We start from the raw sequence: 144,179 nt of genomic DNA, 5'->3' as shown, positions 1-144,179 counted from the left end.
GTCCACCTCTCTGTAGTTAGGAAGAATTACAAGTGGTAAATCTCCCTCCTGTGTTACAATGCTAGATAGATAAGACTGACAGATAAAAGGGAGCAGGGCATAACAAAGGGAAAACATAAATTATAGCACGTGGAATGGAAATCATGAATGAACTAGCTGTACCAATCAGTAAGAAATAAGCATCCAGTACAAGGAAGGGTCAAAGGTCAGCACGAGGCAGATTGTGCTTCTTTGAGACAGCTGTGGGAGGTAAAGCTACATCCGAATGTTCTGTGATTTGTCCTTTTTCCCACCTCCTCCCTGCTTCCAGCCTCTGTCCACCATGCAGGACGGTACCATTGTAGCTGAGGAAGAGAAGGTCAGCTGGTGTGATGGCACTCTCTCGTAACTCTTGACAACAACTGCAGCAAATAGAGAAGAAAGAGCAAAATAAGTTTTAGTGTTTTTAAGTTTGCTTGTAAAGCAAAAAGTACCCACTGTTGTGAAAAGCTGGAGACAGAGAAGATAGCCTTTTTTTAGACCAACCCTAGTGTTGGAAATGACCCTTACTTTTGAATTACAGACACAACCTGTATGAATAAAACGTCATAATGCAGATCTGACAATATCGCATAATTCATTTGTGAATTTCTCCATTCATGCAAGCAGCTTTCTACTGGCAGGCAAATGAGAATGAACGATCACAGGTGGTTCAAAAGGACCGCTGGCTTTCCCAAAGGGCTTTTACAGCCTGAAAACAGTGTTGTATGGCACTGCTTGGCAGCATCAGACGGCACCCATGTATCATAACAATACAGCGCTGGCACACTTAGGACATACTGACACAGCAGTATAGCTGGGCTGGCAAGGTGGCAATCATACCCACACACTGGTAGGCCTGGCAGAAACATGAGCTGGAAGAGCTGTCGACCGGAGCCCTGGGCATGGCTGTTGGCATTTATAGTGCTGGTGTAATGACTGCGTGATTGATTGGAACCACAATGGGGTCTCATGTACTCAGAGCAGTATACAGCGTGCACCAGGCGGCTGGCACTCCTGGATTAGAGCCCCCCTGGGTTCCCACCCAGATTAAAGGGTTACATTAAACAGCATGAATAAAAGATTGAAATTATTCTCTTTGGAGGGTACCCGCAGGAGAAAGGGTTGGAGTGTGTTTACATTTGTGCCTGCTGGGAAGGAAGCCTTGGATGAAGCTTCTACCGTTTCCTATTTCCTCTCAAAAACACACACACACACACACACACACACACACACACACACACACACACACGCACACACACACACACACACACGCACACAAACCTACATGCAGCAAATGTCTCTATCTGTTGCTTTACACATCCAAGGGCAAGCAAAATTTAAATATGTAATTACCAGCTACAAATTGTACAAATGGGACAACCGGAACATGATTATGGCAATGTTAAAGGTTACCTCAGTCATTTGGATAATTACATTTAACATGCTCGGGGCCAGGCTCTCCTTGAAGAGGAGAGGGCGTTGTGGGGGGGCAGTAGTGCCACCTGAACTGCTTGAGAGGAAGCGTCCAGAAACTTAATGTTATCATGCTTTAATTAGGACATTTGCGCCTGTGGTCAAGATAATTTTGCTCAAACCTTACGAAGAAAGATGCCTGCGGGCGCTTTTATGATTTTAATCTTTCTAATTGGCCACATAGTTCATGAGCTAATGTAATGAAGAAGGATGGGGCGCCTTAATCAACTACAGGAATTGTGGGTAAACCAGCGGGCAGCTTGGGTGCCTGGCACTGTCGACTCCCGCCCCTTGCTGCATTATTTCATCGTGAACTCATTGGTCACTTAAGCAAATGAACAGGCCGCTCACATGTCGTCATGGTGATATTTCACACGTTTTTTATCAGCATTATAAATATTACAGCCGTTTCCTCCACTCTTCCTTGCAGTGCTTTGCTAATTATTTATTTATAAACATTACAGCTTGAACCGTGTTTTACAGTAACTTTTACCAGCGGTTCATTCCCAGTCTTGCCAAGACTGATGTGAAGCAGCCACTGCAGGATGTAAAAAATAAACAAGCTCAATTTACCACTAAGGGGAATCAGGAAATAAAATCAGGATTCAGTGCCTTTCCGATTGGGATTTATTTAGCTATTTCTATTGATTAGTAATTCATCATTCCATCCCGGGCAATAGGCTTTAACACATGCGGAAGAAGAGTCTTAGGCCTCAGATGAGGCCTCGCACATAATCAATGCCTGATAATACAGCAGCAGCCCTAACTATTGACGAGCAGAGCAAGGCTCCCCTCTGTTTCCCTATTCATTCACAGAGGGGTCAATTAAAAAGCTGTCTCGTTGGTTGCTATCCAGTTGGTTGAAACGGGCTTGAGTCCCTTGGGAGACAGAGGTGAAAGGCTGACAGACCTTGGGATTGAGGGCCTAAAGGCGCAGCAGTACACAGTTGGTCTTTCTAAACAAGGAGGGATAAGATGTAGAAAAGATTTACTTATCAACTCGCTCATCAGCCAACAGCTGCAGAATCACAGGTGCAGCTTGGTATGGGATGGGCTTACGGCAAAATCGCAAAATCAACAACAGCTTAAGGCAAGGTTACAGTCTCCTGCTCGGATTCATTCTCACAATTCAGGCTGCATACGATTTGAGTGTGTGTTTGTGTGTGTGTGTGTGTGTGGGGGGGTGACCCTAGTTAAACTGCAGCATGCTTAGTGGCTTGTGGTTAGAAAAAGTTTTCCATTATTTTGCCCTAGGTGCATCTTTCATCATAAGCATTCCAGACATTTCTCTGTCTCACCTGTGAAAAACAATTGGAACGTGAACTGGAAATATATCAACACACATCATCAACACCCTCTGTATCTCCTTCCCACACACACACACACACACACACACACACACACACACACACACACACACTACTTAATCATTGTCGACCACCTCTCACGTCTTTACCTCCACTGACCCAGCCCTGCAGGTATCCTCTTTCTGCACCAGGCCACCCTCGACCCCTCACTGCTGTCAGCTGATGTCTAAATGGAATGTTATCTAATCTAATTAAAAGGTGCCATCATTTGCATCAATTGTGTGTTTCCAGTGATTTAGTATGTATTAAATTAGATTCATTGAATGAAACTCATCCTTCTGATGCGATGCATATAATTGACTCAATGATTTACACCAGCCTGAGCTGTGATGTCATCTGACATGTGGCGCTCTAATTAACTCTCTGCGATAAGAAGCACAAAGTGCAGATGGAACGGCCACGATCAATCTCCCTCTGTGGGCAGAAGTGTAAATGTTTAGATGTACAGCTGTGTTACTTCCCATATTAACACACATCCATTAGACAGAGCCAGTGTCTATCAAGACTAACTCTGACCTGCTGGGCCTTTATCAGTGGGAGACTCTGCACCTGGACAACTGGATGTTTGTGCGTGTGGATCAATGCACAAATATAAATGTGTGTGTTTGCACGAGCATGCGTCTCTGTGTGTGTTTGTGTGTATTATTTCAAGTGTGTGTATACAAGTGCGACCGCTGAGCATGAGTTTCTGTGTTTTTATGTCACAGGTCAGATTGGGAGAGACTGGGAGGTTGATGGGATCATGACATAACTACCACAACATTCCCCCTCCTCCAGCACACACACACACACACACACACACACACACACACACACACACGCACGCACACATACACACACACACGCTCCTGTAAGGAATGCAATTTTTCAGCACACGTCTGACTTCCCTGTTTGAATTAGAGGTGCAAACATCAGCCTGCTTTGATAAATGGTGTTTATCCAGGGCCAGAGGATCAAGGGAACTGTTACATAGTGTAAATTGATGAAGAAACAACGAGAGCAAGAACCAAAGCGAGTGGAAAAAAACCATGAAGTCAACACTATAGTCGTTGTGTGTGTGTGTGTGTGTGTAGGTGGTGTACGTGAAGCAGAAATCCAGGGACATCTAGATTTTACGTTGGGTTGAAAAAAAGAGCAAAGCAGGGGGGGGGGCATGAAGAATGTCTGGAGGCCGCTCTTATCTCTCTGAATGAAAGGAATGCACGCAACCGAACAGAGCAGCCAAATGAGATGTGCAGTGAAGGAGAAGCAAGAACAAATCAATGGGCACTTTAACACCCGGCTTCCAGGGGATATAGGGATATCTTCAGGGTAGGACAAGTGTGTGTGTGTTCATGTGGTTCTTCTGTGGTTCTTTGTCTACGTATGCATGGGGGGGTGGCATCCAAAGAATTGTCCTATGTACTTTTAGCTCCAGGGGACTGGGGTGGGAACAGTCTCCTCCCGCGCACAATCTCAATCAACATCCCCCTACCTCCGTACACACCTGCACCCCAGCAGGCCCACGAAGCCAACTGTCTGGAACCTCTTTCAGTGGGGTGAAAAGACGGTTTGGATGTGCTCTGTGGTGGGGGGGCATTTAATGACAGAGTAGCAGGGTGTCTCTAAGCCGCCCGTGGGTGTACCTGAAAGGGCACCGACCCCCCTAAATGAGACTTTAACTGTGGTGGCTCTGTCATCAGCTTTCGTGCGGTGCACTGAGGGGGTGGGGAGAATTAGTGTGTGTTGGTTTGTGTGGCACAATTGTTACACCATTCAAAATTCTGTTGGTTTAAGTCCGTCTTATTATTCTGCATGAGGTCAAACATTTGGAAATTCGACGTGACGCTCTGAACTCCTCTTTTGCAGTCGTCAAAATAGAATATAAGAGAGAATATGTGAGTTCTGCCTCTCTCAATCTATTCAAGTGATGACCTTTAAACATAGAGAATGTGTCTTTCATTTATACAAAAGAGATGACTGGGCATTTACAATCAGAGCAACACATTGATATGTTTTACCTGTCAAAAAGTTGGATAGTTATATCTTGGGGGATTAGTTGTTTTGTTCGACTACTAATTAAAACTACCAGGAACTTTAAGACCCAGGAATGTGCCTGCAGACCCTTGCTTGCTTCTGTTTGCACCACAGTTTAAAGACCTGGATTAGGCTAATCAGCCTGTTGATGTGTGAACAATCGGGACCGAAAACAAGCTGTTCGACTCCAGCTCACCAGGTGGCGGTAATACAGAAGACTGTGCAGCAGCGATGACGCTGTATAAAGCGAGCAACACTACATGACAACAGAAAACATAGAGGAGTTGTGTTACTGCGGATTGAAAAAGAATATTAGCCAAAATGCTAGATATAAAGTAAGGAAACAGACTTTACAAGCTATTGCACAGATTGATTGGCTGAAATAAACACTATCACTCAACCAATCAGGCATCTTCAGCACCGAATACCCCGTCCCAAAGGTTCCTGTGCATTTGTGAAGTACTGATCCCCGAGCAGGGACTTTTTGGGGGTAAAAGGATTTGCCCCAGAATTGAATTTAGACCCTGGTCCCTGCAGACACCTTATATCTCAGTTACGCTCACTGATTTAATCATTGATTAGATAGGGAATTGTACTGACCAATTCATATTTCCTGTCACACAGTGCCAAAGTATAGGAAGACAAAATATTGAGTTGACAATCTTCGGGGTTAAATGCTGTATGTGAAACTCACCATTTGCTGTGGCCTTTAGGTGGAAATGGTGTGGCAACCACAACTTAAGTCAGATGCAAGACAGGGAAATTACACAGTTTTACAAACATTACGTATTCAATACCTAACAATACGTATTATATGCAGTTTAAAACAAGAGATAATCTGAGTGTCACCTGCACCCTCCTGTTTTCCTCCACTTGTTATATGCTCAGTTCTTTTTGTGTAGCTGCAGTGTGTGCTCTGCTAAAACAGCCCAGTTTTACCTTGTTGCTTTGGCCTCTCAAGCTGAGATAAAAATAAAAGCACCATTTAAAAACTATTCTATCCTGCAAAATTATGGTTCATTGCAGCAGCAGCCGTAGATTGTTTTAATGTCATGAATGAGGTTACTCAGCTACAAAACACACACCATTTTTCCTGCTGCTGGCTTAAAACTGGCTAATTCATTGCGGTTTATGGTTCATTAATCTGATTTTATTTTCCTTGTGTGGGAGAGATGATAATTAATAGATGCATTTATGACTACACTCATAGAAGGTGGAAGGACGGTTTTATGATATTTCTCTGTATGTGCTCACCCTTGTGCTGCTGTGGAAGCTTTTCCATTATGTGAAGGCATTCAGTTCAGACTTGTGCCGTAAATAAACAGGTAACAAGGAGATAAAAGTTACAGCTTCATTGCTGTTAACAGAGTTTCACCATTTGGAAGTAGGCCACTGTAAAACATCTGATAGATTCATAACTGTGACTGTTCTGTATTCATACATTTCATCAGCCAGTAGTATTATGTACATAGTATTATAGTATGGGTGGACGTCTTCTAACCAGAAGGTTGACGAACCCCAAAATTTCCCCTTTGCATAGAGAAAGTGCTGCACATAGATGCACTGTATGAATGCGTGAAGTGAAAGCGCTTTGGGTGGTCATCAAGACTAGAAAGGTTTATATAAATACAGACTACCATTAAACATTTACCATTAGTTTTCAATTTCAGTGCGTTTTTTGCCATATTCCATTTTCTGCGTTTTCCCTACTGAAGATCACTAATGTTTTGCAGTGTCGGCTTTCATAGATTTGTTTTGTTTAACAACAGATTAACAGAACGAGGAAGAATTACACATGAACATGCAACAGACTAATGTGGAAGAAAACAGTTGATAAATATGAAAAGGGTCACTTTCCTGCCTGTTCTTTGTTTCTCTTTCCCCTGTGTCATTCTCTCTCTCTCTCTCTCTCTCTCTCTCTCTCTCTCTCTCTCTCTCTCTCTCTCTCTCTCTCTCTCACACACACACACCCTGGGTGACCCGAACATTTTGTTTTCATCCATTAGTAATTACAATCTGTTTCCTGAGTGTGTATCCAGAGGCTTGCTGAAAAAAAGACTTTGGAGGAAATGATAATAAATAATAATCAGACTGAACCAATTAAGACTGATTACCCTCTGCGTGATGTTGGGTGCTACACACTGCTCGGCACACACACACACACACAGACATGCTGCGTGTACAGGTCTGTGCCGATACGTGAATGTTTATGTACAGCCCCGCTTGCTGCTGGGTTTCTTCCTAAATAAATTCCATGCTCTACTTCGTAATATTGCAGTAATTGGGAATCCCCAAACATTCGACTCCTCACAGGGGCTCAGTCTAATTTCAAGAGACCGGGCCTGTGCCTCTCAGGAAGGCTCTAAGCCTCTATAAGCTTCAGTCTTAGCAGAGGACAAAAGCTATGTGGCTTGGGGCGGATTAGTAATATTGGTGGAGAGGGTCGACATCCTAAAAACGTGATTAAGTGTTTGGTAAGTGACTGAGGAGGACTCACGGGACTTATAGTAACGCACTGAAGACGCCAGGTCCTTTCTGATGTTAAATAAGGCTGGGAGAGGGAGCTCAGTGGGGGGAGCTGGGTGACAGTAGGGGAGGAAGACGCAGAAGACGTCAATAAGGAACGTTTGGCTTCTGACGAGGAAGATGCTGCCTCCTTTGTTCCTCTGATGTCCTGAGGGTGGACCATAAGGAGCTGGGATCGCACACACACGCCACACACACTTTCTCTGGTGTGTGAAATGAATACTTTACATTATTGATCAGAAAAGGGAATGTTCTCTCTGACCAAAGCAACCCTTCATGTTGGCCTAATGCATTTACACAGACTCTTCATAATGGGTTATGAAAAAAATAATGCCTCAACATATTACTCTGACATGGAAAACGTGTTTTCTTTATGCATAAAGACATACGCAACCGACACACTCTGCCTTTATATATATATATATATATATATATATCACATTGTACACATTTTGCCAACAACATAAAAGATTCATAGGTTACTGCTAGCACCTCTCTGTCCCTCTCTCTGTCAGTGGGTTTTAAATGGCGTGTAATTGTCATCTGTCAGTTGCCTGTGGGCCCGTCCCCAACGGCTGGTTAGTGACTGACACCCACTGCCACTGCTCTAAGAAGTGCCATATGGCTACAGTTAACACTAACATATAGGACTGTAACGCAGCCTCATGGGAGGAGAGTGACAGGGCCTGTGGATACAGTGTGACGTGTGTGAAAGTGAGCGAAGACACACAGTAACAGACTGTCTCTTAGTGACGTCACTGTCTGCTTTACATGATTCAGGAAGTCCCTCTCAACCCTTCGGAAATAAGAAAGAAGGAACAACTGTTGTTTTTACAATCTGGGTTAGTGGAGTGTGGTTGGTTGTAATAATGCTCTGATAATCCAGGTGTAATTCATGTGTTATTGATGAAGAAATAATCAATTGTGTGATAGTTAAAAAAAAAGCGGAAATATTTTCTGGTATCAGTAAATAAAATAAAACTACACCAAGGATCTCTAACTCCAACACGTGGTTTGTATCTAAGAGAGCACTAAAAACATGCCAGAGTGAAAAACTCCAACATTAAAGGGAATGCAACATGTGCAAAAACACAAACAAACAGGGAAAACACGTGCAAAAAAATGTCTTCACCAGAAGTGCATCAGGTTCAGGATGAATGAAGAGCTTGAGATAATGCACCTGTCCATCAGACTGTGTGGACACAACCAAACCCTTCACTGAGCAAGAAAGTGTCCATTTACATCTGCAACACATCATCAGACTATCCAAATACTGTCTGTTTGATACACCTGTTCTCTAATAGGTGATATAATACGAATATGAATTCAAGCAAAATATATAACAAACTGCTTCTGTTTATTTTATTATCTATGTATATATGAACTGTGGTGATACACAGAATCTGTACATATACCAACCTCTGAATGCACAGAGGGGGTACTGCTGATATAATGAACAATAAATGTATTATGTAGTTTTGTAGCTTTTGACAAATTGTAGCAACAACTCTTATATTCATTCTGAGACGTTAAGTTTAAAAATGATATAATGATATATCACAAACCATGGACAATAGAGTGGTAAATTACAAAAGTGATTGCTGAGAAAAGATTGGTCTCCCCAGGAGGATGGGGGAAATTGACCAGTTGCTCATTTACCTTCAATCCATCACACATTTTAAACCTGATGCTGCCGACAGTAAAACACAGATTCTTTACGTGATGAGGGGGATTTTCATACAGACGTCATATTTGTCAGACATGTAAGCTCTGAGCCATAAGTATTGTTCTGCAGGCTTCTATTACTCTTTCAACATTAAAACAAGCCCCTCGTGTCGGCCATTCCCCTCTCTACATTTTACAAGTGCTACTTCTGCCTCCACTGATCATGAACTGGAAGTGTGTATGTATGTGTGAGAGTGCTCTGGCCTGAGTCATTTACCATTGGCTTAGTGTGATAAATATGACCTGTCTCTGCTACTCTGGGTTATGTGCCATTGAGGGATGGCGGCTGTGTTTTGTTACTGAGGAATGAGGCTGGAGAACAGGCTTAGTAAATGACTTTAACCCTGGGAGAGAGTTGGGTTATTATTAAAAGCGGCGCAACACCGATGCACTGCTGTCAGAGCTCAACCTGAAACACAGACATGACAAGGACATGAGATGTTGCGCTACGGTTTTGACCTTGTGTCATTTCATTGGGACTGTGTGGTTGGCTGGTTTTCTTATTTTTTGTACCTTTAAGATTTATGTACCGTACATGTCCGTGAGTTTCAGGTCCACAACTGTGAGTGGAAGAAAACATGCTGACATACACACACACTTGGATACTTTCTCAGTGGCTGTTCTTCATTTTTAGTTCCTGGGTTCAATTTCACTCCTATCCTTGGCTCACAATCCTTTACAAATTGCTTTCATGTCATATCAGAATTATATCTATCGGCCATAGAGTAAACCCTGTAGAAATTGGTTCCTTGCTGAAATAGTCCTACTCCATCCCATCATGCACGTGGTTCATTTTGGAATGGCCGAAAAGGTTTAGAAAAAGCTGGTAACTTTGGTCTGTGTTTTTGTTGGATCATTTCAACATGAGAGTGCAAAGTGCATGCAATACCAGTAAAGTGAATACATATAAAATAGTATTGTAAATATTGATACATGTTGATATTGCACATTGGAAAACTCCCAAAATTGTGTCCATGCCAAATGTTATTGCCTATATTTTATTTTTGTGAGCAATGTTAGCAAGTTAGCATTTTAATAAGCACCAGTGTCGGTGACTACAGCCTCCCAGTCATGGTGTGGTTGTAGACAAATTTTCTTATTTCTGTCATTTCATTGTTAAACAAATCATTAATATTCTGGAGCACCATCCTTTTTGCGTGTGTAACCCACCTGTCTTCATTTCACACAAACCTCCATCATCGCAGCTGTCTTCCTTTTCCTCATGTCCCCGTCTCTCCGTCCCCCTTTCAAATCAGCGTGTCAGTCCATCACTTTCTAAATAGGCCACGGCAGTGCGGCATTGTTGTTGATTTCATACATGTCATACGACACAATTACATTAATGGCTCCGTGAATGGATTTCACAGAAAGCCAGTGGGATTTGTTTGGGAGGCAGTTTAGAGACACAAAGAGGCTGTCATCTCTGTTGCATCAGCTCCGAGACTCTTATTAGCAGACAAGAGATTTGACAGTCCTGTTGCAAATGAAGAGATGATTTCTTTAATAGACACAAGAGAGACTTGTTGAAGATTAGTTCATTTTCTTTCTTTCTTTATTTCCTTTATTCATTCGTTCTTCCTTTCTTCAGCTCGAAAAATATAAAAATAAAAAATAAAACACAGATTGGTGTTTTCTAATATAAGATGAAGGACATACATAACCTCTCTAGCAAACAAGGGCCTTATTTTCCTGAGGGGCTGTATGTGGGAACGCAAATGTCTGGGTCGGTTGCTCCACACATTTTCTAAAACTTTTCCTGTCAGACCCCCCCCCCCCCCCCCCGGTAAAGTGTCTGAGTGGTCCCATGTGAAAATACAGCAGGAAAATGTCCGTCCAATTTACAGCGGGCGAGAGAGATTCAAAACTGAAGAAAAAACCCCAAGAGAATAAAAATATCTCAGGATGGGAAAAGAGGAGCCATACACGAAGAAGACGCAGATGAAGATGTCAACTTGGAAAGACAACAAGATTCGAGAGGTTTTGACAACAAGGACAGATGCTGGTGTTGATGTGCTGTAAACAAAAGCATTGATTTCCACAGCAGAATCTATACGTCATGTCCTGCCTCCTGCACGCTCTACCCAGACACCAGTCCTCACCTCAATGTTCCAGATATTATCCTGTATTTGTAAACGCGTCTGACACGAACAATCACTTGCTGAGTTCTTCAAACTCTGAAAAATGCCCAGACAGAGATTTTCCAGAATTCGGACCGCTGGTTTGGAGTTTGCCAGACAGATTGTAGGAGCTGACAATTTTTCACTCTGAAAGGTAGATGACATTAAATATGACGTTGCATCAAAAGAAATGATTTCCCAAAAGTAAAAGTACCTCAAATTTGTACTTAAGTACCATTCAGTTATTGCACTGTTGTTACATAGAGCTAAATTGTGGTATTGGAAACAGAGTTTGTATCATGTAAAAATGATGTCCTGCTGTGATTGTTTTTACATAAACATAAAACTCTTTAAATGTCACATACATGCACTGTTAAGTCAGTGAGGAAAGTTTTCTCACACAGGAGGCTTAGAGGGAGCAGTGGCCCTAAACCAAGTCAAACAAATGTGCAGCAACAAACTATTAAATCACATCTGCCAAAATCATTACGATTAATGAATGTGAATATCACAGACATCGTGAGTGTCAGTGAACATAAAGCCTGACTTGTTTCCTTAAAAATGACTTCAACATTTACAGTATCACTGAGAGGCTCCTAACACTCGCAGCACTTGGATCAGGTTTACATGCACTCACATCATGTCCTGGTGTCACGATGGATGAACTACAAGCTGAGTTGTGTCAGAGATTAGTTTCATTTTCTCCTCTCTCTCCGCCTGGAGGCATCACCAAGGCTCAGTCTGCTCACCACTGCGTTTGTAATCAACCTTCCACTAAACATGCACAGTCAACAGAAGTGATTGCTTTACATTTACACAACATGTTATCAGAGTCAGAGCAGCACTGGGTTCATGCAGCTAAAACCGGAGGCAAAGGCTCATTGTGCTGCCGCCTGGCCAGCAGCCACCGCAGCAGCAGCCTGCAGGTCAGGATGTTGCAATAGGGGGAGTCGGGAGTGGTCCACCATGCCAACCAAAACTGAGTCACAGTGCTGCGGGGGAGTTTCACAGTGGACTGTTAGTTTTTGTTGGATATTGTTGCTGACGCCAGTGCAGAGGAACTTCTGGTGTGAGCGACGGAGCAGGACTTGAAACTACACATTTTCAAAGATAAAGAAACAACCTCGGCCAACAGGAAGAGGGCAGCTGACTTATGTAGCCTAAAGCTATCACTCATTCATTCACTATTTCCTTAATGATAAGCACTCAACAAAGTTATGAATCATTATACTTCTGTGTCACCCCTGGTGTAACATTGAAAAGAGAGGGTGTGAGAGCCACATCTGAGCTGCAACATATACAATAGAAAACATGCTTTCTGATATTTGTTGTTTATTAGTGACAGACCTAGAGCGTGTAGTGTTTATTTTCATTTTCAGAGAATCAGAGTAGGTACTGCAGGCAGTGGAACTTCTCTCTCAGTGCTCAAGTGGCCGCTGAAGTGGTTATTTCATAATCAACCTCTGGAGACATCCACATAATTAACTACAAAATGTTCCTTTCATGGCTCTAAGCCTGACGCTTTATATGAAACTTCTTTTCCTTATTCATTCTCTGTCTTCTTTTTCGGTCTGCACAGCAAAGTCAAATCTGTACTGTCATTGATATACATAAAATGCCAGCTCAAACACTGAATCATAACATCTCTGCCACTTCCTAAAATAGCACTACATCACAAAGTAAGGCTGTATAAAACGTATAAAAGGACAGTATTTTGGAGAGAGTGTGTTAAAGGAATATTTTCGCTTTCTTTAAAATAGCGAGACCTGACAATTTTGGACATTTCCATCGGTTTCTCAGGAAATTATCTTGATGTGGAAAAACAAGACATATTAATGGTGTTGAGCTCTATGAGTGCGGTGCAGACTACCAGACTATTTCCTTTTTCCTTTTCTGTGATGTGAGCTAGACAGACGCGGAGAATTGTTTGGCCGAGGCGGAGGTATGTGCTCTACTGAGTGCCATCCTCTTCATAATTGCTTTCAAAAGAAGTCGTGAGGAAAAAGAAACATCACTCTGACGAACGCACTCAAGAATGACCATCAGACCAGAAAAACATTGCATTGAACTGTGGAAGATAAAGACAATATAGATACATGGGTGGGGAAGATGATAGATTAAATCTGCTTTCAGTCTGAGTATACTGTATCCTCGATGGAAGAAATGTCTGGTATACAGAGGGATAAAGTGTGTGTGTGTGTGTGTGTGTGTGTGTGTGTGTGTGTGTGTGTGTGTGTTCACGCGCTGTGCTCTACTGGCCAAAGGTGGCTTTAAATTGAATGCTTGCCTCTTTGGTGACCCCACTCCCATCTGTCATGGTAGGTAAAGAGCCCTCTGACACCCGCTGACACTCCACCAGGACCCTGATCGCCCCAGTGTGCCAAGTTAGTGGGCTTCTGTGGATAGGGAGATCAAGGACACACACACACACGCACACACACACGCACACACACACACACACACACACACACACACACACACACACACACACACACACACACACACACACACACACACATGAAGATATCAACAAACACACTTCCTCCACATTGTGGGGTCAGTGTGGGGTGTTAGGTGCCTGACAGTTTGTTGTCACATTCATGACAACAGCGATGGGGTCTTCCACCACCTGGCTTAGATCAGCACCCTATGCCAGATGTATCTTCTCTGCAACACACACACTGCAGGTCTGACGCGTCCAAAGAGAGAGTATGCTACAGAGTGAGGGGTGGCAGTAGAGAGTTTGAGTACGGTGGCCAGAGAGTGATCTGAGGCGTGACAGGCATGATTGAATAAGTGAAGCATCTGTTCTCCTCTCCGGCCTCCTACAATAACAAAGCCTGATTTGAAAATCTGCTGCCTAAGGCCCTGGTTCATGCCTCATGTGTGGCTCAACATGCTGCAGCCATACACTGTGTTCATGTTTCCAATGCTTGGCTGAACTGTTCAACACGTCAGTGATAAATGTAGGAAACTGGACTTTCTACATGGCCCTTTAGGAGGGAAAATCCAAATCACAGCTTCTCTCTCGGTTTATTTATGTAAAACACTCAACAGCCACATGTCAGAGTAGAAAAAAATGCAAAACCCCCAAAAAAGCCAAGGGTCCATCTAGTGGATGTTCTGGAGCTTTCAGTCATCTCACATGATCTTCACCAGCAACTAGAGTTTGCTCTGCTGTCATTAAGATATACATTTTTCCTATGCTTATTTTTTATGTAGTGCACAAAGAACTCCTGAACAGCATCTAAATTAACCTTGAGGTGAGGTTGCTTTGTAAACTGCAATCACCCTCACCCTTGGAAATGGTGACACTGTTGCTTTCTCTTCAGATTAAATGAATGCAATGTGTTAACTGCTACATTGTATTGGAGCTGATGGGTGTAGATGCACTTCAGACTAGCTGTTGTATAAGAAATTCTCATCTCTAAGCTTCATGTTATTCATTTTTCTCTTATTCCTTCTCTTAGGCGATAAATGGTCTTTTCATCTGACACAGTATTCTTTACAGTCACTGCGTGTCCAAGGACAAGACAACTACTCAAAGAGTTGACAAAGCATGACCCAGTGTTAGATAATGTGTGACCCAACTAAAGCCGTGTTAAAACTTTTAACGATCACCCATTTACACACACATTCATACAGTGCATTTATGTGCAGCAGTTTGGGGTTCAGGACACTTCGGCCTGCAGAATGGTCAAAGCGCCGACCTTCTGGTTAGAGGACGACCGCTCTAACCCCTGAGCCACAGCCACCCACCCCCACCCCCCAAAAATATGGAAATGCTTCACAAATTTGCGTGTGTGTGTATTTGCTGTCTTTCATTGTGCCTGCATATGTGTATTGACACCTGAGTGTGATAACCATCTTCAAATAATGGTCTCTCAGCGGACAAACACATGAATCAACAGCAAGACAACAGGAAGTGCCGTGGTGGTGAGAGGAAAAACAACAAATTCAGCAAACTGTGGGGTCATATTTTTACTGGAGCGCTAATGTAGATTTTAAAAGTCCAGCACTTAGGCGGCTTTACTTCCCTGATATGCCTCTGCTCATTCCAAAGTAAAGACAAATGGCAGTGATGTCATGCTGCTTAACATTTTCATAATGGAAACAGAAACACAAACGAACAATACCTCATGTGTAACAGCCACTTGGCCTCACATGATTTGAGATAAAAACTGAATTCATACTTAATTCTCCACAGAGAAGATAGTGTAATCTCGTGTATTTCCTTTGAAAATTAATGAGCTATATATTATGCTTTCAAAGCAACTTTTCCAACACTTAAGATGAGATGAAACTTTAATGATCCCTCTGGGTAAACCGGCTCCATGCAGCAACAGAGAGAGGGTTATATTGTCGAACCAGAGGAGAACAAACACATGCTTCTATTGTTCATACACACTTTTGTCATGTGTAACACTCATTTAGTGAGATTCTAAACCGAGTACATATTGTGTTCTTACAGAAGTGCTGACTCTCTCTTTTGGTGCATCTTTTTGTGAGAGGATGGTACCAGACATAGCATCAACTCAGGCTCCATCCATACCTCCTTTTCCATTTTCAAAAACAACATTTTCAAACTAAAACGATCTCTGTCCACAGGAGCGCTTTGGCTCTGAATCAGTTTTAAACAAGGCAATTGTCACAGATTGTTGAAAAAAAGTTTGTCCCCTATGCATGTAAGAAACGCTTGTAATTGATTGTCCATGTTGCATTCTACACTGGTAGCCGAGGCTACTACCGTTTTTTTTTTTTCCCCGGAAGAAGGTCATGTGACCTAAACGACCCATCAGCAAGCGCTTCTGAGTCTCTACGTTGTTTCCAAACATCTGCATTTCTGCTCGTCTAGACTGAAACGCAGCCTTATAGTTTTCAAACTAAAACAGGGGCAGTAGAGTTTCCAAACTTCTGTGTTATAGCTGCTCTTACACCCCCGTAGTGGTGTGGACAGCAGGCGTAGCCGTAGCAGAGTTGATGCATTGTAAAAAAACAAAAACAAATAAGAAGTGTCATTTTGTGGATGTAGCACCTGAAACAGTCACACATCAACTGGGTAGTAGGTGAACAAAACACCCCCCACCTCTGCTCCCACACCAGCTCCAATTCTCCGCTCATTATCAAGTCGTTGGTGCTCACCGATCCTCAGGAGCTTCTGTTTGAACCCACCCCCACCTCCAGCCACCCTCCAATACACACTCTGACAGCAACTGTCCGTCTGACCCAGGATCAGCTCAGCTTTACTTTTACTTCTGTTTGTCTGTTTTAGTTTTTGAAAGGTTGATCTTAAGCACATTTTAATTTGACCACCCATTAGAAGACTAGAGGAGACTGATTAATAGCACAGGCTTAAACACCAGGGTGCGTCACTCCATGCTATTTTCTGCTCTTTCATTCAAATCCAATACTTTCATTGTCTGCAGTCTTTTGTCATGCGCATGCAACTTATAAAGGCTATTTGAAACCCAATTATCCATAAACACATCAAAGAAACGTGCGTTCTTCTGGAACAATCCCTCTGAGGAAATCAGGTTCCTCTTATCCCCTACCCTGATTACAGAAACAAAATTTCTCATTTACATGATATTTAAGAAATCAGCTTAGTGGAGAGGCCGACTGTAGATTGGTTACTTAAGGGCCTGTAAACACAGTCAATGGCAATGTTAACAGACTGATATTTTAGTTTACCATGGGCACCATCTGAGTTAAGCGTGCATGCTAATATGCAGCAGGAATAACAAAGGGAAATGTGAACATTTCATAACAATCTACCCAATTGTTATCCTACAAATGTCAACCTGATGCTGGCACTAGAGAAAAGATCAGAATTGTCACTTCGATACCATACCTGCATACAACCTGAAGCTGCTTTCAGACATTCACTGAACTCAAGATAATCTCCTGAAATTATCTTGAAGGGCTGTGAGTGAGATTGAAAATTCTCCAGAGTTTCTCCTGCCATCCCTCTGGTAAAACCTCTGGTAAATGTCTGAGTGAGCTCAAGTGACAATACAGCAGGACTATGTACGGAGAATTCACCGCGAGCAAGTGGGCGCATTGAATTTCTTTCGTTCTATTTCTAACATCCGACAGACGCGTATCTCTGGATGGGAGAAGAGGAGCTATACACTTAGAAGACACAGACGAGGATGTCAACATTGAAAGAAAACAAGATTTAAGAGCTTTTGGTGATACAGGTCCCCTCTGTCTTGGGTGTAAACAAAAACATCCTGCCTCCTGTATGCTGAATGGAGAAAGTCCTTACCCCATTGTGCGGACCTTCTCTGGAGTTCATATCTGAAAATGGCTTAAGTCATGTGCCAGTTCTCCTGGTGTGGTGATCAACCACATTCCCAAACATGAACCCATGCTAGTCATATGGCTAAAAAGTAAAAATGAATGAAGATTAAACTGACAAACTGACGTAATAATCAGGGGTTCAACATAGAGCTGCTCTCAGGTCAGTTTAATAGAGTGATTTCACTCAACTGTGAAAAGTGCAGTTGTTTGGCTCATTAGAGCCCATGTGTAGCTCAGGATGACAATTGAGCAGATAACACTGCTTCTCTGGAGTGAGACGGTCTGTCAAAGAGAGTGAAAAGTAGCACGATGGACCAACAGGCTCGCTCTCGCCTACACACCACCACACAAACTTGCCGCACCGCCATCGTTATCAGCAAATGAAGAGGGGATGGGAACAGGAGACGAGGGTGACAAAGCACTGAGGTCTTGTTGACAGGTAGTTGTCCAGTGGTCCAGACTCTTTCCGACAGGCCTGCCAGAGAAATCATGTTGACGTGTCTTGTTCTTTGAAGAGACAGCTGGGTTCCCGTGTGGTGGTTGTCGGTGTAGGAAGTAAATGAACGTCTCTTACAATGCCGCTGTTGTGTTACAGGAAGCTCTTGACAAGCTCTTGATTTATCACATTGTTTCTTTCGGACTGATTCAGCAATACTGGGCCCTGAGACGGGGGAAATAACATGTCATGCAATTTCCTAATCGTCAAAAGTGGACAAAAGTGGGATGAATGTATAAGAAAACATAAACATATGGAGCTGAAACTCTGAAACTCTGATCTCTGATGCAAGCTCCAAACATCTGCTGTGAAACTTATGTTGTAATAATTCAAAACCAGTGAAGAGACTAATTTGATATTAGAATTAGCATATGTGCTAAAACCTCAGGTGCCTGTGTCTTAACATGCTTTTTAATTGGATCATTTCTTCAACAGGCTTGACACTTCAATGAAACATTGCTCCATCTTTTAGGTATTAATGCACCGCTGCACATAATCTCACATTATTATAAACGGACTGACTTCGCTCAGTCGCTATGTGTTTCTGCACAGAGCGACCTTGAGTGTACACTTGGTTGGTTTCTTCACCGGCGATGACGGTTAGAGGCGCTCTGTGGGTTGCAGCACTGAAACTCAATAGGGGCTCCATATTAGCGGGTACTGAGTGAAACAGTCAACAGCAGTGTTTCAGGGAAGCAGTGGAGCTTTAACACCTACTGTAACGCCCTGCCCTACTTCCTGCTCTGGATTACATCTAGGCTTACGGTATAATAGGACAGACACACACACAGACCTAAATGCTGAGACTTTTTCTTCGTGTCGGCCTCTTTCCCTGTGTTTTTCACCTTTCCCACCCACTCACATTCATACAGGGGTTATTCAAACATCAGCATTGCACCTACTCGTTCCCACATACGTGTGCACACACATGCAATGGCATCCAAAATATTTCCTAACCCACTTAATACGTACTTGTTATAATAATCTGTTTTTAAGTGTCATGTTAATGGACAAACAGCAAAACACCTCATCCATTAGTGATAGAGAATACACCTTTCAAAGCAGCTATGATAGGATTACACTCACTCACACACACACACGCACACACGTACCTTTTTGTAACATATTAGGGAACTGGTAATGGAAAGCCCCCTCCTGTGAGCGCTGGCCTCATTTCAGTAATTACTGCGTGGAAGGTGTAATGGAAGCCTCCCCCCCTTGAGCAGTACAAAATGACAAGCATTCACACACACACTCACACACACACACACACACACACTCACAGACCTATGGATACACTCAATACACCTGTCAATATAGTCCACATTCACATATAAGAACAATCTGCATTTTTCATTGTTTATCCTCAATGTTGATAAGTTTCTTTCTCATAGCCGCTCTTGTCTGCTTCAGATACACACATACAGTAAATACTCTGCTACCAATTAAACCACTTTACATTACAGGTCACATTCGGCCATTTACACACATTAATACAGTGATTCTATATATGGCACTTTGTTACTCATACATCCCATTCACATCCGCGACACTTGGACATGCAGAATGGAGGAGCAGGGGATTGAACGACGACCTTCCAATGAGTGTGCAACACGCGTTGACTCCTGAGCCATAGTCGTGCCTCCATGACTTCATAGGACATTACATTCACTTACATTACATTAATTTCCTGGAGACTTACCCTTGAACTAAACCAAACCTTACCCTAACCTTGAAATAAGATATTAATCTATGAATTAAGTAAGAATTTATGTTTAGGTGACTTGCTTTTTAATGTGACTGTGTAAACAGATTTAGTTGGAGCACACACACACACACACACACACACACACACACACACACACACACACACACACACACACACACACACACACACACACACCCACACACACACACCATCTGTCAAATGGCCAGTCCTATCTGTTATCAGCATGTCTTGGCCCGTCATACCTGCCTGTCGTCTGCAGCCTGTGTCCCAGAATACTGGCAGATAAGCCTGAGTTGTGTGTGTGTGTGTGTGTGTGTGTGTGTGTGTGTGTGTGCGTGTGTCAGGCATCAGGTTGTACTTTTTGGATCGCACACGCATCCCCTTTTAAGGGGGTTCCCACAATCGGCTGGGTTAATCTCAGCCCCTGATTTGGACAGCCGGCCACTCAGTAGAGCACTAGACAGTTTTTGAGAGGCTCTATGTCACGATCAGATGTTGCTGTAAACACTGTTACTCAGAGCTGGATGCAAACGTGACCACACACACACACACACACACACACACACACACACACACACACACACACACACACACACGTATTAATGTAAGAACAATGACACACTGTAGAAACAGTCGTAGCCATGAGATAAGACGCTCACCATCACATGACATCAATTCAGTGGAGAACTGAGCATGAAATAAGACCTGACAGTTCAAACAGCTACTTCTTACAGGGCAAGATGAAGACTCTGGAGTCAGTTTTAAACAAGCCGACAGTGTTTATTATCATGAGTCATACACATTACTGAGGTCAATGATATGTCCCTGACATTGTCCTTGGAACTGAAGGTGTTTTCCTGTGTCAGCATCTGAGGAACAGCTGAGATTCGGCAAATTACACACTAGTAAAGGATTTGTTTACATTCATTGAGTTGTTCTTTGATATTTGAACGTGTGATATTTGAGTGACTGTTGAAAAAGAGGAGTGCAGATGTGGAAAGTGAGATTTGAGATGTAAAGGGAGGATGTCTCCAAACATGAGGGATTTCTGCTTCTTTTTCTGCGTTCGTGTCTCACTGGATCTGTGAATACATTTACATTTCAGTTTTATCTCTCATGTTCATATCAGCCCACACTTAATCTTGCTCTTTCTTTGTAACTGTCGGCCCCATATCTCAAACTTCAATAACATTCGGAAAAAATGTGAAGATATTGACATCACTGAAAAACTGTGCTTGCCTCGAGTCTGAATGAGAAAGTTCCTGGCAGGGAAAGGGTCGTGAACATTATCTCGACCTTTCTAATCTCAAGTCTGAAATGTGAAAGGATCCAGGAATCACTGTAGGAATGTTTAGTGTCCCTGCTGCTGAACTAGTCCCTACTCTAGGCTGAGTGGGGGGCTTGGGAACTATTGGGTTGGAGTTTGAGATACTCAATGTTGCTGTTGCTGTCGGTGATAAGCCTTGTAGATGCTTCAACTTGCGTAAAACATTAATTTACTCAGTGAACGCCCTTATTTTCTTCCATTCATCAGACTTACTCAACAATAAAAAGTTGGAGTCACAAAAAACGCTTTCAGTTTCTAAATCCATCATTGGTCTAATTAGGGTAATTTTCTTCTTAGTTCACGAACTGGGACAATTTGGTCAAAGTATCCATCTGCCAGTGAGTGCGTGACATTATCTCCCAGTGTAGGGTAATGGTCAATAAACAACCACCATCTACCATCACATATTATGACTTGTTTGTTTGTTTTTTGTACTGATTCACCTGTATAATGTATATTGCTGACTGTAGAGTGGGGCGTCCACCATCCAGAAGATTCAATGCCAGTCTGCCCCATTTTGCTGGCTGCAGTGTCCTTGGCCAGATACTGAACCCCAAATTGTCCCTGATGTCTGTTCTGATAGTGTGATAGAGAAAGTGCTGCACACATGTGTTTACATGTGTATGAATGTGAATGTGTGACTGGCACAACTCTACTGTCAAGCACTTTGACTGTTAATAAAGACTAGAAAAGCTCTATACAAACACAGACCTTTTACCAGAAGGAAATAATTTCATTTTCAGTAGGTTTCATGTTATATCAATGGGTAAATATCAGATCTGTCCAAACCAAGCAAGGAATAATTGTGTGTCTATAGACAAGCTGTAATATGTACACGCGCACACACACACACACACACACACACACACACACACACACACACACACACACACACAGGAGGGGACTGAAGACACAGTGCTTGGAGGTGGGTGGCACTCCTCAGCGACTCAGTAATAAAAGTCGAGCGTGATTTGAAAAGGGCCTATTGTGGCTTCATTCTGTTTTTCCACGAGGGTAGCATTCCTTCCAAATTGGACAAAAGAATTTTAATGGGGCGGCTAATGGACTGTGATTAGATAGGAGGAGAGGGAGAGAAAGAGAGAGAGTGAGGAATAGGTAGGCCTTGTTGGGAGTGGGCAAGATGGGGGTCTAAGAGTTGCGTTGGGGGGGGGGGTAGTTTCATCCATGCAGAGAGAGGGGGCGATGGGCCAGGAGATTACTCCATTTACCTGCAACCTTTGAGGGGGAACTGGAGAGGAGGACAGGGGGGTTTATTGCGTAGGTCAGGTTGCAAAGGGGGACACAGGGGACTCCTCTCCAAAGGTATATCTGAACCTATGGTGGAGGGGTAGAGAGAAGCCCACCTGCTTTTAGCTGTAAGTGGATTCAGTGTGGTTGAAGTGGCCTAATGCAGGGCTTACTCACTGCAGGACTGTGCAGTGGGCTTTACTTTAAAAATAGGACTGGGCCAACATCCCCCCTTTTAGAATAGAGTGTAGATTTTGGAATGGTGCTATGTGATGTTACTGAAGTGTTGTGAAAATGTTGCTACTTCCATCTGTTATTGTGTTGGTATGTTATGTTGGACGCACACTGTATAGTACAGGCTTGTTCTTTATGTTGTGTAGAATTTGTAACATTTTTACAATAGTGTCAAATGTTGAATGAACTTTCAACTATTTGTGTCATGGACTACTCTATGACTTTAGACTTGATGAAATCAAAAGGTAGTTTTTGATGAAATCACTGCGCAGTTTGTCCGTACTTTGAAACGATTGTGCAAGAAACTAGGTCTATTCAGATGAAAGAACCACACAGACTTGGGGGATAAAGCCTCTTTTGTGAAGGAGGCACTGTTATTTTGTCTCTCAAATTTTACTACTTTATTCTCGCAGTTTACATTGACATTTACTAACACCTTAAATCTTGAAATTAATGTGAAACAATTTTCGGTTGAAAACTGAGAACATCAAATGTCAAGTCTATGTAGAACTAAAGGACACATTTAAAACCATTGCAAAAGCGTGTTCTGGTCCCTCAGTGATATCAGCAGTCAAATGATTTGTTAATGCAGTGCACAGTGACTGGTCACATGAGAAAGGTTGTGGGGTCAGGGCTGAGATATCTCTTTATCATCCACCCGTCTGAGCTGAGACAAACAGGAGCCGGTCAATGATTGGCCGACTACTGTTGACTTTTTATCCACTGAACAAAAGTGTGGAGGGTGCCGGAGATCAGATTACATTGTGCTCATGCTACTTCGTTATTGTGCATAAAGTGAGATGTAAATGTTGCCTTTAGAATTGATGAAATTTTGTTTGGTTGAAATACTACTATGGGATAATTTATAATTGTATTGTTTTACCACATCAGTATCGTTTAAAGTCAGAGTCAGAAATGCATTAAAAAAAATTACTTATTTTGTATAATTTTTTATGACAGTAGTAGTTGTTTTGAGTTTCTTTTTTTTATTTTATCCAAATTTATCCAAAGGAAAAATATACTGATATGATCATCTAGGTCCCGACAAGTGTTATCATGCTCTCACTGTAATTGTTTTTACACGCCGCATTAAGTTACTTGTGTACTTTTCTGCCTCAGGTTCAACCTCTCAGGCTCCATAGAGACACTGATTGGTGGAGGTTATATCAGGCTGCAGCCCTGAGAAGAAGACCTGCAAGAGGTGAAAACAACATTTGATGTATATCTATATTTTTCATTAGCATCTTGATGAAAAGCAGATCAGACAAAAATCTATATGATGTGACTCAGGCAATAATCGGTTCACGGATGAGCTAATGTATTACAGTTTTATTCACGTTACGCAACAAACAGCAATGAATAATCGTGATCCATTACGAGTGACTAATATAAACAGTGGAGGGGAAAAACAACCAGCTAGCAAACTGGTAAACAGTGTTTTTCCTGGAAGTTATAAGAGACGGTTAAAGCAGATAAGACGTAATTAAAATGCGACAAAAAAAATGAAGCGTCCCGTTACCTTGAATAAAGTTGTGGATTTCACTGGGTTCGAAGAGTCACAATCGATAATGTAAGCACACAAGTCAACCAAATATAAAACAGAGGTTTTGTTGCTTGAGAAATTTGAATGAAGAATTGTTACATAATATATCTTTAACAAACCTGATGTATTATTATTTCACAATGTGTTAGTGCAACAATAATGCCACACTTGAAATGCTTCTGTTTTTTGAATTACTTTTGCAATTACTTTTACTTTGGAAAGCCTTATAAGCCCTATAATATGATAGGACATGTAAAAAAAACACGTGTATAGTCTATTTGCAGTTTTTTTGTTATAGAAGCTCTTTGACTGGGATGAAACCAGCCCCCATACAGACTGTGTTCATACAGTATGATCATTTTACCTGATTGAAATGTTGTAAGTTTGTCAGTGTGTGGGTTGGAAACTTTTTCAAATAATGGAGATCATCTGGAAATAAAACCTCTATCTATAAACTTTCTCTTTAATTCTCAAAGCCAATCCTACCCGGTATAGTGAGAAGCACCTCTTCAGAACGAATTCTTTTCTTTCAATAACAAAAACCCATTTCTATTCCAAATGTGTGGATCTCTCCTCTATGATCTCCCTCATCACGTCTCGCCTGCCTCTCTGCCTCCCACTAGACTAAAATCTCCTCTGTATTCACACTGCACAAGCAAACACATACATACACACTCTACTCTTACCTTCATCCCTATGCAAATACACCACAGACACACGCTCTCAAACACACACGTACATACATACTGGCATTCTTTTCCAAATTGGATAGAGACACTGCTATGGGATATTTACATAAGTAATAACAGGCAGCTGCTCCGAGGCCCAGCAGCTCCTATCTCACAGCACAGGATGGGTAATTGCTATTTTGGCACTGAGGTGCTACCTGTGTGTGTGTGTGTGTTTGACTATGTGTACGTGCGCTAGGATGGAGCATCTGAACAAGAGTCAGACTAAGAGTGTTTATTTGCGATTGGTGTGTGCATGTGTGCAAGTGTACATGTTTGGATCCTGACAGAATAAATGTCTTCTTCCTCCTCTCCTCTCTTTATTTGCAGCACATGTCTCAGTGGCTGTTTGTGTTCGTTTGGGTCCAGTGGGAGACAGCCGGCTGCGTCTGTAGCCCACAGCTCCTCAGCTTGGTATTTGGTGCTGGGCTGGCGCTGTTTGTTATCAGCACATATTCTCCCACTGTTCAAGTGTGTGGTTGTGTGTTTTAGATAGTTGGTGTGAGTGGATATTGCCGCCTCCCAATCTGTGTGTGTGTGTGTGTGTGTGTGTGTGTGTGTGTGTGTGTGTGTGTGCATGTCTATCTGTAGTTATGAGAGCCAATTTTGGTTAAATCATTGTGAGGACATTTTGACTTTTTGAGGGCATCTTGGCACAAATTCAATGGGCTGTTTGAGGGTTTAGACCTGGTTTTAGGGTTAGGGTGAGAGTTAAGTTTAGGTTTGGGTTAGGGTTAGGCATTACGTTGTGATGGTTAAGGTTAGGGTAAGGGACTAAGGAGTGTATAATGCCAATGAGTGTCCTCACAACTCTAGAGAGAGAGAGAGTGTGTGTGTGTGTGTGTGTGTGTGTGTGTGTGTATGTGTGTGTGTGTGTGTGTGTGTGTGTGTGTGTGTGTGTGTGTGTGTGTTTGACTATGCTTATTTGAAGTAAATATGTGGGCAGCTGTCAGTTGCCTTGGACGATTCTCTGTGAATATGTTTATTTTAAATGACTTTGCATGTATTCCTGACCGCAGACTGTGTGTGTGATCTGCATGTTTATTCTTACCCAGCATCAGTGTGACCAATTGTATGAAGACAATGTGAGGTTAAGATTCGAGTCATGGGCTGGTGTGAAAACAAAAAGCCATGTTAATGCAGCTAATGAAAGTTCTCCAAGTGTATGGTAAGTCAAACTGTGTGTTGCGTGCATGCTTGTGTGTGCTTACGTGTCTGTAATCATCAGCTCGACATCTCGACAGCGCTCTCCTCCTCCGTGCAACTCAATAATCCTTGTTGCTGTCACTGTGAAGCAGCGGGACGCCATAGCAACCAGTCCACCTTTAGGTGATTACCATGCTCGGCCCAGCCTCACCCACCTCCTCAATTAACACCTGCGGTGCAAACACACCCGCCCTCAGGAGGAGAGGGGGTGAGAAGGAGAGGGAGAGAATCTGGTCTGAGCAAAATATTTCACCTCTGCATCTCTGTAAGATTAGGCCCCTGCATCGTGTGTGTTTATTGTGTCTGATTGTCAGACAGCAGCGGATGTGTTGCTTTCACTGGTGAGAAGAGAAAGTAAATGTGTTCAGTCAAACATACTTTGCAGCCTCTCTGAGTCTGAATCACTTTGGAGTAAACCACCAGAGAAAATTCAACTTGGCTAAGAGGTTGTATTATGCACTCACACTGTGTTTCAGCCGCTGTTGTTGCTACTTTCATCTGAATTACATGATGCATACAGAGCAAACAGTAAATACATTTTATTCACATGATGCTGAGGAGCTATAAAAAGCACCTTACAGTGAAAAGCAGCATATTTATGTGTTAATCATGAGCACAGAGGTAACTGTTAATCCATCGGATCCCAACACAGTCAGCAGGGTGTGAACTTCTCTTTCAAGTTCTCTTTTACTTCACACATCGTATTCACTTTCACCTGGAGACGTTGTTGGACGACCTGTTGCCTGTGCCAACTTGTTCATGGTTCATCTGGAGCATATGAGTCAAATCAAGTTCATACAGTATATATACAAAATGATTTATCCCCTTCCACAATTCCAGGGGTTTTAGACAAGCCAAGCAAGTTCTCAAATTACATCTAAGACTGTAGACAAGTATAGATTTCACCTTCTCGGTTAAAAAAAGATCCAGTTGTCTTGGGAGGAGAGATGCACCAGAATCTCTTGATAGGGATTCTAGCTCAGCTCAGGTTATTTACTGATACTGTTCACCCATCCCAAATCTACATCTGTATATTTACTGCTTGAAACTCTTTGGGATTCTTTTTGATTTAAGGTAAAAGACCAGCATTGCTTTGAAACAGATTGAGTGGTCAACCATGACTGACTCTGTCAGAGCACACTTGAAACCTGCCCACCTGAGTGCTGTTAAACCAGAAACACCACAGCTACACCCTATTTTTATACAGTTGATTGGCTACACTGCTATGCTGATAATGCTTGTAATGCTAACTAGCTGCTAGCCACCATGCAGGCCCACAGAGTGTGTGCTGCTCCCAGCGCTGCAAGATTGAGCGCAACCCAAAGTTTATGTCACACCCAGACTCAGACAGTGCCAGGAGCATCAACCTGAGGATTGGATAACATGGATCCATTTTACCCGTCTGCATCACAGGTAATGAGATTTTGTTTTTCATTGGCTCCTCTGTTCGCGGTGTAACATTATTTAGCTGCTTTTCTGGATCTGTGTTGAGGGGCCACTTTTGCCGGGCTTCACAACATCCATAGACTGTTTACATAACAGTAAGGTAACAAAGAGGGGGGAGGTGTAGACAATGAATCATTTCTTTGAAAGACTGTTGTTCTTGCGACAGTGACTGTGATATAACCTTTAACACACTTCATCCAATCAAAGCCCCTAAAGAATCAGCTAGCATCATGCACAGTTATGGCTCTGCTGAAATTTTATATATAAAATCATAACAAGACAAACGGAATGTTGTTTTCATATTTCTGAAAATAATTATCATTATCTGTTCCTGCCAGACTCCCTGTAAAGTGTCCAGAAACTGTCCAGGTGAACGGAGAAATAACAGCGAGCAAGTGGTCATGCTGATTATGTTTCTAAATCACAACGGACACAAAAGTGAAAAGAAACAAAAGATATTCCAACATCTCAAGGTGCAAATGAGACAACACGATTCGAGAGCTTTTGGATATGAGGGGCTATGCTGTAGTTGATGTGCTGTAAACAAGGGTTTCCTGCTGCGACCTTCATACATGAAAGGTAAACTTTGGAAAATGTCCACACCCAAGTTTTCAGACATTTTACAGAGATCATATCTGAAGCTAAAATTACATTTATTCTAACCATCCTCCCACCTGATCATCTCAGGTAGTGAATGGGCTCTCATCAACTTTCCATTCCTCAGGTGTCTACCATCTGTATTTATTTATAGTTTTCATCATTGGCATCACTCTATGTAATAAATATGCAGATTTATGAATTCTGTAAGTTTAAGACAGCACACTGTCGCCATTAAACATCTGTATGTCATTCCGTGTCCCTTGCTGTGACACTGGGTTCTTTTTGGCTGTAAAACTTGATTGTTTTAGGGTTGAAAACAGGAAGAGGAGGCTGCTCTTCCACTGCAAACACAGCTGAGGCTTTTCTGGCTAGCAACAATCCGTGACTGGAAGCCACTGGAAAATGTGGTGTTAGTTTAGCAAAACCACATTTCTAACACCAGTATGAACACTGGAGAGAAATAAAAGGCTGCTTACTGACCACAGTTTTATTTGTTTACTGAAATAATATTAAATTCTTCACACAGAACCTTTCATTTGCACCAGTTTGTCTGAGAGTAACAGCTGAAGGGCCAAATGCTAGTTGGTTGTTTATAAACTCCCACTGCCGTCTGTCCCTTCTCTTGGTTCTCACTCAATTAGGAGATGACATCAGTTGGGACACATTCTCCATCATCAAATCACAAGTTGGATGGTACAGCAGAGTGTCTGTGTGTCACTGTGATGCTTGTGTCAGCCCCTGAGTCCTAAACTACACAATTTTAACAATATCTCAGACAGAGTTCTGTACATGACCTTTATTCATGCAATTTGGCTGAAAGTTATGCTTGTTAAAGTACATAAACACATGTGTAAATAGATATGCATACTTTGGTGCATACATAGACATTCACACATGTGTATTCGTATATACATACAAGCTAACACCAGAGCTTACAGGGTGATGTTCCTCATTGAGACATACGTCCCCTCTATATCTCCCACATACACATGCACTTGTCTTTCTCTCAGAATGATAATTAGGAGGTGCTCCCGAACGCCTGACACGGCACCATAAATTAAGTTAGAGACACCTTAAATCATCTCCCCTGGAGTGCTTATTCCCTTCTGCGGTTGCCAAATGTCTTTTGTGTGTAATCTTTTACATAAAAATTCTAAAGCTGCCTAGATTTGGGCCTGATTTGTTGCTTGTGTTGATGCTTTAAGCGTTGAGTGACTGTGCCGCCACAGACATCTAAATGCATACACCGACAGCAGCTTAATTCTGGCAGCCAGATGAGAGTTTTCTGGATCGTTACCCGCCCCACCAACAACCAAAAATGATGCTTTTACAACAAAACAGTGGGATACATTTTCATGGGGTTACAAAGAGAAATATGGGAAGTTGATAAAACTTCCCATATTGCTGTCTTTACGCTTCATAAAATAAGACACGGCAACTTGTATATACAACTTAGTCACAGGGTAAGAAGATACGGTTTCTTAAAAAGTGCATTTCTGTTTCTTTCTATCAGACTGAGCAGAGAAAGGCCATGTGTGGCATTAGAGCGACTCTCTGTGTGAGCCAGGCCTCCTGCTGTTAGGTCTCAAACCAGTGGCATTTCCCAGAACAACAACTCAGGACTGGAAAAAGGAGGGCGGTAAACAACAGGGTAGACTCAACAAGACTCGCTTTGAATACCCTCAGGTAATTCAAAAATGGCACAAAGGGTCTCTAGTCGCTTGGTTGCTTTTCCACCACCACAGAGAAAGCTTGTGCCTGCTGGGCTCGACTGCTGGACCTGCCGTGATGCTTATCGACTGACGCGCTGCTGTCAGGGGGTAAAGAGCCGGGTGGCAGGGGCACGAATAGGTCAGATAACAGCCAGCGACATTGCGTGGGGCATGATGCTGCACGGTACACGGCTTGTTGTGAGCTGCAGAGAGTTTTTAAACACAGAACGTGAACATATTCTTTTATATTTAAATGGTGGGGATCCTTTAACATTTTTGTTGTATGTCACTGTGCCTGTCTTTATGTTCCTCTGCATCTGTAAATGGGAACATTTTTCGAGTGATTCTGTAACTGTCCAACAATAGCTTATCATCCATTACTAGGCACAGCAGGACTGTAAGCCCCATTGAATGCCACTTGAGCTGTTGTTGTCTTCTTACATAAAAAAAATACAAAAGATAAACAGTGTCTTTATCTGCTCTAAGATAAGCAACAAAAGTTAGCGTGAGTATTTCCTCTACACATTCGCCAAAGTGTTGTTGTGGGAACTGTCGGGTTCCTCTACAATTTTGTAAGGTCTCGACCTCACCATGTAAAGTACCTTGAGATAATGTATGTTGTGATTTGTCGCTATACAAATAAAATTGAATTGAATTGAATGTCATTAACGAATTATATATTACAGTATATATCTGTGTTCAGCATTGTAACATTCACAGTTTGCGTCAGAGTTTGGTTGAGCGTGTGTATTGGCCGAACCTCGCTGCCGCGGATTCATTGCTTGATAACTACTGCAAAGACTCTGGCTCCAACTACACAAGATGGCAGCGGTCATATCTGGGATATTTTAGCTTCCTTTCAGGATAGTTGGAGGAAGTGGAGCGACGTCGTCCATCTTGGTTTACAGTCTATGATTTGAAGTAGCGTTATATGGTTTGTTCTTGCTCTTTGATTTGGGGATGATTGCACTGAATCCAGCATCACCGACGTTAGATCATGTTACATCACAAAATAGTGTGAAGCATATTAGCCTCGGTATTTTAGCACCGTATCATGTATGTAGCCATGAAGTGAATATTGAAAACCCTTTTACAAGCTTTTTGTTTTAAAACAAATCAGATGGAAACATTAAAAAGTCACCTGGCGACAGTCTTCAACCACCTCAAGGAAGTTTAGCGTTAGTATTAACAGACGCTATAGGAAACTGCTGACAACATTTACCAATAATCAGCTTGACTTTGTTTCTGTATGAAATATCAAAACAGCATCAGTGGATTAAGAAGTCACAAACACATTGGATTGGAATTACTGCAAAAGAAAAACTGGAACATTCTTTTATTATCTCTTAAGGACAAACAGGAAACACAAGAAACAGGAAATGCCAGGAAATGTTTACTTTCAGTTGTCCTGATGTCTTAATCATGAATATTGAACAGGTTTGTACTATATCGCTCCAGATGACAGCCTCCGCAAAATGCCTCACATTTAAATGTAAATGTAAACAGAAAAGGAGAAGTAAGTGGTGGAGCAGTGGTTTGGAAGATAAACACAGACATAATACGAGTCAGACATGTCTCCTAAACATTTCCAAAGGCTGTCGTGAAGAGATAAAGAATAAACAGCGGAGGGGCATTATGAGTGTGGTAACTGTGAAATAGTTGAGAGAGAGAGAGAGAGAGAGAGAGAGCGAGAACACAAAAATAAATGCTGAAAATAGATATTCGGTATGTGTTGAAGAGGAGAGAGTAAAGGATGTGGAAAGACATACAATTACTAAACGAATGGAGACACTGCAGTCGTCCTGATGAGAGATTTACAAGTTTCAAATCATCAGAAACTCACGTGATCATATATGGACTTATATTGAGCTGTCAGATTTAATGGGAGATGTATGTGAGTGAAAATTGCTTCAGGAGATAAAGATGATAACTGTCAAACCTCTGCATGTTGGAATAACACAACACAATTGTGTTTATATCAGTGTGCATGTGTCTCTATGTGCTTGTGTCAGCAATATTTCCAGTCCAGTGGATTTGATCTCATCCCTGGCATTCTGGTTCAGAGCGACTCTCCTGCTGCTCTTTTGATCTCCTCTTCCCATTCTGCTCTACTCTCCCCTGACTCCCACTCGCTCCGACCTCCAGGGACGGTCTTCCTGACTGCGGCCCGGTGAACACTGCGTGAGGCTGGGGATCCGTGGGCGGTGGGCAGAGCTCATAGCCTGGAGGGTCACAGGCCAGCAGGAGGGAGTTTAGGGGCTTTAGTTGAAACAATGGTCCGAACTGTAGTCACGGAGGTGGGAGAAAAATACAATGTGAGTTGGGGGTTGGAGGTTTCTGCTTTGTTGACAATAAATGTGTGGTGCACTCCCTGAAGATATGTAAATGATTGAGCGAGGTTGCTGTGATGACTGGTAGCCCATAATTTGTCTTTTGAATTGACAACTTTTGTCTTGTGGGTCCTAACACAGGTGAGAAAACACAAGTCAAAACTCTCAGCCCTGATTGGGAACATACATTTACATTTGCAGATATCAGATTAAAAACATGATCTTAGCATGAAGTAATTCACAGTGTTATCTAATCAGATTACGGTAGCTTGATGTTTGAGTCAGCCAGAGCACTGATGCTGTTATGTATGCATGCTGTTGAGTTACTATAAAAAATGTATGCACATTACAAGCACAGTTGTTGCAAAGTAGTTGGATGTAAGCATTAGTGAAGTTGCATCTTTGTCAGGTCAAAAGTGTTTAAAAATGGACACCGCACTCATTTACAGAATATGTAAGTGTATAGCAGGTGTGGTTAACCTGCTTGGGGTTATTATAAATCATTATAAATCAAGTAAAATCACATTCTTTCTGAAATTGTGGATGTACAAAGACAAGAGTGCATCATATTTATTGAGTAACTTATGTTTCAAATAGGCTAAATCAAGTTAGGGGAAAACACTATAATGTTCATGATCGAACTCATGGCAAATATATATATTTTTTTTTAACTCCAAACATATACATCATATATTTCTGTAACATACGTCTAAATAATGTATAAAGTCACAAAATCTCAGTTTACAAGGATGTCACCTCCTCTTCTTGAGGCTGCACAATTTGCCGATGCTAATGTTTCTATTACACCACATGTGGTACAATGGGCCGCGATGCAAATACAGCTTCTTTGAATACTCTGACTTTGCATGTCAACATCCTCTGTGTACATATATGCATTAGAAAAACACAAATACCAGCACATTCTGACCACTCACATGAACATTAGCTATAATAACTAATGTATCATGATACTGTGCAGGAGGACTGGTCCTCTAGTGAGAGTATGACTGCTTATAAAGGTGGATGTGCTTATGAGACTGTCATGGAAAAAGCATTTCATTTTTCTTCTGCCCACTGCAGCCCAACATGACATGACATGATTCCTACTCCCTGCGTACACTGAAAGTTAAAAGACTCCTCCGGAGAAACATGAGGGGGAAAGTTTTATTTAATTATTATAGCGTTTTTTCCCTATCAACTTTTTCTTAAATGAGATGGAAAATAATTTGACAATAGTTTCAACTATGATTTCAAAGACTGACACCATGACTGATATTCAGTATTTAACAAAGCAGATCGTGGCCAAACACATATGTGAGCAAATCAGTTGACAACACAAGTTTGTGGTAATTAATTTGAGTGGGTTTGTGTGTGTGTGTGCGTGTCTGCTCAAGCAAAGGGTTTGGAGTCGGTGTGCATGATTGGCACACAATGCAGATGTGTGGGCAGCAGATGCCATCTGGAGAAAGCGGAGTGGGCTGGTGGAGGGAGGGAATGAGGGGGGGGCATCCCACCAACCCCCCGCACCCACCCAGAAAAACAAGGCTGCTGGTTTGACAGGAAAATAAAAGAAATGATGGGAGTGTAATCAATCAAAAACACTGTGACACAAATAAAGACGCTAGAAACACAACACGCCCACTCGCACTCCATCTTGACCACCATCACGCACGGCCCTGTCTTTGTTGGGCCCTGAATACTTTGCCACCATTGGTCGAAGACGATCAAAAGCGTCCCTCCAGGTCTCTCTCCGGCTTTTTAAGGTTGCCAGGCTTGTCGCCAGGGGAAAAGTGCCTTTCATCTGGGGATGTAGTTTTGGACAATCAATGTTTGGGGGTAAATTGGCCAATTTCATTGGAGCACCAGATGCTTTGTCTGCTTCATTACGCCAGTTGAGATGCTTTGCATCTTTAACCCCACAATGGCACAGTGTTGTGTCCCAGGACCCTCATAAACTCATAAACACACCTCTCCATCGCTTCCAAATCAGCCTCATTCATTGATTTCCTTCAGCAATCCAAGATCCTGACTCCACTGCTTCCCTCCTCAACCAGTTATACATAAACACACTGTACTCTCTCTTTCTTTGAGTGGCATCTGTGAGGGGAAAATAAAGCCACAATATGTGTGTTGAAGCATTTGAGACAAAGGCAGGTCTATTCACAGTGAGATCACCCCAATGAGAAAACTCTGAGATGTGTCCTTGTATGGGCAAAAATAAATATATTGTAGGCAAGTCTTGGAAGCCTGAGGTTCGTGTGACAGCTACAAAAAGGTATGGGAAAAAGCCAAAAGCTGATGCTAGAGGCAACAGACTATATTTCAACACAGAGGCACATGCATGCAGAGCATGTATGATGCTGTAATGACATGACAGAAAAATACATTCAGACACCAGAGTGAACTAGAGTGAACCAGAGTGAAGAAATTGAATGAAGTTGCTTTAGTTCAAAATGCTTGTAGCTTCATTTGAAGGTCGCATGGTTTCACATCATGATATCCAGACATGTCTATGATTTTTGTGATTTTTCGACCTTCAGGATGGATCAGAAGTCCCACAGCTGATAACGATGCAACGACTTTCCCAAGGACACTTCAGGGCCATGTATGTTTTCCCGTTGAATCACTGTCTGTAATCTGAAAAATTCAGCAAAGGCAGACACAATATTATGAAGGAGCTGTTTTATGGATGTGGAAACCTATCTGTAGTCAATGGCTGCAGTGTGTGGCGATGCAGAACACCCTAACCTGCCCACTCAGTGACAATCTCCTCTGCAGATCAGTCAAAGGGGGCTGCCGGCCACTGCGATGGGCACATCTCATGGGAGCTGTTGAAGACCTGTGTGGGAGGACATACAAAGAGTGAGAGCACCCTGTGGGCAAAACCCCAAACCTGGACACAGCTGGCCTTTCTCAAACATGAACAATGGGGCCTTTGTTTAAAAGAAAAGCCCAGAAGAACATCTATCCCTGTGCACCGCTCACCTCTGGAGCTCCAAAACACCACATCTGCTCTACACTGCACCTACACATGGGTGAGGGTGCAGATTTCACCATAAACACCTGTAAAGCCTTGATAACATTAGAATAATAGCGAGTGACTAGTCCAGCACAAGCTAAAAAAAACGATATTGTCAATTTCACAAAGTGCAATAGCTTGTAGTGTTATGCAGGTCATGCTCATGCTTGTTCCCTGATCCAATTTTGGAGGCAGAACAGGCGTCAATATATCCGCTAGGTGGCGACCTTAGTCTGATGCGGCTCACCTTGGACAGCGCTGCGCTCGACTGGAGCCAGACTTACATGCAGGATCAGCACAGTGTGACTGCTGAGGAGCGCAGAGGACGAGCACTGACGCACTGCATTTGATGCATATTAATATGTAGTTGAGGGGCAGGTTCTGTGTCTCATTTAAAGTTAGTAAGCAGGCGTTGTTTAGTGCGCTCTGGGCTATATGGAATAAAGGCGCACAGATACACACACACACACACTCATTGAGCTATACGTTGTCACTGTTGACTATAACACATGGCATTTTCACCCGCTGTTTATTATTAATATGTCAATCGGTGACTCAGGCCCAGAGTGAGTTTCTCCTTTGGACCTGCGAGCCAAAGAAGTGTCACTCCACACAAGCCCATCCTCGTCCTTTCTCTGGCTAGATGACCAAAGAGTGAGTTGTGCAGGATGGTGGCTGTGTGCGTGTGTGTGTGTGTGTGTGTGTGTGTGTGTGTGTGTGTGCGTGTGCGTGTGTGTGTGTGTGTGTGTGTGTGTGTGTGGGGGGGGGGTGTTAATGATAATTTGCCCCCATCCTCCCCCCCCCGTCCCCCCTCTGTCCACCGCGTTTCCTATATGGTTTGACGGGCTCCGCGTCAGAGCGCACAGACTCAAAAAGTAGACCCGCCTCCTGGCTGTGGTGCGCTCGGTGCGTCTCTCTCTCCCCTTGTCCGCTTCAAACCCATATTCCACAGGGAAAGAGAAAGAGAGAGAGAGGGAGTGAGAAGAGAGAGAGAGAGTAGGAGCTGGGAGAAGAGCAACGAAACAAAAAGAGGAGAGAAAAACGGAGCAGCGACACAAATGGCACTCATGGCAGGGATTTTGTTCACGGCCACCTTTCTTGTTTTTGGGATAACTACATTTGTTTCGCCGGCTCGGATATATCCCCCGAATGAAGGTAAGGACACGGGGAGAAAACAACAACTGCCGCGGACTTGTCTCTTTGCCCCGCGTGTGTGTGCGTCTTTGCGCCGCGGAGCCTCACTCACTCAGTGTCCTCTGTGGCTGCGCGGAGCCGCGATGGAAAACACCGGCGGTCCCCTTTTACGCAGCGTCTTCTCTGTCCTGTGAACGGCACTGGGACGAGAGGTGTCTCGGGCATGGATCGTGCCAGCTGCCCGAGAGGACAGGCTGGGAGCAGGGATATACTTGTAGCCCCGATCTCTGTTAGGAGAGAAGGTCAAGCCGATGTGTGTCCGGAGAGAAGTGGCATCAACATACACAGACCTATAGAAGAGATAGGAATCATTCTCAGTTTTACAACAGTGATCGCTGCTGTTGTCACGTCGAGTTTAGATGGGAAATTATTTTGGGGATTAAAGGAAAATCAATTCTGAAAGTTCAATTGTGCCACATGACGCACTAGATACAATCCATAATAAAGCATATAATGTTTTTTGTTAAATGATCTTCGGTTGTGCATAGAGTTTATTAAAAAACATGTTTAAATTGAACATGCTGTGTCCTCAAAACAAGACGCTCAGAAGCTCTCAGGACTCGATCGTCCTGCCCGCGGTCCCGGAGCTCAGTTTTAAAATGTTAGACCCAATACACAACACATAGACCTTTATTTTACATTCATTTATTTTTACCGCAAATATTTAAAAAAATTAAACATTTGATTTTATTATAAACACTGGTCTGACGCACGAAGTATCCTCTGCGCTTCTGTGCCTGTCCTGTTCGGCAAAGCTGTTGAACACAACAGCTTCACACTCTGACTGTTATTTCAATATGAAGCAAGGGTTTGACATTAAAAATGGATCAGTCTATTGTATACAGGATAATTACACCAAGGGGGAATTATTGATTATGCTGAAGTGTCCAGTAACCGAACACAATTCAAAACAACCCTAAAAATAAATATAGATATTCTCAATCCATGTCTCTATATGATTGAATTATTGCATTGCAATTTTCATTTTTTATTTTGTTGTGTATAGGTAGATTGTCCGTCTGTGTCAGGAGCAATTTAAATGGGGCTTGTTCAAGTTTACGCACACGGCTCCTCTATCTGACTCCGATCACATCAGACAGGCTTAAAGCTGCCTCTGAGCGAACTGAAAAATCATTATTTTACACACACTTGGGAAATGCATTTGTCATTTGTAGAACAAATCTTTTTCTCAACGAAAATCAATCGAAGCAACACATGTAAAGCCCAGCAGAGGATTACTGTACACACAACGTAACATTTACAAGTGAGTCATTTGTAAGAAACACTGTGCTACAGTTTTATATTCTGTCTCTGTTCTGACATTCATCATATTTTTACACCTGATGAATCATTTTAACAATTATATATATATATATATATATTTATCAACACATTTTCCTTCCTCAGCCTGTGAGACCATAGTGGATTATAAATGTTGTGTGGAGGGACTGAGACTGCATCATGCTCACCTCTCCCATTCTTGTTTTCCAGTCACGTTATTGGACTCCAGATCTGTACAGGGGGAGCTGGGATGGGTCGCCAACCCGACAGAAGGAGGGGTGAGTAGGCTACTGCAAAGAAGTGTCCCCTTGTTAGGAACGCATGAACCCCTATTGAGCAAAAATGGAGAGATAATATGCTTTATTGGCAGGAGCTCTTGAGTGGACCACCAGTTAGATTCACAAACTCCTTTGATAAGACGTTTGTCCCGGGAAGGCCTTTACGGGAATATCTCTGTCCATGATTTATTGTGCAGCTGTCTGCACTGTAGGGATATTAGACTCAGGGTGAGGTCCAGGCAAAATTTCCAGTATCATACACTGAAGTATGGATAAATCAGACTTTGCTGTTTTGTTGTAGACCTCCTGGATCACTCCAGGGCCCCATGGGGTCCCCGGAATTCACTTTGAGAGCCACGAGGTCTATAGGCACCCGTCTCTCCCCCTTTTCTCCTCGATCCCCTCTCTCTAACCACTCTGTAATGGTCAGATGCTTGGGCCGATACTGCAGCGGGCGTCAGGTTTCCTGAATAGACGGTGGATTGAATCGGTCTTTGTGGAGAAACTTTATATCCCTTTCCACCATTGAGTCGTAGAGAGGGGGAGAGGAGGGGAGAGAGGAACTTGGCAGCTGACAGAGGGTCCTCTAGAATGGATGAATAAGGGGGAAAGTGTAGTGGGGTCCAGCTCTTGCCGCAGGACGACTGGGTCGGGCTATAAAGCAACGTGGAATCGGGTCGGCCCAATGTGTGATCTCTCAGTCTAATTGGGATATCCACAGTGTCTCTTAGTGGGGAAAGAATTGGGACTGCAGTTAGGCTGCAGTGAATCTGATGTGCCACTGACATTAGCTTGTTAGAGAGAGGTGAGGACCATGCAATACCTTTTACCAGGTCTAAATCTGAGGGTTTAAAAAGGGCCCAAAAGTTACCTAAGTTTATAAATGCCCATGGAATCAAGCTCAAACCTTTTCTGAAAATCACTACAAATTAGCAACAGTAATGTCAACTAATTAATATGAATCCTGGGGAACAGAATTTCAGCTCATGCACATGTTGCCGACTACACAAAGCTTTTCTTAATCAACTTGGCTGCTGCTGAGCTCAGGTCCTCCCTTGGCCATTTTATCACAAACAAGTGATTGACAGGGTCCCGGCTGCCCCCGTCAAGCCCACATTCACCCTCTCATTACGACCAATTGGCCTTATTCTTCCTCTTCCCTGCTATCAGGGGAAGGTGCAGCCTTATCTCAGCACTGCTTGATTTCCACAACAAAAGGGGGGCTCTAGGAGGAGAGCAGAGTGAGATGGAGCAGCGGGAATGATAGACATTTTCTCAAATCATACAGCTGCAGCTATGTTTAGCATTATCCCACCCTTCTCTGGGGAAATAAAGCTTTAAGCCAGATTGTTTACGATAAGGCCTCAAATCAAATCTGGCAGCATAACCTATATCTTCCACTGCCTCGTTATTATTATTTTTTTGTTCAGTGTCTAGATGGTTGAAGCTACGGCAGCCAAAGGCCTGTCTGCTCCGTTTACAGCCCAGCTCACTCAAAGACTCTATTTAAAACACACGGTGAAAAACTTGAGGGAACACAACGCTTTGAGCCTCTTAATACAGCTTCACAGTGCTCTGTCGAGAGGGGAACTTTATCACAAGTAAAACAAACATGGCTCTTGGCAAAAATAAGACAGGCCTCGTTGGATAACGTAATCCATGTGCCCCGCGTCAGCGTCTCCCTCTCGCTCCCTACAAGTTCTAATTCATAACAGCGGTGAACATTTGCGCTGTCTCCCAGCCCCCATCATGTATGCAGATGTAAAGCAGGCACATATTAGATCATTAGCATTGGTTCAGAGAGACCTTTACTTTTTACATTCACACAACCCCCTCTTTATATACTCCTGATACCCTGAGCCATCCAGGTCTGTGTGTGTGTGTGTGTGGGTATACAGGATTTTGTTTACTTAACTTTAGGCATTTCCTATGCATAGAACTAATTACAAATGTCCTTTCTCTCACTAAGGGAAAAAACATGAATATTAACATCTTTATGATTCTATTTCAGGGTTTAACAAGTCTATTAGGTGCCATTGATCAAGTATGCATTAAGTTTGGCCATCAATTTATCGCTCTGGCGAGAATATTGACTAATCTTTCCTGCAGGTTGTTTTGCACAGTATCTCTCATTCTTTGTATAGACTTGCTCTCAGTCATGTGTAATACTTACACAGTCCATTTTGATCAGGAGAGCCTTTAGTTCTGATATTCTTCTGATGTTCTTGTCCTTTAACAACAACATTCTTCCACAGTTTTGGTATTGTAATTTAAGTATGATTTAAGATGTTTACGTCCTTGTAACATTTTAATGTTCTGGCCTTTCCCCAGTGGGAGGAAGTGAGTATTATGGATGAGAAGAACATTCCCATTCGGACGTACCAGGTGTGTAACGTCATGGAGCCAAACCAGAACAACTGGCTCCGCACCGACTGGATCCCCCGTGGTGGTGCTCAACGAGTCTACATTGAGATCAAGTTCACCCTCCGAGACTGCAACAGCCTCCCGGGGGTCATGGGAACCTGCAAGGAAACCTTCAATCTTTACTACTATGAGTCCAACAATGACAAAGAGCGCTACATCCGTGAGAACCAGTTTGGAAAGATCGACACCATTGCAGCGGACGAGAGCTTCACTCAGGTGGACATTGGTGATCGCATCATGAAACTGAACACCGAGGTACGAGATGTTGGCGCCTTGACCCGCAAGGGCTTCTATTTGGCCTTCCAGGATGTTGGAGCGTGCATCGCTCTCGTGTCTGTCAGGGTCTTCTACAAGAAATGTCCTTTAGCAGTGCGCAACTTGGCCCAGTTTCCTGATACCATCACTGGAGCCGATACCTCCTCACTTGTGGAAGTTCGTGGCTCATGCGTGGATAATTCAGAGGAGAAGGAGGTCCCCAAGATGTACTGCGGGGCTGACGGAGAGTGGTTGGTCCCCATTGGGAATTGCCTGTGCAACCCTGGATATGAGGAGCGCAATGCAGAATGCCAAGGTAAGGAAATGACATTTGTCTTGATTTTTTGGGGCTGACTGGCTGTTTTGGCCCCCTTCGCTTTTTGTAGAACACTCTTTTTGACACCGCCTTTCTGTACTGTATCCTACCTCTTCTTCACTCCTACCCCTCCTCTTGCTCTATCTCCCTCTTAATGACTGTTTCCTTCTCTTTGTCCTCTCCACCCTCCCTCGACTCACCTACCTCTTGCGCTGTTGGATAATTTTCCTTTTCGCTCTCCCGTTTTCTACAGCCAGTGTCTGGTTGGATGATAGGAGCAATGATGATTGTAAATGGAGTAATTAGTGGGCCCACTGGGAGGTGTTGTGCAGTGGGGTGCATCCCAGGAGAATTGGTGACACCGGGAGGGGAGAGTCAAGCTCCAACTGGTTCACACTACTGCCTTGTCTTTCACCCCCACCTGCTCTTTCTCTTATTCCCAATGGAGCCTGAAACTGGGAAAATGAGATAGACAGCTATATAGGAGAGAAAGAGTTTATCATTCCAAGCAGGTATGACAAGAGTGAAAATACACAGCTGTGAGATGGAGTTGGAATGGTGTTATTTGGTAGGGGGGAATGGCCCTTCGTGGACGATTATTCTAGTCTCAGCTCGCTGTGATCCTATACAGGGCTGCTTGATGAGGTTTTAAGGTCAGTGAACAGTGCCTCCGACAGAGGCCTCAGTATGTTGGTGAGCTCAAATCATAGCCTTGAAATGTCTACAAAACCTGCCAATAGATCTTTCGAAACTTCTGCTTTTACAGGTTTCAAGCTCAGGCTGTTATTATCATTGGCACTTTGATAGACTCCGCTAATTTAACTGGGTGGCTTCATAGCTCATCGTATCAGTTTATGTTATGCAGCATTGTATTGTGGATAGCATCCAGTAGTCTCCAGCAGCTGTTTTGTGGATCACATGCAGCATTTTGCCAGGACACGGCGCAGTTGTCAGCTGGCCAGACGAGTGGATGCTAATTCTGCCACGATTGGTTTACAGCAACCTCCACCCGCCACCTTTACACCAGAAAAAAGCAGTGGGTCACAGCAGTGAGGGGTCAGAGGCTGGGCACGGGTGATTAACAGTGGGATGGACCACTACACTTCTCCTAATTTACAAGGGAGCCTTTATCTCGGAGGACTAATTGCATGACAAACAGGTCTGGTGATTTAAGGGCACTACTGGCTGCTTGGGGGTGGTGGGGGGGAAAGGGGTACAAGCAGTCACAGATGGGTTTGTGTGCATGTGTATTTGTTCCAAAAGAAAAAGAGTGTTATTTAAGCATTATAAATTCTTGTTGTCCATCTCCGCTGTCGCTTTGCTCAGATGGCTGCGACCGGGTTTCTGTCCTCGGGGGGCGGCTTCACAGAAGCAGAGTGAAATGAAGGGGTGATTGAAGGAGACCAGAAGGTAGTTAGTTACAGACTTTGGGTAAATCTCCCCAGGATTCTGTCATGCTGTTTACTATAATAACCTCTCATTTCAACCCTGATCTCATACTGTATATCACAACTTTAATTTGCCTGCCACATCGAAATAGACTCCTTATCTCTCCTTTAATTCCAGTGAAGATAAATAGCTGTTACCCTGCAAAGAAGGCAATAAAGGATTTGGAACCCTTGCTTTTATATGACTAATGCAGCCTCGTAGTGCCTGCCAGCCTCTGAGCTGGCAGAAATGCTTTTCAAGCCAATACATCCATTTAGTTCACATATCGCTGCATCTGCTTTGCTTTGTTTAACTTTGCAGTGCCAGTACATGCACTCCATTCACTTTGAGCTCCAATTACACTGTTTAAAAATGTTAAACATTTCGCTTTCAGTTGAACATAGGGTAACATGCACTGGATGTGATGCTGCATGGCAGCCCAATGCGTTTGTGTGGGTCAGCTCCAGTAACTCAAGGGTTCAAAGGTGGTGGCCACTGTCAGTCTACAAGTGCACTGATGAGCTGGTTAATATTCCTCAGTGAGACAGGCTCTATGGGAGCCGTGTTTCCATGTAGACCAACGGTTTAGATAGGATCCAGGTTTGAAGGGAGGGAGGGGGGTTTATGATTAATTAAAAAGTTTTAAGAAGTGTATTAGAGTATTTCATCCTATGCTCACTTTAGTGTTGTGTAAAACTATTGTTTATAAGGGTTTGAACATGAGCTCTGTTTTTTGTGTGTGTGTGTGTGTGTGTGTGTGTGTGTGTGTGTGTGTGTGAGTGTGTGTTCACATACTTGTGTGTCTGTTCTTGTCTTGTGTTCGTGTGGGGTTACAAGGGCACCTTGGCCCCTGTTTCCCAGCCTAGGATGAATGGGCTCTCCTCCATCATTGTTTGGGGCAGCAGCCGAGCCGACTGAGGCTGGTGATGTTTGGTGGGTTGGGGGTGGTGGTAAAAGGGGGGGCTGGTGGGGCACGTAGGAGTTGTATTCTCCACCCCTGGCAGAGGTCAGGGGTCACCCCCTTCTGCATCCATCTTACTGCTGTGTCTGACAGGGTCGTGGATCCAGGATTGATTAAGATGTCAGAGTTTTGACAGCTGTGGCTGGGCTGTGTGTGTGTGTGTGTGTGTGTGTGTGTGTGTGTGTGTGTGTGTGTGTGTGTGTGTGTGTGTGTGTGTGTGTGTGTGTGTGTTTGCGTGCTAGAGGTAGGCCAAGGGTGGTTAGGGTGTTCACTCTGGACCACGGCAAGAGGGGCAACCAGGGCACTTAGGGCCAAGGGGCCCCCTGATCTGAGGCAAGGGTACTATGTCTGTTTGCATTTGGGATCCCTTTCCCTGTTAACCACATCCCCCCACATGCGCAGTGGGGAAAGGGTGGGGGTCAGGGTGTCCCCTCGCTCCTCGTCTGGTGAGGGGGTTCCTTCTGTTGGAGGGGTGTTGATTAGATGGTGGAAGAGAGAGGTAACTAAGCATGCCATTATGAAAAAATGATGATGACAGTTTTTTTTTGCCAATGTGAGACTACATTTAGAAAGATGGTGTGCTCTGAAAGCAGTTTTACTATGTTGTTTGTTTTCAGGAAACTGCCTTTATTCCAGATTGCCGTCAACTAGAATGGGACGGCAATAGTAAAACTATACTGGCTTGTTTGGTACAGTGAAAACATGCAAATGAGGAGTCTGCGTAACAGCAGTGGGGTGTCTATTTAAAAAGGACGCTGAGTGTGCATGTTCTGTCCTCAAATCATTATTGTTTGATGAGACTGCAGAGTGGCAGTTATCTTAACCAATCTTAACACATAGTTGACGGTTTAGGACCACATTTTCTCACCTGACTCCTCTCTCTTTCTCTCCTTGTGGAGCTGGAAACTCTTATTGGTATGAGATTAAGAGGTTTTAGGGATGAAGTTTCTCTCCTGCGCTTTACCCATTGTGTTGGTGTGTGTGTGTGAGTGCGTGTATCTAGGTCTCCAATACTCTCTCTCTCTCTTGTGACAGTGTTAAATATGCACTCGGGAGCATCATTCTAAATTCACCAAGTAATTCTATTTAGCCCGTCGGTCCCCATTGGCTTTAAATACACAGACTCAGTCATTCTCTCCCCTCCTTGTTTACCTCCTCCTTCTCTTCTGCATACACACAAATCAACCATTTGTGTGTCTCTTCTTCTTGGTCGGCTCGGTAGCTTGTTGTTTTTTGTGTGTCCCCCTGTCTCTTCAAATTACCTGTTGCTCCCTATGAGCTTTCTTCTCTTGTCCTATGTCTCGTTTTCCTTTTTATCTTCCTCCCTTTTTGTCGCTGAGTTTCTGTTAACAATTTCCACCCCTTCACAGTCCCTCTCTTTTATCACTTCTCTTTTTCTCCCCCTCCTCGTCTCTGCTCCGGCCGATGAGGTGGTTAGTGTTTCTCAGCCTGTCTCTGGTGGCAGCGGCAGGAAGTGGGCTGAATAATGAGATTACCTTCACTGCTGTGAGGGATTCAGCTAGTCACCCGCTGCCGTTCACACAAACCCACATGCAGGCGCGTGTACACACACAGGAACATGCGCAAGTGTGTGAGTGTGCAAACAGATACAACTGCAGAGAAGGATGTCTTAAGTGAGAGGCACCAATACGTGCATTTGCACTCACCCATGTACAGCCATGCGAAACACACAAGTCCAAACACACACATGTAAGAAAGGACACGTTAAGTACACAGGCAAATAAATATGTACAGCAGATGCCCCCACACACAAGCTTCAGTATGTGTTAAGACACACACTCACACACTCCAAGCTGAGCAGAGCGCAGCAGAATAGAGGTGAATGTACTCATCACTCTCGCTGCCACCAGAGAGGCTCATTTTGTGCTCCTGAATAGAGACGAAGAATCTATTACCAACAGAGAGAAGGAAAGAACAACAGACACAGAGAGAAAGGACAAAATGTCTCATGAGCAATCCTCATTATACCCTCTCCTTCCTGCTGAAATATTTTCTTAAAGCATTGTTGTAATATTCTGTTCTTCTTTAGCTCCACAAATGATGAAAAAAAAAAGCCCTCTCAACACTTCCCATGACTGGACGGAGGCGGGAGGGTGCGTCGGGGGGCTTCTAGTGGTAATTCAGCCGGTCATTAGCGGAGGTGCTGAAATGCTTTTCCTGCTCGGGCTGTCGTCCTGCCGCAGTGTTTGTTCCCTTTTCATTTCTCGACACTCATCACCTCTGTGTCTGTGGTGCCCTATTTAGGGCAGGAAGCCACCGGTGATCGAGCTTGACCCGGGCGGATGGCCATAGTGCTCCCCCAGTGCCAGCTATACACCACACTGTGTACCGGTACGCTGCCACGAGCATCCATCTTTAAGTCATTTATTTCCTATTTGGGCTTTAAAGCTCGTTTTTTCCTATGAAAATCAAGTTCCTTTTTTTCACTGGAGCGACATGCTTTATGTTGCCTGGTTTCAAGAAACTGACACTGGTTTTCAAGACAGTGCCAGAAGCATGTCAAGCTACATTTGAAATGAGTAGAATCATTACGGCCTCAAATGCTTGGTGGAAAATACGCTCTCAGTGCTGGATATGAAACTGAATAGTATGTTGAGCTGCAAAGGTTTTAGAACTGGCTGACTAAAATGCTAGAAAATTCTGTGTAAATATTTTGGACTCTGTTCACATCATAGCATGGGGCTTCACCAACTCTGCTTAATCTTACTATTATATTATATATTATATATTTTTTAACAGTGAGGAGTTACATCATTTCACTAAGTTCATGTGGAGGTAAATAGCAACAGGTGTCATTTAAATGCCTGAAACTGGCTGATTTACATTGTGAATTACCTCAAACTGAACAGGCAGACACAAAGCTGGCTTGAGCTTTTCAAAATGAGAGTAAAAAAATCAAGCAGATTTTTTTAGTTTATCCACAATGGAAAACATGACAAAATACTCAAACTCAAAGATGCCAGTAGGCTGACTAAATTAGTTTGAGTTTGTTGTTGATGGACACTTTTCTATGCAATGCACAGCTGGAAAAATATGTTGAGAGTGACGAGACAGCTCCAGGAACATCTTGGAGAGAAAGAAGACAAATATTAGATCTGAAATTTTATGTTCCGTGTTTGCCAGTTGCAAACTGCTTATGAAAATGGGAACTGTCCTACAAAAACATCTAAAAAATGCCAACTTTTAATAAGCTAAAAGTTGAAATAGTCGTATTTCAATCCAATTCACAAAAGCTTGAGATGTAACTTTTCATTGGACAGCGATGGTGAACTATACGATGCAGATACGTTTATCAGTGTCTGCTAGAAGCAGTTTACATTAAGATGGATGTTCCTACAGAGCAGCGTAACATGGTTGTCAGCTGGAATTAGCAACAAGTTATCTTCTCTTCTCCTCTCCTCTCCTCTCCTCTCCTCTCCTCTCCTCTCCTCTCCTCTCCTCTCTTCCTCTCCTCTCTTCCTCTCCTCTCCTCTCCTCCTCTCCTCTCCTCTCCTCTCCTCTACTTCGTCTTTTTGAAAAGCATCCTCTCTTTGAAGCCCGTGATGGGAAGAGGGAGCGATTAAAGCAGTCAGCATGCAAATTAGCATGTCAAAAGGCCCTGAATCAATACCCCAGCTCTCTACCAACACAACCCTGCAGTCCTTTCACCCCCTCTTCCCTCTCCCTCTATCCGTCCCTGCCGTTCCCCCACTCCTCCGGCTGTTTCCCTTCTTCTCCCTCCATTTTCTCCTGCACACTTTCCCGCTTGCCCCTCTCCTTTGCTTTCACTGGCTTAAAATTTTTCTCTTCCTCTCAAAACCCCTGCTTTCTCCTTCAGCTGACAGACAGAGAGAAGAGACAGGATTTGTAAAGAGAGATGGACGGATGTATAGGCAGAGAAAGACGGATAGGGGGAGAGAAGTGGATAGCGATCAAGTGGGCATGGGTGGACTGTTTCAGAGAGAGAGAGAGAGAGAGAGAGAGAGAGAGAGAGAGAGAGAGAGAGCGAGAGAGGTTATGAAAGAGGACGAGGGCCTCTGCCACCTTCTTTGTGCTTTGAGTGAGGGAGAAGAGACCTCTCTCGCCAAGACGAGCGCAGGAGATGGAGATGAGGAGGAAGGGAGGGAAGAAGAGGGAGAGAAAAGCAGACAAAAAACATGGGGGGAAGTGAAGTGGAAAGAGATTTAGTTCCAGTCTGGCAACCGTGCTTTTTTCTACACTTCATCCATCGGTTCACCATTGCACGGAAATCCTTCTGATCTGGGGCAATGTGTTACTGATCGCGAGGAACGCACGCGCGTGTGTGTGGACAGTGTTTGCACGTCAGAACCACTATCTGTCCCATAGATCTGTCGCGGCAGGCATATCGCATGTTGTATCATAAACTTCTATTAATGTTCTAATCGCGTTGCGCGATCTGAGCCCGTAGACAAAGCATCCCAGCAACCCTGCAGATGGACGGCCAACTCTCCCTCACTATCTGACAATGGGAGGTTGATTGCAAACACCTTGGAAGAGCTTTATCACTCCCTCTCTGTTTCTCCTGTGCCCATTTCTATCCTAAGCTCCCTCCATCCTGCCGGGCTGATAGTAGGTGGTCCTTTCTTCTCTTTTGTCCTCATCTGTTTTCTCAGAGGGTGCAGCGTTCAGTGGCCAAATCATAGGCTGCTCCGTTGCAATCAGTTAGGGGTTATGACAAAAAGCCTTCGCAATAAAAGGCTGCTCTGTAATCTGATTGGCCCAGTGACTGGACGCAGTGTCCATTTTAATGAGCTGAGATCCCTATGTAATCACAGAGGTGGAGCAAATTTCACACACACTCCTGATGTAAACTGTATCGAAGAGGAATACATGGAGGTTATTACAAGGAAACATCAGTCGGTGCGAGTGGGAGGATTAATTTAGTGAGCCTGGGTTTCTAGAAGTAAAGTGCAGGTGAGTTTCCAAGGTTTTCCAACTCATCAGGATCATTTATGACCAGAAAAAATGAACAACTGCATCAGAATATAGCTGATGTGTTGGGAGTTGAAGGTTCAAGCCTGTGCACATCATTTCATAAGGAGAGAGGTACACTCTGACTTCCAACGTCCATTTAGGTAAAATCCATTTGATCACAGAGATATGTTATGTCTGCTGCTGACGGAAAAGCCGAACCTTCAGTTACTGAAATCAGGAAAAATATGCAGCAGATTAAAACTGGCTCACTTTTACTTTCTGGTTTAATTCTGGTTTAATTCTGCAAGTACAGCACAGTTTTAACTGCTGGGTAGTGTATTATTCAGACTTAACCACCATACCATAAACCAAAATTATATCTGTTTCTATTATATCCTCGTCACTGACCTCATTTGAAAAATAGTCTGTCACATAAACTCCTGTAAAACCCCCTCTCGTGATTCTCCCTGTATCCAAGCTTTTATGCTAAACTAAGCTAATTGCCTGATCGTTGCGGCTTTGTATTAAGCATACAGACATGAGATTGATACCGATCTTCTCAGCAAGAAAGCCCATACCCAGAATATAAAAATATCCTTTTTAAAGACAACTCTGAAATGAGTTTGTATATTGGGAAGCATGTGACACCTCTCGCTCCTATTCTTGGTTGCAGGACTTTGAGATCAGGTGGCTGATCTCTTGCTGTGACGACATGTGTATGTGCACAGATGAGCAAACTACACGTGTATCAAACACACGGTGGGGTTGCCTGCGAGGTGCAACCTCTCTGCAGGAGACCTGGAATGTAATTTGGGGATGTGGAGGTCTCGCGGCACCAGGGGAATCTGAAAGCTGCTGATCTCCAGCCAAAGGCAGAGGTGTGTCCATGCTAGGGCACGTCTTAGGGATTAGAAACCTTGATCCTTCCTGATCCGCAGTGAGCTGTCAAATACTGCTGGAAGAGGAGGAAGGGAAAAAAAACACAACGCGTTCCCTTGAAGGTTCACTGCACGGAGCAGAGGAATGTGAGGGGAAGAAGAAAGAGGAGGAGGAGGAGGAGAGAGAAAACAGACAAAGGAAGATAGGATAGAGATAAAAGAAGTGATTGAAATGAAATGGAGTCGTGGATGTGTGTGACAGAGGATGTGTGTGCGGAGTAAAGGAGAGAGAGAGAGAGAGATGAACTGACTCCTGTCTTGTATACCTGATAAACGGCAGGGGGTGTAAAAGGTGAATGGGGGGTTGTGGGCACAGACAGTGATCGCTCTTTGAACAAGCCTAGTGTGGCTGTGTCACGACCTCCGGCAGTTGCAGCGGATATAACTGTCAATATCTTTTTCATTGAGCAGGTTCACCTCATTTTGAACTGCTTCGTCACAACATATTCCTCTGTTGAAGAATCAGTCCCTTTGAAAAACTGCTGTTATCACATTGTGTAAAATAATCTCCATTTTAAACTGTAAGTAGATGTGATATAGATGTGTGTTTGGTGTGCAAAGATTTCTGGGAGCTCTGCAGAGCCGCTCAAGTCGCCGACAAAGCTGCCAAGTGGCGAAAGAAACCATAAAGATAAGGAGAGATAACAGAGGCGGCAGGGGGAGAGTGGTGTTTATAATCTGAGTGAAAGAGGATGGGGAGGCCAAAAAAAATAGAAAACATAAGTCTGGCTCTCTTCCAGCGGTGCCCACACACCGGCTCGCTGTGCAACTGAATCTCTTGTTCCGTTTGTTTGCCTCTTCCCATCATCACCGTGCCTGTGTGTCTGTCCTCACATCAAAGCTAAAGGCTACAACGTTACACATTAGCGGAGTAACCCAGTCTAAGCAGCAGCCATTAACCCCGGGGTCCTTTTACACCCTGAACCCTGCAGCAAAGTCTGTGGACACACGTAGGAGCTGCTAACTTTGGAACTCTCACACACACACACCATGCAAAGCCATACCATGCGAGAAGGAGCTGCCACAGTTTCAAAACGGTGGGGGTATCACTTCCACGGCAACAGTGACCTCTTTGCCGTTTTGAGAGAGGGACAGAGAAGGGGAAAGTGGTGTGGAGATAGTGAGGCCCGGGTGACACCAGCAGAGGTCAAAGGTTAAAGCAGTGACAGCCACAGTGGAGACCAGCCGACCGTCATTGGGTTGACATGAGCTGTTGAAGAGCTAGTGACCCAGGAAAGTTTTTATGTACCATGCCAGAGCGCACACACTCACACCGCACACAAACACACACCACAGACACACACACGCACACACAAATGCAGAGACACAATGCCATGCACGTTTTTTCTCAGGAGCACACACCGTCACGCAAACACACATGCACAATAGAAGGTGTTTTGAGGCCCCAGACAGGCTGTCGTCTGGGAGCTACGAGCAGATTACCTAAACAAACAACCTAAAAATACCTTCATTTTCAGCCGTAAGTCGGCGCCCTCCAGCCCCTCCTCATAACCCACCACACCGCTTCTGAGAAACGGACAGGGGCGATGTTAAATTCGCCCCTTAGACCACAGATGACGATAGGTAATTAAAGTTTTGTGTGTTTCTGCACACTTGAGCGTTGACAGATGAGTGTTCACACTGATTCAACACACCATGTGTATTTTAATCTGGTTCGTAGTAGAGCTACCTAGACTCACTCTTCAGACATGACATATTGGGTAATAGGGTGGCCACATTGATAGATGTTCATATTAAGATAGTGGTGTTGTTTTTCTTGTCAAACTTCCGAACTTCTGTTTTGTCATTTTGTTTATACGTATTTATCTGGATCCCAGGCTACATGAGATAATGTTCAGGTTTATTTTAACTTTAAGTTGTGTGTGAGGTGGTTCTGTGGTAATGAGGTCAGGCTCTAACCATTTTTCCATCACAACTGTAGATACCTGAGTTTAGAAAGCAGATCAGCAGTGATGGAAATATTAAAACTGATAATCAGCTCAAACAGACCCAGTGTCTCAACCTGGTCTCACTGTATTTAAGTGGAATGGTATGAGATTAGAATCACAGGCAGTAAAGTGCATGAAATAATGTTGCAGGAATTGGAGGAGTTGGTCTTGAACAGAGCTGAAATTATTATTTTTAAAAGAACACATTAACAATCAGTTTTGTTAATTGATGAATTGTTTGTCCGTTTTTAATTTTGATAGTCTCCATTAACATCCTCTCTGTAGCCAGAATCTGTAGCTTTTCCTTATCTTTATCTTTGTGAGTGAACTGAACAATTCTAGATTTTGCCGTTAATTCAGTGAAAATAGAAATTTCATGACATCGAATCTTTCACTATTTCTTGATATTCTTAGACTAAATGACAAAAAATATAATTAATCAGTCATAACAATTTGAGGGTGCAACTCAAACACTGATATAGATTTTAAGTCATCTAGTCATCTATGCCAACTTGCAACATTGGTTAAATGCCAAACATATATTTGATATTTATTAGCTTTATTTTCTCATTTATATTTATATAATAAAAAAAAATACTCATCACTTTTGTTTTGTTTTATAGGGTCAATATATATTTTATACCTTGATTAGAATGTTTGTATGGTTTCCCTTCCTTATTTTCAATAGACAGGAAAGCAGATCATATTAACAATATAATGTAGAGATCTGATATGTTTCATTTATATATTTTTATTTATGAGCTACAGACTTCAATTAAGCTCAAACCACTTGTAATGCAGCCATAAAAAGCTGGAAGGGACAGATTTTTAATGCAAACCAAATCCCACATGACGTGTGCTCAGAAAAAATGAATACAAGTGCAATTACCTCAAAATAAGTTAACAGAAGTCAGCGTTGTGACTGTTGCATTGTGGCGGACTGCAGCGTTTTGTTTTGTGTTTGTGCCACAGCACGGCACATGGTTTACACTTGTTTACAGAATTGCATGAGGCCCCACTGAGACTGCCTCCCTATCGCTTCCTCTTCCTCTTCTCCTATTCTTAGTGTGTGCGTTGTCCTCACACATCCTCCCTTTTCCTGCCCCATTCTCCTCGACTCACTGCTGCTCAGTTTTCCCGATTGTTTAGGGGTGTGCGCCCATGTGAGTGTCCCCATGCACAACAACATTAGCATACTCCCCGCACCCCTCTGCCTTTTTTTCCATAATTGAATTGCAATGTGGCTCTTTTCATTGTAAACAATGTCAGGAAAGCATATTAGATACTCTGCCCGCTAACACACATACACGTGTGCACACACACACGTGACTCAAACCCCTGGAGACTTTGAGGAAATTGGACCAAGACAGTACCTTTACTGAGTTTGTTTACCTCTCATCCTCCCTGCTGTGCTCCTGTCGTCATACTTACACAAAGCCTTCTCGGTAGATGTGTGTGTGTGAGTTTGCATGCGATCACGCTATTGCAGTTTGCATCTGTGTAGTCCAGAGGGCCTTTGAAGGACTTTGTCTGAAAGCCTGAGAGTGTGCAGGTGTGCACAGGTTTGTAAGCCTCTGTTTGTGTACATAAATCTCTGTCTTGTTTGCCCTGAATTATCGTCCATTACCCACCTGCTGTGTGGATCTTAGGTCACAAAAGGTCCTGAGTGAGTTGGCGCTGGGCCCGGCTTTGGGAGGTGCCACCCCTGTGGATCTGGCATGGGTGCAAAAGTGGAATCTGAGTGGCCACCCAACGTAGCCAATTCAAACAGTGTTTCACACAACAAACAAGGATCAGTTCTGTACCTCTCCCTGTTCTGTACCTCTCTCTGTGTTCTCTCTGTCCGTTATGTCCCAGGTATGTCTCCTCTGTGCACTTTTCCCTTAGAACCAACTCTCTCCTTAGCTTTCTTTTTATGTCTCTTTCTTTTCCTCACAGTCACCTTCAGTACCCAGAGTCTTGGTTTTTAAAGGAGGGGCCTTTGACCATTCTGAAGTGGCTGGGTGGAATACTTCAGATGTTTGCGATAGAACCATTGTGGTAATACTCCTTCTTAAGGCCAGGCTAGAGGAATAATGGAGGAAGTTGAGGCCTACGTGTCAATAGGAACGTTCCGCAGGAAGTCCTCAGAACAATATTTCAATTTGTTCAGTTACGCAATCCAAACCACAACAATACAGGTGGCACCAGAGTACTCGTAACAAAGAATGTCTCCATATTGGAAGGGGAAATGGTTTGTTTGGCCTGTTAATAAAACCCTTAGGCTAAAAAAACTGTGAAAGGCTTTATACCCTCTCATGCTATATATATATATATACAGTATATATATACTTACACACAAGAAATCCGTTTCTAATTTTTGATTGCAGATTGCTAATTTTTGATTGCAGTTTTTCGCCAAAATGACAAAAAAGAAGCATAAAGAAAGAGTTATTTGTCAAACCGTATTTGACAGTTTTATTGTTACTGACTATAACCATCGCTGTTCATGTTCACAACATGTTTTGCTCATCTGGCTCTTTGGCTGGTGTGGGTACAGACATTTTAATTAGGGCAGCGTCCTGGGTGGCTCTCATGTGATGGATTGGTGCTGTTGAAAATACAGTTATTAATCATCTGGCATTTGACTGACAGTCTGCTGGCAACTCTTGCACGCCCCACTGCTGGCCACCATTAGCAGTGATTGTCAGCAAGGTTAGCTTGTGTGTTATTAACACTGTTGCCTAGCTGGCTTTTGTTCTTAGCCTTCATTAACACTGGTAGAGATGTCAACCCAGATTTCACGACCCAACCTTTTTTGGTTTTGCATTTTAAAGGATGGTACCACTAGTATGGGACCTCGCCAGGTCAAGGTCAAGATGTGTGTCGAGTATATGTCATCAATCATAGTGATCAGTTTCGGTGGCCGTGTGTCCCTCATCCATCACGCTGATGGGCTTCGCTGGCCGTGTGGCTACGCGTCGCCGTCAGGACCGGAGGTAATTAATAACCCCCAGCGACGGAATTAATGAGTTAACCTGCTCCACTCTCCTGCTGTTCCAGTGACAGATGTTAACGGTCAGCAGCTAGTTATCCCTGTTAATGTGCCAGTGACTCAGGTGTATTGATGTGTAGGGTCTTTTACTATCTAAATGTCTCTGTCATGTATGTCTGCATGGGGATGGACAGTATAGAGCATGTTTTTTTAATCCAGCTGGGGACAGTAGCCAGAGGTAAACACAGCACCATTAAAATGGCAATCCTTTCCAGCAGGAGTCTTACCTGAGCAACAAACTGCTTTCCACAGGAAAAAAAATAGCAAAAAGAGAGAGAATAGACACAAAGGCAGAGGGATATGGCAAAGAGGTGAGTTGAATAGAGAGTGCTGGCTCCTCAAGGTGCAGGAGAGGGAGAGACTCTCCTTGCCCTCGGGTCTTGAAAGATGATCGCTTCGTTTTTTTGAAAGAGCGGCTTTGTGAGGATGCCTCTGACTGCTCTTCTGAAGAGCGCTCACTGTCTGTTATGACTAAAAAAGAGTGACCGAGTTTTCATCACCCAAAGAAGATAAAGCACGGCCATGAAAGGAGAGAAAATGCTATAGTTTGAAGTTAATTCTCTTTTTTTGATTACAAGAGAGGGGATTGTTCTGCCCGGGCCGGCCTAGTTATTGTGTGCCGTGTGCTGGGTGTTATATTCCTAGGATTTTTGGATGGCTATTGTAGCGCAAGTTTGCTCTCATGCTTTCAATCCCCAGTGTATTGGATACTTTGTTTTGTAGGCTGCAGAATAGCTCGCCTATCAGGCTTTTGAAGCGGGTCACTCAAGGTGGGCTGCAGGGGATGTGTGAGTGGGTAGATGTGGATTTATTTGGCGGCGTTGTGGGGAGCATCCATAGCTGTTCAAAGCCTGGTGTGTAGGTTGTTACCACTCAGAGGAAAACTTAGCTGGGTTATAGCTGGCTCGCGTGTGGGTAGCTATCATTGTATCATTAGCTTTGGTGCACTCCTATTTTTTTTCTTTTGCAGAAGCTGCATCAACGGTTTTGTCTTGAACAGAAGTTCCTGATTTCACGCGGCGCATCCAATTCAGTGAGCAACCCCCCCCCCCCCCCCCCCCACATGGACAAAACTACTTATTAACTCCCCCAATCCTCTCCCTCCACCCTTGTTGCCCCCTTTCCTCCAAAACGCGCTTTAGCTTAGAGACAACCGGGATGTGGATGGGGCGGGGGAAAGGCTGACAAAAGGGAAAAAGGACTAAAGCCAGAGAAGAGTATTGAATAAGTGAAAGAGCTGCCAGGGGAGAAAAGGGGGAAGAATGTGATGTCCCAGTCTATGAGGGATTCCATTTTTTTGCCTTCCAGAATAGAACAGTAAGTCACCAGTCTCTTTGTTTGCCTTTGATCTCTCGGCTCAGGGATTTGGCACCTGACAAACCCCGCTCTGTCTGAAAGGAGGCCTGCCGAGAGAAAGCCTAGGAGAGTGGGAGACAGAGATAGAGGGCGAAGGAGACTGAATAAAAATAATATAGGAGAGCTGGAGAGTGATGGGGTGAAAAAGGAGGCGGTTTAAAAAAGATGGTATGGAAAAATAGGGTTAGACTTTTGAGAGCCGTATGAGAGGATATGATGAGGGTTTCTCAGCTTAAATCCCATAAAAACCAAATACTTGTGTGTTCATGTGTGTGTGTGTCTGTATTTGCGTATGCATGTGGGTTTGCCACGGCTGACTCGGACAGTGATAAATCCAGAACGTCTTAAGGGAGATTCCTCTGTGAAACCACGGTCTCTTGGACCACCCACTACTGTGGTCTCTTCTCTCTCACACACACACACTCATGCTGCTAATAGGAAGCAAATTCTACAGCTTTACTTGTATATCGACCTCACTCTTCCCTCAACTGTTCCTTTCTGCAGGGCAGTCGCTGCAATAAACAAGCCCTCATATGTTGACATCACAATTTCAAATACAATTTCTGAAAGGCAAGTTCAAAAAACCACAGATCAAGATGCCAAAGCCTGTCTATGACAAACAGGGATGTGAAGTTGTACAAAAAATATGGGGCAGCTGGTGGGGATTCGGAGGTCAGCCTGGGACAGCTTAATAATTGACAAGCAAAGAACTCATCAACCGTGCACAGTTTGAGGTAGCCTGCGCTTAGACTGCGTCTCTTTAAAGAGGCTCAGGCCCAAAGGCTGTGAAGCATGGGACTCAATTAACTCTCCCTCCAGCTTTTATCATGGGGGCATCATCTCAAACAGCTGTTTGACCCCACTCTCAACTCTGGACACTTTCCTGGTCAGCGCACATGTACAAACCCTCACAGCAACTTTGTGTTTTGTCACCTGAACGGTCACAGCCTCTTAAACAATACCCACAAATCCTAGTGTCCTTCTGTCTCCAGTGATGAGATTGGGCAGTGAAAGATTGTTTTAAAGATAGAGAGATAACACAAAGCACCTCCCGACTAATCTCTCCTCTTTTCTTTTGCAACTGTGAAGAAAAGAAAAACGAGGCTTCACGCACCCCTGCAGGCTACAATCAAAGAGGCCCTTAGCTTAGCGTTAGCAAGTGAAGCGGCAGGGATTTAGCCCTGATTGACTGAGTGGGAACAGGCAAAGAATGGCTCAGCAGGTAGCAGCTAGCCCGGCCCGGTTAACGCCGGGCTACGATAATCCAGCTGCTCCAGAGGAGCGGCTGTGGGGCAAAGAGCCCGACTTTATTACGCCTTCGTGAGAGGGATTTCCCAGTATTTTAGAGGGTTTGTGGATTTCCTCTGCTGTTTGTACGTGTGAGCATGTCGCATGGTTGGTGGAATGTGTGTTTTTCTTGGAGGACGGACTTCCTCCTCGCTGCGGTGTATGTGGATAAGCACTGATTTGATTTCTAGTGTGGTGAACACATGTGGGAGTTTGTTTATGTGACGGTTCTTTTGTATATTGGATCCCTGATGTATTTATGACTGTGGCATTGAAATCCAGCATTTCAATACGCACTTTGAGATCAGGATTGTGCATGTGCTTGTGAGGACAGCCAACCGCTATGTGTGTGTATGAGTGTGCCAGTCAGTTGGGATCGCTTTACCCCTGCAGACGTTAAGTGTGTAATTATCTGATTTATACTACGTATGAATCTACCCATCTGTCTCCAATGGGTCTTTTTACATCATAACAAGACAGACAGACACACACACACACACACACACACACACACACACACACACACACACACACACACACACACACTCACCGCCCACGCTACCAAAACCTAAACCACCAAACCTCCAGCCTCGATGCCATTTGCCACTGCCAAGCATACGGCAGCTTCACTGATTGACAGGTTATTTGGACCAATCGGTGTTGTGAATGTGTGTGCCGCACCTCTTGGAGAATTGTTCTTTTGTCCTCCTCTTCTGGTTCAGCGCTCAGGGGGTGAAATATATACCCGTTAGGCCTCTCCAGCAATTATAGAAATGGATAGACGAGAGAGAAACTCCTTGAAAGACGAGCCCTCCAATCAAACTGTCACTCAAAGGAAGGCGAACACTGTCACCAAAAGTAGGAAAAGTTTCACCTAGGTTGCCATTTCAGACTGAGGTGTGAGTGGGTGTAAGGCCCGGCAGAGTAAGAACAGTCTTGTGAGAGTGACGGACCTCCTGGTGCGCCAAGTGTGGTGGCATTTGTTTGTTAAATGGTCCGAAATGCCAACGGCTCTGGTTTCACTGTGGCCAATAAGAGAACAGGTTGAACTCGTGAGGAAGACAAGCGGTAGTTATTTGATCTTCTGTTTTTGTCAGGGGAAATAGCGGCCCTTACTCTTGTTCTGTTATTTCTGATAATAGAACACAGGTTTGTGAGAGAGGAGACAGGGGTGAAAGCGTTGAAGATGGAAAATGAAGACAAAGGGAGGAGATGCCTCAGGGCAACATATTGTTTTCTCTTTGCTAATTGGAGGAAAATGGGCAAAACGACAGAGTTCTTTTCTTTTCCTCAATTGTGAAATAACTATTTGAAGTCAAGTGTAATGCTATGGCAACATCCCCTTATTACCTAAACCGTAAGCTGTTATCGTCTATATCAACTTCATTTGTCATTTTTCTCATGGATGTAGGTAGCTTTCAAATTCATGTCCAGTTAGAATTATGATCACTAAGACATTAAACCATATTTATTACTTTAAAAAAAAAATACTCACTAATTGAAGCTTTTGTGATGGTGTTGTTTTGCATGATGTCCATGTAAGACACCAGAGTGACACTCTATTTTAGTGTAGTTTTTAGACAGTGCAGACTTTGGAAGCTGTTTTCAGACATGCACTTTTCTGAGTTGTGTTAACAAGCAATGGAGAGACCTTTATAACTATATACGTTATAAACCATGAACATGAACAATGGAAGACACAGATTTAGATTCTGTGATGTTTTTGTTTATTACATAATAATACGACATAACTATTCAAATTCCCATCTGTCTCATCTGTAATAAGCAGCTACAAGCAGAATGCTATGTCTTTGAGCAAGTTACATGTGCTAAACATCACCATTGTCTGTGTGATCAGAGCAATACCCAGCTAATTGTATGCTGTTGCATATGTCGATGTCTCATCTAACCACACCTCCCTTCCTCTGTGTCCTTGTTCTCTTTCAGCCTGTAAGATCGGTTACTACCGTGCTCTGGCCACCGATGGATCCTGTTCAAAGTGTCCGCTCCACAGTTACTCGGTCAGGGAGGGATCCACCTCCTGTGTCTGCGACAAGGCATACTTTCGCTCAGAAACAGACCCGGCATCCATGCCCTGCACCCGTAAGTACACCCACATGCAGCGCAGGAATACATGACATACAGCTGTGTTAGCAATGGTTTACTGTGATTTGTAAACAGCTTAATCTATCTTGGGTTAACCCCCCCTCACACACACACACACACACTGAATGTATCTCTCTCTCATGCAACCTGAATTATCCTCTCACACGCACACAAAGAAGGCGGCTGCGGGTTTAATAGGTGTCTTTAATTCCAGGTGGTACTTAGTGAGTCATGGTGACAGAGAACTAATAAGGGTATTAAACCGCTGCATCCCAGATTTAGTCGAGACTGCAAAACAACAGAGGAGGACGAGAACAATGGAGGAAGACAAATAGAGACAAAATACAGAGACGCTGCGAGGTGAAGAAAAAGGTGAAAAAATAAGGGCAAATGGAAAGCAGGAGACATATGCAGGGAGTGAATACGATGTTAGAGACAAAAGGGTTAAGGTGCCAAGGAGAAAGTAAAAGTAACCAAATACAGGAGTGAATCGCACTGGAGGAAGATGTTCAGAGTTTTATATCTCTGTGTGTGTGTCTCGACTTTCTTCTGTCCGCCTGTGTGAGTCAACCTCTGGTGAATCTGGTTCTTCCTATCCTCAAGTCCTGACTCACCATGACAATGATAACAAACACTGTTCACAATCTTGCTGCATAGTTACACATCGTCCCTTTTTTAGACCTCATTTCCTCTCGGAAATTACAGAACACAGAGTTAGTTTGATTTGCAAACAGAGAATAAAACTGACATACAGTCCCACGGGATTTCACGGGAAAATTCATATGACAGACGTTTGTGTATGAGTATCTGTCGTGACTCCGTTTTAACAACTAAAACATCTGGTTAAGTTGCTTAGCTCATAGTTGGCTCCCCATTAGGCCCGAATGATCTTCCTGTGGATTAATCACACAGCAAAACACTTTACTGAAAGAGACGAGCGGCTGACACCGACCCCCCCCCCCCCCCCCCCCAACACTTCACTGTCTAAGCAGAAACAAAAGTGAGCAGCCACTAATTACTCCCCTGTTGTATGTACAGTACAAACGCAGGATAATAAGCACTGTTCTATAGTGAAATATTTTCATGATGAGGTGTATGAGTGAGTGTTACAATTGAGTTTTCTGGCAATCTGCAAAACCATAACTGAATTTTGGCCACATTGTGGGACTAAGTACCGTGTTATTTTTACATTACTTTTCCAAATGACACCAAACCAAGGACCTTATTCCCAAGAATGTTTTTTATGAATCTGCTTATTAGTCAATGGACCTGTGAGTGAAATTAGCATTTTTTTATCCAAAAATGTCTAATTAATCAAAATAATCCCAAATATTTAGTCAACTCTAAATCGTCTTTTTTAAGTTAAGAAATTATGCAATTTAGTTACAATTACACATTTCTTTAGAATCATAATTACTATTTTTTTTACCATCACTTTTTATCTTGGTGCCATTTTATGTTACATTTATTTAAGTTTTATGACATACACTGAGATGCTCAATGTAAGAATTAACTGCATTTTTAAAAACATTTAAATATAATAAGTTATTTATTTATATATTATAATATTTTGAGTTTTGGTCTGTTAGTGAAGACACTTGATGAAATAACTTTGGGCTCAAGAAAACTGTAATGGGCATGTTTTATAGACAAACATTACATGATTCATCAAGAAAATAACTGTGGGACTATTCAATAATTAAAATATATATTATTTGCAGCCCTATAATGTCTTGGTCTTGAGCAAGTCAGCAATGCAGGACTTCATGGTCTTCTTAAATAGTCTCATCATTTAATTACTAACCCGCTTTTTCTGCACATACACTTATTTTTAAGAGGGATCATACCTGTACAAAAATGACAGAGAAAATGTGAAAGAAAATGAAAATGAATTTGACTTACAAACATATTTTATAAGCTGTTATAATATACTACTGCAATACTACTGTTATACTACTGCAGCAATTTGAAGCGTTAAATATTTCTTTCCCTCCTGAGTATTTAACTTCCTGTTACAGAAATGAAAGAAAAAAAGTGCTGATGTGCTGATTATAAATCTCTTAAAAAAGAAAAAAGAAAATCATGTCAAGGTATTTGTGATGTTTATTCTTCAATACAAGCTTCACCTTGGTAGTAAGCTTTAATTAAATTAGATAAATCCTCTGATAATTAAAAATAAAAACATGAGACCAACGACTAAGTCCCCCTCTCATCCCCTGACTGTTTTGTCACATCACTAATGTATTGAGTTACAACCACTAATTTAATGGAAGGGATTGGGGTTCATCCCCATTGTCCCGTTAGTCACTGAGGCATCTGAGCATCGCTGCTGCAAGCAACAGCTGTCAAAGCTCATTACTTGGCTGGTTTGTATAGGAGCCTTCTTTGCCTTTTCCAATGCATGCGCTCCTGACTCCACGGCGAGGAAGTGAACATAAGCCGGACTCTCACCGACCCTCGCCTCGTCAGCTTGTCATCTTTTGATCTCTGAACTTTCACCCTGTCGTTTGCGATTTTCCTTCCCTGTGCTTAAAAAAACCCAGAAATTCTCACCCCCGTGTTAGAGCTCTGTAATTACAGCTGTCACTCATACATCCGTCCTCATTCACATTTAGTTTTCAGTCTGTCTATCTTTCTCTCAAAACCCACTCAGAGTCACGAACAGAGCAGATGAAGAAAAACAAAACTCTTTCAGTTTGACTTTCTCAATATGAGGCTGGGAAAGAGCCAGTGTCTGGTAATTGGGGAACATGTGTGTGTGCGTGTGTGTGTGTGTGCAGGTAATTGAAAACGCTTTTCCTCTCGTAGCTTGGGGTATAGTGAGGCAAGGAGATGATTAAACCTAGATGTTGCGTTATTCTGTCATTGTGCGACTATTTGTGTGCAGACCCTGTTATTCCACGTCCTTTTCTATCTGTCGGTACCTTTCTTGCATCTTTGCCTTTTGCTGGTTTGCAGCAATTGCTCTTTTGATCGTTGATTAATGTGCGCTATGTTTGATCCAAAGGCTAAATCGCATTCTAAATTAGAAACAAGAGACAACCAGTTGTTTCCCTCCCACACCTTGGATCAATCTGCCCTAACATCCTGGCACGGTGGATGAGTTATATCACTTTAAAAAAATATATTTTTGGTGGATTGTCGTCGCTGTAACAACCTTTTATGGTTTCTTTTTATGTTTCCATCTTGTTTTTATGTTTCCTGGCTCGCCTCCATTGTTCTTGCTGCCTAGTTTATCTTACTTGTGTTGTTGTTCCTTTTATACCTCTTTGTAAAACCCTTTTGTAGCCTTGCGTTAGTTCATTTTCTTCAAGCTTGTTACACCTCCAAAGACCCATAAACAACTGTAAAAGAATTAACCTTTGATCATATAGTAATAGTGTACTAAAGGCAGATATTTACATCACATTCAACTTTAAATAACTCTAGAAAAATTCAACAGGTATGAGACATCTGGTAAATGCAATAAACATACAGTTTAGTACAGAGTTATTAGGGCAAAATCCCCAGTACACATGAATAACTTACAGTAACAGGACGGTAATGAGGACCAGGGACAGACACCCATGGGAGTCGGTTGCTCAGCTGCACTCAGGTTATAGGGAGGGGGTGTTCTCCATTTTGGGGTTTCTCTTGCCTCTTGATGTGTTTGTCAGATTTTCCCCAGTTTTCTTAGCGGCGGTTTGTTGGAGGAAGAGGGAGGGACGGAGCGAGGAATGAACGCAGAGCGGGGAGGGCTCGGGGGGGTGCACTGAATGAATCCCAGCCGGATGGTAATGGTGGGGTCGATGCTCAGGCCAATTTTGCCTGCTCAGTACCTTGGCCCTGCGCAACACTCAGCTAAAAAGGACTGATGTAAAGAGACAGGAGACAGAAAGAGAGAGGGATGAAAGGAGGAGAAACAGTGGAGAGGAAGAGAGGGAGGGAAAAAAATGGAGAATGTTAGTGAAGTAAATTGAGAAAGACCAATTAAAGAAGGCGTGACAGGAAAGAAAGAAATGAGGCTCTGAGCAAATTGCACGGACATAAACGAACGGAAAAGGAGCGGAGGGGAAAAGGGGAACTTTTTTCTGGAGAAACTTCCACAGTCTCCCCCTGGATTCCACCCATACAGAGTTTTTGAATTTCTAAGGCCACGTTTGAGCTAACGTTGTATGAAGGTTATCTGAGCGTTGTGGTCCCGCCTTCCCCTGCCTCTCTCTCTCTCAGGATTAATTATGGGGTGTCAGTCACAACCGACGGCTCTCTCACGCTCCCTTGCTCCCACTGGTTCATTGTGGGAGAGCGACAGGTACATACAAAGGTAGTGGCCTCTCTCTATCTCTCTCTCTCTCTCTCTCTCTCTCTCTCTCTCTCTCTCTCTCTCTCTCTCTCTCCCTGTGTGTGTGTGTGTGTGGTAATGTAGGGAAACACACTGACATGGTGGAATGTGGTAAAGACTTCATACAGTCATAAAGTTATATAGCACTATTGCAACTCTTGTCATAGCAACAATCAAACAAAATTATCTTGTGAGGTGATTATAGGCCTACACACCTACACACCCACACACACTCACGAGTGAAGATATCACTCTGACATTTAATGAGGCTACATCTTTAGGAAAATGTGTAATTGTTTTCTCAAGAGTTAGACGAGAGGACTGGTTTATACTTCACTAAGTCCAGCGAACAGCCAAATTATAGCTTTTGAGAGTATTTCAGACGGCACACGGTTAAGTATTAAAAGGTAGTTGAGGCTGGTTGAACCTAGCACACTGACAAAGACACTATTATAATGATGAGTGAGTGTCGCCACCTTATTTTAGAAACCCCATCTGTATCGTGTTCCCACCATCTGAGATGTGGAGGGAGAGAATGAGGTGGAAGAGAGAGGGAGTAAAAGTGGGCGAGGAGGGGGAAAAGCAGGAAGAGGGATTTAATGAGAATTTATTAATAGGTTTTCATTGAAGGCTGCAGTTGGAAGGGAAATCTGAGTGATGCAAATATTAACACTGTTTTAACCCAGTGTGCTCCGCATCCTTTCATTACCGGGCCTGTGTTGTTGTGCTGTTAGTGAGCTTTTAGGTCATTTTCAGTTAGAGACGCCGCTCCTGACCTGCCATTATCCATCCATCCATCCAGTTTTATAAAGATGCATGCGACTCAGGTAAAGCTATACTTCCACATCTCCATTAATGCGGCCATGCTCGTGCATAAAAGTGCACTTACCCCTCCTCGGGTGACCGTGTGCACGCACTGCTACACCCTGTCCCCTCCGCTGCTCTCTGGGTCTCTGTGAAATCACTCATTGCCTCTCTGCTCCTCCAAAAATAACACTGATAATTAATTTCCGTTGTGAAATGAATCGTGTGTGGACTGACTAGCTTTCATATTTCACCCTGCATCGATCCCCCCCAGCCCGCTCGCATGCGCTTCATTAGTCAGTGAGAGAGAGAGAGAGACAGGGAGAGAAGAGAGAGAGAGAGAGAGAGAGAGAGAGAGGGAGGGAAGGAGGGAAGGAGGGAGGGAGAGTTAAGTCAATTATCGCTGCTTATGTTTGAAAGCATTGCAAAAAACACATTAATTACAATAAAGCTGACATGTAAAGTGGGATTGATGAGCAGGGGAGTTTGCGTCACATATCTGCTGAGCGGCTCCCACATAGGTCTGCAGCGTAGGTTTTACATCAAAGCAGAATCCTAATAACAGGGTCCAAAGCAAACTTTGTCTAAAGTTATTGAGTGGGTGCCATGAAGGCCCTGCTGTTAGCAGCGGGCTCAGGCTCTCTGCCACCTCCAGCTGATTCCACATATGAATGGGAAAGAAAGCTGCTGGCCTATTGGATTTCAGTTAACGTGCTGGATTAACTGAAGTGAAATCGGACCCTCCCTCCCTGTAACGGACAGGACATTAAAAGGCAATTTGAGAAGCCTCAGGTCTCAACCAAGGGACAACCCAGTCAATTATATTTGTTATATATATGTATGGAAAGAGACTTCACCAGAAGTTTATTATTAATATTCTGGCCAGCAACAGTTATCAGAGAATAAATGTTGCACGCTCCAGTTTTCATAATAACCTCGATAAATAATAATGTTACTCTGTACCTTCGTATCATCTTGCCACTTACTACTCCTGGTAATAAATCAACTCTTTCCTCTAGGTCCTCCGTCTGCGCCGGTCCACCTCATCTCCAATGTGAACGAGACCTCTGTAAACCTGGAGTGGAGCCCGCCCCGGAGCTCAGGAGGGCGCCAGGACTTGACATACAATGTGGTGTGCAAGCGCTGCGGGCCCGATGGCCGGCGCTGTCAGCCCTGCGGTAATGGCATCCACTTCAGCCCCCAGCAGCTGAGCCTGAAGGGATCCAGGGTGTCCATCAACGAGCTGCAGGCCCACACCAACTACACCTTCGAGGTGTGGGCGGTGAACGGAGTCTCGCCTCAGAGCCCAGGACCAGAGCAGGCTGTGTCGGTGACCGTCACCACCAACCAGGCTGGTAAGACAACAAGACAAGAATTATAAGTTGATAAAGGAAAAAAAAACTGTTGCAAACAGGAAGAAGGAGAGGTGTTTAAGTATTTAAGTTGTTCCCCCAAACAGATCATGTGACAACCTGACAAATAATTGACGTTTTCCCTAGTTTAGTGTCAGTTTATATTAGTATTTATAAATATACAGTTTTCCCAAAGAAATCATTAAATCCATTGCGGTAACATGGGTGCACGTCATTGTGAGAAGGGGAAAAAAATGTGTTCATTATGAAACTGTGGTGGGACAAATTTGAATATTGTTGGGCCGCCACAGTCTAGATAATTAATAGGAATCACTGTCAAAGTGTCGCTTAAAGGCTTCCCCTTTGATTGATTCCCAATAATAAATAAGTGTTATGTTGATCTGACTTTGGCAGTACTGATATATTAATACATATTAATATACATTAATACACAGCAACATATTTCTCATCCCTATCAATTATGTCATTTGGATCCCAAAGAGATGTTGCAAATTATATGTTTTCATACAAGATATATGGATTTGGTTTATCATCATTCCAGGACAAGAGTTCTCCTACTAAAACAGAGGATGTTTTAAGGAAATAGGAGACACTGAATACAACAGCCCCTTTATACCATGGTCCAAATAGATGTTTCTGTGTGTTTTCTGTGTGTTAATGCATTCTGCAGTCTCCTGACAAAGAAAAAGAATGAACTCGCCTCTGCTTCATGGCCTTCTTCCCCTGGACCTCATCAATTATTTTCATATATCCGGACACATTCTCAGATTCTATCACTTAGTCGGCTAAATTTAGGATGTCTCCCGTGGTTTGCTTCCAATCCAAGTTAGTTTCTTGACTCACCCATGCATGTGAGAGAGTGGATGCTGGAGAAGCTTTGTAGTTGGGTGTGCAGGCTGATGTTTGATGCAGAGCACAGGTTCGTTACACTGAGCGCTTGAAGTACTTTTTGGGGGGCAATCTCCGTGTCAAAACATGTTTATTAAAGCTGTGAATAATTTGGGCGAAGGCTGGGTGATTACTGAAGAGGATGATAAATTCTCTGCAGTGGGAAATGATTTTCTGCAATATTTCACTTGAGTTTTGCATAATTAGGCATGAGAAGCTTAGACTGAAGATAGGGGCAACGCACTATATTTAGCTCTCGAGCTAATGAATTAGATGAGTTGTATTGATCTGTGGAGGCTTCATTACAAATGCTGCTGGATCGTGTGCGTTTACATGTGCGTGTAATTATTCTAGTAGAATACGCCCATGAATACAGCCTCTCCTCCGGAGCTGGAGAGGAGCCATCGAGCCCGGGGTTGCGTTCAAAGCCTCCTGTTGTTTTGTCATTTAACCATTTTGTAACTGGTTGTTGTGCAAATGGATTTTATGACCCTGGCCCTTTCTCTTCATCCCTCCCTTCTCTCCTCAGCTTATAGCCGGTCATTACCTTGGTCTTCTTTATTGCTCCGCTCTTGGGTGGTAAGCTAAGTGCTCCTTTGTGTCACTTTTTTTTATCACTAATTTCCATCCCTGGGAAAAGCGAATATCTTGAATAGGGCTTGGACTGGCAATGTAAGGACCCACTGGCTTGATTTATCAGCTGGGGTCAGCAAGATAGAGATGAATGGATGTGCTGCCTGTGGGAGAGCGGCGAGTCATGCCAGACAGACATGTGCGAGAGCTGTAATGGAGCACACCCTTGAGTCCAGGCAGAGGGCTCGGAATAGCATGTCAGTATCTCCTTTTATACAGAGATGCTGCTATTTTGCCGTGAAGACGACTCCGTGTTGTGCATTGCTTGTTTAATTAAACCAAAACAAGCCAGCATATTAATTAATATCATTTAAATATATAATATAAAAATAATAAAAGCACACATTCCTGCCTTCAACAGTTTGTGAAAAGGGTCACACTGATGCAGTTGTGCAAAAACTCCAAGGTGCATACTCTCACACATGGATCCATGAAAAACATAGTAACACACACACACAAAAACACACACTGATGTGCCCTGGAGGTTGCTCCAGGCTGATCTGCTGACTTCAGGTTGTAAGATATCGATGATGTTGCCTTTTGGCTCGTCACTGTTGCATGTTTCACAACACGTCCCCAGGATTAGTCACGTGAAGCTTGCAGCTGGAGTAATAGAGAGTGCATTTCAGTGTATGCACATCTGCAGAACTTACTACATCCTTAGCTGCAAGTGAGAAAATGTGTGTCACACATATGTGTTTGTGCACTCATGGATGGATACATTTTACCCCTTAAACAATGTGGTGAGTGTGTGTGTGTGTGTGTGTGTGTGTGTGTGTGTGTGTGTGTGTGTGTGTGTGTGTGTGTGTCTTCTAATTTGTGACTGTGTGTCGGTGTATGTGTGTGTTAAAGAGAATAACTCCAGACTGATTGGATTTCTTACTGCTAATGCTCGGTAGGGGCTTTGGAGGATCTGGTTGCACCCGCTGGTAATCCAGCCAGTCATCTGCGGCTGTCCCTCTCTCTGTATCGCCTCCCCTCATCCAGACACTGTGGATTACACATTTATTATGATAGATTTATTAGGATTTTTAAATGCTGTGGAAAGACGCCCCCGCCACTGCCTTTCCATAAAAGTTCAAATTTCAGCTACAGAGGAAGAAGTGAAGTTGGCAGGTTGGAAGGGAGTATCGTTTGTGGAGCTTTGCGTGAGAGGAGAATGGATTTAGGTGAAGCAAATAAATGCCAGGTGACGGAAAAATCTAAACTTGAGTTTTGTTGCTTGCATGTGTATGCACGTGTGATATAGGCATGTATTTGTGTGTGTGTGTACAAAGAGGTCAGACTCCACATCTCGCCATGAACTGTCGTAAATCAGCTGGGGTGTAACCCCTTCACCCGGACTGCATGTAGGGAGGGGAGAGAGGCGGGTTGGCCAAGCTTTGAACTGACCCCTGGTTGTAAATGGATGTTTTTCCCCTTTTATGGGATCAAGTCCTCTGTGTGTGTGTGTGTGTGTGTGTGTGTGTGTGTGTGTGTGTGTGTGTGTGTGTGTGTGTGTGTGTGTGTGTGTGTGTGAGAAAGAGGGAATGAGAGAGGCAGAGTGAAAGGTGTTTATGTCTCCATACAAAATACTTGGCAGGCTTAGGTGACTAAAAGTGAATTAGTGCATGAGAGAGTGTGTGTGTGGGCGCGTCTGTCAGCACACATGTGTGTGAGTTTCCATGTCTCTGGCGAACCGGACAGACGTGCATGTGGAAATGTGTTCGGGGAGATGGAAGCAGGCTTTGTTGGTGAAGGGGGGGAGCATCTTGTACGCAGGAGCCATTTTCTCGACACACTGAAAAACGGCTCCCTCTTTTGCTATTTTTCTTTGGCGGCAGCAAAATTGAGTTACTCCAATCTGGCAACCAGGTTCCAATCTGGCAACCACATGTGCACCACGGCCCCTGTCTCTTTTAATGTCAGATTGTAATCGACTGCATATTCTGCACAACTGCTCTCGCCGACCACAGCCACTCCTCGCAGCACAAATAATTTGTGAAGAACACGTTCGCAAATACAAACTTGCTCACTCAACGGGTTCCCTGCAGAAAAAAAGAAACACCAACAAAATGTCCCCACAGCCGCCACTATTCTCTTGGGAGGGTGATTTTCCAAATCAAATCAAACCAAACTCTGAACCTCATGTCCCTCTGCCAGGATTTACTCATTGTAATGTATGCATAGGTAGTGTGACTGCAGTGTTTGCTGTCTTTGTGAGATAATGGCACTGGGTGAATTTTTGTCTGTGTGAATTTCTATCTTTCTGTATGTGTAATGAGGTCCCTGTGTTGCTGGGTGTGTGTGTCAGTGTGTATTGCATGTGTGTTTGTGCAAGTGGCTGTGAAGAGATTTTTTTTCAGTGCAAAATTCTGAAATGAGATTTGAATATTCATTGCGCTTAACACTCGTTATTCCACCAGTATTTTAAGCCCACACGTTCAGGAGAAGGAAAGAAATTACAGATATACTCCACATTTTTTAATTCATCTACAGACCATGGTCTGCCTAAATCAAACCCTTAGGTGAAACTTTTCTCTCTTTGGAATAAACATTTATTCTTGTATCAGTTTTGTCCACAGTTTGACAGTATTTTAAATTTGCATGTGTATCAGTTAGGTTTTTAGGCACAGACTAATTTGTCTGTGACAAGCCATAAAACTTGTCCTTGACGGATTACTTGTTTTGTGTCTGGGCTGCCTTCTCACATAGTGAACCACAGACAGGACTACTCAAAAAATCACTCATCTTTATCCTCACATTAGACGAGGGGAAAATAAAAACGCAACAAGAGGAGGGGAATGCGATTAAAACGCCATATCTGTCATCTTTGGGAGGAAAGATGGATGTGTGGATTACCTTGGGGGAACGAAGGCCTGTGACCCCTCAGGGGTTTTCTTTCTGAGCCGGAGCGCTCTCGGTCAGCCCCAGGAGGGCCTTCAAATTGGCTCTCGCTGCTGGGTAAGATTGATCGGAGGGATACAAATGGCCGCCATCTAATTGTTTAACGGAGAGACGCAACACATTAGGCCAACAGGATGACACAACCTCGGGTTAATCTATTTACCAAGAGTCTGCAATCCCATCCCTCTATCTCCATCTCACCCCACCCAGTCACAACCCCTCCGCCCCTCCTGCCGTCTCTTCACCCCCTCTGAAACTCTATCCATGGCTGGTGCTTGAATTCCAGACCTGTTTGAACTCAATCCGCAGCTAAAAGCAGGGTTTTGTTAGAGCTAGCTTGAAGGCTAGGCTCCCTGGAGCCCCTGGTCAAAGTGATGAGAATGTATATAATGTCATAGATAATCCAATCATAATCGGTGGACCGCGAACCCCTCATTAATCATCCCACTGTAATTTTTTAAAAGGCAGATGGTCTGAAGCGAGTGAGGTTACAATATCAGTGAGTATCAGAGGTCAAAGATTCACTCCTTGTGAACTTGTAAGAGCAGATGCCACAATGAAATGCTACCTGGGCATCAATGGAATTCTTTCATGTGTTTGTATGAGTGTGGTGCTTTGTTTGTTTGGTTTTTGAGTTGTGGACTTGTAGGAAAGTGACTGGGTCATCTAAACTTCCACTGGGATATCACGGATGGTAGAATCACTAAAATGCTGGAGATGTACACAGTGTGTTTGTGTCCTGCCCTCTTGAACCTGGGTTGTGTGTTCAATTATGTTCCCTTTTGTTGATGGCGTATAATTCCACCTGTCCCCATTTATCTTCCTGACGGTCCAAAACTCAATCTGTACATGAGTGTTTCTCTGTTTACAGCGCTATCTCCCCTACGTCTATGGATTTCTCTTTGTAGCATTGAGTGTGTATGATCCAATTTTGGTGTTGTCACAATCCCTGAAGATAGAGGCTTGATTTGTGCAGCGGTGACACACTGGAGGGAGGGGACGAGTGTAAGCCATTATCTGTGCTTTAACCTTCACGTGTTAAAAGCGTCTGAATGCAGATAGCACCGCTGCTTGAAATATGGCCTCATTATCAGCTGCAGCAGAAAGGGCTTGAGATAAGATCGCCCACTGGAGCTTTAATGAAAACCAATTGATTTGCTCTGTTGAAAAGGAAAAAAAGCAAAGGCAGTGAGCTCATTCTGAGCGTTTTGAGGTGGACTGTAGCGATGTGAGGTTTCTCAGGGTGACCTGAGAATCTGCAGAAAATGAACTTGGACATTATTTTGCAAGCTTGTCGAGATGTTAGCATCAGCCAAGAGGAAATTGGATCCGTTTTATGGACACCAACCATCAGTTCAGAAATATTAGTACATAAGAACATCAGTATTGCTTTACATACTTCAGCTGTGTGGCCTTACACTGCTCTGTGAGGCCTCAGCTTTTGAATGGAAGCCAAGTGTAAAGACGAATGGAAGTGATTGCCTTGTGGCCTGCACCACTGTTTGAGTTTCTCAGCAGGAGCAAAGAGTGGGGGATACAGGAGAGCAACACAAAACAGACTCAGTGTCGCCAAGGTTGAAAGAAACATGGAGGACGTGGAGTTAGCAGCAGACTAAAACGGTTTTCTCCTCTTTTTCTCTTTCTTTGATCATCTCACCAGCTCCATCTCCAGTGTCGTCCATCCAGGGCAAGGATATCACCAGACACACCATCTCACTGTCCTGGCATCCACCCGACAGAGCCAATGGGGTCATCTTGGAATATGAAGTCAAGTACTATGAGAAGGTGAGGGGTCCCAGGGGAGTGGTAGTCTCTGCTGATGAAATGCATTTCAACACACTGCAAAAAAAACACCCTGGATTGTTTTAGTGTCTCACCATCATCTGTCTTCCTCAGGACCAGAATGAGAGAAGCTACCGAATCATAAAAACATCATCCAGGAACGCTGACATCAAGGGCCTCACCCCCCTCACTTCCTACGTGTTCCATGTGCGAGCTCGCACCGCAGCAGGCTACGGGGATTTCAGCGGGCCCTTTGAGTTCATGACCAACTCCGGTGAGTTCAGCCACGTCGTCTCTGCTCTACTTAACTTAATGACATCAGCCCAGTGCAGAGCCAGAGAGCGGCTCAGAGCCAGCTCTCTCACGCCCATTTCTGCTAAACCCTGCAATGATAGCATCTTTTGCGAGTCTGTCTCTTTCATTGTAGACTCATTAATCAACACTGCTGTCACCTATAAAAGATAAATGATATTGTGCTCCAGCACCTGACTGGCAACTTATAGCTTCCTTTATACAACTCACAATGAGTCTCAGTGGATGCGCTAACTTATGGGTTTTTGAAGAATGATACCTCTTCTGACATTTTAGTTGGAAGCTGTTGAAAAATACTTTTTGCTTCCCATCAGTGGCCTTCAATGTGAGTGTTTCAAAGCCAAAAGCTTTAAATGTTTCCACCAGACTCTGAAACTCAATAAAATGCCTAAGATAACATTAACAGCGTCTACGTGTGCGGACTCTGATCACAATTTTATAATTGCCAAAACTCACAGAACTTTCTTTTAAATTTAAATTTCCAAAGGTTTCCGTTCGATTGAATTGAGCAGCTATAGAAAACACAACCTTGGGATGAGCCGATACTGAACGTATTTTAGAGTGAAATAACACATTTTAACATCCAGTTTTCTGTATTTATATGAATATTACAGTGGCACATCAGATTTTTCTAAATCAGGGGCCAGAATTTACACAGAGGAGCCAAATTTATGCCAAACATCCATGTACATATTCTGATTCAGTACATTGAAGTCATTCCTTGTTGACTGTTTGCTCACATACATTGTGAAAATCTTCCCTTGTTCAAGCACATTGTGTACTTAAATTATATAAATTAAAAGTAAATGACACAATTTAAAATTAGTATTGTTAAGTGACAAGTAAAAAAAAAAAAAACTACTGACAGGACAGGGGCACTTCAAAAGTGATCAGATTTCAGCTGGGGCCAATACGCCCTTGGCTCTGCCTCAAGAATATTAGTTATTAAGAAAACATAGGATTAACTGCTTACTTTTTATTGACATCTCTGATTTACCTAATTAAATGTTATTCCACATAGTGTTGACTATACTGACAGATACTGTTGTAGAGGGCCACACAGATGCACTGTAAACTCAGGTGTCCCCATTGTAATGTAAATAGACACAATGGTGCATGATAATGACACGGTCAAGCTCACATCCTGAAGGGCCATCATTGTTTCTCAAGGAACCCGGCAACACTGTAGAATTTACAATGGGGGAATTGTAAAATGGAGGAATAGAAAAAGAGGACAAACATTGTTTGTGGCACGATGAAGCACAATGATATTAACTTTGTCACAACTGTTCTCTCTTTCTCTTTTCTCTCCCACTCCCTCCTCCTCTCTGTTATTTCCCCACCATCTCTACTTCCTTTGTCCTCAGTCCCAGCTCCCATTATTGGCGATGGGGCCAACTCCACAGTGTTACTGGTGTCAGTGGTGGGCAGCGTGGTCCTCCTCATCATCCTCATCAGTGCTTTCGTCATCAGCCGAAGGTGAGCTTCATCCCTCCCTCTCTCCCTCTGTCCCTTCTGCTTTCTGTCTCTCCCACTTTCGCCCGCTGTAGGTGAAGGATGTCTTGCTTAGCGACGGGAAAAGTAGCTGTCAGGAGATGGACGTCACTCAAAAACACAGTCACACACCAACACACACTCAGTCAGACAGCTAGTCCAACTCGCTCACGTCGGACGAGTGATGACTCGCCACACCGGAGACGTGATTGACAGCTCTGACAGCTGAAGAGATGCAATCAGTGACCCCTCGCTCCTTGTCCTCTGCATCAATCCCCGCTCCTCACATCACACCATCCTTCTGCCTCTATCTCTCAGCTAGTGGCTGTAATCTGGGCCGCTAGTTATTTTCTCCCGCTGCGCCTTGCCCGCTGCTGTGAAGAGAATGAGTGAGGGGGGAAAAAAGAGAAAGGGGGAGAGGAGGGTGGACAATGAGATAAGCAGGCAATGAAAAGTGGGAGATAGAATACAGAGAGAGCAACAGAGAGGCATCAGGTGGATTTGCAAGTGACCCAATCTCAGGGTGTTAACCAGCGAGCGGGACAAAGCACCGTCACAGAAATGGGATTACATGCAGATGGGGCTGTCTCACCTCTGGGTGTTACCCACACTCCCCCTTTGTGCGCGTGTGTGTTTGTGTGCTTAGGGTGTATGTGTGCACGCATCCTTAAAAAAAAAAAGTGTTGTTTCATGTGTGTGGTGGCACTGGGGGGGAGGGGAGTGTTAATGGCTTGTGTGTTGATTCCTGAGTGTGTCTGTGTGTGTGTGCTCCTTTTATGAGCATCCGCTGATCCCTTTATGCGTGTGAGTGTGCCTCTTCATATGGAAACCAAATCACTGTTTGCATGTGTGTATTGCTGCTGAGGATGATGAGAAGTGAATGGGGCTGCTGCTTGTGAGTGTGTGCCTGTGTGTGTGTGTGTCCTCTCGTTTCCATGTGATTGCCTCTCTCCCCCAGCCAAGCAGGTGGCTGTCTCTGCCTTTTTTATATGCATGTGACGGCCACTGTCATTGTGCGGCTGCAGCCATCCTGTGATTGTGGGGAGGGACTGTAATCACGTCCTCGTTTACCATCATTACACAAGCATAGAGGAGGACAATGTCTCGCACATCTGGTCATTTCCACCACTGACCCGACACATCAATATAAGCACAGGTGTCAGGCTGCCTGAGGGATTCAGAGGGATTTGAGGGCATCTTCTCTTGGATTTATTTATAGCTTTTATACCCGCCAGCTTCTTGACTCCGCGGTTTTGCTGCTTTTTCTGTGCCCTTCAGAAACCAACAGTGCTGATTGATTTCATATTGGATTTAAGGTAGAAATAGTCAAGACAAATAAAAAAACAAATACAATGCTTTCTTTTATATATTTACTCAAGTCAAAGTACACAAGTATGAACAGCAAAGTAACTTAAGTATTAAGTAATTACTCATTTTTCAGAATGGCCTTTTCTCATACTGATGAATACTGTCATACTGGTATACAGTGTTTGTTATTGGTTTATTACAACTAATGCATTACATATAAGTAGCATTGTAATGTTAAGCTAGTCAAGTTGATGTTACTTTTACAACTTTATCTAAACACAGCTGTGTAGAAACCCATATATTTTCAATGTAAAGCCTTAATTAGCAAAGTCATATAACAAATAAAATACTATAAATGCATACTTAAAAAAATGTAACTTAAGGCTTTTTGTGATTTTTTTAATCTATTCTGCATGTATTTATTTATTTTTAATCGTAAACGTTTTGAGGTACTTAATGTACTCAAAAAAAACATTAACAGTTTGAGGTATTATGAAAACTTGGTGATAAGTCATTATACAGCGAGTATACATTTAACATAAATGAGTAACTTGACATCCTGGGGAATACACTTAAAATGCTTTTCACACGAGCAAGAGCAAGATAAAACATTTAAATAGTCAATTTCAGATTTGATTATTTTTACCTTTGGACAGAACCAGGCGATAAGGTCCCATGCCTGTCTCCTGTCTTTATACACTATCCTCTCTTGTAAAACCTTTCAACAAAGTGTTTTCTCCCAAAACGTCAAATATTTTACCTACACAACTGAGCACAATGAGCAAATATAAAGACTTTTTTTGTGGTTGAAAAATCTCATTACAGTTTCACTTTCTGTCTTTGTAATGAGCTCTCTGGGGTTGATAATTATATCAAACAAGATTATCAGTGCTTCATCAGTAATCACTGATTGTGTTGGCTCTTCACAGGATTTACTTGATGTGTAAGTGGGTTTAGGAGACTTGGTATTAGTTTTAATCAGAGATTACTGAAATGACACTTGTGTTCCGTCATTATTATTATTAATTCATTTTTTGTTTTCATATGAAGATGCAGTTGCTGTAGTTTTTGTTCTGACTCATTCGCCTCGACTGACCGTCCTGCTTTCTTTGCCCCCAGAAGGAATAAGTACAGCAAAGCCAAGCAGGACTCGGATGAAGAAAAGCACTTACATCAAGGTAACTCCACGTTAACACACTGACAACACACTCTGTATAATTGACAAACATTAGCGCTGTCAGGTGTGTTTATGTGCCTGCACTTTAAACCACAAATGAAGCCCATAAAACAGGGGGGAAAAACAAACTATTTTAAAGTGAATGTACTGGCATCCCAACATGCTCCAAACACCTCATTATCAAGTCATCAGTGTTGTTATTTGCATCCCACAAAAAATTCAAGTTAATGAGCCCCATCTTTATTGAAGTCAGCCGCAGTGACATGAAAAGCAGCGGAGTCAGTGTGAAGTGAGGTTTGGAGAGAAGAAAGGAGGAGGGGAGGGAGGAGGAGGAGGCTCCACAGAGGAAGGCAGTGTAGCCTGTAGCATGATGGAAATAAAGAACAGATGGGGTTTAGTTGCCGGAATGAATTAACCTTCATTTTTCACCCCCTTCTCTCCCTTTTTTTAAACTTCTTTCCTTCCTTCCTTTCTTGCAAACTTCTTTCCTCAGGAGTGAGGATATACGTCGATCCCTTTACCTACGAGGACCCGAACCAAGCCGTCCGTGAGTTTGCCAAGGAGATTGATGCCTCCTGCATCAAGATCGAGAAAGTCATCGGCATCGGTGAGGAGCTACAGTTTGTTTTGAATCCAGCGACTTCAGTTGATTCCACCACTTTTCATCAATCATTATGAATGTGTGTGTTCTGCAGTAAGGCCCAGAGTATTATTCTTTGGATAAAAGCATCCACCTAAGGAAATAAAAGAATATTTGTTATTGGTTTCATGCAAATCTTCCGCTAAAAGCATTTCTGTGACAGTGATACGTTTGTGTGTGGCCGTGTGTGCTCTCATGTGTTACCATTTGAAAACAAAAAACAGCATTTCTCCAGACAGTAACATTTGGTCTCTAGACAGGTCAACGATTTAAAAAAAAAATCAGGGGGGGCTAAATATGTTGTCTGTGCTATTCCTGTGGCCAGAGAAAAGTCACCCAATGACAAAATAATAAAGAGAAAGAATCAATATCAATTTCCCCTCTCTCTGCATCAGTAGGTGAGGAGAGGAGGGGGAGAGAGGGATTAGAGACCCTGATCAATGTTTAAAGTGGACCCTTTCTAACCGGTGCACACATGCACACATACGCACGCGCACACAAACCCTCACCTACTCCCCTCATGATGTGATTTATAGCCCGTGCACTGTACTAACAGAGTGCTTGTGTGTTGTGTTTTCAGGGGAGTTTGGCGAGGTCTGCAGCGGCCGCCTGAAGATGCCAGGCAAGAGAGAGATCTGCGTGGCCATCAAGACGCTGAAGGCCGGCTACACCGACAAGCAGAGGAGGGACTTCCTGTCTGAGGCCAGCATCATGGGCCAGTTTGACCACCCGAACATCATCCACCTGGAGGGTGTGGTCACCAAATGTATGTTAAGCATGACTTTTGTTTCCTTTTTCCATAGAAACATTCAGAAATGAGGGAAAGGACATGGTTTGGTGCATAATTTAATATCTGATATCTGAATAATGCTCAACTCACCCAGTCATTTACACACACACACACACACACACACACACACACACACACACACACACACACACACACACACACACACACACACACACACACACACAGACTGATATACATAAATTTATGCTGTTAAAAATGTTTTAACAATAAATCTGAATCTGTGGTTGTGGGTGACTTTGGGGAAGGGTGAGTGTAGGGACAAACCAAATCTTTACCCATCATAGCTGTGTGTCTGTTGTGTGTTTTAATGCTTGCCTAGCTACTGTATGTATAGCTACATGGCCACTTTTGGGCTACATCCATACTTCTACCTTTTCATTTACAAAAGGAATTGCCTCTGCTATGGATATGCCTGCTGTCAACAGGAGTTTTAGGCTTCCCTGATTTGTCAGGGTCCTATCACATGACACTCTCCTGGGAGTTAACAACCACCATTAGCCTCGTCTACCAGTGTTGAACAGATAATAACTTAAGTGTGAAATAATAAAGTGACTCAGATGTCTTTGCTCCAGCTGATGTGCAGTTAAACTCTGCATTTTAAAATGATACAACTGCTTATGGGGACGAGGTATTATATAAGCAATAAGTGACAATTCTTGTGTAGACTGCCATGCGCATGCCCAGAGTTTGAAAAGGCAGTTTTCAAACTATAACATAGTAGTATGGATGTAACCTTGTTGCACTTGTTCCAGAATACCTGTATTCACACATGTATTCTTGGATTTGTGCACTTGTGTACATGTCTCTATGTCCCGTCCCGGGTATCCCCAGGTGGGCTTTGTCCAGATGGAAGGGGTCCAGCATTGGTGGGGAGGTGGAATTAAGAGGTAGTTGGGCAGTTGGGAGGGGGTTTAATGGGTCCAGGACCAGGCCCTGTAGTGCAGCACCAGGCTCATTAATCATGGTGTCAGCCGTAAATGTGTTTGGGGTTAGGGAGTGATACCCTATCCCTCCTCTATCTGCTGCTGCATGGCCACAAAACACCGGCCAAATCTCCCCCTCTACCCTTGGAACTCTCTCCTCCCTGTCTCTCTGTTTTTCCCCACCTTTTACACCTCCCCCGTTGCTTTTTGTTAGGCTAGAGGTGTACACGTGTGTGCATGTGCATGTGCGAAAGTCTTGTAAGCACATGTTGGCGTCCGTGTGTCTGTAATTGTCTTCACGTGCGTGCGTGAGTATCACCATAGCTGATGGCCAGCTTCGGCTCAGGTTAGATGGATGACGTGCTTTAATGTGTCGTGACACAACAGCCTGGCCCTATCTGTGGTAGATACCACTGTCTCTCTGACTCTTCTCGTGTAGACGCTGTACACATACACACACACACACACACACAGATAATTGCACACACACTGCACACGCTAAGCCCAGCTGGAGCTGAAAATGAACAGCAGCAGAGGCAGAATTGCTTATCACCTATCACACCTCTCACTGTGAGGAATGACCTCTCAGACCTCGCAGAGACAGAGTGAGAAAGACAGAGAAAAGGCCGACAGATGGACAGGAGGAAGGAAAGGAATTGGACACAGGCTGCAGCCAGGGAAGGTGCAAATAGAGACGCGGCGAGAAAGAGACAGGGAGGCGGTTAGGCGCTGATGGATTAGAGGAGAGACGGAGAACAACAGCGGGAACGACAGAGAGAGAAAGCGGAGGGTGGTAGAACTGCTGGACCGGACACTGGAAAAAGAAAGAGGCAGAGGGAGGGAGATGAAGGAGAAGCAGACTAGCTACGCAACGATGATGGGAGCCGACATGAAAGGATGGTGAGGCAAAGCAATAAGGGCATCCGATAGCTCCCGCTCCACCTCCCTCCACTCTTACTTTTGAGAGCTTGACACAAGGTTTTGGGCAAATTAGTCCTTCACACTTGAGTGTGTCAGTGGAATCTATTAAAAGTCCATTATTTGAATTGCACTCCCTTCTCTATTACAATCAAGTTAGAGGGAATTCTCAATCTGGCCTCAGTTTGCTGGCATGTCCAACAGAGCCAATTAAGCCTTATTAATTATGGAGGAACTCCAAATAGGCACTAAAATACATAAATGTGCAAAAATCTCTCACTGAGGATTGCTGGCTGTAGTCCACCATCTTGAAGTCTGTATATACTTAATGTGTCAGTCATGCTGGTGCATAATTAAAACCTAACTGCTATTGGAGCTCAAAAGAAGACGTAATATGTTAAACATCTGATTTACATAAAGTAAGAGCGTGCTAATTTAGAAAAGGTCTGCTTTTAAAAACCAGATCTTTGTTTGCTGCAAACGTCAAGGACTAAAGAGAGCGTTTGCCCAATGTTCCCTCAATATTGTGCCCCTGTTGCGTTTCTCCCCTTCCCCTGTTTTGTTGGCAGGTGATAATCGTCCCACTGGTGGGGCCCTTGCCCAGAGTTCATTGCCAAAGGCGGCAGGGTGTATTCAGTAAACAAGAAATTAGCATGCAAATGGCATGGGAGGATGAGGACAGGGCTGGGAAGGCGAGAGTTTAAGGTCGCAGGTCAGACGCTCCTCAGACTTGATTGGGGAGCTGTCAATCACCGGCAGCCCTGGGGCAGAGGCGCGCAACAAAGGGAACAAAGATGGCCGACAAAGAGAGTCCCCTCTCTCCCCCAACTTTAACTCTACTTCCTTTTTTTGGGGCATTGCTGGGGCGCCCCATAATTAATGGAGTGCCAATCATATGGTGGGTAATGCGGTGACTGACGGCCTCTTGGCGCGGCGAGAGGCCTGCTGAGGAGTGGAGGAACTTCACCTTGAAGACCTCAGCTGCCAACCACCCGGCTGGCTCTCTGCCGCTTTAGGCGTTTTGCTGGGGGACACAAGAGATTTTACACGACTTTCCCCCAAGGCATCAGGCTTAAGTCAGCACTTCTCATCAGCACAATAAGCTTTTAAGTCCACCTTAACTGTGCCACTTAAAATGGAACGCCAAGAACACCGCAGTCCTGGGAGGAATCGGTGGCGGCACTTTTCAGCATGTGCTGTTGCCACGGCTGGTTAGGCACCAGCTTGCTGCCATTTTGGGACAAAAACAATTCACCCGCCTTTTCCTTTCCCTTTCTCTCTTTTTCTCTCTCCTCCTCTTCTCATGCCCGCTATCCCCTCCTCATCCTCATCCTGAGAGACAAAGACAGACAGAGACCCACCAGGGAATGTCCATCCTCCCCGCCGCTTGCCCCGGCTCAGATAAAGACACAGACGGTCCCCCAAGAGAGACAGAGAGGGGAAGACAGAGGGATGGGGTGAAAAAGGCCAGAGAGGAGGGGCGGGGATTAGGGAGAAAAGAGGGAGAGACTGAGGGAGGGAAAAAGAGAGCAGTAAAGAGGAACTAGCAGGAGAGTGACAGCTGCGTCCAAAGTTGGCAGAGGAGAAAGAGGGCAAAGGGACAGTGACTGACATAAACAGTGAGTCAGAGGGATTCTGGGTGGGTGCCTCTGATGGGACTTTGGATAATGCGTCCAACATCAGTTCATATTTGCATAAACTCAAGATGGTGTGCGTATGTGTGTGTCTGTGTGTGTGTGTACTTGTAATTTGTTTCGGTGGAGATGCCTTTGCATGTGCAGGGTAAAGAAGAGGGGTAACTCTGAGCTAATTAAATCACTACGGGACAGAGATGGATGGCCTAACACACAATCGTGCACACACACACACACACACACACACACACACACACACACACACACACACACACACACACACACACACACACAGACAGACACACACCATTGCTCACGTTCCCTCGAGAACCCCCCTGCTGTGTCGGGCTGTGATGTGCATCGTTTACCTCCATAATCATCTGCCTTTCATTCTCTCACTCTTTCCCTCTCCCTCTCTCTCTAGGTAAGCCAGTGATGATAATCACAGAGTACATGGAAAACGGATCGCTGGATGCATTCCTGAGGGTCAGTCATGCGTTTCTGTCTGTGCACATGTGTGTGAGTGTGTGAGTGTGTGAGTGTGTGATACGACTGTAGCCGCCTGATCCCCTCTTATCTCTGTAATGTCATCCGCCGAAATTACAAGCGTTTGTTCGCAAACATTCGCCCTAATCTTGATCGACTTACTGTTTTTCTGACAAGGAGGTTGGCAGAGGTTTCATTTCCAGGAATAAACTACACTTATAGTAGATGCTTACATACTTGATTCAGTAAATATACATACTTGATTAATTACTTAACAAACACGAAAACAATGAAAGAACAAGGAAAAAGGAAGAGAAAAGTTGTGCTGTCTCTGTATCAGTCACACAGCCATACTTTAAGAACATTTTTAAATGTTTAAATGTCTCTGTAACTATAAACCTTTTTATGATGCATTCAACACTTGTGAAAGCAGTTAGGAATACTAGGAAGTATGATATATCCCCAACATCGTCTGGTTAGGTCCAGGGCAGATAATACATTGAATTTGGTTCTGTTTAAGGTTTCTTCTTGTTAAAAGGGAGCTTCTCTATAATATTGTTAAGTCTCGACTTTAGTGTAAAGTCCCTTAAGATAATGTGCATTGTGATTCTATGCAATAGAAATAAAATTGTATTGGTTAATATAATATAGTTGTTATATATGTGCTAATTAGCTTAACGCACAATAATAAACCCATCTGTTAATACATTTATCATAAGCTTCATTACAGTAAATACATTTTTTCTTTAAAAAAAGTAACACAATCCAGGTTTAAAACATTCATGTTGTTCTGAGTCATTGGTGTTTGTGCACTGCTTCTAAAAGCTAAAATGGGCTTTTAAAAAGATTAAGGTTAAAGGTTAAAATTATATTTAATGATTATCCTCATGATTTGTATAAACAGCTAATACAATTTGTAAAGCATTGTAATAAACTCTACTCACTGACTTTACATTTTTGGAAGTGCTTAAAGTGTGTTATGGTGTGTTTCTTAAGTTATTATATACCAAAAATGTCAAATAATAATAACTTAATAATTTTTGTTGAATCTAATATCCAGCATTTCCTGGTAATTTAAACCAAAAACATAATTTTGTTCTTTTTAAACTGAACAGTAACGTACAGCTTAGCAGTAAAACCAATAAATCAGTTACTGCAGTTGAATGTTAAACACAATTCAAAATGTTGAAGATGCAGGACTCCAGGATTAAACTCTGTCTTCCTTTCTGCAGAAGAACGACGGGCGCTTCACAGTCATTCAGCTGGTCGGTATTCTGCGTGGCATCGCGTCGGGCATGAAGTACCTGTCAGACATGAGCTACGTTCACCGTGACCTCGCGGCTCGCAACATCCTGGTCAACAGCAACCTGGTGTGCAAGGTGTCCGACTTCGGCATGTCCCGAGTGCTGGAGGACGACCCCGAGGCTGCATACACCACGAGGGTGAGTTTGTGTGTGTGTGTGTTTGTGTGTTCAAGCAAGCACATGTCAGCGGAGTGTCTGAGTGTGTCACCTTACTTGTCGACTTTGTCAGATTTCATTAATCAGCCCATCTTTCAATTACAGGGAGGGAAGATCCCCATCCGTTGGACGGCTCCAGAGGCTATCGCTTACAGGAAGTTCACCTCGGCCAGCGACGTGTGGAGCTACGGCATCGTCATGTGGGAGGTGATGTCATACGGCGAGCGACCATACTGGGACATGAGTAACCAAGACGTAAGTCTGGAGAAATGTAATCACATGCAGACCATCATGAACGTTATACAGCTTGAATTAGTGTGTGATATTAGAGCTCAGACAATAATTCCCAGTTACTGTCGAACATTTTTAAGATACTTCATCATTTTAACTTGGTTAGATAATCAAATCATCTCCAGGGGTGATAAAATACCAGCAGTATATTCTATTTTCTCATTACACTTTGAATGCACGAGTCTAATGCCACTAATGATGATGAAGAATTTAATTTATGCATAACCAAATGTCTTGTGTTGGAGGCTAAAGTAAGGTGATAAAAAATAAGAACAAGGTATAAAATTAAAGGGAAAAAAACAACATAGCTGTGATCAATCTGCCTGCAGTGTTTTATCACAGTTTGACACTCGCCAGACAAACTCTGAAAGAAAGTGACTGACAGCACTACTCTACTGTTCAGGTCATCAAGGCTATTGATGAGGGCTATCGGCTGCCCCCGCCCATGGACTGCCCTGTGGCACTCCACCAGCTCATGTTGGACTGTTGGCAGAGAGAGAGGGCCGACCGGCCAAAGTTTGGACAGATCGTCAACATGCTGGACAAGCTGATCCGTAACCCCAACACTCTGAAGAGGACCGGGGGAGAGACCGCAGTCAGGTGAGGGGGCATCTGCACACACAAACAGACACACAATAGAAGTTATGCTAGGTTGTAGAATCACAGATTTCAAAAAGTTCTGTCTATCCCGGTGGTTCCCAGCTTAGGGGTTGAGCTACCCTCAAGCAATGATAAATATGAGGGATCTCAAAATAATTTCCAGGAGATTAGTCGGAAATAAATTATTTTCTACTACTCAAAAACAATTTATTTTGCTAGACTTTCAAGACATCTAATCCTTTTCTAGTGAATGACTACATTCTGTTTTAGCTCCTCAGGCCTGTACATATAAGATATAAAATAAAAGGTTACTTCAGTAGATATCTCTTAAACAATAGAAAAAGTTTGTAAGTGTGACACATTTGTCATAAAATTAATTTGTAATATAAATTTAAGGTATTAATTACTACTACTTAAAAACTATTATATATCTTTATTTCATGTATTTGTTTGTATCTTTTTTAAACTAAACTAATAATAAGACAAAACTATAACTAAAAGAAGCTTTGTAGCACAGTGGCTTCCATCAACAGATGAACAGCTGTCTAGAAAATGACTTAAAAGTCTTGGTTTTTCAAACTGACAACCAACAATTATGTTGTAAATTGAATCAATGTCAGTGTGTGATTGTGCACGTTGTAATTTGCATAAACACACACTGACTCATCTGCTAAGCTCACAAGTTCACGCTCAATATATGCAGCCTAATAACTGTAAAATTATTAAATGCACACCACACACACACACACACACTCACACACACACTCACACACACACACACACTCACACACACACACACACACACTTGCCTGTTCTCTCGCTGGTATTTACATTCACCATTAAACATTATCTACCAGCAACGTGTGGCTCTTTTCAGCACAAACAGCCTCCTATAATGGATTTCTCTGCAAACTGGCTTTAATGGTGCTGTGCACTGAGGAATGTAGCTGCTCTAACAGCGGGGGGAGAGTTACGACGTAACGCAGAGTAAAAAAACAAACATGACCAAACAGCTCCACCATCATTACTCTCGAGTGGCTAAACGTGTTAAGAATGACCTACGTATGTTTACAGACTCGACGCAGGCCAGCGGGAGTCTGTTTGAGTTTAACAAGTGTGTGAGCGCGCAAATGTGGATGCACACACGCACGCTCACACACTCACCTAATGGGACTCAGTGAGAGAGGGGGGGGGGGCCCTTATAGTGTAATTACAGGAACCGAATCCCGTAAATGCTGTTTTTATGTTAAAAGAGGGAAGGAGAATGTGTGTGTGTTTGAAGAGGTCTTGCTGTGCACAAGCCTTTTCACCTACTGAGTAGAGATGGCTTCTCAAAGAGTCTGACACCCTGTTCTCACACTGCAAGTCAACATCCTTTTCTAAAAACAAGAGAGCATGCTAAAGAGAGAGATAGTGTGTGAGAGAGTCACCAGAGCAGGACGAGGCCGCCACCGACTCAAACTCACTCCCCGTGTAAATGTTTCATGGTCGACGGCGCTTCCGCAAAGCTCGACAGAAGGGAAAGACGTGCAAAAGAAAGCAGGAGATGAATGTGCTGATGAATATCTGAATATGAGGGGGAACTCAACCAAGTGGTAAAAACTATACCAAAGTGAGACCAGGTTGTGGTTTCTGTAAAATATGGTTTAACTAACTGTGTGGGTCACACCCAGGAGGAACTGTGTTTGACTTGGCTCCGTCTCTGGCAGGACTCACAAAACAGTGACACGAAACAGAGCTGAATCTGATCCCATCGGGGAGGGGAAAGGCAGAGAGAAATGTAGCATGGTGCATTTTACAGCTTGTGGGTTGCTCTCCGTAATCGCATGTGTATGTGTCATGGGAGGAAACTAATTCCCATAATGCTGCCGCTTCTGTAGTTGTCATGAATCAGTGGATTTCCAGATTGTGTGAGAAAGCAGATCATTACCTTTCAAGTCAAGTGCACTTAAACAGAATGTAACTTTTATTGTCTGTTTGCACAGACACTTGCACACATCTTAGATTTTGCAGCTTCAAACACCGACTCTGAATACAGAACCAAACTGAGAGTTGAGATGACAACCATCAAACTTCAATGAAAGTAATCGTCAATTATTCCCTTCTCCCTTTCTCTCCTCCACTCACAACAGGCCCAAAACCACCCTATTGGAGCCCGGGAGCCCAGAGGCGTCCTCGGCCGTGGGAACAGTGGAGGACTGGCTGCAGGCCATCGGCATGGAGCGATACATCGACAACTTCACTGCTGCCGGCTACACCACTCCAGAGGCTGTGGTCCACATGACACAAGAGTGAGTGGGAAGGGGAGGAAACGAGAGAGTGAAAAAATAAATAGAAAAATAGAATGAAGGGAAAAGACGAAGGTGCAAGCTTCAAAAACATGACAGGAAATGTTTTTATATCAAGTGAATTGAATTTTATAAAAATCTATTTTCACCTTACACATATAGCAGGACTCACTTTGAGAAAATGACCCCAGATAATTAAAAATGTTTTTAAAAAGAATATGCCGCAAGTTAATGTTTGTTTCATTCATTATTCATGGTGTGAAACATTCACTTTTTTCAAGAATAACACTTTAATGAATATTTACACTGGTAAAGGAAGAAAAAGCTGTTTCATCCCTGGAAAAACATATTTCACAATATTTCAAATTATTTGTGGTAGCACATGATTTATGACTACAACTTTTTAAAGAAATTCAGTCTTTAAAAAATAATTTATGAAATATATTGAAAAATACAGTGTACACTTACAATAGATCAAATCCCTTTCTCAGTAACTTGAATGGTAAAGTGGTCTGAGACTTTGCTCACTGTATACATGTGTTAAATGTTTCTAAGTCGCTGTCACTTGTCTTTTATATTTTTTTACTTCACATATTATGATTACGATCAGAATTGCTGCGTTGGCAACTACAATTCCTTATACAGCAGTTAAAGTGTCGGGCCTGTTTCCTGTGGAAGGCTGTAAAATTCATTATGTGTATCAGGCCTTCATGTGTTTGATATTGTTGTCCGCGCTCCTAAAAGCCCTCTCTACCTTTTTTCTTTTTTAGGGACATGGCTCGCATAGGTATCTCCTCGGCAGCTCACCAGAACAAGATCCTGACCAGCGTCAAGGGAATGCTGTCCCAAATGCAACAGTTGCAAGGCAGAATGGTTCCTGTCTGACAGATTCACGCTAAGAAAAAAGGGAAAAGGAAGCAAAGCGACTTCGTTTCTTATGAAAAAAATAAATAAATAAATAACAAAAAAGATGAAATATTAAAAAAAGAGACAAATAAACTATGAAGAAATAGTTTACCTCATCCATGCACTTTAAATTGGATCTAAAAGAAAAGAAGACATTGATGAAGACGAAAAAAAGTGGTGAAAATGGCACTTTTTTATTTTTTAATCAGACCTTTACCATGCCCTTTTTTTGGTTTTTTTGGAGAACGGGGCACTTCTGTCTGCAGCATTTATGGATAGATGAAGGGATGGCTGGAAAAGTGCTTCCGAGAGACCAATCTGGAGTGCCTTTAATGGTCTGGAAGGAAAGGAAGAGGGGGGAACCATACCTCTCTCCCTCGTCTCGGGCAGAGTGTTGTTTCTGGAACTTTCTTTCTGGAATAATCCGCAGAGCAGATTTTTTTGATTTCCTGTGACTGTGTTTATTGTACATGAATAGATTCTGTGGGACTCGCCGGCTGCCCCAGCCACCATTGTTCTCTCTCTCAGCTGGATCTGTTTGGTATCTCACAGACAAAATGGAGGATCCTAACCCGTCAGATATAAACAGAACATCTCTGAGAGGTTGAGGGTTGGATTCCGAGGGGAGATGGCTTTGCAGGGAGGGCTTCTTGTTGCTTTTTTGCTCTGTTCTGGCCTTGTTTTTCTCCCAGAACGCCGTGTTTTGTTGCCCTCAGGATGTTGCTGAGAATGTGTTTGATCTTCCAGAGGAGCCTTCCCGCTCCCCTGTCTTCCCAAAAATGCTCTCCCACACCTCACATAAACATACTATTTGGATTCTTCGATTCATCGCCGCATCTGGATCAAAGCACCCGCCCCAGCGCCACCGGGACCCATCGCTTCCTCGCCACTTTTGATAGACAGCTGTCTGGACCACTTGAATTGCCGTTGTGAATTGGAATGCGAGAGTGAAGGAATTTATTGGCAGGATTTACTCGGACAAAAGGATACAACAGAGGCCATCTGGATGCAGAGTCAATCAGAATCATCAGCATTATCATCGCCAAGAAAACGCGCTCACCTTTAATCAATCCATCATCAAGGTGAGGATCAATGGTGTACTTTTTAGCTTCATGCACAAAGAAGGCCTATTAAAACATAACAAATGAAGTTATTGGAGTGTAGCTCCCTTAATTAGTGCAGCATGCTTCTAATATGTATGTCTCGCCACCAAGAGACTATAAGAATCATTAGACCCTGCGCCCCCCAATCACTGGCCCCTCCAGAAACTGTGTTAATTAACAAGCAGATCGAGCCACCGCACACAGCCAGAGCAGATCAATAGCCACTGGTCTGTGATCAGTCTGCAATGCTGCTGCTCTTAGTATCTTAATGAAAAGAATTAATCAGCTGCCGACTCCCAGTCAGACAAACGCAGCCCACCAGAGCTGGGCAACACTTTCCAGGGAAGACAGAAGGGGTTTTTGGGTGTGAAAGCACCAATATGTTGCCATGGTAACTGGAGGGTTTTGATAACTTTAGTATATTAGATAATAGATTGTTCTCTCTCTGGTTTTAACCCTTGATTTTTTTAATTTTCTGTGGAACTGATAATTTATGCACATAAATCCAACACCTGATCACAAGTTAATTAAACATGGATTTAGCTTACTTTGCAAGTTCAAGACTTTGGCCTATTTGATTTAAGTTTCTTTGTAGATACATTAGTTTATTTGATTTTCTCTTCACACTGTGTTGTCATTTTATCAGCTACACCTATACAACTAACTCAGCACCTCTGCAATAAATGCTTATTTTGTGAAATTTGTAATGTTCAGTCGTTTGGAGCCTTTAAAATTTAATTTTAGGGTCATTTTGGAGTCAGTTGACTGTGGAGCAGTTAACAATAATTCAGATTAATCTGCCTTATTTACTATTTTCCCAAGTCATCATTTGGTCTATAAAATTTCAGAAAACCGTGAAATATGGGTTTTTATTTCCCAGAGCCCAAGGTAATTATAAATCGTATTTAGATATGTAATTATGCATCACATCAAATCCTCTCATGTAAGAAGCCAATGTTTGACATTTTGGTTAAAAAATGTTTAAAATAGATAATATTGTCATGAAAATGATTTCTGTCAAATGACTAATTGATTAATTGGGAAATCATTTAAACAATTCTGTTAAATTGTATGTCATTATATAGATTAAATATTAAAAACTGAGGAGTATAATACATGCTATTTTCCAGTAGAATAGAATGGAATGGAAAATAATAGAATAGAATAGAATAGAATAGAAATCCTTATCGTCCTCTTGAATGGGAAGGTGTCTTGTATACAAAGTTTTTATTAACAAGAAAGAATATATATATATATATATATATATATAAATATTATGAGTTGTTGAGATATAATTCATCAATGTTTCTGCTTGAGCAATGTTGAAGCCTTTGCAAAGGATTTATTTCAGTTGGCCTCACTTACTGTTGAATCTATACATGGAGAAATCATCTACACACGCTGATTAAATGTGCATTGTCGTGCTCTTGATGTGTGCCAGTAAGTCAAGGGCATGTTTCATATATTATGTACACACAACAGCATGTGGTGCACATGAGTTAATACATCAAAATCCATATTTTAGCCCTGGGCGGCCGCTCGCACTCTCTGGACGCTCTGGCTTTGGCACTCAATTTTGTTTAGCGGATGAGTCGAATGTTCCATCGAGTTAGAGCTGGAGAGTAGAATATTGTTGGTCAGGAATGGATGCCAAGCTTAAATTGTTTATATTCAAAACCACCGTGACTGATGCAGCCTCTCTTTTTCTCCCCCCTCCTTTTCTTTCTCCCCAGCTGCTGCCGTCCATCATAAACAGGATCCCGGCCTCGCTCGCCACAACCAGAATTCTTCCTCCTCTTCCTCTTTGTCTTCCACCTCCTGCTAAACCCCCTCCTCCTCTCCTCGGAGCCTTCTCCGACACAGAGATGACAAATCCATCCCCGAGCGTGTGGGACGTCCACCCTCACAACACGTCAACTTGACAAACTAGCCACCGTCTGCTTGTGGCCATCCAGCGATGTACTGGAATTACTATGAATGATTTAACAGCATAAAAAGAGACAATACGAAGAATGTAATATAATAGAGAAGCCCTGCTCCAGCGGATAATGTGCTTTTATTTTGAAGGTCTCATTTTATTTTGTGAAATTTTGTTAGTTTTTTTATTGCTTAGTTCTGTTTGCATGTAAAGTAACAAGTGCTTGATTTGAGTGCGGATGTGATGGCGTGTGTGCATGGATGACTGTATGAGTGGGTGTGTGTGTGTGAGTGTGTTAATGATTGAAAACGTCTTTGAAGTATCAGTAACTGTGTGTTTTCATGCCACTGTGGAGAAGGAAGAGATAACAGAGTTGTATTGTTTTTATATAAAAAAACATGAACCTTTTTTGCTTTTGTGTCTAAAAAAACTATGTACATTTTTTTTTTTTTGCTCCAGACGTGCAAAACTCTACTCGACAGCGTTTTATTAAACAGCTTTCTGGAATGCAACCGATTTCTGCTTTTGACAGTAACAGCGGCTCACAAGCAGACACACAACAAACGTACACTGGAGTTTGGACTCCGGAATAAGCCAAGGCGGACATGTAGGAGCCAGCTCTCTGTTGAAGTGGGAGCAGTTTAAAATGTCGCACTTGTACACAACAATGGATCAGAGATGTGAGGAAAAAAAGTGTTTAAGAAGGGAAAACTGTTGGTTATCTTTTTATTTTTCCACACATCATACCGCTACAGATTTAACTCAACGGACTATATTCATTTTTTTTCTTTATCTCTTCAAAGTATACTTATGTGAATGTCTTTGAACTCGTAAGTGACACTTCATATAATTCAGAAAACACCTCCGTCCTTAATACAGCTCGACTGCTCTTTCCTGTTTTGGCAACATGTTTTTTTTTCTTTGGGGTTTTATCTATTGTAAAAGGACCTGTTTGGAAATATGCAAGACATGTTGGGAAGGCTAAGGAAACCAGAATGTACTGTAAAATACTTTGTTCCTCTACTTAAATATCGGAAGATTTGAAAAAACAAATGAGAAAAATTAACAAACGCCAGAGTTATTGTTTGTCATTGTACGCCTTCCGATGCCATGATTCAGCCATGTAGATCTAACATTCTCTCGATCGTTTTTGTACTTTTATTTTGACATGATCATCATTTTTTGGCTTTGTTTTTATTTGTTTTATTTTGTTTTTGTCAAGGAGCTCTAGGTACATGTAACTTATGTCATTTATTTATGTCCTTTTATATCTAGTTTGTAAAATAATAGCCTAAAGTGAAGAAAATAAAAGGGGTGCCAAAGTGCATTCTTATTAAAGTAGAAACCATATTACACTGTGCCTGCCTGTCATTCACATTCACACACGCACGTGCTCTCTCTCTCTCACACACACACACACACAGGCACGCTCTACCTCTCTCTCTCTCTCTCGCTCACACACACACAAACACACACAAACACACACTGCAGTATCGGATACAAAGGTCATCATCAGTTATTGCAGTTATTATGTCTATAGAGAAGAGCTGATTACCTCACCATTATTCATTGATTACTCCATTGTATGATTGCACATAATAGAGGTGTTACATAACAGAAAAAGGAGGCCAAGGTAGAACATCAAGCAGTTTCTTGGCCTTGTTTCTGCCTTCTTATTTCTACTGTCACTCCCTGTAACAACACGCACACACACACGCACGCACACGCGCACACACACACACACACACACACACACACACACACACACACACACACACACACACATAATAAAAAAGGGGCAAACGGTTGGCAGTTTGTTCCCTCTGCACCACATGTTAAGCAGATATCATGACTGGATTTCACGACTTGGCCCTTAGCTCCTCTCAGGCCTTGAGGCAGCAGCGAGCGTTACTCACTTGGCACAGTGCATGTGTGTGTGTGGATTCATGTGTGTGTTTAATCAGAACAACATCTGCTTCCTGCACTCATTTCCAGCAGCGATAAACCGCTGATTGTCCTGAATCTTTGATAATGGCCCGGTAGAGACGGAGGAGAAGAAAGGACAGTTTTAGAAACGGAGCTCAGGCGAACGTTGAACCAATTGCTGTTTTACACATGTCCTGAGAAATCCCCAGCACAAGGCATGCATACATTAAAAGCTCTGAAGTTTGCAGTGGGAGATGTTTATCGGCCTCAGAGGGAAAGTGTGCCTCCTTCGGAGATTGTTGGCAGGCCTAGAGAGGAAGACGGAAGAAGATTAGTGAGGCTGAGATTTGCCCCAAACTGATGTTTTTTTGTACAACTTGGTCTTAAACTTAAATTAAAAATTGGAAGAAAAATAGTAGCTGTAAAAGCCTGCATGTATAGACATATGCTATTCTAACCATGGAGCCAGTAGTTTACCAGACAAACCTTCCGGGAACACTAAATATCTGTACAAATCTTTTTGCCAGTTCATCACGTCAATGTCAAGGTTTCATTTCACTGAAAATTTTTAAAATAGGAAAGGAAAGGTCAGGATCACCAAAATCATAATCTATCCTCGAGGACCATCCTTGCCATCCTTAGAGCCACACTTCAGGAATGACTAGAGAAGAGAAGTAGAGAGTGTGTTGTTCAAAGAAACAGGGGAAGCAAGACAAAGAAAAGTGCTGGATGCAGCCGTGACTAAAAGCTAAAAAAAGAAGGGAGAAAAATCCCAGATTGTGAGAGCAGGTCGCATGGAAAGGAAACTGCGCCTGTCTGCTAGTCTGGTCTAACCAGAGTGAGTGGAGTGACCCCTCTGTCAGCGAAGAATATCTCTTTACCTCAGTCACTCAGGGAGATGGCCCAAGAAAATAGTCCTCCAGGTATTCCAGCCCCGTGCTATCTCTGTCATGGTAACTACAGGTGTTTGGATGATTGTTAAATGTAACTATCACTGACTTCAAACTTCAAATCTACAATAAATTCCAAAGAAATATTTTTTATGTGGCTTGTGCTAGCCTTGTATGCTAACCTTGAGTTACCTCCAGGGAAATGTCGGAGTTAAAACTTTGCAGTTCATCTAGCTGTAGACACAATAAGTCAGTTGGTCTGTCTGTCCATCATCTACCTATAATTATCATACATCTATCTACCGTACTAATTGCAGATATCTCTGAATTTGGATTGCATATCTTGAGAGCTGTTTTACTGGGCTTCACACTTAGCATGTGTATTTTAAGGTTCCAAAGAAAGTACGAGGACAAATCTGGGGACATCAGGACATGCAATACAATCAATATTAATACAATTTGAATAAAAAAGATGACCAGTGCTCTATAGCGGCCGCAGCAGCAGGGACTCATCAATGTAGTGTTGTCGTCAATCATGACAACAGGTGTGTTCATTATGCAACGTTGTCAATGGCAACAACATCTGATTCTGCAGTGTGGGGTTTTTCGTACCAAGTCGAGCTTCACTGAACTTTGAATAAACAGGTGAACAGCAGCGGTGGCTTCAGGGTTTATTAGTCTGAGTCCTGCAGCCGGTCTCAATTACTGCTTTTTTACAGTTTCAGAGAGAAAGCTGCAACCAGCATCACCACAGCCCAACCAAACTCCCATTCTACACAGCCAGGTCTAGAACGGACACTGCACTCTCAAATAGAAAAGAAGCCTGTGGCTTGACAGAGCAATGTCACTGTATCGGATCTTACAAAGCATACAATACTGGACTTGTTATCACCAGATACCTCACATTTAATGACTCTGATTTGGCTGAAGGCCAAATTAAACTTCATCGGGGCATCATTATTAACCACACCTCAATTTTATTTCATTTGCCATAACCACAATATTTTTGCAACATTAATCATTCCATAGTTGTCAGGGGCAGCTATTGTAGAAAGCATAAAACTGAAAAACACTGGCACTAAATATAATCCAGAGTCATTCAGTATTGATGCTCTTCCCTGGCAATAGAGTTACATTATTCATAGAAATATAAAAAATAGCCTCAGCTAACTTGAAACTTGTCTCAGCTGTGACGACCCAATCAGGTCTCAATTCAGTGAGACCTCTTACTTTTATTGCCAAACAAGGGGGATAAAATGAAGACAGAGTCAAGAGATAATAATCACACCACTTTAGATCCTCTTTTATAGACACACACACACACACACACACACCCACACACACACACCCACACTCACACTCACACACACACACACACACACACACACACTTTTGTCAACCAATCTAATTAAGAAACCTTTAGGTGAAGTGCCAGCCCTTCAAACTGGTTTAACCCCCGCAGCTCCATACTGTCACTGCAGTTCTTTTCATCAGGTCACTTTGTTTCATAATTCAATTTCCTGATTCAAAAAGATAAAGCCCCTCCTGGCCCATTCTCTAAGCCAATCACAATGGGTCATCCTTCACACTGACATTATGATTACTCTGCGCTTTGTGTTGCTATTCTTAAGTACGTCCTTAGGTCCACACAATAGCATAATCCATAATCCAAACGCTTCAACGTTAATCCACAGCTGCTTCAACCAATTTTGAGTCAAGAGTTTTCTTAACTCTTCAGGTGACTGATTGGTATTTTTGTTGTCGTCAAAGAGGATTTAAGAGGAAAAGCGGGTGCTGTTATGACAAACCAGGAAACATGAGAAGAGGGAAAAGAAGAGAAAGTCTTGGGGAAGAAAAAAACAAGGGCTGAAAGCTTCAGTGGGAAAATAGTTGGTTAGGGCCTTTCAAACGTCTGAGCATATTGATCGAGAGGCTTCCAGCATGGAGTTGACCTTGTGTCTGGGTCTGCGAGGTATTACTTCTGAGGACTTTTCATGGGCAATGCATACGCAGCAATACCCATGGAGGGCCGGGAAAACATCTATGTGTGAACAAAACAGGAGCAAATTCTGGCAGCACGACAGAATGTGTCTTAATTTAGCCGTGTTGGAAATTTCTCAGTAGTAAAACGCCGTCTGTGTAACCGTCAAATGTTGCTTTGGTTCAGCAAACCCCAGAGCCAGAAGCCTCTGTCGGAGGCTAACATGAAAAAGCACTTACAGGAGAAGCAGAGCCAGCCTTAAGCACATGGGGGGCCTTTCAAGAGCTAATGTGGGGCCTTACCCCTCATAAAAAAGCACAAGGAAGCAAGGATCCAAGCAGGTTTGCATCAGTAATGGTATATTTTCAGATTTCAACTCAAATGCATGAAGTGCACTTTCAGAATCATCGACTGCTCAACATGGAAACACTCCAAACAATCCTCTTGATTTCTGTCTGAAACGCCATTAGGCCTTCAGTATTGGTAAAGTATCTACAGCTACTGACATTGTTGCAAGAGAAACAGTTACTTGTGTTATTAAATCACTTAATGGTATAACCACACTCACTCACTCATTCACTCAGGTATGTAGACTTTAGTCGATCCAGGCAAAAAATACCCCTTATCAATCATAAATTCACAATAACCTATGTCATAAACACAATTGCAGGCTAATATACAGTATATATATTGATATATATTATACAAATTATATATTTATTTATATATATTTTTTAACTAGCATTTTGATATGAATGTTACAGCTTCACAGAGTGAGGAAGGAATATTTAGTAGGCAACAGCAGGTTGACAGGGATTATACAGGCCTACCTAATAAAGACAGAGTGGTACATGACAGATGAGGGAGACGCCTCAGTATAGTTAGTATTAGACGAGAGAGAGAGAGCGAGAGAGAGAGAGAGAGAGAGAGACCACCATGCGCTTCACACTTTCAGCGTCAGGTGAGGGAAACCCCAGACTGTGCATGAGGGCGAACATATTGTCCTACTGTTTACAATTCACACACACAATGAAATGCACAATGAACTTCACAATCCGTGTCCAGTGTTCTAACATGGTCTATTAAATTTCATTATGAATTTGAGATGATACGTTTGTAGAACTAATGTATCTATAGATATTTAAAAGAGTGGGTGAAAGGACCTGTTTCAGCTGAAATAGATGAAACATGCTTGAAGATGCCCTTCATCTCTTGTTAAAGACACCTTTTTATTCCAGACTGACTTTGATGACCCTGCGTCTTCACCTCAATCACGACTATGAGGTTGATATCTTTGGTTGTTTAAGAAATGCCTTACAGCTTTTGATTTGATCGCTTTGAAATTGTATAAAGATATCCAAAAGAGCCAAGAGATGAATCCTAGTGACTGGTTAGTAATGACAATGATCTCCCAACTTCAGTGCAGCTATGGGATGGATTTCCATGAAATCTGGTGCCCATCATGTGGACATTGATTTCACTTACTTTGGTAATTCTTGACTTTTCCTCTGCCTAAAAATATTAATATTCTTGGTTTTTATTTTAAGATTTTCACGGCTACTTGTTAGGTTCAATACAGCTGTCTGTCTACACAGGGACATGATGACTGTTACTTCCTTTACATGCCCATAATTGTGGCTCGATTTGTACTTTTACACTTAACGTCTACTTTCCTGTATTTTACTCATGCACAGTAATTGTATTTTGAGCTCCTCTAAAACGAGGGTGACCAACAGCTCAATACTGTTGCTCCTGTGTAGACACATGCAGCATGGGAGCTGCTGCTGATCTGCTGATGTGCTGCTCACTCTATGAAGTCTACTGTACGCAGACTCGGAATTAGTCTTGCTCTGTAATGGCTGGGAGTCCAAACAGGGAGTTTAGTGCTGCAGGACGGGGGTGGATGATAAAGGGATTGCGAGGCAGATCTGGATGAAGAGTCCAAGAGGTTTCCTCTGTTTATGAATTCACTATTCAGCACCTCATAAAACAAGACTGTTTTCAAATGAGTCATGGCTCTGAACATCTGTCTGAAGGTTAGGAGGACAAAGCTGAAAGACACATTTGTGGCAAAGCCAAACTATGAGCTTGTTGATCACGCAAACCAGTCAGAGGCTCCTGCAGCTGCTTCTCTGGGAAAACAAAATCCATTGTTTGACAGTGTGGACTGCAGCAAAACTGAACTGGTTTGTTTTCGTTCAAGGCTACAGACGCTACACCAACAAAAGAAGAGCCTTTAAGTGAGTGGCCTTGCATCTCTCTCCACCTGCTTTGTGTTGGAAACCTTCGCTCTCCAGGAGCATAATCCTCAGTGATTGTTGGTCTGTTGGGAGAACGAGGAGCTTTATCAACCCCACCAGACTAATCTCACCTCCGGGCCAAAGGGCGCCGCCAGGGTTGCCTGTTCCCAGCCGAAGGCGAAGGCAGGTCACCTACTTGACCATTCAATTTCTCTTTATCTCGATCCAGTGGCTACACTGGTGGCCCCACCTGATAGCCTGACCTTTGACCTGACCAAACACACATACACAGACAGCAAAATACACAAATACACAAACACATACATGCTAATCTCTAGAGCAAACCACTTTCTCCATCCACCAGGTCTCTTGACTGGGACTCCTGTCTGGAGTCGGAGATGGAGGATGGAAGGTTAAGGAGGGAAGGTTCACACGCAAGTGGGCGATGTGGACTTCTGGGCGTCTGTATCTGCCGGCAAGATGCTGGTTAATCAAGCCGACGCTCGCCCCTCCTTCCTCCTACCCCTTTGCTGATGAAAGTCCAGGAGAATATCAGCTCAAGCAGAAACCTGGTTATCACAGTGAAAGCAATGTTCAAATTCCCCTTGATAAGTGCCTGATAGACTGAGATAGATGGACAGCGATGTATATATATATAAAAAGACAGGGGGAGAAAATTGAAAAAGAGAAAAGAAAAGAGAAGCTGCAGATGAAAGTAGAAGTTGAGGGACGGTGATTCAATTTAAAGTCTTTGCATCTGCCTGCTTTTTTTAAACAGAATTTTACTCAAGAAGTTGGGAGAAAAAAGTTATAGAAGGGAAAGAAAGAAAAAGAAAAGGAAAAAGGAAGAAAGAAAAGGCACCTCGTGACACCACAGCCATCCATCATCTGCTACTTTGAGCCCCTCGGTGAGAAAAAGGAGTGCAGATTAAAGGAGACAGCGAGCTCTGTAACGCTGCTGAAAGAGTCAGACTCGGGGATTTTCTCTGTTCAGCGCAGCTTTGGCCTTTGGACCGCTGACAGCAATAAGATTCCTATCACCGCTCACATGTGCACTACCACACATGCAAGCCAGCACAGACATCCACACAGAGCTAAACATGTGGACATATATATACGAACAGGCACACACACTCCACACAGTCTTAATCCTCAGTTTTCAGCAGGTTGGAGGATGGAATGCTAATAGCGGCCAGGCCGGGCGACTGTGGTACAATATTTTGTGATAAGATCGTGCAGAGAGAAAGACAGTATGAGCTCACCTTTCTTTCAAAACTGGCAGGTCTTTGTTAACAAGGGATATGTGCGTTTGAGTGATAAAAGATAATACGGTTTTGTATTGCACATTAAAAATGTATTACAACCACAGCAACTCTAATGCCAATACTAACACTGATATTTCTACTGGTTTGGTTTTGGTTTTATTGAATCATAAAACAATACACACAAACCACGCTTTCTAAAATATTTATAATGCAGGACAAGAAAAAAACAAAACACAAATAACCCGAAGAAGAAAAAAATTCTCCAATAAAGCATGGTACATAGATGAAGGGAAACATAAATAAATAAATTAAATGAAATAATAATAATAACGCAGCATAAACAAAACCAAATATGATGCATAGACATTGAAGCATTGCATAATAAAAAAAAAAGGGTTAGGGTTAGTACCCTAACCCTGGTACTATGTATGCAAACCCTTGTATATATAAATGTTTATTTAAAGAACAGCGGACAATATTGGGAATGTTACCAACAAATACATTTTTAATATAATAGCTAATTAATGAATATAAATAAATGTATAGGTCCAGGTGAGTAGTCTCTAACAGAGAAGTTCCCTGTCCCAACACTGACATTAGAAATGTGACATAAAACTGTCATAATGCAATTTAATAATGTAACAAGCCAGTGAGAAGCATTTCTCCCCTGAGACACTCTGTAACTCTAAATCTCATCAGATGTTAACTACAATTATCATAAAAACATCACAAGAGTCACAGAACTTAAAGATGTCCATTCTTATAACCGATACCAGGGTCATAATAAAATTGATAAAGAGATAACACCACAGCAATATGTGCATCGTAAAACCCCATAAAACACTCTTCTTTGTCTGTGAATGTACGTCATAATGATTCTGTATGAGCTCAGCCTCAGCAGCCTGATAACTGTTTCCATGGAGTCACATCTAAACATGATTAAGCAGCATTTAGTTAATAAACAACACAGAATGTAGGATCCAGCGTACTTGAACCTAGAACCAACTCTACTACTGAGAACTAATGCCTTGACTACCCTACTGTGGATATCCCCACCCCATTAACACCACACATTGTTGGTTTTTTTGGGCGTGTGCTCATCACAAAGCAACAGGGGGTGTGCTCGAAGTGAGGTCAAACGCTAAGGAAAAAGGTTGTTTTACAAAATATCAGCATAAGTCTGTACAGGGCATAAAAGTCAGGAAAGCTGTGGCTCTGCAGTACCCTTTAAAGCCTCCAGACAAAAACAGCAGGTTTAGAAACTCTGTTTTTAACTGAATCATAGCATTATATTTTGTATGTTTGTATCTATGGAGCTTTACACTGAGATTTTCCACATGCCAATATGATTCCATATTTAGATCTGTCTCTTGGGCTCATATGAAATGATCCTGATTTTAAGGAACAGCTTGGCATTAAACATTTTGTCAGATGGAGATGTCTTGGTTGAATCATTACCAATAAAGCCGATCTTTAAATAGAACTCAGACTCCGGCGTGTGGGAACGTCTCCATTTCGCTGTAGTTTGGATTCTCCCTGGGTTTCCCAATCCAAAAAAACATGCGGGCCAGATTATCTACAGACGCTGAATAGCCCAGAGGTACGGTTTGACCTATCAAGGGTGTTTCCATTCCTGCTGCCTGATTAATGCTGGGATTGACTCCAGCTCCTTATCACCTCCAAAATAATTATAAATTAGCATAGGAAAGTTTGGAAAATTAATGACTTCATAAAATGGCATTTCCTGTGCTTCATGTTCTTCTCCTTTCCAGCTAATTAGAAATCAGCAAAAAAAACTACTGGCCTAGAGATCACACAGTGTGATATAAGAAGCAGGAATGTGTTTTTCAGAAATAACAAAGCTCAGCGTGCTCTCTTTGGACATTGGAAATAGACTACTCAATAAAGCTGTGTAATAAGCAGGACGGATAGCCGGCTGGTATTTGCCTGCGTATTTATTTGTCAGTTCTTTCATTTAGCCTCGCTCAGCTTGCCTCCTTACATCCTATTTGAGGCATCATTCAAACTCTGAAGTCCGGCCCCCCCACCGTCCCAGCTCCTCCAACCCCCTCGGAGTGAGGGATTCTGGGGCTGGGCCAGTTTCTTCACCCATACACGACCCCATCGACTCAGCTGCTCTGCACCGGCTAAATGATTGATACTGGCCTTTGCTAACTAGACTCCTGAGTCCAAAAACAACTAAGGCTGACTGTCCATGTCTGCTGCAGCGCGCGTGTGTGTGTGCATGTATAATCAGCCCAGGAGACCCAGTAAAAATAGTGTGCGGCAATGAGGTAAAGTGTGTTTGTGTATGTTTGTGAGAAAATTTGCTTGCTGGTATAAAAGTTTAGCATAGCAAGCTTTTTGAGTAGTTTAGGTGAACATTTTGTGTGTGTGTGTGTGTGTGTGTGTGTGTGTGTGTGTGTGTGTGTGTGTGTGTGTGTATGGTTGTATATTCCTTGCGAGCGTGTGTTTGTGTAAACCTTAGCACAGCGTTGCTTTCTCAGTTTCATGTTTGCCCTCACATCCCAAAAGCACATATACATTACACGAGCTCTGTGGTGAGGGAATACGTGCGTGTGCCTACAAATTTGACTGGTTGACTTAAGTTCAATGAGACCACACAGCATGTACTGATGGAGACAAGGCATGGTCATGATAAGGTTACGGTACAGGCTAATTGAATGAAGAGCTTCGTGCTTTGGTTCACCAGTTAGCCTGCTAGCACTTTCTGAACCCATGACACCAGTTGTATAGTCCATTAAGCAGCTATAACGGGTCAATAGCAAACGTAGGGTGGGTTACAAGACAAAGAATTTCTGAAGAAAAGAGTTTTACCTGGAAATAATAAGAACTAAAGAATCCTGAGTAACATTAAAATCAGAAACAAGGAACTATATCATTCCCTGAAGATCTTAAATTAAGTTATGATGAGGGCAACCTTTATTTCCAGCTCAGCTTTGTATTCAGTCCTTGTTAATCCTGAGGCTATGTACCTATTAATAACTATTATTGCTGTATCTTTGCCATTATTACTGCAGGTCAATGGACCTATCTACGGGACTATCACCATGGAAACCAAAGCCCTGACTCTCATTAATTGGTAGTTGAACTGGGTTCAAGAAACCTTTCTTAATGTATTGCGGAGGTCCAATAACTGAAAACCACTCCTCGTCAATGGATATTGGATACAGCATGGGAGTTTTTCATTACTAAAAGCACAGGATCTGTGATGAAATGTGAAGACAAGGTTTGGATTTCAGTGAAACCCTTGAGGGAGAGAGGTCAGCACTGTGCCTGTCCCTTATTCCAACGCAGCACTCCAGGTCAGACGCGTTCAGAGAAACATGTAAATGAACAGAGCGTTCAGGCGGGGGGGGGGTGACGCAGCATGCAGGAGGCAGGACGCATAAATTCTGCTAAGGAAATCCCATCAACAATCGATTGTTATCAGCAAAATCTCTTAAATCTCATTGTCTTTCCACACATGGATTTTACACTCAACATCTTTTCTATGCTAACTAAGTAAGCGTAGAAAAGATCCACCTGGATAAAGTAGTGAGTTTATTTTGTAACTGGGTAATTGCAACACAGCAATTATAACTAGATAGATGAATGCATCCACTACAGGATGAAGAAAGCTGATCTGATTGTATATTTCTGTTGTAAGGGGTGAAAACCTTGTAACTATAAGGCTCTTCGGTACGTGTTTCCCCTGTGGATCAAGAACAGTCCATAACCCTCAAGCTGTGGAAACACGTTCAGGATCCAAGTTGGACACACTCCACCAAAACAAGTATGTTGTTCATGTTGTGACAAGCTCATGTGTAAACAGGTTTCATAAACATCCATTGATTCATCGGTGTGATGACTTGTATGCTAAAATTTATTCTTTTTCCCCCCCATGATCCTCTCCTCTCTCCAGCCTCTGCTTATTCTCTCTCTTCCTCTAGTCTAAATAAAGTGTCTGCAGGGGTAACCCAGTCCCTGAAACAGAGGAGATTAACGTGTCCACTGGGGACAACAGAGAGTAGAGGGAGAAATGGAAGAAGAAAGTGTACTCGCTGGGTGGAATTCAGTTCACTTAAAAATAGACCCCTGGCTTTTCTCTCAGCAGATTCAGTTTGGGGGCTGAACAGCCCTGCAGAATAAGAACGACTGGATTCATACAATGAAACTGTAAACTAATAATATTTGTTCTTATATTATGAATAGAATGTTCTGTTTTTCTCAGTGAAACTGTCTCTAAAGTGAAAGTCTGTAAAATGCATACTCACAATTTCCCAGAGCCTAAAGGTGACGTCCTTAAATGGCTTGTTCTGTCTGACAAACATCTGGAACCATCTGGAACCATCAAATCCTTCTGTTGAAGAAGCTGGAGCCACCCATGCTGGGAAGTTTTCCTTCATTAAGGACTTTAACAATTCAAACTGTTGTTGATTACTTTGTCTCTCGGCTTCTTTGTTCAATATTCATTGTATGAAATCGATAAAGAAACATGTTATTTTTTTCATACTTTGTGTTTTTACCCCTAACCTTTAGTTTGGACTTGAATAAAATGTGAAAAGCTGAAAATGTGTTGACATGAAACCATAAGATCACGTTATTAAAAGTTCTAATAAATAAATCCCAACAGCTACTGAGCTTGGATCAAAATAGTTCCATCTAAATCTGAATCATCTAAATCTGTGAAAACAGCTGGCATGTAGACCCTCAGTTGGGATAAGTCAGCGAAGGTTTGAATTATCTTACAATCAAACTGTTTTCAACACGTTCACGATATTCAAAATATCCATTAGTGTTAAACCAAATAGTGTCTCATTGGAGAGTATTAAAATAACAGTGTAATCCAGAAACACACGGAAAAGACCACATTAGCATGATCATATTTCACTCCTCACATACTCATCAACACTGTCACACTTATGAGTGAAGCTGCCGTTGATAACGTCACGTTCCCTATGCCAGGTGTTAAAAAGTAACTTATAATAGGATGGAAGGCGACGGTGTTACCTCCAAGCCAAACACTCGCAGCTATCCAAGGAAATCACACAGGGGCCGGACAGACAATCCTCCAATTTATTTGGCTCACAGCAGGCTACCGGCGGAAAGCAAAGCTAAAATGGAAACTCGGTAAGTGACCTTTAATGTAATGCGGCGCCGATGGCTCTCCGAAGAAAAAGCCTCTGGAGCAGCGGCTGCTGTGGGACTCTGAATATGTGTATGTGTGTGTGTGTGTGATGAGTTATGACCAGCTCTCATGTCGGCATTTGGGAAGTCGAGAGCCAAAGCCAGGTGGATTAGGACAACTTGCCCGTGTGAGAAAGCTGAAAGCCTTTAGAAAGTATATGTGTGTGTGTGTGTGTGTGTGTGTGTGTGTGTGTGTGTGTGTGTGTGTGTGTGTGTGTGTGTGTGTGTGTGTAACAGAACAGAAATACACAAGCAAAGGCATAAAAAGGCTGCCTTAAACAAAAGTAAGCAAAATAAAGAAGCCAAACCACCGGCACAAAACGGAAAATAAAACATAAAAATATAATGTGACTCACTGAGAAAATCGAACTAAACACAGGCTGCCGTGGAAAAAGCTTTGGTTTGAGGCACTAAACTCACAGATACACACTTTCTCTGCCCTGTTCACAGGAAGGTCACAACCTTTCTGACCTCCAAAACAGGTGTGTCAGCGAACCCTCACGGAGTTGTTTTGTGTGCTGGAAACAAATGATACTTGTAAACGCTCTTTTCAGTCTCAAAAACTGGGCCAGGAGGCTAATGGCAGCAGAGTGGAAAAGAAGTTTCCAATGACTGAGCTCGAAGGAAGAAAGACTGACCTGAGAACGCTCCAGGAGGAAAACACATTGAGGAGAGAAATGAGCAGGATTAACTTGCAGAATGAAATTCACTGATGATCCTGTGAAATACACAGTAGACTTGCTAAGTGAACATTTCCTGCTGCCTTCATAATGTAAAGAATATGTAGAGAAATGTGTCTGTAATTTCAGTGGAATTATGAATCTTTGCTGCAAACACAGTGTAGAAATCCGACAATATCCATTTAAATCCCAACCAGAGAACATTCCCATATTATTATTCAGCAACTGAACTAGTGCATCACACGAGTAAATCTAGAAATCTCTCTCTGTCTCTCTGTCCGCCCGCCTTTCTGTCAGTCTGTCTGTCTGTCTGCAGGCACTCACACGATTGACTTCAAACTTGGTCGGTGTGTTGCTGAGGACCCGAGGGAGAGCTGTGAAATATTTTGGATGAGCAGTTGTCCAGACACCAATCCCCACCCCTGCAATGCCAGATGGGCTTAATCGATTTTAATAACACTCATCCTAAATATACATCTCTCAATAGCTCTAAATTTCCATATTAACATGCCTCATCTTTTTTAATTTAACAGCAGGGAAAAAGGCCTTGGAGGTCGGGAGAATCTTTACAAGATCTAAAACTTCTGCTGCCCCACTTGTGTCTGTGCTCAATTTTTTCTTACCTTATTTAATAATTCCTTTTATGGGATTTTATTCAATCAATTATGGTTTTAATGAAGGACATTTAACACTCACGGTCTCCGCGTGCCCATACCCCTCATTCAGACTGCTGCGTGTAACCTCAACATAACCCTTCATTTATTTTGAACCTTTGTATGTATAAGAACTGTTAGAAACATTCTATAACCATATCAGAGTTATACACAACCTTAAAGATAAGACTGGTAATAATCTATTTCTATCATTGTTTACAAATGCCATGAAAGGCTAAAAACACTGATCTGAACAACAAGCATTCACTTTGTGGACATGAGCTGATAGAGGTCACAATCTATTTTTATATTGTAGGAGTGACATCATCATGATGTCACTGTGGCATAATAGTGTAGTAATGCATCATCCTTGCAAGAATTATGTTTAATCTTCATCTTATTTTGTTTAACCAATCATTCGTCATCATATGGTAAAAGGACATCATGATGACTTTTTTATGAAACTGCATTATTACAATATAAAATGTGTATAGCATCGCTCCAATTCTTTTCATTATGACTGCATGTGTGTTCTTTCACTATGATAGATACAACAACTGTAGATTATTTAGGATCAGTCCCCCATTCATCGTCCATGCTGCTGAAAACACTATGTACCGAACCACAGCTGAGTTGTGGCCTGCTTCTTAAGGGTCTCATCTTCAGTGGGAGTGAGTGGGTTTCGGGCTGACACCCACACACACAGTGTTTTCTTATTTTGGAAATTGATAAAGAAACACCTTGTTCCTTCAAGAATTTTTGAAGCAAGTGTAAAAATAATCAGAGAGAAGATCTGACACATCTTCTATGTCCAAGAAAGAGCTGTAGACCTTAATCAAGATAAAAAAGAATAAGAGAAAATGATTTCTTGAAATGATAAAGTGTGTTTAACAGTAATTTTCATCTAATTTACAACATAAATCCTTCGTTGTAATCCTGAGATTAGAGATCCTGAGTAGGTTTGTTACAAGCCATTACATCAGTCTCTCCCCTAACAGAACACGTTCATAGAAAGAGAAAGAGCTCCAGTCAAAGCTTGTTCTCTTCCTCTCCTTTCAGGCAATGAACAGAATTGCCTTATTCATCTTTTTCCTGCATTCGGAGCGACACATGAATACATTCATCAAAGCTACTCTAATCCTGTGTTTTGCTCACATGTGTTTTTGTAAGCACGAGTGATGTTGCATTGGTAAACATTATTATCCAGGGATGAGGTGTAAAATGACAGCGGGACACAGAGACACGGAGATAGAGACAGAGAGAGAGAGAGAGAGAGAGAGAGAGAGAGAGAGAGATGAGGGAGCTGCTTAGGGGAGATATCATTTGTGTCAGTCCAAGTGAACACCTATCGATTTACATCCAGCGCTCCTCTGCGCACCACAATGAGACTTCATGTATAATTCATGCAGGACCTATGAAAGAGCCATAAATACAGTCACTCCGCTCGTCAGCGCAGCACACTCTCAGCACTTATGGTCACCCAACACGGCTAGTTGGCAGAGGAAGTGCAGACATGCAGGGATGAGGAGGAAGAGAACAAGATGCACTTGAAGCAAAGATGACAAAGACATAATGCTCTAGCTCTGTCTCCACCAGCATTCAGTGCTTGTGCACCATATTTGAGCGTGAGCTGCCCTTTACCAAAGACGGACCTGTGGCAGGAAGAGGGGGGGTCCTCGATGACTCCTAGAGAAGTCTTTTGTTTGACGTTGTACCCTCCCCAGAGTCGTGGAGGCCTTCTTCAGCCCAGCCGCCAGTGCTTTGACGACCCGGAGGATTTACATCCCGCTCACCGCAGTAAAACAGCCGCTCGCCTTTGATTCCTTCCACCTCACCTTTACGATCTGGAGTGGAAAGGGGGGCTGAGTTATGGGCTTTGTTTGGGACAGAAGAAAAATAAAAATGCTATACAGCCGCAGCATGTCGGGGATGTCAGGGGGGACCGTCCGCCTCACATGTGATGAGAATTTAGAGGGGGGAGCTGAGCAGGGGGATGAGTTGGACAAATGCACAAGACTGTGTATTTACAGCGTCCGCTGTTGCACGTGCAAGTTTTCATTAAACCGTCATTACATCCAATTACGCCGATGAATAAATCAAGCGAATAACAAAACAGGCATACGACTCTGAATCAAATATTTGAGCTACGCAGCAGATGGAGTTACTGAAAGTGAAGGGAGGGTGCTCGGAAAAGAGCAAAGTAAAAACCAAGGGCTTTAGTTCCAACACAATACACACACTGTGTGCCTCTGCACTGCTGAAACGGCTGCTGTCTAATGACTTGTAATACACACTGCTCCATTTGTCAAAAAGAGCACATCGCCCTTATACACTTCACTAAATCTCCACGCTACCAAGGTCATCACCTCACAACGGCCGTCCCTGTCTTGCCATCTATCTGCCCCCCCTCAAAGTGCATTTTCTCACACAAACATGCACACAACATAGAACAAACGTCATTTTAGCTCTGCTCCTCTTCACCATAAAAGGACCAAAGGACTGCTCGGCCCTTGAACGTAAAAGTATTAGGAAGACAGACGAGGTGTAGGAGGAGGAGGAGGAGGAGAGAGAAAGCACGAGAAGGAAAACAAGGTAAAAGAAAGGGCTTTTTCATAATAACATCAGCTTAATGAAAGAGTAGTTGGGGCTTGTATATCTGCTGGCCCCAAGGTTCAGGGCAGCTGGGAAGGAGACATGCATTGCTGTGCTGGGCCAGGGCAGGTGGACGAGGGCCCAGCCAGGCTGGTCAGGGTGAACCAGAGCCGGGAAGGGTCGGGTCAGGTCGGGTCAGTCTGTGTTGATGAGCCCGGAGCAGCCTAAGGGAGGGTCAGGGAGCGGCTGGGGTAAGCAGTGTCGGCCATGAGAGCAGCGCGGTCGGGCACATAAATCTACAGCAGCAGACAGGAAGGACGGGACATCCGTCAGCGGAGGTGCAAACCGCAGAAGGCACCACAGGGAGCAGTTAGACACATGGAGGAGCTCACATAGAAATGCATGGCAGGCACAGAAACAATCCCTTCCTCTTCTTCTTTCTTCAACTCTTCCAAACTGATGCACTGCACCGACAAACGCAGAATTAGCAGCGAACAAATACATGAAGAATAAACCAAAATAAAACTTTACATTGAATACACCAATACAGGATGATCAATGAGATTCAGACACTGGCCTTTTTCCCTTCATCTGAGTGAATGATGTACTCATGTAAAACAGCCTCCATGGCAGCCATATTGGTGGGCATGAGATGAGCTGCGGATGAACTGGGCCAAGGGTATCTGCTACAGTCAGATGAAAAGCCAGCCACTACACAAGGGAGCCTCTATCCACTGAGGGGCAAACTAATTTCTAGGCCAAGAAAGTTATTGGTGTGTGCGAGTGAAATTGAGACAGAAAGGAGCTTTGGCGTGCGAGCAGCAAGACAAGGTAAGGAGTTTAAATCAATAAATGCCATGTGAGGGTGGGAAGGTCTTAATGTGCGGTTTGAGGGGCAATTAGCTCAAGCTACAGCCAGTCAAAACAAATCTGACTTTACAATGCTTCTCTTTGGCCTTCAAACTCCAAGGCCTGACTCCATGCCATGGATGCAGAAAATATCAAAGGTATTTCAATACAGAGAAGACGAGGTTGTGTTAAAGTGGGTTAGAAGAGGTCACAGAGCTCAGAAGCATCTTTTGATCATTAAGGTCAATAAAAGAATACGAAGGCCGAGGGGAAGGGAATGAATACCTCTCTATATTGAGAGCATACCATTTGCAGGCAGCAAAGAGAAGCAGGGTGGATGGAGCCGACAGATATGCCTGGAATGCCTTGAGAAATCAGCTTTCTCTAAACTTTTCTCTTTTTTCCTCTTTTCTTTCTCTCCCTTTAGGGTCAGTATTTTAAAATGATCAAAAAAGTCAAGTGGATTCTCAGGTGAAATTCAACTGGGAGGATGTAGTAACCCAGCTTCTGAGGAATTACATCTTTAAAGAAAAGAGTACAAATTAAAAACTAGAACATCACTCAGTAGAGGTCCTACCTCCGCAAAGGCCCAACAGTCCCCTCATGAAACCACATTTAAATTTAGTATATCTGGATTTTTATTCGGATCTGCAACAAGTTATACACATCATAAATATCCATGAATTATTCTCAGAGAAATCAGGCAAATGTTGAAATATGCCCCATCTCGCAATGGGTTCTTTTCTGACCCATATCACATCCCTCCAACAAGTTTCATGCTAATCCGCACTGTAAACTGCGTAACCTTGCTAACTAACAGACATACAAACAAACAAACAAAAAAGAAACAATTTTAGATTGCCATATTTTAATATGCTGTTGGGAGCAAATTGAGCAATTAAATGCTTTTTAATTTTTATAGTTGAAAATTAGATATCTTCAAATTGTGTCGACGACAAAATTGTGTATCTCCAAATGTAACCAAGAGAAAGTGATTAAATGTTGCTACATTTCCACCAGTTTAATAAAGAGTTTTTGGAATCATCAAAATTAGTGCTGAGCTTTAAAATGTTTAAGACAACAAACTAGGCAAGAATTCTTGTTGCAGCCATGATGCTAAAATGATTGTAAAATCTGCCCTAAAGGGAATATGGTCTCAGTTTGAAACCGTTTTTACTTCTTTTTTTATTCCAAATGAAATAACATTACAAGATTAGAAAGAAATACAATAAGAAAACGACAAGGCAACACAAGTCATGAAAGAAAAGAAAATAAAGCAAGATAAGGTATAAAATAACAAACACAATGAGTGATTAATGTGAAAGTTGGATTTGATTTATTATTCTGATTGTGTTACAGTATTTAGAAATCAAACTCAGGCCAAAATCTCCAGGGACTGAAAAGTAATCATTTTTCTGAACTAAGTGATAATTGATATTTTAATGCGAATGTGTTCTTTTGTTCTATTTATTTGTATAACACACACACACACACACACACACACACACACACACACACACACACACACACACACACACACCTAAAATGTCCCAGACTGTGGGATAGGAACAACATTGGCTCAGGATTTCAGTGTAGAGTGGAGGAGGGGTAGTGAAATCATTATCTCCCTAACAGTGAACAGATGCAGGCACAGAAGATGGAGGGCAGAGAGCAGAGGCACCGCTCCTGCCTTCACTTTTTCACTCCTTATCATATTCTGGCAAAATTGTAGGCTAATAGAATACGGCTTGGAACAAAACGTTTTGACTACACGAGGTATCTTTGATGTGACGTGCCAGATGACTGAGCGGCTTCCAAAGTGGACCCATAATTTCAAAGATTATGATGGGATTTGTTCTTCTTGTGTGTTCAAGAAATAAATAGATTCGTTTTTCCCAGGCCTGCTCTCCATCAGAATACAAGCAGAGAAGTCTTGTTGGAGACAGTAATACCGGAGCACAACATTTTATTCAAAGTCTTTACACAACTGGCCTATAAAGAAGAAAAAGTCAGAATTTCTTGGCAGTACTGTAAATCCTTATTTTGCTCAAAAAGAGCTGAAAAAATATTAATTAAAAAACAATCTGCTCCTGAGTAAATATGGAAGAATACAGGAGCGGATTCGGTATATTTCTCCCTCGGTAAGTGAAGGAAAAGACCCTGAAGGGAGGTGACGGAAGCCAGAGGAAGGCAGACGGAGAGAAGGGAGTCGCAGAGCAGTGGACGGCTGTATCTCACAGTGTTAGGTATACATTGAAATTTACAGCGTGTGGTCTCTCGCTCTAAACGCAGATATTAAAATCATTACCTCTGTGTGTTAGCATAAGCTTTCCTCTGCTAGAGCCAAAGGGCTGCGTTTTATGGCTCTTTTATTTAGTAATCCACAGCGGCTTCTACGAGCCGCTGCTTCCCCCTCTCAGCCTCCCGTTCCGACCGCGCTCCTCTTATCAAAGAAGGCCATTGTGTACTTATTATTGAGCCGATAATCCAGTTATCAATCCTGGCACCAGGGGGAAAAAGTACAGACAGTTAGTTGTGAAGGTCGGCTCACATGAGGGTTGATTTAGAGACAATAGCAAACAGACAGAGACAGAGCGATACAGATAGAGGTTGAGAGAAATATTTCCAGGCAAACAGACAAAAAACTAAGTAACAGCTGAATGTAAAAACAAATATGAGAATACACACCCATCCAGACAGCGTGTCCTTGGTTTAACAGCCTTCAAAAGATTATAAATAAAATGTCATAGATTTTTTTTGGGGTGTGTGTGGGTGTGAGGTGGCGGTCATCCGATACGAGCAGCGGCGCGGCCTCGAGGAGAGAGCTGCTCCGTGTATCTGGAATTCCACTGCAGGGTAAACACTGAGTCAAATTCTATGTTTTATGTCAGGCCAGAGAAATTCATTACGTCTTATCACACATTCAGGTTTCAGGGTCAGCAGCAGAACAATAAACCCAGACATGCAGTCAAAGTTTATTATTGTGCACATACATATTATTTCACTCATGCGTGTTTCATAACTCACGTAGAGGGCAAAGGGCCGGGCAGAAATTCAGTGTTCATTAAATGTGCTGCTCAGCAGGAGCTTGCATGGAGAAGCCATCACTGACACTCGCGGTGCACAAACAGAAGTAAAGAGGCAGAGGGGGAAAAGCAGTGGGAAAAAAATTGGAGGGGATTTTCGAATAAATCATCAGTGAAAAACCACAAAACAAATTGTCACTTTCCATTAATGTGATGTGGACATACAGATGTGTTCTTTTAGCCCCTGCCTCTGAAGAATCTGGTTGTAGCCCAGAACAATGTGGATGAAGGGGATTGTTTCAGTGTGTTTCAGTGGAGTGGCCCCCTATGAAAGAAGCTGACAGGGTGTTCTGTGGATTATCCAGAGCAGCAGGGAACCAGGTTCTGCACACAGGTGTGAAACTAAAACCCAGAGCCAGCCTGTTGTTTAGACCCAACTCTGCTGTTGCTCAATGTGACTGAAAATTAAACCATCTGACATCACTGGTTGATGTTTGGAAAGGTTTTATGCACCAAAAACAACCTGGTTAGATTTAGAGAGGGATTCGATTCTGGTTAATAATTAATTGAGTTTGCACAAGGGTCCTGGTTTCAATCCTGGTTTTGATCGGGACATGAATTCTAAATCTGTCCATCCAGCGCTCTGTATTCATGACGGTTATATTATTCAGGTTTCAGATCATTGGTATCTTGATTTCTTATCATCTCTGCCACTGTGTTCATTACCAACAGAGACAGCTCAGGCCACAGTGTCCTGGTGTCTGCGTATCATGTCCAGGCTTCTCAAAACCAGGACAAAGCCCTGTCCAGGTTTCTGAACAGCGATGTTAACATGCACATCTTATCCTAACTACATGTGCAAAAGGATTGTTCAGTTGGATTCTTTTTTCACTGAAAGCAAACCAACAATTAACTGTTACTGACAAGACTACGGACACCAAACTGTGATCAAGCAGGAACCCAAAGCTGTATTCATAAAAAACAACAACAGTTGGGCCTTTGCAGAGGTCACGCTGCTGTTTGCTGTTCTAGTTCAGCATAATCTACCATATTAATCCATTTCAATGATGAATGAAAGCTCTGGAAAGAAGCAGCAGCAGCAGATGATAGTGCTCAGGTGACAACATGTGAGTTCCCTTTACTCAACCATACTTCTACTGCACGAGTTTCTATTTTATCTCCTCTCCCGCTGTCCGTTGATCCACATGTTCACGTCCACAAACTCACTAACCCACACAAACTCGCACATAAAAACACTGACGCAAACACACATAATCTCACACACACACACACACAGCTCGGCCGTCCTCCGGCTGTTTCTGTCGGTAGTGGTTTATAGTGGGAGCCAGGCACCTCATTAGTGGACAGCTGCTGCTGCTGCAGCACCTCCTTCCATACCTTCACTTCCTCCATCTCTCCATCCTCTCCCACTCTGAGCTGCCCTCACCCTGAACCTGTCCTGAGGGGGAGATAGGGAGTGGGGGAGGACCAGGGAAGGAGAGGAAAGAAGAGCACGGAGGAGGAGGAGGGAATGAGCAGAGAAGTCTTCACGGTCAGATCATTTCGACTGTATCTGAGAGAGCGGGAGTGGGAATGTGTGTGTGTGTGTGTGTGTGGGGGGGTATCTAAGTGGATGAAAGTCCCTTTAAGGATGATGATAGAGTATCTGTATTTCACATCGCCCTGATCACAGAGGAAGTTAGATGAGTCTTGTCACCAAGCTGTCATTGTTTCAAACATGTTAATCCTCCATGACGCACACGCACAACACGCAGAGGGAGGCACGGACACAGCACAAGAGTCTGTGTCTGAGAGGTATTTGCTGACAAAGAGAGAAATAAACATGAACTTTCTGACATGTAACATTATACGAGGCGAGTATCATGTTTCCAGCCACATCCATCTGACCCAACACTTATCTGTCCCATCTCGCGGATCTCTTCCACCGCTGGAATAAATCCAAGCTGCTCTGCTCTGAGAGCCTCTCAGCGAAGCCCTCCCCTGAAGGGCCGCCATCAATCCCAGCTCCTCTTTCATGTCTAATCGACTTTTACAAGCCGCCGTCCCTCATAGGCCGACTTTTACCACTTTTCGCTCCTGATTGGCCGGATGACCGAGTGTCGCCGAGCGGCACAGGTGCAAAGCATTAGTCCCTTAATCAGAGGCAATTACAAACAGGTGTGTCGGCTGCGGCACAGCCAGGGACCGTGGCGTTGGAGGAGGACGCCGCCTCGGAGGCGGGCGGGCGGGGGGGGGGACGCCACGGAACACACAGGGGGCTGTTTCATGAAGGGAACTGACCCAAATGTGGGTCAGGGCAGGTTTGAGGCTGGAGATGTGCCCGTTTCAGTCCCTCTGTCTGCAGATCGACATCATGCATGAGGACATAAATCATCGTCTGATCACTTATATCGATGGAATAAATAATCAGAATATTAATGACATACCTTTTATTTTCTTAATATTGTAAAAATAATATTTATATGGCACCTTTCAATACAGACGTTACAAAGTGCTTCACAGAGGACAAATAAAACAAGAAGACACAAAGCCAATTAGTACATTTACAATCAATTTACAAATTAAACTAAAAACAAAGACAGCAGATAAATTAATACATCATTTAAAAGTAATGGAAACAAAATTTAAATAAATACAATGCCGATTTTTTTAAACTGATATTCTCGTTTTTTAAATATCTCAGTCCAAATAACTTTGATTTTACAAACGATCTCTGTCAAAATCAACAATCTGTCAAATACCAGAGAAGAACAGTGTGGTCTATATGATATTGGGTGAGGGAGACGCCTGTGAACGCAGGTAATGTGGTGCAGCTAAATTTAGCTGCTAACTTGTAATTAGACCTGGCGGTGCTAACCTATAGAGAAATCAGTACATAGCCGCCATTGTTGTTGTTTCTGGGGCATGCTCATTACACAGAGCAATAATGGACACACGCAAAGTACGCTGTGATGTGCTCTTTTCCCAAACACTCAGTTTTTGAGTTTTTGAGAATCTGCACTTTGGAAGCCTTTTGTTAAAATCTCCTCTAAAACGCTGTTTTTGTGTTTGTGAAGAAAACATTTATTTTGCAGAATATATGCATAGGTGTGGTCAGGGCTAAGTTAGTAGTTAGTAAAAACCTCTGAAGCTGAAACACAAGTGATGAATGTTTTCAGTCAGACAGGTGATTTTTACATGAATGTTCCCTACGGCTTCATTCAGATGACATGCGAGTTACAGACAGGTAGAGAGAGTGCTGATTGACAAATGATATGCCCGAGAGGAAGGGGACTGTTCTCTCCTCTCACTCCGGCTGCATCACTGATGGATTTTAGAACGTGTTTTGCCATTAAAGCTTTAATTAATGAGCATCATGAGCTCAAGGGACGCTGGGCCTCATACCCTCACAGTGAATCTAATACATTTGCATCCATTTCATAGTTTAACTTTATTAGAGAGTGAATTTTACTGCCCAACAGCACGAGCACTGAATGACAGGACATTAATTGGGGGATTTAGTTTAATTGCTATTTGCTGTCATGTTGAATGCAAAGTGTTTAGCTGGATATTAATTTAATCAAATACGCAGTTGGCATTAATGAATACAGGGTGAGACTGTTGGTCAGACAAGTCTCACAGTGAAATTTGTTTTTAATATACAATCTCCCCAACAACGTAAAACTGTCTCTTCCACAATGTTTCACAATGTAATAAAACTTATTTTTATTTTATTTTTGTATAGTTTCAGACAATAAATGTATTACATGATATTATAAGGTTGTATAAGATAGCAGAAACAGAAATGTTACTTGGTCCAACTGGGTCAGATTGCAGTTGCGACTGAATGTCTGAAAGGGGATTAAGTTGATAGACCTTTTTCACTGCAAACCCTATTTACACCTGGAAATAACATTAACATTGTTGGTGATCGGACTAGAACTGGATAGTACTTGACCACATGAAAGTACAGATGTTAATGCACCCAACCCACATTAAAGACGGATAGTTACCCGATCGGCCGAACCACCTCTGAAGGTGTTCAGGGACGCATTGTGACCACATTGAACATACAGTAAGTGTAATTGCAAATGCATTGTCAATCCACATGTGGGCGGAATAATCTAATCATGTGTGACTGTTTTAGACCAGCGAGGTAGCAGCAGCCATCAGCCAGTAAACACATGAAGCAGTTGTGTTTACTGGCTGATGGCTGCCGCTACCAATCAGATCACTCAAGGAAGGAGTGAAAACGAGACCTGTTCAATCAGGAGCGACTTCACCTGAAAAACAAACAGAATGTATTGATGTGCACAATAAGAGATAGACGTGATTTGATATGAATGAGAGTCTATTTGGCTTTTGGAACCTTGTGATGTCATCAAGGTTTAAAGGGGGCGTGGCTGCATAGTATAGGAAACTCTCGTGGTCGAGTCTCTGGTGATGGTTGATGGGACCAAGAGAATGTTGAGGATCTGATGAAATGAGTGGACTCAGCTGGGTTCGACCTGGGCACTGGATGTAGAGACTGGAGATGACAGCGAATCACTGAAATGACTGCGGACAGCGACAGTGAGCCTCTCTGACATAAAACGGATTTAAAGTGTGACAGCAAAGACATGATTGGCTAATTGAGATCGTGGCAAAATCTGATTGGAATAAAGTAAACAACCATCAGTCAGCTGATTAGAGGAGGCAGGTAGAGTGAGAGGATGGTGAATGAATGGGACGGTCTTCCTAATTGAACTGACTCTTCATTAGTCGAAGACGGCTTCTCCCCCGCCTTGAAAAGCAAGCAAACTAAATTACAAAGCTTCACAGGCTACGTCTACTTTTATTCTTCTTCTATCTTTTGCTTTTTATTGTTGGAACTGACAAACCCGGCGAGAATAAGGAGTTTATGTGAGTTGGACAAAGCAATTCAACAATCTGGATTCCAGCTCTTTGACTGGTTGAAAATCCCAGGGGCTAACAAAACATAAACAACCTTAACAATGGCCCCATTCAAGCAACTAATGCAGAGCAATGCAACATCTTGTGTAGTATATTTTGGTTAAAAAATCTTTTATGTCTTTCTTTCTTTCTTTCTTTTTTTTGTTTGTGACATCCCAAAAATGGTGACACCGATGATCATTTTCATGTTAGCTTCTTGACTAACACTAAGTTGTATGTTGTATTTCAGTAACAGTGAGTTTCTGCCAGTGTTGTTATCTATTTTCAAATATTCTTTCATGCCTTGATTGATGACAGGAAATGTGAGCAGAGACATGTGGAGCAACATGCAACAAATGTTCCTCCAAGGCCATTCTCCAATGTGACAGAAACAATCTACAGTTATATCCTCATAAAACTAAACATAAATCAAGTGTGTCATAATTAACAATGACTGACAGGCAGTGGAGTTGGTATTTCTCTATTGTAGCTATTACGTCTCTGTTGCATTAGTCCAACATCTGCTTTGATGTAATCGTCAACTGGCTTTGTTGATTATAATATAATGCTCCTGCCATTGATGGTCTTAGAATATTTATGAAACTGCATTATCACATCATTTGTTCTGTATCCATTAAGAGCACAGTGGGTGCTTACGGCAGTGTGTGTGTGTGTGTGTGTGTGTGTGTGTGTGTGTGTGTGTGTGTGTGTGTGTGTGTGTGTGTGTGTGTGTGTGTGTTTGTTTGTTGCTACAGATTTGAATTATAGACTCCTGCAGCCTGGTTTTAAACTGCAGTGGCACAATACATCAGCACTAAACTGCAGAAGACTCAACCTTCAGCAATGGCTTACTCTTGCCCAGAGTGAATTATGAGGTTGAATTCATGCGTCATCTTTACTCTTCTTTGTGATATTTTTACATATGTTGTAGTCAAAAAGTAATTTTATAAAGAAACCAGAGTTTTTACTTATCAACCACAAAACAAAAAGAGACATAAAGTCTGGATAATGTCTGGAAATTCTGATCTGGACATTCTCCGGAGTTGGTCTTTCAGATATGAAGAACCCAGCAGAAGATTGTCCGAGCCAGACCTGTTCACAGCAACAGGGTAATCTCCAGAGCATTTAGGTGAGGAGGCAGGAGGCAGGAGGCAGGAGGCAGGAGGCAGGAGGCAGGACATTACATTACAGGTCTTTGGTTACAGCAAAGGCTCCGGATTCTTGTGGTCTCTCAAAGTAAACATCTTCCTCTGTGTCTTTTACGTACATTACACCTCTTTTTCATCCTGATATATATGTATTTTTTTTCTTCAGTTTTACATTTGTCGTGTGTTACAAACACCAACACGTCCACAGGATCTGGACAATATCCTGTATATCCTCTCTCCTACTTTTTCCTCGGGGGCTGGAACTCTGGAAAAGGTTCTGAGCAACTGACTCACATACAGCCCCTCCAGATAAGTTAATGAGAGCATTTAGAGTTCTGTGCATGTCTGAGAGTAGCTATAGTTTGGGCTGTGTTCTGAAAACCGGTGCCAATCAGAGACATGTTCCTACACAGTTGGTACCTACTGCAACGAATCACAACCCATTTCAGTGCCTCATTTCGGTGCCTAAGCTCTGTACTGAAACAATTGCCCTGCTTATGGGCAACATAAACATCACAGCATGTGAATAGTTAACATTACACCTACCTCATGTGGCAACACACTCTTTACATGGCTCCGGCTGCACGCAACATTAGACTACAGATAGCTAGTGGTTACCCAAAACTCGAGTTTACACGACAACAAAATGTCTAAAGCTAAACTGTCAAGGTGTGGCCGTTTTAAAAGTATCGACTTAGCACCGGTATCGGAGAACGTCTAAACAATAATCAACCCTAGCTTTATTTGGAAACAACAGAGACTTATGTACTTATATTTAAACCTTTAATGGAAAATGAACTGTATTGTATCTTCATTTGAAGGATCCTTTCTACCTTCTCTAACAGTTCATTCCACCCTTCATGCTCTGTATTGTAACATATTTGTTCTCTGTAAATTAGTCAGGAGGTGAATTCTCAACAGAGATTTAAAAACCTCAAATACGTCCAAACATTGTGAAAAGTCCACTCTTTGTGTTGGCACAACACACAATGACTTGGGTCAATGAGGAGCAAAGATACGTCAGATAATGCATTTTCTAAATAGCCGGTACTTGCCAAATTGCAGCGGTCAGCTGCCAGAAAGATGTTTAACATGTTCCTCTTAGCGCTGTGGAATGTGCTGCCAAAGAATGGAAAGGCAGTTTATTATGGTTTTTGGACTCCACATGTAAATAGACTAAAGATGCACCCAAAATCACATCAACTAAATCAGCTGTTTGAGAGAACAGTGATGTGTTTGGTGTCATGTGAATAGAAATAAGGTTTGTCGTGTGAATCCTGTGAAACCTGCTGACAGGCAGCTTAGTCAGTAAAACATCTCAGTGACAGATTGTTGGGGAAACACAACAATCAGGGCGAGGTGTTTACTGGCACTTTTACAGCATGTAAATATTAGGAGAGGGAAAGACACAAACAGCAATCTGTGTTTTGGCAAAGAAGGAAAAATCCAATTAAAGTATTGGAGGCAGATTTGAATGTCAAGTGAAAGTGTAATTCAGCTTAGCTACACATTGTGTTCATGGAGGTTAGAGAGGGGGAAACGTTCTCAGGAAGAAAACCTCAAGTGTCAGACTTGAGGTATTCCATATTACAGTTTTAAATCTATCATCTCATTTCCCCATCACTGCTAAGAATGCTCTTTTTGTTGAAGTTTGACAAACTCACTAACAATTCTGTAACACTGTCTTCTTGCTGTGTTACACAAACAATGAACAACATCTGGGTTGTTTTCACTTGTTATTGTGCACGTTGGGATTTGTTCCTCGAGCTACACGGAGCCCGAGCGAATGCTGATTAGTGGAACATGTTGTGGCTTTTGACAACCTTCCCAAATCTACAGACACTAAATCGGCTTGAAAATACATCACTATGCATATTTGATAGATAGATAGATCGATCAATAGATGGTAATTCTAAATTATTACATAAAGAAATAAATCACTATATGTTATCAAAATACCTCCAAAAACACGAATGGGGTTAAGAGTGTTCGGGTACATTTTTACTCATACCTTATCAGAAGATCTCAAACCAATCCAAAACTCAAAAAATCGAATCGAAAATGTTTCTCCACATAAAGTTTATAAAGAAAGATTAGTGCCATTTACATGTCATTTCACCACGGATACTATTTTTGTGGAAAGCATAATAACCAGTTTAATAGTAGACTAATGTATTATTTATTAGATTAATATAAAAGCTTTTAGACGGAGAAGAGAGAATTCACAATTTGACAACTTTATTTTTATTACCAAACCTACTCACTCACACATCTGAAACACAACCTACACCTTCGCCTCTGATTCAAAGTCGCTCTATAGAGTGACTCACATATGAGTCACGCTGATTCCAGAGAAAGTCAAACTTGACCATTGCTTAATTAGTGAAGTACCATACAGATATTTATTATGCAGCAGATGTTAAATAGTTTTCCTGCTTCAGTCTGTCAGGGAAGCTTGTGTGGAATCAAACAGACAACGGAGTGACTCATTTGCTGACTCAGGTCTGCAGCTGTGTGGAGCATGAGTGTTTTATTACGAGATTGATTAATCCTAAATTCTTCACCCTGATCTGACTGGCTTTTGACGCAGGTTTTACGGGAGATTCTTACAGCAGGGAATGATGTGGAAAATGTAAGCAACAGAGGTGTGGGCTGTGTGTTTATGTGCATGTATGTGTGTGCATGCTGCTGTTTGTAGAACTGCATGCTGTACGCAAAGACCAAGCCAGAAACTTGTGTAAACAGAGCAGTGGCCACAATGGCTCCCCTGCCAAACACTGGGTTTCTCATCAACCTCAGCCAACCACACACAAACACAAGTGCACTAACACAAAAACAAACACGTGTGTGTGTGTGTGTGTGTGTGTGTTTAGGGAGAAACATTTTAGAAAGTAATGCAAGCATGTACAAAAATGCATAAAAGTATAGGCGGAGTAAAAAAAAAGCACAAAAACTCAAAAAGGAACATGCATAATGTCAAAAAACACACACACACGCACTAACAAACTGACCTTGTGGCTCACATCCCATTATGTTACAACACTGTGAGACAGAGCAGAGGCCGAGCAAATCACTGTCAGAGCGGATCCAAACTAAACATGAAACCACATCTCCTTCCGACCTTCTGGAGAGCCGTCAGGAAAAAGAACACACAAATATACACACATTCAAACGTCAAACGGATCCAATCTATTCTCCATCTTGCACACAGTGATTTCACCAAAATGCACCACAACCACACCAACCACAGCGCTAACAGGGGAGAGCCCTTTCCACAGAGAGACTGTAAAGGCTCTGACTGAGAGATAGAGGGATTTCCCAAAAGTGAGGAGTAAAATGTGAGTTGAAATGAGGGAGGTAGAGAAAGGGAGGATGAAGAAGAGGGAGTTGAATGGGCTCTGATATCCATCCAGAAACTTTCTAGGATAGGAGAGAGGAGCAGGGAGGTGGAGGTTGGCCCTCCTCCCCCTTGACATTTAGTCAACTTCATGGTGGCTTGGAAATCAGGAAAAAAAAGTACAGGTTGGAGGCACCACAGGCTTGGAGAGACTCAGGCCTGGGAGTTTCCTGAGTAAGAATGGCCTGTGTGGGGTGTTTCCCTCTGGGCCTCTGAGGTGGGAACAGTGGAGGATTCTGGAGTTGGAGGTGATGAGCAGTTTGGAGAGAGCCAATGTTCTGCACTGTTAACTTTTATTGTCTAGGGTTCTGCGTGTGTGTGTGTGTGTGTGTGTGTGTGTGTGTGTGTGTGTGTGTGCACCTGTGTTTGGATACTTTCCCAGCAATCGTTGTTCTCGTGTCAAAATGACAGTTGGCCAATAATTCTACTTTATTACAACTCAGTTCACGGCTTACAGAGGGCGGGGGCCCTGTCCCACATGAACCCAGCCTTGGAGAGCTGGTCAGTGGAGGAGGAGATAGTCTTTTTGACTTCATACTGAAGGTGGGGGTAAAACTCAAATACTAAGAGCCACAGAATAGCAACACTGCTTATTGCCACCTCAAATTCCCAGACCCCCAGGACGTCTGAACACGCCATATTTAAAAAATTGATTAATGTGAAAACAGAGTTTTTAAACTAAAACAATCTCTTCTAGCATTTTGGTTCTGTATCTCTTGTAATCCACGTCCATACTAACACTAACTAACATGAATCGGTGACGCAGTGTTGTGTGTGTGTAAGAACATAAGATTACCGTGGCTGAAAAAGGCAAGAGAGAGAAGGGGACTTCTCTCATCTCATTGATGTTGTTGATACAACATCACCCTGTGTAATTATTACAGTGAAGGTCATTGACATTAGGTCGAGCAATGCAGGTAATTTCGTGCTGTGAAACCTAGTGCACACATGCAAAAAGGTATTGTTCGATTTACTCCCACCCCGATCTTACCCCGTCATAACATTATCCTAGTGATTATTTCACACATAAACCTAGTAACCCTAAAAAAAAAGAATAATGAGCTGTTCCTTTGAGCTGAGAAAATAGATCAGACTTCCTTCAAAGAGCCATTTCATTCCCAAATTGTAATTACCTTGGTGAGTCCAAAGACATGAACTGTATGTAACTGTAATTTTAAAATTGTTACAACTGTATTGTCTGTAGGTGTCTGTTGCTATTATTGTTTTCGGGAAACCTACATCTCCTGACATCAATTTAAAAAGTGTATTTACTGCCGGTTGCAGTGTTTGGCTTCTATGAGCTCACTAAAACCTGCAGCTTTGTGTTGAAAAATGGAAAACAGTCCTGGCAAGCATTGGTCTCTCTCTCTTTTTCTGTCTGTCTCCACGTCTCTCTCTCCGACTTTGAGCACTCGCAGGCTGCTCTCAGAGGAAGTGATGCAGCCCATCTGGGGTGGTCGTTAACATGCTCAGCGGAGAGCAAGCGTTTGGCACGGGACACATGAGAACATCTTATGCACCGAATCCACGGCAGAACCCACGGGTGCATTATAATGGGGAAAATCATTTTGGGGGGGAAAACGTCTGGAAAGACAACAAAGCTGTGGGAAATGTTTCTGAGACAACCGCAAGACCACTTCATTTTCTTCTGGTTACTTTCAGCAATCTGGTTCGGAATTGTTCATGGGGAAAATCAAATCATTCATAAAGAATAATTTCTCCAGTGCTGCTTCTTTTTCTGAGAAAATAAGTGGCTTCGATGTTTACTTGTCTCTCTGTTGCTGCCAGTCCACACAGATGCACTCAGCATGACTTTTTGTACAGTATGCGGCACTACGTCACTGGCCTGCAATAAAGCGCCCACAGACTTTCAACACCATCCCACTGTGCCATTCAAGATCAAATGACATAATGATGATTTTTACACTGACACAGACGGCACATATAATGTCATTCAGCTGACTGCATCCAGTCAGACACTCCTGGAAACGTGATGTATAATGAGGTCATGCAAGTTAAAGCTTCCTATAACTGGTATGTAGATTTTTGCGTAAATTAATGTGGGTTTGCCTACATAATGAGCTCAGCGGTGTGTCACACAGGGTGCCGGGTAGCTGCTATAAATCTACTGCTCGTCCTCTACTACTACCCACTGTGCCATGTTGCTTTCAAGGAGAGATGGTGCATGATCTAATTCTGGGGTTTTCAATCCCCATACATGCACAAAAATACATAAATTCATACATATACATATACAAACAGTACATTGGAATTCAGTTTTGAAAGATTAGTACTTTGGGAGATACTCCAGTGAGTAACATGAAAAGAGTGCTACTATATTGGTTAATGTTTAGATGCCTAACATAAAGACTGGAAACAAAAGGAAACAGTAAGCCTTGTTCAACAGTAAATAACACAGTACTAACACGTATGTGTTGCATCAATGCTTGTCATTGGGCATGCCCAATGCTTGGTGCAGCACCTGTAGTTGCATTAATGTGTTGTGATTGGCTAGTGCCTGCACTTGAGTATTTGTTTAAACACGATTTGATTGACTGGAGCCTCCAATGCCACATGAAAAGTTTAGCTCTGCTTAACTTCAACTGCAGGGAGCACGAGCCACGTGACCACGGAACCACAATGCAGTTCAGCAAAGCATGACGTTATTTAAATTGAATTAGCAACATTTCCGCTGAAGCCTCCAACTTCACAACTTCACTTCACCGTGATGAGTTTGTGATAACTGCCACAAGGCCCAAGAACCTGTTAAGCTCACAATGAAAGTTCATTATATCTCAATGACACAGATATTTAATGACTTCATCCTGTGGCTCTCACAAATATAACCGAAAGGCTAATGAACCAGTCATTTAATGTTTTTAATTACGTTGCCTATCTTTACTATTTTCTTCCTCTGTCATTAACATATTTTTACTTACCTTCTTTGTAATGTGTGTTTTAAAATTAATTAAATGACTACTTTTCCTTTCAGGGAAAGGCTCTCCCACCCATGACCTTACTATCAGTATCGGCAACTCTGTGGTAGCCCCCACCCAGACTGCAAGGAACCTGGGAGTGACACTCTGCTCTGCATCTGCCAATCGGCTTGCTGCTCTGCTCTGCTAGCCACTCTATAAAATCAAGACAGTTTGCTGTCCTGGCTCCCAAATGATGGAACGAGCTCCCCATTGACATCTCTTCCGACTTCACCTTGGTTAAGCATATGATGTCTAATAACCACTTAAAAAAAAAAGAATAAATAAAGTTTAGTTGCACTTTTTTGAAGGTAATGTACTGAAATGATTCTTGCTGTTCTGGGTTTGTACCCTCATGGTTGAATGCACATATTGTAAGTCGCTTTGGATAAAACTGTCAGCTAAATGATGTAACCTAAAAGTGACATTTACATATGGCCATTTACTCTGATGAGTCATTGAGCTAAAAATATGCCTCATGTTTAGTTCTTTATAGCCAATAAGCTACAGGGGTATGGGGGCTAATGTGCTTTCCTGTAAGTGTGTGGTCGGTCAAAGAAAGCCAAACGATGCGTCTCAAAATGTTAAACAGGGTAAAAGTATCTATTTATATGGGCTAAAGCAGCAGTAACTAGTAGCTAAGTGATTCATTAATACCTCTCCAGGAACCGCACTGTCTTTGCCCAGGGGAGTTCACACATACCATGTATACACACACGAGCAAGCAAGCACACACACACACACAACCACAAACACATACACACACACACACACACACACACACACACACACACACACACACACACACACGAGCAAGCAAGCACACACACACACACAACCACAAACACATATACACACACATACACCCTCATTATAAAGGCGAGGCAATTTGGAGGTGTACAAATTAACCTCAGAACTATCATTAGTCACATCGAGCACATTTGCACCATGAGAGCACTTGCTGATTAATTTGTTCCTTCTGTCAGAGTAAAATATATAGGTAAACACTAAAGAGCGAGGCTGCGGGCGGCAGACCCCGCAGAAGAAGAAGAATCATCCTCCACATTGCAAACCCCCTGAGGAACTTAGCCAATGCTAGCGTTAATGGGCCGAGCTGTCAGTGTCTACTCAAGGCTAACACTGCTACATCTGAGCAGGCAATAACTTCCTGTATCATGAATACACACACCAAACTGTAACAACATAGCAGAAACACACCACTTTGAGTTTTGTTGGGAACACTGTTGGTTCGATCTCTGGACTGGTGTAAGTAAGCACCATGGTTTAAGTGACTACAATGTCTTTGGATCTCAACATGCAAATTTTGGAGGCAAAAGTAGCAGATTCCTCAACGAACGTGATGTGTCTCATGTCAAACCCATTAACGCTGTTGTATCATCTCTGTAGTTTCCAGGCTTCCTTGAGAGAGCAGGTTGAGGAGGAGTGAGGCCACTCTTCAACTTGTTGGGCAGATTTATTTTTTTTATTAAGGAGGTGCACATGTTTTGGTTTTGCATGGTGTGGTGTTTCAGTTTCAGGTTTTCCAGTTTGGGTCTCTCCTTGTAAATTTTGCATTTCTCCCTGTGTCTGTGTGGGTTTTCTCTGGGTCCTCCAGCTTCCCCCTACTGCCTGAAGACATGTGGATTGGGGTTAGATTGATCAGTGACTCTAAATTGACTGTAGGTGTGAATGTGAGAGTGAATGGTTGTTTGTCCCTGTATGTTGGCGTAGTGATTAGATGGCGTGTACTCGCCTCTTGCCAAATATCAGCTGGGATTGGCACCAGCTCCTGCACAACCCTCAAAGTATAAGTGGTATAGATAGTGAAAGGATGCACATGTCTTCAAGTCTACCTTAAAATAATACTGACTTGGAACAATGTGCACTTAAAGGGGTATTGGTAGGTATAAGGGTTCCTTCTGTTCATACCAGCTGCAAAAAGAAAGGGATTTCAATGCAAGTGATAGAGGAATTCAAATCCACTGTCCTCATTTAGTGTAAAGATTCCTTTGCAGCTGAGGTGAATCCAGTAAGTGTCTTATAAAGTTACCGTCTCAGTGCTTTCACAGATAATGTTTGTTTATTGAGCTGCAGTTGAGTGCCAGGAACACAAAGCAAGAATTTGGCACTAACTTAGAAAGATATGCTTATTCCAATAGTTAAAGCTTCATGTTACCTTCGGCTGAACTTTAGAATTAATTTCTGCACAGAACGAAGACTGTTGATCTTGCTCTCCATAACTTAGTTTGAAATCACTTTAAAGGAGTTATTGCTGCAATATTAGCATAAACAGCTGTTTGCCTACCAGTGAAGAAGAAATGTCCCAAGTACACCGTTAAACTTCGTTTCTTCACTCAACAAGCTGTCCCCAGTGGTGGAAAGCAACAGCCATGCCACTCCATTTGCCTCTTGTTCTATCAGTTATTTTCCTTATACTATAGTTAGCATGCTAACCAGGTGGCTTTGGCCCGGACAGCACATGTCATCACTTTCTGACTCTCCAAGTCTCTGTTAAAGTAGAGCCTCGTGCATTGTAAAGGCAAGAATGGCCAAGAGAATTACAGTTTATTGACAAAAGCGAACTTTTTCTTTAACAATATGGCCAGGCTGTACATCTTGCATTTACTGCTGATATTAATCCAATCACAATGCAAGCCAGACCATCTCCAAATGTTGTTGGCTGATCAGAAACCATGCTTTTTTTGCATTCATTTTGTACCTTGCATTTTCATGGTATTATTCAGACCAATATACAGACACAGATTTCATCGTATGCTGTAAACTGGGTCCCGATTGTTTTAAAGCACTCATCAGACACTTGGACTACACACGGTAACATATTTATATTTTGCCTAGGAACACAGAAACCAACTATTCACCAGGTGTTGGAACATTGCTCACCCAATGTTACACTCTGTGCCATTTTGTAGTAATCTAAGTAAACTCAAACATACTGCACCATTATAAGTGTATTCCTAAATATACCCTCAACAAGACAGGAGGTCCCTGAAAACCTGTTTTCTAAATTAGCTTTTAAACACATTAACTCTTTCATGGTTACAACATGTGTGTGTATTTCACAAAACTCTTCTCATTGGCCTGAAGTGGGTCGAACCGAGTTGGACAAAGGTGATGTTACGTACTTCATGCTAATTATGATTTGGCAATACTTGAGTTAAAAAATTATGACAGTCATGGTTAATTATTTTTGCACATTCAAATCAATCTACGTAGATATTTTATGTCGTCCAACATTTCTGTGCCACACTGGCTTATATAGAAGAAATGGAGAGGAAAAACTTCAATGGCACTTTGGCCATGCCACGTATCCGCAGCTCAATCTTCAACTTGTTTCCCCTTGCACCAGCGTCCACTCTCAGCTGCCTCACCCAAATGTCTCAATATCTTTTAATAAATCCATATTAAAACAGGAACATGCCAATTTGAATTAAATCATCTCCAAGCCTCCTCCTATTCTCGCTCACTTTCCCCAAATGTCTTTGTTGGCTTTTTGTCTCTGTGTTTATTAGTTTCCACACACACACACCCACTGTTTTCACCGCGGGTTCGATAATCTGCTTAAAAACCTCTGGGCTGTGGAGTCTTTGCAGTGCGACCAGCCATGGTCAAATGCACCGGGACAAGAGAGAAGGGGGTGAGGCGACTAACTGGGGTGTCTGAAATGAATCTGGATTTGTGCAGGGAGGGTAGAGCAGATAGATTTCCATTTAAATATGTCTCACTCACAGGATTTGGCAGGTTGTTCCCATGGCAACAGAGTCCCATGTTCAGATTGTGTGTGTGTATGTCTTTTTGTATGCGTGTGTGAGTCGTGACCTCTTAGCTTGACACCTTGAGCTGGTTAGTTTCGCTGCAGAGGCCGGGGCCGACCAGTCGCTCTCATTTCTGAGAAGATTTTTCTGTTGCTCTCTTCCCTGACATTAAAACACATTTCTTCTACTCCTCCCAGCACAGAAGTGCTCCCTGAAATACTTACTGTACAAAAAGTACAACATGGTATTCCATCATGTTCCATCATGAATATAGATAGTGAACATACTCTATATACTGAATACAAAGTCAAAAAATACATGGATTGATTGATGGATGGCAGAATGAACATTTTATTATGTATTGACTGGCAAATATCATCTGTACTAAAAATGTTGATTTGTAGTATAGGTGATGATGATGATGATGATGATGATGATGATGATTGTTTTTAATGTTTGTAATTTTATTATACTTGGCACGGTTTGGATATGTAAATTTGCTTTAATTTTCAAAGTGAAAATAGGAATTAAACATGTTCAGATATTGTTTGACTAGGGCACAGTTTCTTTTATACATTTATCTTTGGTTCAGACATGGTGTAATACCACTGGCATTACATATCAGTCGGTTTCTCTGTTTTTGTCCAAACAAAAGTCATCACTTGCTGTGCACCAGGAGATTATTTTATCCAATGAAAACACTGCAGACACACGGCACTTTGGAAAAAATGAAAGAGGTTTTACGAGCTGGTGATAGGTGTGATCTCTGTGTCATTGCATTTGTTAGAGATCAAAAGCAGCAGTTTCTTAAGTCCCTAAAATAAACTTTTGGAGACAATGCTGGTCGTGTTTTAGTGTAAAAAGATGGAAGGACAGAAACTTCTGGAAACAATGACGTAGGCACCCATGATAGCTCACTGAATGGCCTTCAGTCATTTCCTGAAGCTTTTATAACTTTAACTATTTCCAGAAGACAGCAGACGTCTATCAGTGGTGAATGCAACATGGGTAATGAGTGTTGTTGACCTTGTTGTTTCTGCTAGAAGCTGATGTGCTGTTGAATTCTTTATTTCATAATGATACACCCAGTATACGTGAATCATGGGATGTGTTTGTCCAGAAATATCTAAATTTCTGATATGGAGCTAAACGCTTGGAAGGAGATTGCTGTAATTTTTAGATAATGTTTTAACATGAAAAAATATCAGTGTGGATGAAGCATCAGAAGGACATGTCATGTTTTGCAGATTGGATCACTTTGTGGCTGTTTAAAAAGAGGATATTTGTAATAAATTTATAATAACAAGTAGACTGTAATGTATGATAAAATGTAAAAATCCGTTCTGTCCTGCTGCAAAAACCCTTCATTTGAGCATGATATAGCAGATTATACACATTACAAAAATCACAACCCAGGCCAGCAGATGTTGGAGCTTTAACAGAAATTGACCCGATTTATTCTCAATCTTGCCTGAAAAGACTAAACCAGCCATGCACCGATCAGTTCAGCCATGACGTCTCTTAAACCCTCGGATGCAAAATCAAGAGACACTGCAACAAGGGCAGACAGGCAGGGGGGGGTGCATATTGTGATAAAGGCACCAAAATGGAAGCCGCGTGCACAAGCTAAATGGATTACTTCCCCTCAAATTGAGAGATCATTGTGTGTCAGGAAACTGGGACCCCATGCTGGCTTTCGGGCCAGGGGTGCATTGAAGGCTCGGAGTGCGGGTGAGTGGTTGAGTTCACTCATTTGCAGATTGAGCAGCGAGACAGACGGAGCAGGATCTGACAGACTGCAGGAAGGCAGAGCTGGGAGGGAGCGACCTGACAGAATATCTCAAATAGAGGAGAAGCTCGCAGAGCCAGCGTTGATTGAAAAATACACAGAGAGCCCGACACCATGCTGTGCAGGTGCAGCTATTGTGGTGCGCGTTAAAAGACTGGCGAAAACCTGGGGTGGGACGGGGCGGGTTCACAGACACAAGTGTGTGTGTGTGTGTGTGTGTGTGTGTGTGTGTGTGTGTGTGTGTGTGTCACAGCACAGCATTATGTTGGATGAAAATGGACTTAGTATAACATTGCGTTAATATCAGCACTCTCGATCATTCAAGAATCTGTATTTACATTAGTTTAATGTATAAAGAATGAGTTGTGACTTCGACTATCTGGCTGAATGACTAAGCTCGATTCCTCATCCTCTCTCATTAGGATCAGATTTATTTACTTTCTTGGATGGAAGGATTATTTTAATTCTAATAAGCAAAAGGATGAAAAACAATGATTATTTGAAGAAGAACTAACTTCTACAAGTGTTTAAGGGAAAAAAAATGAATGTAGGAGCAAAATACCAATATCTGTTTGAGGGTTTAACATAACATCAGTTATTTCTGTTTCTATCTTTTAATCATTGGTTTACACTCTGTTGCTAATGGTGACCAGCATTCCTGGCTCTTCAGATGTTTTGGTTTATCAAACAATACACCTTTTTATTTTAACCTGTAACTTTTGATCATATTTAAAAAAAAGAAAGAAATTAAATTAGATATGAATAGGATTTTCCATCTTACAAAGCAAATATTGCACTATTCCTCTCTTAGAAAGTTTTTCAAGCTGTTATTACCTCTCATTTTATTTGCTGCTATCTGTTTTCACATGTGTGACCCACTCTGCTTTGAACCATTCTCAACGCGTTCAAAAATGTTAATTGGTTTGTTTATATCATTGTGGTTTAGGTCTTTTTTTTAGATATTTTGAATTACTCACAAACATGGCAGTGCCAAATCAGTAAAGAGCTTCAGCCACATCTTCATTCATTCTAGCTCAAGGTGCATCTGGTCATAAAGGAAAATCAATCATTATCTCAAAATCATCACTTGTAATTCATGGCTTCCTGTACATTCAACAAAGCTCAGAAATAAAAGTAATTATATCAACTGTGAGTCATGGAGACTGCTGCATGTGTGTAAAAAGATTTAGGCCATAGACTGAGCTTCTTATGGCTCCAGAGTGATCTGTGTGAATTCTTATAAATTACGTCAAGTGATGTTATATACACACACTACCGTTCAAAAGTTTGGGGTCACTTAGAAATGTCCTTATTTTTCAAAGAAAAGCACTGTTTTTTTCAATGAAGATAACATTAAATTAATCAGAAATACACTCTATACATTGTTAATGTGGTAAATGACTATTCTAGGTGGAAACGTCTGGTTTTTAATGAAATATCTACATAGGTGTATAGAGGCCCATTTCCAGCAACTATCACTCCAGTGTTCTAATGGTACATTGTGTTTGCTAATCGCCTTAGAAGACTAATGGATGATTAGAAAACCCTTGAAAACCCTTGTGCAATTATGTTAGCACAGCTGAAAACTGTTTTGCTGGTGAGAGAAGCTATAAAACTGGCCTTCCTTTGAGCTAGTTGAGTATCTGGAGCATCACATTTGTGGGTTCGATTATACTCTCAAAATGGCCAGAAAAAGAGAACTTTCATGTGAAACTTGCCAGTCTATTCTTGTTCTTAGAAATGAAGGCTATTCCATACAACGGTGTGTACTACTCCCTTCAGAGAACAGCACAAACGGGCTCTAACCAGAGTAGACAGAGAAGTGGGAGGCCCCGGTGCACAACTCAGCAAGAAGACAAGTATATTAGAGTCTCTAGTTTGAGAAATAGACGCCTCACAGGTCTTCAACTGGCAGCTTCTTTAAATGGTACCCGCAAAACGCCAGTGTCAACGTCTACAGTGAAGAGGCGACTCCGGGATGCTGGCCTTCTAGGCAGAGTGGTAAAGAAAACGCCATATCTGAGACTGGCCAATAAAAAGAAAAGATTGATATGGGCAAAAGAACACAGACATTGGACAGAGGAAGATTGGAAAAAAGTGTTATGGACAGACGAATCAAAGTTTGAGGTGTTTGGATCACACAGAAGAACATTTGTGAGACGCAGAACAGGTGGAAAGATGCTGGAAGAGTGCCTGACGCCATCTGTCAAGCATGGTGGAGGTAATGTGATAGTCTGGGGCTGCTTTGGTGCTGGTAAAGTGGGAGATTTGTACAAAGTAAAAGGGATTTTAAATAAGGAAGGCTATCACTCCATTTTGCAACGCCATGCCATACCCTGTGGACAGCGCTTGATTGGAGCCAATTTCCTCCTACAACAGGACAATGACCCAAAGCACACCTCCAAATTATGCAAGAACTATTTAGGGAAGAAGCAGGCAGCTGGTATGCTGTCTGTAATGGAGTGGCCAGCGCAGTCACCAGATCTCAACCCCATTGAGCTGTTGTGGGAGCAGCTTGACCGTAGGGTACGCAAGAAGTGCCCATCAAGCCAATCCAACTTGTGGGAGGTGCTTCAGGAAGCGTGGGGTGAAATTTCTACAGATTACCTCAACAAATTAACAGCTAGAATGCCAAAGGTCTGCAATGCTGTAATTGCTGCAAATGGAGCATTCTTTGACAAAAGCAAAGTTTGAAGAACAAAATTAATATTTCAAATTAAAATCATTATTTCTAACCTTGTCAATGTCTTGACTATATTTTCTATTCATTTTGCAACTCATTTGATAAATAAAAGTGTGAGTTTTCATGGAAAACACGAAATTGTCTGGGTGACCCCAAACTTTTGAACGGTAGTGTATATATAAATAATGTATGTTCAAGTCTAAAATAGTGTTTGGCTAGATTTAAAAGATATAAAATGAAAAAATATTACTCATGTAGTAATAGGCTACTTGTTGAAAGAGTAATTACTTTACAGTTTAAAGTCCTTACAGTCAAACAGCAGGGCTCACACACCCCACTCCTCTCAAAAAACCAAGCTCAAAAACAAGGCAGCTAACAACGATCAACAAGTATAAGTATATAGTGTTACTGGAGTTAGTACCTGTAAATTATTTTATCTGATTTAAAGAAAAGAATAATCACGTTATTGTAAATTGCTATTGAAAAAAAAAGTATTACTGCCCAACACTAAGTAGTGGCCTCTGTGTATTTATAAGTCTAATGTTGAATAGACACACAATGTGATACAAGGTCATTGTTTGTCTTCCTCTCTAATATTACATCATCGGACCTGACAGCAGCTTCTGTTATTCAAACCACCTCTAATGCACCTCAGGTGATTGACAGCTGTGGGCAACACGGGAAACAATATGGCTCCAGATAAACTGTGTATGTCCTCAGAGGTCACGGGTCAGATCGAGGCCCACCTGTGCAGGCTGAGTGTGTCATTTTAGTGCTCAGCCCTGACACACACACACACACACACACACACACACACACACACACACACACACACACACACACACACACATTTTCATGCACATGCAGCGGCCCTGAATGACATGGTTCTCTTCCTCTCTGGAATGGTAGCAGACAGCAGTAAATTAAAAAGCCCTTTTCCTAATAATTAGCCCCTCGGCGGGGGCGACCTTTGTGCCTCCCACAGCAGGAGAAGCACACAGGTAATTAATGCCCCCCCAACCCCACCACGCCCCCCTCAGAATGTCACACACACACTCACACACACACCTGCCCTGTGGTGCATGGGCTGCACGGGCCAGTGGGTCCCCTCTGAAAACGATACACCATCCTCTGTGACCCCTTCATGCCCATGGGCATCCACAGGGGCAATGGTGAGGAAACTCTGTGTGTGGGGGGGAGGAGGGGAGAACAGAGAACAGTTTGGCTGCTAGTACCAAGTGTATGTTTGTGTAACTTTGTGTGTGTGTAAGTTTATGTAGATGTGTCTGTGAGAATTTGTTTCTGTTCATGCATGCAGCCATATGTGCTGTGTATGCGTATAGAATTTGTCTTTGTGTATGCCCAAGGAGATCTATTCAAGCATGCATCCATATGCGCTGTGTGTGAGTCTAGGTGTGTGTGTGAGTCTCTGTGTGAGTGTGTGTAATGGTGGGTTTTAGGCTGTCAGAATAGCTGTGTAATGGTGCGTGGTGCCTTTTGATAAGTCTTACAGTTGTGACCGCGGCCCCTGTCCTCTTATCTCCAGAGGACAATGTTGCACTCAGAGCAGCTGCTGCCACCACAAGCACAACACACACCACCTCACACACTCCTGCCGCTTCACAGGCTCCCATTCATCTCTGCACACTCAACTTCACACGGGCATGCAGACGCACACACACACACAGACAAATACACACAAATTCAGTATTCAAGTATCATTAGCACACAGCCAAGCGCTTCAATGCACCACACATACACTCATGCATCCTGTCACAGGACACACACTATACTCACAGTCTAAACAACTTTGTTCTTATCTCTCCAACTCCTTCTGATAACTCTGTCATTATCTGGCACCCACCTCCTTAAACAGTAATAATTGATAAAATGGGATTGATTAAGCATGCTATTAGTGCAGCATAATTGGCTTGATAATGAGCAGATTGCCTGCTAATTGCTGAACAGATAATAAGCCTCACATTTGCCTCCGGTGAAAACAGTGAGTTATCAGATATGCACTCTGTGAAAACTATCACAGTAAAGGAGACTGTGGTCAGATATTCACTATAGATTAAGCCTCTGCCTTCAGACCACGCTGATCAGAATGGACGTACACTGGTGTGGGACTCGGCACAGTTATGCATTACAATGCAAAGCAAAGGGGAATACTGGTTACAAACACAGGTATAAACATCAGGCATTCAAAATGAGCTCACAATTGAACTTGACTGACTGTGGCCTTGAAATCCTCAGTACATGTGCTGCATTTGTTTCGGGTCAGTAATGTTTAAGTTTGCTATATGGAAGAAAATGTGAACATGAGCCCTTCCTACAGCACATCTGATTGGGTAAACATGGAACGAGGAAGTGAGTTAAACGAGTCTTTGCTTCACATTTTCAGAGTAGAAAACTGTGGCAGCAGCTTTGGGACCGACGTCTCTTAACTATCCAGCCGTATCAGTGTCTGACCTCAAGCTCATGTATTTATATCAGTGTCTCCCTGCTGCTGAAAAAGGCTCTGACAGACAAACATGGCGTCATTTGGTTAAAAAAACTCTAAATTTGACTTAATGTTTGCTGCAACGCTCGTGTTACATCACCCAGAATGCTGCTATGGTGGCCGATAAAATACAAGAACCTCGCATTCATGCTAGATTACTTTGTAAGGTTATTGTCTATTGTTTACCTCAGGCTACATCCAGAGTAGTAAGATTTCCTTTGAAAATGCATCAACTCTGCTACGGATACGTCTGGTGTCCACACTACTCTATAGTGTTAGAGCTACTAAAATGGAGAAGGTTGGAAACGCTGCTGGCCCCATTTTAGTTTGAAAACTGCGGGGCTGCATTTTAGTCTGAACGGAAAGAAACGGAGAACAAAGAAGCGATGATGTAGACACAACCTCCTGCTGATTGGGTCTATCGGAGACAGCAATTCAGAACAATTCCTGTGTATGCATGTATGTATGTGCATGCCTTGTGTACATGAGTCGTAATGTGATAAGCATTTTCACCTGTGTTGGCATGGACAAGGATTAAAACTGAGCCAAAATGCTCATGTGGACAGACGTTCTAACATTTAGAGTCCTGTTGTCCCTTCACATGTGCATTAGTATTTCATTTATTTTGATTTATCAAACATGTTGAAAATTATCTCATGTTGGAAGTTGAATTTTGCAGTTTTTAACCTGAGCCCCACACTTAAATCCTGTCTCATTGTGTAATTTACTGTTGTGCAGTGTATTGGCCTTACGATACGTTTTCAAACCCATGTATCTGTTACCTTATTGTATTTTCGATATCATCTCACTGGTGCATGTTTTAACAAACCTCAGCCAATGCAGCCTTTGTGCTTTTTTATCACATGGCTGCTTTCAGTCCTGGTAAGGCTGCGTTCAGCATAAAAAACATACTGGTGCTACCTCTACTGTTAACTTCCTGTTTGACCATTGGGAAAGTCCAGCCAGTACCTGTGTTACCAATGTACAAGTCGATACCAACACAGCCCTGTGTGGCCTCACCCATCTTCAGAATATATCTGTATGTAAATGGGTTAAGAAGTTGTGGGGCATCAGAATAGTAAATGCAGGGACTTTGCCTCAGGTTCCAGTGAATGGATGCCCAGGCAGCTGATCTTTTTCACCCCAACTTCCCTTCTCCCCCTCTTTTTTTTCTTCTTGTCCATTGGAGGTGTCTTTCAGCATCTCTGTCAGTACGCTGGCCATCAATGGCCCACTGTCCTCCTGCCTGGGCCTCTGTTTGCCTTAGGGCTTCCCCCTCGCTCCGAGCAGCCTCCCTTTGTGTGGGAGAATCACAGGGAAAGAAAGCAAGGATTTGGGGCTGGGGGGAGTTTTGGTAAACACCGGCCTGTCACAGCTCAGCGGGAGATGCTATAGCCACTGCCTCCTCCGCCGCCACCAGGGAGATTCTTAATCGCCGGGGCGTCTTAAAGAGCCAATTAGACAAAGGAGGGTTTTGTGTCGTCGCTGCAGATCGGACTGGACATTGACAAACAACTGTGTGAGAACTGAAGGGTATTTGGGCTGGATGAGAGGGGGTCCGTTATGGTCAAGAGCTGTCTGATTAATGCCTGCTTGTATACTGTACCGACAGATGGGCCGGGCAGTCTAGACGAGCACTGGTGAGAATGTTATGGTAGGATTCACCTATAGAAAAAGAATGCGTATATTTTAAGCTGGACGGCATGTTGTGCTCTGTTTTGTTGTGAGGAGGTATGTGAACTCACACAGCCGTCATCCGACTTCATTAGCCATGGCATTTTCCAAGTCGCTAAGAAAATCTGGCACTCAGAGGGATGTGTTCCGGGTTCGTCTGACTTAAAACAGCATAATGAGAGGTTGGAGTTGCTCAGAGCTCATCAGTGCGTACAGCTGGAGGAAGACGATGTCAGATGTCCTAGTCTGGATTTCAAGAATGTTCCCAGACACCAGGCCACTGCGGCCGACTCAAGTCTCCGCTGTCATTAACCTACATCGCTCGAAATTACCTCCTATTCCCAACGAGGGGAGAAAGAGAAGTGTGGGGGTGCAGAAAGAAAGAAAGAAAGAAAGAGGTAGAACAAGTAACATTGGCAGGGAATTCAGGAGGTGCAGGCAAGAGAAAGCAGCCGAGGATAGATGAGGACAGTGATGGAACATGACAAGGGAGAAAAAAAGGAACGAATGAGAGAGGTGAGGCCCAAACCATTACGAAATGAAAACCCTGCATAAAACTTTGTCATATTTTGTCACCGGATCCTGCATTAAAACTGAAAAGTGTGATTTATTAGTGTTGTGTTTTCAGCATGAAAATGTAATTCATCGCACGGTAAATACTGTGGGCTGCCTGTGTGTGTGTGTGTGTGTGTGTGTGTGTGTGTGTGTGTGTGTGTGTGTGTGTGTCCTTTTCCTCGACATTTGGGAGTTCTGCCCTTTAATTAAAATGCTGGAGAGGGAGGCAGAGACAGTGTGTCCTTGTGTGTGTTTCCATCGGTGTGTGATTGTACTGCATATTTCTATGTGTGTGTGTGTATATGCTGTTTGTCATGTATTTACCAATCGTAATTAATGTGGTGTTATATTGGCTACCATGATCAGGCTGTGCACAGTTTCATCACTATGACCACACACACATACAGACACAGACACACACACACACACACACACACACACACACACACACACACACACACACACACACTGCAAAGAGAGAATGAGAGAGAGACAGACAGAGTTGACGGGACTCAGAGAGAAACACACTCACACACTCCGCTGCCTCAATTACCAGCCAGAAAAGAACAAAAATGGTTATTGAATTCAGAGACAATTGCAACTGAGGCAAACAATAATAAGTAATGGGCATGTTGTGCAAATTGATTACGGGGGAGAAATAGCCATGAAATTGAAAAACAACAGTAATCAGAGAAGACAAAAGGCTGAAACAAAAGGGGGCCTGTTAAAAGGCAGAGAGCGGAGAGGAAGGTGCGGAGAGGAAGGTGCAGAGCGGCGTGATTGGCAGCTATTGATGCGGTGACTGGCAGGTAATGAATGACCCCATGCACCTGATGCCTCCGGGCGAGTGGGCGGGGACAAGAGCATCTCGGGTGACCCTGTGCAGTGGGAGAGAAAGATTCCAACTATGATACAAGCCACTCAGCAGATACTGACCACACATGTGGGGTCACAGATGCTCACACACTCCGGTCTGCTCATGCATGATGCAGGTTAATTTGGCCCATTTCCTCTCTTGAGTTGTCTGACACAATAGTTACTCTCCTTTTTTCCTTTCTTTGTCTTGACCTCATTTAGGGTTGTGACTTTATCTTTAAAGTGTCTGCCGCATAACTGTATTTTCTTTTTTGCCACATTTATAACTGTTGCTTAAAGGTTCAGTGTGTAGAATTTAGTGGTGAAGTTGCATGTTGCAGCTGAACACCCCTGACCTCACCCTCCTCTTCCAAACATTAGAGAGAACCTGTGGTAGCCTTCAGTTGTCATAAAAACCCAAAAGGTGTTTTTTACAGTATACTGTAAAAAACATGTCGGCCTCCGTAGACAGGACCCGTTCCAAGGTAAATATAAAGTATTTAAATATAAAGGGCCCATTCTAGGGTAAAGAAAACAACAATTTGTACAATTCAGATCAAATACACTAGGATTATTATATTTTCAATTTTTGCCAAAAGATCCTTTTAACCTAAATCTTACACACTGGACCGTTAAGCATCTTTCGGACCACATTTTGTGGGTACGCCACTTCTCACGCTAACGTTGAGATTTATAAAAACAAACTTGACGAGAGAAAGTGCGCACCCATGGAGGAAAAATGGCGATACAGACACAATTGAAGCCAGATTATTGAAATATTTATTTATTAACAATAAAACCAACAGCGTTATTTTTGCTTGCACAACATAACTGTTCCATAAGAGCCTTCAATTGTAAAAGATATAAAACAACTTAAAGCGAACTACTGTAAAATGGCATAAAATACCTGTTACGGCCTGAGTGATTAATAGTTTTTAATTATATCTTCTAAAATACTGTGCCAATATCATGAGTACGACTGTAGTCTAGTGTTTGTGTGTGTGTGTGTTTGTGTGCGCGCGCGTGTGTGTGTGTGTGTGTGTGTGTGCGTGTGTGCGTGTGTGTGTGTGTGTGTGTGTGTGTGTGTGTGTGTGTGTGTGTGTGTGTCTAGCTGCAGTGAACATTTCTGTGTTGTTGAGCACACTGGAGACCACTTAAAAAATAAAACTGCGTTCACCTTTAAACTTCGATTTCCAAATAAAGTACCAGGTTGGAGGATCCGACTTATGTGTGTAGTAATCGGTTCGATGCTGTAAACATAAATGCTGCGGTGACACTCGTGCGTAATGCTGCGTGATGGATGCACTGACACTGATGGAGGAGGACTGAGATAGAAGGATGGATGAGTGTTAAGTGACACGATTTCCTGTCCCATGATGATGACTGACTGACTGAAGCTGTGAGTACTTTGGTAGGGTTAGGGTTATCTATCTATTATAATCTATTAAAAATCTAGAGTTTTACAGTTTAAAGTGCCACTCTGGGTTAATAAGCAGAGAGGTATGTGTTTGATATGATTAACACTGTACAATATTTACCTTTCTATGTTTCTATTATTCTGTGATATTGCCGCTGTCTCTGAATTTAATAATCCAGCAGTTTTTGATGATCAAAATATGTTCAGGTGATAAAACAAGTCCTCGCTCATTCTGAAGATAAGAAACAGTTGTTATTTTCCCTTCACCTTTAAATCTGACCACTTATTTTTTGTCTGGCACTGTCCTCTCTGTCGTTCTCACTCTCACTCACTGCATTAACAGCAGCAGCAACACGTTACCACTCAGTGTATCTTCTTTTATCGATGACTCACTGCTGTGGCCACCAAACAAGCTTTCTTCACCTCACTAACAGACACCTCGATGTCGGTGTCTGAAAGTTTTGCTTCTTCTTCTTCTGATTCACCATAGAAACAACCATTTAAGGTTGAATGTGGGCGTGTAGAGGGCGAAGTATGAGACAGATCCACGTACTAACGTTTCCAGGTGATTTATAAATTGAACATTGTCTTCAGGTTTGCGTGTGTTGGTTTTATAAATCGGAATCTTTTTTGCGTAAGCATTTTTTATCTTTTGTGCGCACATACAGTACACTTTTAGTATGAATCCTACACACTGTCTTATAACTAAGGCCCCTGAGCATGAAGGAGGAAACACAACACCACCCACATGGGATGAGTGGGGAATTATATATATCTATAAAGACTATTGACTGAAAAGTTGTAATGATTTGACCTGATTCTTTGTCAGTTTAACGACCCATAACAATATAAATGTGTCTTTTTAGTCTTTTTTCTTTGTGAATTGAATATCTCTGTATTTTAGACTGTTGGGCTTGGACTAGAAAAGGTGCGATTTTTCACAATTTTCTTTCTTCAAAAATGTGATCTGATTAATTGAGAATAAAACTGATCAAAACTCCAGTGCAGGCACTTTGTTACTTTTGGCCCAGATGTATTTTTATGAGCATGGAGAAACAGCAAAGAAAGTTAGAGCGTTTTTTGTGCTTTTTTATTATTTTCTTTCCTTTTTTCAACGATGGAAGAATGCCAAGTAGATTAGCTCAGTTTCAAAGGCTCGTACAACATTAGAAATATGTTGGACACAGGCAAACATAATAGTTTACGAACAGATGTGACATCTTCTGTTACCCTTGCTCTTTTGCTCTGCCAGTTTGCACTGAAATGGGATACCAGTTACAACTAAATGGATATAAACAGTTATCAGAAACCAATATGGGCAGCATGTGGAAATGAATATGAAGGCCTGCAATGTATGTCTCAAAAAACATGGGAAGAATTCATCCTTGGAACGCACATATGCACCCAGACATAACATACGTTTGCACTTGCAACTGGCAAATTTGCCAGTTTTGAAAGTTTATATTCAAACTAATCTTTCCATTTAAAATGAGCAGAGCTCGTCCATCTCACTCCACCTGTTTGGGAGTCTGTGCATGTTGTTGGACTTATATTAACACACGGCCAAATACACGATGAAGCACATGTTTGTTGGTGCTTCAAGAGCCTGCGACTCGTCAAAGCAAGCAAGCACCCCTCTGGAGGATAGCTCCTTATCCTTGCATCTATTTCGCTCAGAACAACATCCTTCAAAACAACTCATCTTTTCCTTCTTCTACTTCACTCATGGATGCAGATTAGAAGTGGTTCTAACCCTGATGTCGTTTCTAACGTTACACTGAACTTCTTCCAATCTCGCCTGCTGCTGTTATGTTCCCGTCGAGCAGGGGAACTCAGCAGGACAACTTTTCTTGCTAATGGTCAGTAGTTAACTCATGCTGAGGGTTCGGAGGAAACTAATTTGTGTTTTTGCTAAGTGTAGTGGGCAGGATTTGTGTTTGTGCATGGTTCAAACTGAGGTAGAAAGGCAAAGACAAACAAACACAAAATGGCATCTGTGCACGCAGACGTCAGGGTTTAATGTTTGACTGCCTCAGCTTTGCAGAGACATAACAAAGAACAGGCGGCCATCCTCTCAGCTGTACATAAGAAAACAGGCGCCTGTTTCTCGCTATTACTCATATATCACACAGCATATGTGCATAAGATGGCAAAGCCAGCTCCCTGGTGAACAAAAATAAGAACTTTAAAAACATGCGTGACCAAAAGGTTTCAAACAGGACAACATGAGAAAAGCCCAAGTGACCTGAACCAGTCACATAAATGAATTTGTAAGATATTTGGCACAAGGTCGAGGTATACACATGTGGGGGGTGTATTACAAGCTGTTGTTTGGACTTTTCTTTAATAGAAGTCATTGGAGTGGACAGTCGGGGTCTGTAAAAAGTCCTTAAGGAAACAAGGGAGCTTGGAGGAGGGGATTTATTCTTGATAGGTGGCTGTTAGGCTAACATACCTGCTGTAAAAGCACTCGTAAATCACTACTATGGAGGTGTGGGGGGGCACTTTGACAGTCCACTGTACTCCCTCTACAGTCACAGTGCGACTCACCTGGCGCTTAAGCACAGGGTGATGAGGGAGAATGTGATGGGAGACAAAGAGAGAGAAAAGAGAAATACACAGGAGGCGATAAAGGTCTGATTGGGACAAGGGAGGGCAAACGGAAACATGGCAAAGTTTATAATGATGCCAGTGTTGGAGGGCAAACTGGAGGAGAGAGACGACTCATACACACACACACACACACACACAAAAACAGACAGCAAGTTTGATTGAGGAATATGGTAGGAGCAGGGTGAGAGAGAATTATTAAAGGAGTGCGAGGACAGCGAAGGGAGGACGGGGAGGGAGTGATTGATGAAAACCCTGAGTTACAGGCCCTTGGAGGAGGACAGGACACCTCACTTCATCACAGTCTCACATGCACACACACGCTTTTGTCAATGCCAAACTCCTGAGAACTCCCTTGACACTCTTTGATCCCACACACGCACCTCAAAAATCAGTCAGCAGTAGGCCAGAGACATCCACGTCCAGACATTTCTATTAACTGAGTGACCTCGGACTAACCCCTGTCCTCACTTAAGAAGCATTTTGTGCAGATTTACCTGGAAGTTTAAGTCCCTGGAACTTTTTTCAAGGAAATAAAAGTTTCCTGCAGATCGTTGTATGTCTGCGGCCCCACCATGGTCCAAAGAAAAACTCAGCAAATAAGGCTGCTGATGTATGAAAAACCAATGGCTACAAAAAGCTGTTCCACTCCAGTCCAACAGGTGGCGGTAATGCAAAAAAAACCTATTCAACAACAATGTCGCTATATAAATTGAGCAACCTTACAACAGCAGTGGAGGAGATGGGATTTGCAGAAGTGATTATTGAGTCAATGCTGGAAAAGAGACGAGCAATAGAAATAGATTGAACAGGCTCTTGCAGAGATTGAGCAGCAAAAATAAAAGACAGAAGTACTCGACCAATCAGGTATGTTCACTGCTGCAAGCCCCACCCCAAAGGTTCCTTTCCTTTCCACTCAAGTGCCGCCCCTCGAGCAGCAAACACAGAAGCACAGAGTTCACGAAAAGGTTCCTAGTTCCTGGGGGAAAGTTCCTGAATGCCAGAAAACTGAGGTAATGTCAAAACATTATGCTCTCTATGACTACGATCTATAATCATACCACACTAAAATAGTCCTGTTATGCTTCTCTAAACTCGCAGCTCTGATTAAACAGCTGTCATGTCCACTGTCTATGGTGAATGACTTTGTAAAGCATCAAGTGCCAACCACATTCAGTCATTAAGAGTCCAATATAAAATAAAATGATTATATAACAACAAGACAAAGAAAGGAACCTAATGATTATGTTGCACAAAGGTAGTCTCCACATATAAGCACATATAACATCAAAATGGCTCCAACTGTCAAGGTATCGAACATGAAAGCTCATAATAGAACAACGAAATGAACCAGTTCAGTCTGTGGAGGTTTTGGTGAAACTGTAGCTTTATGTTCATCAATGTGTTTATGTACAAGCATACATTTTTTTATGCAGCTATTGCATCAGAGAAGGTTGATGGAAATAGTCAAATCCCCCAAAACTTTGCAAAAAAGAGTTGATCCACTCAATGGGAGAATGAAACAAGTTTTCCAAATAAGCTCTGATGTGAACATTTGACTCACGTGTCTGATCAGTTGTTTCTGCTTATACAGAAAAGGACAAAGAGCTGGATGTATTTCTTTTTTGTCTCCTGACGTCATGAAACACGAGGCGAAAGACATGTCTGTAACAATGTGAGATTCACGGCTGTAGTGAAGTGGGAGGAACATTATTCCACATCAGAGAGGAGAGACGCTCAGAGTACACAATAAAACAAACACAACATCTGTGTGGTTAGCAGAGTCAGCAGTGGAGCCATATCTCCAGTCATCAATGCTACAGCTCAGGTTTTATTCAAATTAAATAATGTCACAAACCTTTCTCAAGGGAAAAGTGAGTCACACATTTTTCTAATAATATGAACTCACATTCAGAGATATTGTCTCTTCTGGATATTTAAAATGAACCTTAGATTTAGATATAAATGTAACGTACCTTGACAAGGACTGTACAACCAGACTTTTGTGTAACTTCTAAAGGGTAGCGTCAGGGGCAATATTTAATTCTTGCTTGAGTGACACGATTTGAGTATAATATAATAAGTATATCGCTGTGCACTATGTTAAAATTCAGAATGTCCAGAAATAAAACTGGCAGTGTGTACAGAGGTGGAATCATAAATTCAAAAGCCCACCTGCGACACACACACACACACACACACACACACACACACACACACACACACACACACACACACACACACTTGGTGTGTGACCAGTTTAAGGTAAGATCAAACAGCATCAGACATGTTCATCTTTAAAATTAGGTATTGACTGACCACATGGTAAAAGCCTCTGCTAAAAGCCTCTGTCTCTAGTCACAGTAATGATAAAATATGAAGTCATCCTGAAGAACACGACAATGTGGATCAGCTAGACACAAGTTATATAGGTTATAGTTATGATAGTTATTATAGTTAGGTGCAATGCAAGTTTTGAAAAGCCACTTGCAATTGGTGACTTGTGAGTTGAATTGTCTATGAGACAGGGACAATGCTTTAGTCTATAGATGCTCACAGACACGCTGTTTGTCGATGTTCCACATCAAACAGCGTCTGCAGACGGGTAATGCGTGTGCAAAAAACACTAAAAAGGTGAGCGAGGACATGAAGGGAGAGAGCATCGCAGGTAAACAGTATGTGGGCTTTGATGTTGTTTGATGTCTGATGCAT

General features: G+C 42.6%; 1 protein-coding gene and 1 long non-coding RNA gene across 3 annotated transcripts; one reads left to right on the top strand and one right to left on the bottom strand.

Annotated features, from left to right (window-relative positions):
* Positions 1–31,219: 31,219 nt before the first annotated feature.
* LOC117772773 lies at positions 31,220–35,822 on the bottom strand. The gene is made up of 3 exons (XR_004615835.1): positions 34,896–35,822; positions 34,682–34,784; positions 31,220–32,279 (listed from the first exon to the last, which is right to left on the bottom strand). It is a non-coding gene; the product is annotated as an uncharacterized LOC117772773 (long non-coding RNA).
* Positions 35,823–36,042: 220 nt separating this feature from the next.
* Positions 36,043–90,926, top strand: epha4l (eph receptor A4, like). 2 transcript variants are annotated; one of them, XM_034604216.1, is made up of 18 exons: positions 36,043–36,321; positions 37,852–37,919; positions 40,251–40,914; positions 58,750–58,905; positions 65,053–65,388; positions 71,474–71,598; positions 71,710–71,869; positions 73,275–73,386; positions 75,832–75,887; positions 76,380–76,493; positions 77,107–77,292; positions 81,237–81,298; positions 82,531–82,740; positions 82,864–83,013; positions 83,453–83,649; positions 85,782–85,940; positions 86,708–87,925; positions 89,680–90,926. In XM_034604216.1, the coding sequence occupies exons 1-17, from the start codon at positions 36,225–36,227 to the stop codon at positions 86,820–86,822; spliced, it is 2,967 nt and encodes a 988-aa protein (XP_034460107.1). In that variant the 5' UTR covers positions 36,043–36,224; the 3' UTR covers positions 86,823–87,925; positions 89,680–90,926. The 2 variants fall into 2 exon arrangements, with proteins under 2 accessions (XP_034460107.1, XP_034460106.1); XM_034604215.1 differs by having other exon boundaries at positions 75,829–75,887.
* Positions 90,927–144,179: the final 53,253 nt, after the last annotated feature.

This window comes from Hippoglossus hippoglossus, chromosome 13 (assembly GCF_009819705.1).
Source record: "Hippoglossus hippoglossus isolate fHipHip1 chromosome 13, fHipHip1.pri, whole genome shotgun sequence".
Lineage (NCBI taxonomy): Eukaryota > Metazoa > Chordata > Actinopteri > Pleuronectiformes > Pleuronectidae > Hippoglossus > Hippoglossus hippoglossus.
Note: the sequence above shows the minus strand (reverse complement) of the source record. Positions and strands in the feature narration are given on the sequence as shown.

Excerpts from the sequence above, each read along its gene's own strand:
- epha4l (XM_034604215.1), top strand. The coding sequence starts at position 36,225 with ATGGCACTCATGGCAGGGATTTTGTTCACGGCCACCTTTCTTGTTTTT. Across the intron at positions 75,888-76,379 it reads AGAAAAGCACTTACATCAAG|GAGTGAGGATATACGTCGAT; the intron begins GTAACTCCACGT and ends TTCTTTCCTCAG. Across the intron at positions 85,941-86,707 it reads GTGGTCCACATGACACAAGA|GGACATGGCTCGCATAGGTA; the intron begins GTGAGTGGGAAG and ends TTTCTTTTTTAG.